Source organism: Scleropages formosus, chromosome 22 (assembly GCF_900964775.1).
Source record: "Scleropages formosus chromosome 22, fSclFor1.1, whole genome shotgun sequence".
In the NCBI taxonomy this organism is placed as follows: Eukaryota; Metazoa; Chordata; class Actinopteri; order Osteoglossiformes; family Osteoglossidae; genus Scleropages; species Scleropages formosus.
This window is the reverse complement of record NC_041827.1, coordinates 23752077-23873972: the sequence shown is the minus strand read 5'-3', so window position 1 is coordinate 23873972 and position 121896 is coordinate 23752077. Positions and strand designations below refer to the sequence as shown.

At 46.5% G+C, this 121896-nt stretch overlaps 3 protein-coding genes across 8 annotated transcripts; 2 read left to right on the top strand and 1 right to left on the bottom strand.

Annotated features, from left to right (window-relative positions):
• Positions 1–636: 636 nt before the first annotated feature.
• Positions 637–5112, top strand: bhlhe40 (basic helix-loop-helix family, member e40). The gene is made up of 5 exons (XM_018733998.2): positions 637–1253; positions 1391–1454; positions 1784–1891; positions 2401–2524; positions 2858–5112. Exons 1-5 carry the CDS (start codon positions 1165–1167, stop codon positions 3715–3717), a joined length of 1245 nt encoding a protein of 414 aa, XP_018589514.1. The 5' UTR covers positions 637–1164; the 3' UTR covers positions 3718–5112.
• Positions 5113–5713: 601 nt separating this feature from the next.
• Positions 5714–18744, top strand: LOC108923424 (ADP-ribosylation factor-like protein 8B). Its single transcript, XM_018734154.2, has 7 exons — positions 5714–7670; positions 13152–13232; positions 13800–13873; positions 14220–14313; positions 15015–15082; positions 15524–15594; positions 16799–18744. Exons 1-7 carry the CDS (start codon positions 7548–7550, stop codon positions 16846–16848), a joined length of 561 nt encoding a protein of 186 aa, XP_018589670.1. The 5' UTR covers positions 5714–7547; the 3' UTR covers positions 16849–18744.
• An 8056-nt stretch (positions 18745–26800) lies between these two features.
• LOC108923367 (semaphorin-3F-like) lies at positions 26801–99024 on the bottom strand. 6 transcript variants are annotated; one of them, XM_029247667.1, is made up of 19 exons: positions 98543–99024; positions 93514–93641; positions 50099–50259; positions 49688–49750; positions 47112–47231; positions 45064–45153; positions 43123–43216; positions 41114–41233; positions 40014–40153; positions 38728–38842; positions 34393–34462; positions 33548–33692; positions 32834–33056; positions 32112–32200; positions 31953–31994; positions 31030–31187; positions 30666–30748; positions 30288–30421; positions 26801–29125 (listed from the first exon to the last, which is right to left on the bottom strand). In XM_029247667.1, the coding sequence occupies exons 2-19, from the start codon at positions 93626–93628 to the stop codon at positions 28676–28678; spliced, it is 2412 nt and encodes an 803-aa protein (XP_029103500.1). In that variant the 5' UTR covers positions 93629–93641; positions 98543–99024; the 3' UTR covers positions 26801–28675. The 6 variants fall into 6 exon arrangements, with proteins under 6 accessions (XP_029103500.1, XP_029103502.1, XP_029103503.1 ...); XM_029247669.1 differs by having other exon boundaries at positions 98836–99024; XM_029247670.1 differs by having other exon boundaries at positions 30666–30733; positions 98543–99023.
• Between the last annotated feature and the right edge of the window lie 22872 nt (positions 99025–121896).

Genomic DNA, 121896 nt, shown 5'->3' with positions numbered 1-121896 from the left:
AAAACTTAAAAAAAAGTAAATGAGACGAACACAGAAATGAGATTCTTAATAAAGGTGAAACCAAGATGAAAGTGTAAAATAATGGCGCAAACAGCATGGATTGGTCAGAACCAGTCTGATTGTAGTAATTATTTCACGAGTTACGGCAGCAGCGGAATAAGAATGACAAAAAAATCACATGAATGGCACCTTGAGAACAGAAACTAGCATTACGCCAGTGGCAAGGAAAGGTCCGTTCAGTAAAGAAGCGGCATATTGACATTTGGGGACAAAATGCTACATTTCTTACGTTATTATAATGTTCAGAAATATGTGTACACATGATTTTCTAATAAATATAAGCACATTTTAAAATACGCAATTCTTTCAATTTAAGAGCCGAACAAGTCTGGTAATGACGTGTTAAATATTTACTTTGACATTTGCGTACGATGAGCGCATTCGGAACCGTGTCCCGTTTAATGTTTACGCAAAAAGTTCGCCGCCCTAACACGCGATCGAGCCGGAGCGCTCGCGCTGGAGCGTGCTGGTACACGGGAGTCGCGGGGGAGGGGGGAGGGGCCTCCTCGTGCGGGTTCCTCCTCCTCCGCCCGGAGACAGACAGCGGGGCGGTCCTCGCGCTCGGCCGACAGCGCCGTCCAACACGTGAGGCTCATGTGACGGAGGCAGGTCGGCTGTGCGCGCGCGAGACGTGTCTGCAGTCACAGGGTTTATTTAACACGCAGCCGCGTCCTCCCACGCGCGTGCTTTTAACCACGGCCGCAGCTTCACAAGTACAGCCGAGCGCGTCCGGGCAGCAGAGCGACAGGAGCAAGAGCGCGACCGTCCTCGTCCTCCTTCTCCTTGTCACTTTGTACTCTCTTTATTATTCCGCTGGAGATTAAAAAGATCGGGACACTACAGTCACTGTAACAGTGTTACGCTCTAAGTAACACACCGCAGACTGTACTGTACAGACAGTACTGCACTGACTGTACCGAGAACAGTAACCGGACCGAACGAACCTCAACCTGGGAAGCGATTCAGCGCAGCGAAACAACACAACAGAATAGAATAAAATAGAATAAATTTAATAAGAAGAAGGGAAGAAGGGTAAAATAATATTCTGTCTCGCTCTGCTTCCCCACTTACTAACTTGGTTTGAAGAAGAGGGACGTGTCGGAAATGGAGCGGATTACGAGCGCGCAGCCGCCGCCTCCTCCTCCTCCCTGTCTCTCCAAACACCCTTCGCTGGACATCGGCGACATGCAGGGGTGAGTGAGCGACACACGCGGCTCGGGCGCGCGCCTCCGAGCGCTACACACACGCTCGCGCACGCATGATGTGACATGACTCTGACATGCATTCGTTGCGCTCTCAAACAAACGTGGTGGTTGTGTGTGTGTTTTAGGATGGATTTCCCAATGTACGTGTACAAACCCCGGAGGGGAGTGAAGCGAGGGGACGACAGTAAGGTGTGCCAATTAATCATTTTATTTATGATATATATATATGAATATTCAATTGCTACTGTGTATCATGTGTTCACTTTCTAATTGTTATCCAGACACGCAGCGTTTTCTATTTGCAAGACAAGAGCAACACGCTTCTTTTCTTAAATGTAAAAGTCGTGTTTCCCTGTGTGTTTCCTCACATGAGCGCGCGCGCGCGCGCACAGACGCACTTGTTTGGTTCGCCGGAGCCCCGCTGCATGTATATGACTGTAGATGACATGTCACTCTGTGTGTGTGTGTGTGTGTGTGTGTGTGTGTGTGTGTGTGTGTGTGTGTGTGTGTGTGTGTAGGACACGTACAAGCTGCCGCACCGACTGATCGAGAAGAAGAGACGCGACAGGATAAACGAGTGTATCGCGCAGCTCAAGGATCTGTTGCCAGAACACCTGAAACTTACAGTAAGTTTGTGTTTGGAACCAAGTCCAAAAGTAGAGCAGCACAAGGAGTTGAGGCGCCACCTGCTTGTGGGAAATTCTGCTAAACTACACCGGTCCCTGGTGACAGACATCCCTCCGCTGCAGGACGCTTGGACACTTGTGTCCGGCGCGTCGGCCGCAACTTGTCACACTCCTGTACGTAGAAGTGTGTGTGCGCGCGTGTGGCGCCGCACTGTGAGTCACACGTACATGTGATGAGAGCGCAGTACGAGGAGGAGTTGAAAAGAATCTCCAGTGCCTTTAGGAAGGATGTTTTTAAAAAGAGAGAAAAGGCACATTTGCGGCGGCACGCGAACCTCTTACTTAGGACACGATGCCTTTGGGGTGGCGCTCGGCCACCCGTTGGACGAGAGCAGCGACTTGAAGCGGGTCACGTTTCCGTCGCTTCCAGCGCGGCTCTCCTCCGTTGAGCCGCGCCAGGTCTTACGTAAGAAAGGTCTGCAGGCTTATCGGTCCTCTGCCTCTTTTAGACGCTGGGCCATTTGGAGAAGGCAGTGGTGCTGGAGCTCACGCTGAAGCATGTGAAAGCCCTGACCAGCCTGCTGGAGCAGCAGCAGCAGAAAATCATTACACTGCAGAGCGGGATGCAAATTGGTGAGCAAAACAACACTTTCAAGAGTTGAGACCACAGACAAAGTGGCTTATAGTGTCATTTGGTTTACCAACAGCCTGCTTATGTGGCTCATTGGTCCAAGGTTCTTTTTTTTTTTTTTTTTTTTAATTGCTGCGGAAAGTGATCGACAAGTGACTCATCTGCTCTCATGTAAAGGAAAAGTTTGTTTCTCTTGTAATGCAGAGATCTTTGACACTTAAGCGACTGCAGAAGACAGTTACTGCAAGTACTAGTTTGCAGTTGCAACCCTTCGTGGGTTAATGTTTTCCAAACAAGCGCATTGCTAAAGATGTGTTTATATGTTCTTGTTGCAGGTGACCTCTCCCCTCCCAGCCCAGAAAGCAGCGAGGAGATGTTTAGATCTGGTTTCCACTTATGTGCCAAGGAAGTTGTGCAGTACCTGGCGAGCCAGGAGAGCGCCGGAGACGTGACGCCCTCCCACGTGATCAGCCACCTGCACAAAGTGGCGTCGGAAGTGCTGTGGAGCGCACCAAGCCCCCGTGTCGAGGAGGCCACTCACAAGGCCGCGGAGCACAGGGAGAAGCCGTCCGGGCCTCAGCCCAAGGGATCCGAGGGCCACGGGAGGAACTGCGTGCCTGTCATCCAGAGGACTTTCCCCCAGAGCGGCGGCGGAGGCGGCGAGCAGAGCGGCAGCGACACGGACACTGACAGCGGCTACGGGGGTGAACTGGAGAAGCGGGACTCTAAGGCACAGCAGCACCCAGCCTACTACAGCAAGGAGAGCGAACTCAAGTACGCGCTGGCTGAGCGCATGGCGGGGGGCATCAAGCGGGAGGGAGACGAGCCGCCCGCCAAGCGGCTCAGAGGCGAGTCCTCGGAGGATGAGTCCCTGTCCGGTATGGAGCTGATGGGCAGCCACAACGGCTACCTGGGCTTCTCGGCCCACCAGCCCCCCCTTTGCATGCCGTTCTACCTCATCCCCCCCGCTGCCGCAGCCTATCTTCCCATGCTGGAGAAGTGCTGGTATCCAGGGGGAATGCCCATCTTGTACCCAGGAATGAGCGGGTCCAGCTTGGGCCTGTCCCCGGAGAAGCATCCACCACCCTTAGGGATGTCTCCCAGGGTGGGCTCCCCGCAGACCCCTATGGACTCCTCAGCCCTGCTCCAGGCTTTAAAGCAAGTTCCCCCCCTTAACCTGGAAACCAAAGACTGAGAAGCAACGTCCATGAATGTTGTCATAAATGAGCTCGGACTTGTGCCGTTGAACGGTCGCAGCTGGAGAGACAGAGGGATGCAGGGAAGGAATGAAGGAGGACTGGGGCGAAACGTGAGTGAGGAAGGAAGCGGAAGGAGAGCACAAGCCTTCACTTGTCAACCCCCCCCCCCCACCCCACTTGCGCCGCCCCTCAGAGAGGAAACCTGGTGGGCAACGCCCTCTGCCGCAACACCCGTAAAAGTGAGGTAGGGACAGAAGCCGGGGGTGGGGGGGGGGATGGGTGACGACACACAGGACGCTCTTTCCCTGTGGACATGTTGTGAAGGAGGTGCTATGAAGACGAGCGTCACAAAGACACAGGACATGTTGACGGTCCGGTTTCCTCTGCACTTGTTGAATGTCGGTGTAAAACCCTGAATGTGATGTAAAGATGGCAGCCCCAAACCCCCAAATGCTTACCCCTTTGCGCGCACACACACACACACACATACATACACATACATACGCGAGTTGAATGTAAACATGAGAACCCTGCAGATGCTGCTTCTGACATTTCTACGCTTGGTAGATCTGGTATCAGGAGGCTTCTCGTCCCGTCTCCATAGCTGCTGAAATGAAAAAGAAGCCGTCCTGTCGATGACTTTGCACCAAGAAATTGGGCAACTTCCTCCTAATCTCAGCTGTGCTTTGGATTCGCTCGGTTGCCCAGAGTGGGCATTGGGGGGGCAAAAAAAAATCGTGTTCCCATCAAACAAACATAACTTGGCTTGTTTTCTGAAGTAAGTTGGGCAACTTCAGTGTGTGCTCCTCTTCCCCCGAGGGAGTGATGCAATCACGTGTGTTTTAGTGTTGCCGTTGGAGTTCCTTACCATTCGTACAGGTAGACGTTGTTCTCATAAAACTGGCACCAATGAAACTGCTTGTATTATTTTGTCTATACAACATGTACATCTATATTTTTGATACATAACTGACAAATTACCTTGTCAAGTAGGACTCTAAGCAGCTATTCATTGTATGCCAAGAGAACATGTACATAGTACTGTGCTACACCTAATTTCCGTAATTTTCTAATTTAATCTCTGGTCATTTTAAAAACCCAGTCTTTGATCTTGCTGTTGCCTTTACTTGTTACAGCTGATAAATGTATAGCTGATGTTCAAGTGTATTTGTACCAATACTGGAGTTTCAAGTCAAGAGAAGAAATGTGAATGTAATGTATTAAACAAAATTAGTTTTGTATTGCAAGAGGTACTTGGGATTATTATTATTATTATTATTATTTCTTTTTATTTTGGGACCTATTACAATGTTGGTTGATGTACATATTTTTGTCTATACATTGTTGATATACGTTACTTAAGCACATTAATAAAGTTTTTTTTTTTTTTTTTCTTCCCCTGTGGACGGTGCGTTTCCTTAATTCATGGTACAGTCTTAAAACAGGTCATCAAATCCATATTACATTCTTACATACCTAATAATAAATAGAACTGAATGTCTCCAAGAATCATCTTGAAACAGAACTGGTGTGTTCCTCTCACTTACATACAGCAGTCTTTCGGGGATCACTTGTGGGGTAAAAGCTAATTGTGTACCTCTCCTATTTAAAATAAAGGGCAAGGGAAAAAAAAACCTGGGCTGATGTGTAAAAAGTGACTGCTGGCCCATCAGTAGAAATGCACACAAAGATGTTACACTCCATGGGTAGGTCACAAGGGCTGTGCACAAGGACCCGGTCCAAACGCCCTCACCATCGAGCTACGGAGAAAAAAAGTCCAGGATTGCCATCATACATCTCCCCGACTCAAGACCAAGCGGCTTAACCCCCGCCCCCAAATAATATTTAAAGTTCAGGTTTTTAAGGTCCTTTCTTAAATGTTTTCTAGGGCAAAAACAAAATTGATCACCAAACAGAGAGATCTTGTCTTTCAGTGCTGTTAGATAGTAAGACATGAGACATTAGCTCAAATAGCTTGAAAAGTACAGCAATATTTTATTTACACTCCACTTGAATAAGGTTCCCCAACATGAGCAACGGCAGTTAAAATGGCCGAGACTCCACAGACACATTCCAATAAAAGTTCTCATCAAATTTCCTGGAAAGTAAAAGCGGCAAAGTAACGGAATGAAATGTTCTTTTGATAGTATGTGCACCCTGTGTCCGTCTGTCTCTGGCAGGCAGGTAAGATCAGCTGGGGGGGGGGGGGTGTGTGTGTGTGCGCGTGCTTGGGCAGCTCAGGTGTGTCAGCAGCCAGGCCTTTCTAGTATTAATCATATGTAAAAATTCGATGTATGGGCTCACGTACATCTCCAAACTACTAAAAAAGCAGCTAATGCAATATTTAAGACATGGACATAGGACCTGAGTTAAATTGAATAAAAGACACAATAAATTATTTTTTTCTGTGACACAAGGCAAAAGGGAGATAACCTGTTGTGTTAGAAAAACACACAGATAGTAAACTGTACATCCGATGTGTGTGGCCCTTTCAAAAAAGGATTTATATTGATTCTTTCACTGGACATTTTTCTCCAAAGCAACTTAAAATAACAGCATGTCGCATGTAGCCCCCACTTTTCACCACTTACACTGCTAGATACACTCCCTGGAGACCGTCGCTCATCCACAGCCCAGAGCGACACACTTTTTCACACACATACGCAAAGGGTAATTTAGAGTCTCCAATTCACTTGAAACACATGTGTTTGTGAGGAAACCAGAGCATCTGGAGGAAGCCCATGCAAACGCCACAGAGAATGAGCAGGCATCAAAGCCAAGTCCTCTCCTAGCGTCCAGGTCCTGTGAGAGAAGAGCACTACACACTCCGGCCGTGAAGTACTATTCGGTGTCTGTGATGCAGCCGGACACGGCAGAGCAAACAAGCCTGTGTGCTCTTCCCACGTCTCTGTGGAGTTCCTCTGGCTGCTCTGGTTTCCTCCCACAGTCCAAAGACCACGCAACGCTAAATAGCCCATAGAGTGTGAATGTATGCGTATGGGAAAGACTGGCTTCCTGTTCCTGGCGTACCCCTCCTGGCCCAGTGCCCTGCCCAGTCATTCCAGGACAGGCTTTGGACAGCTGGTAGAAACAAAGTGGGTGACATGTGACATATGACATGTGACATAACAGAGCAGGAACATCAACCTGTACAGTTACACAAAGCGTACAGGGACACTGCTTCCCAAAGCTCCCGCAAAACAAATTAAAGTAACAGAAAGGTCACAAGTGTTTTTTTTCCGGTTATTTTACACTTTCTCATGATTTCACTGTTGTGAGTGAAAGTCTTCAGGCGCCACTCGTTCCGCCGGAAATGAAATTCTTTCCCAGTGCTGCAGCGCCACCTGGTGTTAAGGGCATGTATTTACTCCCACTACTACAGAATTTACTATATTTTCATGTCAAAAACATTAACAATTACTCAGGGTTCACATATTTCTGTCACTACACTTTTATTCACACTGTTCTGCATATTCTGTCTTAATATATAATTATAACAAAAGCTACAGGCTGTGGCAAATTGATTTCCCATAATTACACGGCCTATTAGGGAATTTGGCGATAATGCTGATTGTTCAACCGACACCAAATTTTCTTTCCACTGAAGGTTCGCTCAAATCGCCAGCATTTCCGCTGCCATCCTACAGACCGCCGCCAGGTGTCGCCGTTTCCAGCGCCGAGAGCTCCTCCGGTTCACGGCGCTTCTGCGCGCACTTTCGGGGTCATATGAGCGCGCGCACTTCCTGCGGACAGTCGGCGCACCTTGTCGGGGACTCGCAGCCAGGCGTCTTTCTTACCTCCGTCCCGTCCGAGTCTCGGTGGCAACATGCTGGCGCTCATCAACCGGCTGCTCGACTGGTTCAGGTCGCTCTTCTGGAAGGAGGAGATGGAGCTCACTCTGGTGGGACTGCAGTACTCCGGGAAGACGACCTTCGTCAACGTCATAGCTGTGAGTTGTTGTTATTGCTGCTGCTGCTCCCGCTGCTGAAGCTGCTGCTTCCCCCCCCCCCCATCGGTCCAGCCCGCGCCGCTGCACGTTTTACCTCAGACTCACGTCAGATTCTTCTCGCTCGCTCGCTCGCTGTGTCCGCAGCCGCCGCGGCCCTGGACGGACACTTCTTTGGGCGGAACCAGAGTTGCTTTACTACTGTGAAGCCGTTTTCACGTTTAGGTTAGCCCGAGGAGGACGGCGCTCCCTCTCCGGGTCAGGCCTCTAAATATTATTTATTATTCTCACACACCTCCCCCGGCGACACGACGCGCTCCGCCGGCCCGCCGAGACCCCCAGCTGCAGAGATGCGGCGGCGGTGGCGGAAGACACGCGGCGGACAGGTTCACCGCTGCCGGGCGCCAGGAATGTGTTCCTCCGCCCCTGGACGCTGTAAACAAATAGAGCTGCGAGCGGAGCGGAGATGGATACAATAATTTGTTACACTTATGTCGCCCGTCACACACACACACACACACACGTGTTCCCACTGTGTCTGTGGTGTCTGTGTGTGACACTGTTCTTCACGGTCTTCACTTTTCCACTTATTTACACACTTGTTACAGCAGGAGGCTCTTCGTTCTGTGTCAATTCAGGCAAAGTACTGCACTCATGGACCCTGTGAGATTTGATTCCAACCAGGAACTTGTTAAAGGACGGCCTAAACATGACCCAACCCTAAGTCCAGTATTACCCTAATGATCCTCTCGAGTTTTGGGTTACAGCTGAAATGTAAAACTTTTTGTGATTAACATGGCACTTGGTTGTCATCACACGGTTCACTTGTACATGTAACATGTTCATGATTATGTAGAATAGTGTGCGAAATGTGTAAACGTTTGCCCGCCACCCGCCGAGCCTTTCGCTCCGCGCTCAACGTAGCTGCAGCCGCCGTGTCCTCCTCGTGTGGGAGCTGCCGCCCAGGCAGGAGCTCACAGCGATGTGATGCTCGGCTGCATGACACCGATCCCCTGCGCTGACTCATATATCGTCATTTATAACGCTGTTTGTGTTTCATTTTCACAACATCAGCTTATCTTCTCAAAGAAAGTCTTATGTGTTCGCATGCCGGGTGCGTTCGGCATCCGGATGTCGCTCCGCACACGTTTTAAGTGGTGTCGATCCGGTGACAAGTTTTTCCACATGATCATGTCGATCTGCTTTCAGACGGCCGTCGTCGGTTCGTTGCTTTCCAGCGGCTCTGTGCTCTGTGAGCGGTTCCCCGCCACGGACAGATGGGACCGACTGCAAATCCTCTGCGAGTCAGTGCTGCACACCTACTGTACGCGTACACACCTTCCGCTTCCGCTTCCCTTCCGCCTTCCGTCTTCCGTAGCGCGGTCAGACGCGGTGTCCGGGTGTGTAGCGCTCACAAGTTCATGTGAATATTGTTTTCTTTTGCGCTCAACCAAAATACACGTTTAATAACGTTAAATAAGATGCTCTAACTAAGAAGGTAAACAGTGCGGTGTGTGCGAGAGAGAGAAAGCGCTCAAGAAACAAGAGCGATTCTCTGGCCATTATTTCTTCAATTCTCACACGTTTCGTATGAAAGAAGGACAGATTTGCTGTGTTTGCAGTGCAGACATGATACCCCGCAGCCCTTTTTTTTGCTGCTGAAACCAAGGGCAGGTAAAGCACGACTGCTTTGCCAGAGGCTCTCAAACACTTTGTTCTTGTTTCCACCAAGTGCTGGAGAAATAGACTGACTGGTCTTTAAAAAGAGAAGGGGGTGGTGGTGGTTAAAAAAAAAAAAAGTAAACATTGAGCAGTTGGGTGTCTCGGCAAATGCTTAGTGTACCTTGCCCGTGTTTCCTCAGGCTCTGTTGGGGGGCTCACGTGTCGTAAGGTGAGCTGGTGGCGTCCCGCCCTCCCGGGGACGTCTCGGGACAAAGAGAGGTGGAGACGGAGGGGCGGGGGCAGGAAGGTTGGTCGGTATTTACGCGTCGCCCGGCTGTCCCTGACGGCTCGGCGCAGGCGGGCTTGGCCTCATCCATCTGTCCTCTTCCTTTTACGAGCTGCTTCTGTTTGTGGAAGAGTGGCGATTGGGGCAACTGCTGACTGAATGCGAGTACCTGTCCTGTGAGGCGAGACTGCGGTAATTTACCTGCCCGTTGGATCGTAGAGTGAGCCAAAGCACCGGTGGGTTCCTTTTCTCTCTCGTTCGTGGAAACGTACCTGTCCTGACGCCGCAGCGCTGCTGTGCCGTTTTTTTTTTTTTTCTTTTTTCCAACTCCTTGTTTCGCTGCTGGGCTGGGAGTGGAGATGCAGCGTTTGGTGTTTGTTCTGAAGAGGCCTTTAGTGGCTCCATGTGCCAAGAGCACTGTGGTTTGTGGCTCAGTAGATGATGGTCAGCATCAAGAGGAAACCTTGTGAAATTGAAACTACGAAGTACAGCGTCTGACTGTGACTTTATGTAAAACTCCTTTTTTTGGGGGGGGTTTCATGCAAGACCTTCAGTTTGCTTCTAAGATTAACTGTACTTCTGTTTATTGACAGTGGATGCCCTTCTCCGAAGTGATGTATAATTCAGGGTGAATTAAAGAGCTGCTCATAGCAGACAAAGAGCTCTACGTTGAGACATCATTTTCAACATGCACCTTGTTTGTCTCCGCTGGCAAACATAACTGGTGTTGCTCAAGTCGCCGCCTGTGGAAAGGAGAGTCGGGAGACCAAAGCAAGGATCTGCACACTTTCAGTTTTGGACCCATCTGCCCATGGCACTTCTAACGAGAGAGATGGACGGACCGCATGCTCTTGCTGCTGTGCTGCGAATGAGACGAGTTGTGCTTCTGTTGTCCAGGAGCACCGTGTTCCAAGGGTTATTGATTTCGGGATGTAAAATGAAATGGGAAGAAGCTCGGCCTGTGCTCTGGAAGTGGTCTCGGCACTTTTCTCGCTTCTTTTAATCCCATGTTGAGTGAGATTTGCCCTTCAGTGAAAGGGGAACGGGGGTTTCTTGAACCCTAGCAGCACTTTGGAGCTACAAGACGATTGCTGCAACTTGAATGCAATAGTGTGTCATAATTATCACCCACCAACGGCAAAAAATTGTATCTCGCTCTTTATACCAGTTGCGTTTAAGATATTTACCTCGGTTCCTTTTTCAAGTCACTGCCACTGGACTGAGGACTGCAGTCTTTGCCACCATCTCTCGTCTAATGCAACTCGCTCGGGTCGCTCGGCCGCAATCTCCGGCCAGCCGTCATCCTCACCTCACACTTACATCTGTCCCTTAAGCTGATGCCTGCAAATGCTGCCCTCTTTACAGTTATTTCTCGTTGAATTGACGTGGTAAAAATGACCTAGTGGTATGAGTGTGTCCATATTAAGTGTTGGTGTACAAGCGCTAAGGTTTGGCGAAAAACATGAGCTAAAGCGTGGAGATTAAAGAGTGTGAGTTGGGCAATAACGGATGACGAGGACGAAAAACATGGCCAGGCTTCGAACTCACGGCTCACTTACTCTCTACCATGGGGGTACTGTTCATGTGCACTGCACAGCTGTGGCGCCCAGCATTGCCTGTCGAACGCAGCGGGTGTCAAGGACAGGGTGGCCTGTACGATGGCGTGCGGTAAAAGCACATGTAATCGCACTGCGTTTGGCTCATTGTCTAACATTTTGTGTTGGTGTGGAGACTCGGCCACTGCTTGATTTGCTCAGAGCAATTCCATGCTTCGCGAATCGTGCTTTTATTCAAATCACTGACCTCGAGAGCCAGTTCTGCAGCTGTGTGTGTGGGTGGGGGCCTCTTCGCCTCATTCATGAATGGATTCCAGTGGATCATGGCCTGTGCCCCAATTCATGGAAACCTCCGAGTGAGCAGTAATTCCAGAGAGAGTGACCAGACCATAGTACAACGCGGTGCATCACTGTCTATCTTCAGGTTATGCTGACTGAGACTGTGGGACTGAGCTGAATTTATGAAGGAAGAGGCGTCTGTCTGTTTTAGTAAAGCTAAGACACAAGTGTGCAGTAGCTGCAAAAATGTTGTATAGAATATCTGTAAAATACTTTGTGCTTTTTGCATTCTCAGGAACACGTCGAGCAATAATGCTTCATGATAATTCATATTTACGTTTTTACAAGACAAGAAGTTTCTCGCTGTCTTTGACCTTTTCACTGACGTTTAAATGACGTGTTTGTTGCATTCTGACAGCTTTTCGCTTTCAGAGTCTCTTGATGTGGTTGCTTTAAAAACATCTGGTTCTACAGTAATGGAAAGTGGTGTGTGTGTGTGTGTGTGTGTGTGTGTGTGTGTGTGTGTGTGTGTGTGTGTGTCCCTTCCTCTCTCTGTCACGGATCACTGTTTCCTGTTCAGTAGTGAAACCCAGCGAGTTCAGTTGTGTCCAGTGGAACCCGAGTATGAAAGGATCCACAAACGGATGAAAATGTCACACTCTGAACTGAACGGAAGACCGATGAATCAGGCTGTCGGGGTGTGCGTGCGCGTGTGTGTGTGCGCGTGCGTGTCTCCCAGCTGCACCTTATCCAACCAGATGATACTGCCTCAGTATGCAGTGCGATGCTGATTGTTGCCATGGAGACAGCAGAGCCAAGCAGCAGCAGCCTCTGCAGAGAAGCACGAGACACCCATCCCCCCACTCCCGTGTGGGAAGTCATATGACTGCTGCTCTCCCATGTGGCACTTGGCATTGCTGGGAAGCAATCTCGTGATGGAGCAGGTCACACCTAAAAGGTCAGCGTGTGGAAGCAGGATGGACTGACGGCAGACACGAGACCCACGCTCCCTGCACTGCCACTTGCACCTCCCTTAACAAGTGTCTACAGGGCAGCGTAGCATGGAATTGAGTCTCGGTACCATGTTTCAAGGTGTTAATTCAGTTTTTACCCGCAATTATGGATGGAACTGGAAGCTGGATTTGAGTGCAGTGTGACTCTCAAGTGATTTTGGGATTATTTTCTACTGTTTAAATTCCCAAAAGATGTTTTGTTGAAACACGTGCTGCTCAGGTGCCTTGTAAAATGTCATTGACGAGGTTATGTTCTTTACTAGTAAAGCTGCTGGGCTTTTGGTAACAGTTACCCAGCTGTGTAAAAGGGTAAATAATTGTAGTTAGCGAAACATCAAACGCTGCTATGGAGAAAAGTGTGAGCTAAATGAATAAATAACATCACAGGACACTCAGGAATCTTAGATGATGATATTACTGTTTTATTTTAAATATGTCACATGTCCGAACAACTTTGGTGTTAAAACGTGGTCCTGCAATTGTGCATGTCTGTATTTGTGCCCACATTGGAACTCAAAATAGTGACAGTGTTTTGTGCCTGTGCCTGTCTGCAGATACTACGTGGGGAATTTCTTGGTGACAATTTTAGTTCATGTGTATGAAAGTTAGTTTGTTTCATGCTGTTCCCAGGACTTTTTCTGTCTTGTGCTTATTAGGGTTTTTGTGCAATCTCCTATCTTTCTTTCAGTCTGGCCAGTTCAGTGAAGACATGATACCTACAGTCGGCTTCAACATGCGCAAGGTCACCAAGGGCAACGTCACTATAAAGGTACACGTCCTCCTCTGACGTGACCAGGTCTGCTCCTCTGGTCCGAACGATGAGGGCAAAGCGATGCTGAATAAGCCACTTATCAGACTTGCTTTCTTACCTCTGGAGAAATGTTTTTTGCGACGTCTCAGTGATGAGGCCCCTCAGTCAGCGACAGAACTGTCGATGTTAAAAATCACACCGTCTGTATTTTTGAGATTCTGTTCTGGTGAAGCTTTTATTTTCCTCCTAGCTGATGTGCAAGATGTGCGAGTTTGTCACTTTTAGCTCTTGTCACCATCTCGTGGAGAGAGGAGGAAGTACATGAATTAATTGTAAAGTCCAAACTCTCCATGTGTCCTTCATGTGCCACGTTTTAGATCTTAGCTGTTCACTCAGGGCCATGAAGAAATGAAGGTCTTTATTCAGCCTGTGCACACAAACATTTTACTTATTTCCAAAGTTTGACCAGTTCTACAATTTCTTAGTACTGAGGTTCTTGGCCGTCTGAAACTGAAATTGTCTACATCTTTTCCATGATCTAAGTTAAGACTGAATCTTAGGTTGTTTCCCTAACTGTCCCTGCAGATCTGGGATATAGGCGGGCAGCCTCGGTTCAGGAGCATGTGGGAGCGCTACTGTCGAGGTGTCAACGCTATCGTGTGAGTATGATGTACGCTGTATCTTCAGGATCACGGCACCATGTCCGCATCTCAAGTGCGGCTCTCCAGATGTGTGAATCACTGTGTTCTCCACAAGTTATTGCTCTGTTGATACCGAGTCTTGTTCTGGAAAATGTGTATCACCACACACAGAGATGCAACAAATGACATTTACAGTGTGGGTGATTGTATGAAATACTGCACATCATAATGATAGAGCAACCAAGAAATGTTAGTAACTACATAATTAGCCTTTTTCCTGATTACAGAATTTCAGTCTCCTAGTTGGAATATGTAGTATTTCATATATAGTTACTGAAAGTAAATATGCTTTCTTTGTTTCCAGTTACATGGTAGATGCTGCTGATCGTGAAAAGATAGAAGCTTCGAGAAACGAACTACACAATCTGTTGGATAAACCTCAGCTGCAAGGAATTCCAGTAAGTTCGGTTTCTTGTGATGTGGAGGTGTGGCTTTTTTTTTTTTCAGTATACATGATATGCTTGTTTTTACCATGATTGCTGGTTATGTGAACTGTGTATCCATCTTATTACTGTACATGTGAGAATATAGAAATGTCTTTGATCTAATGTGATTGACTGGACTTTACCTGTGCTTGACATTGAACCCAGACCTAATTTAAAAAAGTCTATGTCAGCACTGTCGAAACAAGCTTAGTCTGCAGTGTTGATGTGGAGCGTTGGCCCTCTGGGACTTCCGGGTTTTCAAACTGGTGGCCTTGCATCAAGCCGAGAGGACTGTTGATTTTTCTGGGTCAGCCAAAAGCTGATGGGCAACAAATTTGGTGTTGAAAAGCATCTCGATGATTACTGTAGGCAAGATAGCAGCGTGACCAGCCCATTTTGCCCTGTCTGAACACATGATGGATGCTTGAGCTTGCAGGTGGGCCACATGTAACTCGTTTGTTCACTGGTTCCCCAGAGAAGCCAGAACCAATTGCAGTGCAGTTACAGCATAGGCAACAGAGCACTTAAATACTTGGCTACCTGAAGAGCTATGGATGACTTTAATCTCCATTGTGTTGTGCCATTGAGTCAAGTGGATGAAAAAACACAATCCAAAAATTCAGTGAAGTCCATGTCGCTCCCAGATTCAGTAAATGGCTCTCCCTCCGTTTCAGGTGCTAGTGCTTGGCAACAAGAGAGATCTACCGAATGCCTTTGATGAGAAGCAGCTCATTGAAAAAATGTGAGCAAATGTTCCTTTAAACTACTTGTTCTGAAAGTGAATAAACACAAAGCTCTTGTTTCTTTCTGTGCTTTGTGCCCACATGTTTTGGAGAGGGCATGTGGCACTGAAAATTAAACTAAACTATTCAAATTCCAGTTGTGATGAGATAAAAAGTGATTTTAATGGAAATATTCAGACATAATTTATTCATGGCAGTGACTCTCCTGATCCTGTCACTTATGTGATCACGATCTTGAGGCCAGACTTCTGTTGGTCTTTCCATTTGCTGTTTGATGTCCAAAGTTGTATTGCATTCATGTGCCTTTTCCTTGAAGACCTTCAGGTGGGGGTCTGAAATGAGCACAAAGGCATGTGGAACTGCTAATACGCTCCCTGAAAGCAGGGTATCCTTTGTGCTGTTTTGTGTGTGCTGAACTTACTGGTTTCCATTTAATGCAGGAATTTGTCAGCTATTCAGGACAGAGAGATCTGCTGCTACTCGATTTCTTGCAAGGAGAAGGACAACATAGGTGGGTGAGAATGAGGATAATCTTGGCAGGTGTCATGATGATTGTTATAGTTGTTCTGTCAAATGTTCCCTAACCCCAGTTTACAAGATTCCAGTCTGAGGTTCAGAAGAAACTTTTACACACCAATACACCCTATTGAAATGTAAGTTTTTGTCAATGTAATGGCTAAAATCAAGACAAATCATCTGTCCTCTTCCACTTTTAAAACATCGTCTAATGAGCAAATTTAATGGGGGGGGGACGACTTCAGTACCTCGGTTACATACGTGGGGGTTGTAATAGTTTTCAGATTTTTAATGTACAGAGATAATTTGTCTTTAATTGAAATCACTTGAAATGATTTTGAGTAGTCTTAAATAATATCTGCCATCCCTATATGATTTTCCTGAAGGTTTTTTGGTTTCGTCAATAACTATGCTCCACTAGGAGCTAACAAAAGATCACTGGGGCTTTATAGTTGAAAGGTGCAGTTATGGCAGTGACTGGTTGCCTCAGGCTATTATAGCCATTTAACATATTCTCCAAACTTTGGGGTGTATGATAGGGTAGAAAAACAAACTCTCTCTCAAAAAAAGAACATCCAAGCCTATACACACTTCATGTAGTCAGTCTTACAAAGGTATGTAGGAAAATGTCTTGTAGTCTGATGAGACCAAGGTAGTACTTGTCTTTAATTCTAAAAGATATCTTTAGGGCAAAACTGATAGAGCTCATCCCTCAAAGAAGACAGCACCTACTGTGAAGCATAGGGGTGGCAGCATCATGCTATGGGGCTGCTTCTTTTGTACAGGCACATGAACTCTGATCGGGACAACGTATAGGTCCAAATATCAAGATATTTTGACAGAAAACCTGCTGCACTCTGCCAGAAGGCTGAAGTTGCACATTAATTTCACCTTTCAACATGGCACAAATCCAAATTGTGTGGTCAATGCAATCCAGGAATTCCAGTGTATTGTGTGTAGTGTAGTGGGTCTTTTTTTTAAAAAACACTTTTACAACTAAGGCATTTGAAGCTTTTTAAAATCTATTTTATTGTTTTAAAACTTATTTTTTTCTGAAGTTTTCATAATGGTTCAAAGTCTGGCATGGTTTGTCTTAATTTCAACCTTTACATCAACAAAAGCTTCCAGTATGGGTTTGTAGACTTCTGATGTCTGTCATATGCATTAGACACCCAGACTTGCCTCTCAATGCCCCACAGATATCACGCTGCAATGGCTCATCCAGCATTCGAAGTCTAGGAGGAGCTGAGCGTGAAGATCCAGTTGCCAGTCCCAACAGCCAGTCTTGTCTGCCACATCAGTCCCATCCTCCTCCCTGTTGTTCACTCAGTGGTGTAGTCTGCCTCTCTTACAGTGCTCTGCTGTTATACTCCCATACAGCCTAAGCCTAAATCCAGCTGTTGGCCCATTCCCCGTGATGCTTGAAATATGTTGCTCAGCACCAGCCTGACAGCTTAGAGTCCAGGACTTGTCACAGTGCTGCACGCAGGGAGACATACAGCTGAGAGCTGTGGTTCAGCGTGCCGCCTCTGTGAGTTACACGTAAACCTTTTTTTTAAATGATCTCTTCGGTATGGCTGTGCCTTCAGCAACAGTTAGAGGACTGGCTCATGCCTTTGAGAATGACTGCAGGGTCTGTTGTCCCAGTGACCAACGGAGGGTCTGCTCGACCAGTCTTGTCTGACCCAGAATGCACTGTGGCGCTTTACAGGTCGTCTTTCAGTCTGTTTCTTCAGTTTACTGATATGAAGTTGTAGCTGTATTACCTGTTTTACCCAAGTGTGATTCATGCTGGCTAAACGCTCATAGTAATGAATAAGTTGAAGTACCCCCCCACCCTGCCCAAGGTGTTTTAGAAAAGTTACAAATAATATACTTGCCCTCATGTGCAGAAAAGAAATACCAAAAGATTGATTTTTTTTTTTTTTATTGATGTGAGGTAATGTTTATTTGTGATAGGGTGAATGTACAGTTAGGTTTAAGGTTACAACTGTAACGCGTGATGTCATCTTGGAGCTGTTTGTGTCTTCATGTGGGCTGCAGAGTTCAAAGTGCCTTCTGCAAAATGTGACTTCTGAGGAAGAACAGCGTTCCAGGTGTGCCTTGCACTGTGTACGGGTGTGTGTGTTTCAGTGAGTGTGAGACAGTATATCTTTTGAACACACAGACAGAATTCTCAAAAAATATGTGTAAGAAGGAATTACTTTTACATGTACACCATTACATTTCTGTGTGTGTGTCATTTTAGTGAAAATTTCTTGATCTTACAAACTAAAGGCAAGGCTACAAAGGAAGAAGCTCCAGCTCCATTTGAAAAGAACACGGTATATGATAGAGAGGAACATGGATACACACGCAATAAGGCATGTATTTTTACTTAATTGTACCACTGTAATTCACAAAACACCTATGTGGGGCTTGGATGCTGCTCCTCTGTGAAAACACATTTTGACAGCTCTTGATAGCCCTGTTTCATTGGACACGTGTGTAAATATGCTGAATAAATGAGTGTTATGTTTAATTGTTAAACTCTGTGTTGTATAAAGCACAAGCAGGAGTGAATGAAGTGCCGAGTCCTTGCTTTGCGGGTTTCGTTTGGGGTGGGAATGGGGATATTTTGATATGGGGAATAGCCCCTGTACTTATCAACATTTTTATGCATGATGGAAATTTGCACCTCACCGAGAAAAGACTTTTTGGATTATAATGTGCGTGTTTTTTTTTTTTTGTTTTGTTTTGTTGCTTTTTGAATGGCTGTTTAGTTCCGGTGTCACTCAACTGCCTTTTCTTTGAGCTCAGCGCAAGACAGTGGATGGTGGACACGTCCATCTTGTAATGGTTGAGTGAAGAAAGAGACATGATGCTCATTCAAGAGGTTTCGTGTGGTGACATGAGACAGATTGTGTGAGAGAATTGAGGCAAATGGTGGCAATACCGCCGTCTCGTGGAAAACACCTTTATATATGAACGCACTCTTAATAGGTGGTAAATGAGTCACGAAAAGTCGTTTCATGAGTTATTTCATTGAGATTTTATCACAAGTCATTATTCAGTGAACTGCATTTGCTGTTGAGATGTGCTACTTCTGTTGAAATTTTAATCGATGAAGAATCTACGTATGTTTTTCTCTCTCTCTCTCTCTCTCTCTCTCTCTCTCTCTCTCTCGCCCTTTAGAACAACAGAAGTGAGAAAGCCAAGGGTCAGATACTGTTTTGCAGTAATATTATTTTCACTTCTTCTGTTTTCATCTGTGTTTTGGAATGATTTTTAAATTACTCAGCAGTGCTATGTTCCATAATTCTACAGTACTTTGCCTCACATTTTCTTGGAAGCCTAGTACTTCTCATACAGTTTGGTATGCGAGGTACATGGGAGAAGCAGCAAGTCCGTCTGTGAACTTTGAAAATGTTCTTTCTCCAGACGGATCCTCTGAGGCCGTGTTTATAAATAACTGATGTCCATACTTTCCCACTCGGCACATGAGGTTTGTCATGCGCTGTGTCAGCTTCCAAAGTTAGGAATCACCTCTTATTATCCCATTTGCTCCATTAGTCTCTTGAAATGGTAGCTTTCTCCATTTCCTTTGAAACTACCTCAAAAAGCATTTGTTTTGACACATGATTCATGTACTTGTGATGGTGTCATTTGCTATACAGTCCTTTGTTATGTTAGAAAATCAGACTTGATCTCTAAATAAAATTGCTGTGTGATTTCTTAAAACTTTAAAATGTTTTGCATAGAAAAGAGAAACTAGCTAAATGGATAGAAAACCATGTCCGATACTTTGAAAGACATAACGGGTCTAAACTAACCTCCAGCAGGTACTTAACTGTCAGTTAAATTACGAGAAGCTGCATGATACCTTGAACGGGGTTGAGGTGATATGCTGGCTGAAAGTTGTTCACAAGCATTGCGTTATCACAGAGAGTTGCCCATCGTAGGGGAAATGTTGATGGTGAGAGTGATTCTGCAGGGCGACCCTCAATTATGGGCCTCCAACAGTCATGAACCTGAAAGCCTGGAAAGGCTTCGCCGTAGATAAATTTAGTGAATTTACGTGACTTGTTTAATGAAGCCTATGAACAGAAATTCTTGGTAGTTCATATATAAAAGAATTTTCTTTGTATCGCTATATGAACATCCTCTTTACAGACCAAATTTGACTTTCCCTGCTGATGGTAGTGTTCCGAACCCCTCAAGATTTCTATCAACGAGCCGTAGAGCGTACAGGTTCATATGCTGGCATGTCCTGTGTTTCTGTACCAAGATTCCTGAGCAGATGGTGCCTGTACACATTTGCAGTACACAGTCCTGTAACCTGCACTTGTGCTCTTTGGGTCCTTGGGGAGTTTTTGTGTGTGTGTCTGTGTCAGTTTATTTTGAGTGTTTTATCATTGCAGGAAATGCATGTTATGTGTTAATGCCTTGATGACAAAATTCATGTTTACAGCACCTGTTTGACCTTGTTTGAGTTTCCCTGCAACTTACAGTGAATGTGGGGACACACAACCCCTCTCTCTTTCTCCTCTCTGGCTAGGCTTCATCTCGCGTCGATGTCCGTGTCATGTGCTTACTGTGGGGACCAGATGTGTTTGGGCAGTAGCAGCGCTTGTATGCGCTGAGCTTGTACCCAATACATTTTACTTGCTGCTCTCAGCAATGTTTGCACTTCTCACACTGTTGGCCAGTGGAAGACTTCATTCTCTCAGCGTATGTGACTGCATGTGCTAACTTGAGACATTTGCCAACACACTTTGTAAATAGGAAAATATTTTTATTCAGGTTTCTGCTTGTCTGTGTTTCTTTCCTAGTAACCCCTGAATAAATGTTGGGTTTTTAAGGGTAATTGCCTTGAACTCAGTGTGTACTGGTTTTCTCACTCGCATCTTATACCTGATGTCCTTCAACGATTTTTTCCTCCATCCTTTTAGCGTGACAGTGGAGAGTACAGTGCGAACACAGCCTTCTTTAGTACTGATGAGATGGTGAAGTTCGTGTGTGGATAGGCCTTCACGTATAAAAGGTAAAGTGTCAGTGGCTGGGACATGTGTCGTTTAGGACTTGTGAAATTAAATGCAATTTGTCAATGTATGTGGACACACACACACACACACACACACACACAACATGTAGTGCTGAGTGTTATGCCTCTCCAGGCAGGCGTTGCAAATTAGCATCAGCTGGTAAAAGCTTTAAGCAAATATTTTTCCTACTGCTAAATTAATTTGGCCCTGAGATGGTTAAAGAGTTGTGCTCAATTTCTACTTGAAAGTCACTCTTCAGTCCTGGGTTCCTTTTTGTTTTTCTGCTGACTTGAAGCTGAACAATTATTTGTACATTCAGACATGTAATGGATGTTAGATCCAGCAGGTCATAATAATTAAACATTTAGCAGTGAAAGAAGAGACATGTGTCACACCATTCCCTCATACCTTACCCTATCTCTGTCCCATAAGCCGTTGCCCATAACTCTTTCTTTTGGCAGAAACTGCTCAGGGTTTTACAACAACCACAAGCCAGAGTCTTTGGTAATAAAACACAAGAGGACTGGATGTAATACAAAGTCATTGGATGTAGTGGTGTAACTGGAGAAAAAGAGAACTTCCTTGATACCATGAGTCATGTGTGTAGTGTGAACAGGTGCTACCAGATTTCACCGTGGACAGGATGCCGGTCCATTGTAGGGTAGCCTCTCGCATACAGTGAGTCTAACACTCCAGGCAATTCAGTGTCACCAGTTCACCTGAACCACATGTGTTTGGACTGTGGGAGGAAAAAGGAGCCCCCAGAAGAAACCCGCACAGGGAGAATATGCAAACTTCGTGTAGCCTGAGTGGGGCTCAAACCCACATTTTCTCACACCAGCCAGGTAGTGTGAGGCAGCAGCTCTACTCTCCCCTGTGCCAGTTGCTGCCAGATTTACAGAACATATGCTAAGATGAACAACAGTAAGAAGTGAGTTGAAAATGGCAATGAACAGTTGGCGTATTACATTATATTATCAGATCTTTTTCGGGCTCATTTGATTGGTGCTGAATGCAGCTGACAACACTTGAGTCACTGTCCCCTCCAGTAGGTCTGTCCTCGAGATGCTGGATCTAAAGAGTGCTGTCAGAGCTGGCAAATGCTGCAATCCTTAAAGACAATTTGTGTAATTTTCCAAAATTACATATTCAGTCAGGGTTCCTCTTTTCATAAAGATTTGTGCGTCTTCCCTCAGAACATCTTACAGAAGGGGCATAGACTGCCTTTATCTGTACTAGGAGTGTCCAACTTGTGGCCTGATGTTTCAAGTAACTTGATGTGCAGGAACATTTGTACAACTGTTTATCCACCATAAATAGTGTACATTCAAATGCATCACATGATGATGCAGTTATGAGACATATGCAGGAGCTCACACTGTACCTGAATAAAATGCAGTTAAACCTTTTTTTTTTCCCCCCCACTTTGGACACTGAAGAGTCAGTATGTCACTTACTGTGATTTGGCCCAAAATGTTGGACATCCCTGAATCTAATCTGCAGAAATTTGTGATGTTTTAAATGTTTTAAAAAAAAAATCAAGCGTGGTCTACTGGGAGAACTGGGAGCGGATGGTGCGGCAGCTCTGCCTTGTGACGCATGTCCCGTTGATGCCGAAGGGGACAAGGTTACTTTGTGGCGCAGGAGAGCAGGAAGGATGTGTATATGTGTAGTAATATGGTGGAGCACTTAAGGTTCATGGCGGCACAGCATGCCAGTCTCTTCCTCTTTTCACCTGTCCAGGTGCACACTGTTTACTGTGGTATAGGATCCGCTCGACACTTTCCACCTGTTGACCTGCTGCAGCCGCCCAAAGAAAGAACACTACAGTGATTCCTGGGGAACAGAGAAACCACTAGCGCTGTGTCGCTTACCACTTTACCACACTGCGAACCAATCGAACTTGCATCTTAGTGCCAGTTCTAGCAAATAGTGCGAGCATGGCAGCGACTGAGGACAGGCGGCTTTGCCGTCGCGCCCCAAAAGGATCGCTTTCCTTCCGTAACCCTGGCCAACGTCCCAGCGCTCCGTTCTTCGCAACTCGAGTGTCCTGTTTGAAGGCGCACGTCACGTGTTAAGTGACTTACGCCCATTTACCCTATAACTGGGGTAAGTAGGTGTAAGTCACCTAACACAGTAAATCAATTTTTAGAAAAGTGTCAGCTAACTGAATAAATGTCAACAACTTCTGAGACACAAGTTTCCCCCCAAACACACATTATGAAAAGAGAGTAAATAAGATATGAACCAATTCTGTATTTTTACAGTTTGAAAGGACTTGCAAACAAGCCTTTAGGGTTAATTTGGTGTTTGAAGGCAGGACTCATCCTGGACCACTTTACTTTGTGTTTGTGTAGTAATGTACCAATGTAAGAGTTGTTAAACATATTTTAAAACTTATTTTCAATGAGATTAAGGTTTATCATCACATTCGTTTCTTAAAAGTTAATCATCTTAATGTTTGCCTCTTTTTTTTTTTTTAACGTAAGACTGCGGTTCAGTCCAAAGACTTTTTACCAGGGAACAGAAGTAAATGTTGAATCGTTTCAGAGCCCCGTTCATAAAAAGCACATCTTAAATCCTCGCACAAAAAGTGTCTTTACTGGGTAGATTCAAACCTTCTCAGCCTCATTAGTTAGACAATATTTATTCTGAATCGCCCATTTCCCCCCAGTGAAGCTGTTTCATAAAAGCTGAGTTCCAGGATATTGCGTGTAGCTTACAGCTTGTTTACTACAGTTGCTATAGGAACCGACCACTTCATCATCCAGCACTTAACCATCCCAATGTGACCTTAAAGTACATCACTGTTAGATTTCATACATTTCTTGAGCTTTTTTTAATTGTATGTGATTTGTGTTGTATGTGTTGGTCTGTATTTGTCATTTGTTCTTTACTTTGTTTGGATTCAGGATGGAGAGCTATACAAGAATACATTGTATTTTTGCTTTGTCCTGATGTGCTGTTACTGGTTTGAATGTTTTCACTTTGGTGAGTTGGCTGAGAGGGCCTTTCTGAATCATCTGGTCCACAGAGACGTATATGGAAGGTAATAATGTGCCATGCACAGAAGTGAGAGTCTGTTTTTTGCGAGAGAAGTTCTTTCTCCCGAGTGGTGAGATTTGCACGTTCGGAGAGCATTAAGGGCATCCAGTTAAAGAGCTGAAAATATTGTTGCCCCTGTCATAATTAAAAATGTGCAGCGCTTTCACAATATGTGTGTTGAAATCTCACGAAAAGTGGGATACAGCAGTTGGATTAAAGCGAGACTGCAGTAAAATCGGTGTTTGGAAGCTTTGTCCCCTCTCTTGTACTTTGGAGAGTCTGTGCATAAGAACAAATGTTTGAATTGAAAGCCTCTATGGAGGAATGACTCGTCTGTGTCCGGATGTCAGAGAGGAAAGTGTGCGTTTGCTAAAGGAATAAGTGCGTAAATGTCAAACCTGCTTCTGTTCTTCCACCGAGTGTACACTTGACGCCCAGAAGGTGGCCGTGTTTCGCTTTGCCTTTCCCCACACCGGCGTCCTTCTCTTCTTGCACAAAAGCTGCCTTTTGTGCGCACTGAAAGAAAGCCCTGTTTCCGCCGCCAATATTCACGTCATTCCTTTCAGATGTTGCAAACCGGATAGATGCAGCATGTCCCGTAAGGCCCCGAGACGAGCTTTCGAAGAATAAAATACAAGAACTTTGTTACCGGCAGCATCGCGAGCAGAGGTACGAGATGAAAAGTCAGTAAGTTCACAGCTGCGCTGAAACGAGGTAAGAGCCTCATGGGGGGCGTCTGACTACAGCGCTGCCTGGTGACCCGTTTTCTGAAACGCAGAGAGAACAGCGTCACTTGATGGGGAAAGCTTCATTTCCCTCAATGCTCTTGTGTTCCTCAGATGGTTGGCGAATGGTGGTGCGGGGGGAAACGACTGGAAGAATAGTTGGCCGCACATGTGTCGTGAGCCCGTAATGACCGGGCGTCGCCATCAGATAGCAGCCGGGACCTTTGTGCTGTCGGGTTCCTCCGCTCACGTCGCGGGCCTTGTGCCACCTTTTTGTGACAAGAGGGACTGCGTGATTCACGTTCCTCTTCGTTTTCAGCTCTTATCACCGCTGATCAGGTCCTCTACAAGTTGCTCTCTTGCAAAGCCGACTCTAACGCTGCTCAATGTGCTCTGTTGTTGGGGTGCAAGCAGGAAATATCTGTGTGTCTGTGCCAGATGCTGCTCAGCAAAGGTCTTCAGATACTTCAAACAAAGGTCTCTTTTGAAAAAGCAAGAGGAACGATTTTCCCCCTTTTCATCTTCTTTTAGTTAATGTGAGCGTACTTGCGGTCAAGCCAAAGTCGCCATGAATGGCCTGGATGTCGGAGCGCTGCAGGGTGGGCGCGCACTCAAACGCTTTTGTCTCGGCGGTGTCGTGCCGAGGTGGCCTAGAGGCGACTTGCCCGCGTGGCGCGACTTGTCCGGAGTTTCGCTTCCTGGACGGGTCAAACTGCCGGAAGGATGGACACACGTGCAGAGTTGGAAAGGTGTCGCGCGATTAACTGCTTTCTCAGTCAAGGTATCGTCCCGCAGGGGCCGCTTTGGTCTGAAATAGAGGCCTGCTCACAAAAAAGAGACCCTCAGTGTGCTGGGTGACTGTGACCTGACAGAGGTAACAAGTTCATTTGTCAACCACTGGCTTTTCTCAGCATATGGAGAGGAGAATTAAAAAAGTATGTTCTTTGAAAGCAGCAGAACACTGTTGTTCTCTTTCTCCAGCACATGCTGACTCCTCTGTCACCAACGGGGCTCCGAGGTCACGATCGAGAGCAGCGCTACCCTATCAGTTACTGTTCTTCGGTCTTCCGGCGTTTCCTCTGCCCTTAATTCAGAACGGCAGCGGGAGTTTGTCCGACGCCCCCGGACGCCCTTCGCTCAGGGTGGGAATACGCCGAGATGACGCGTGCGATCCGTACTTGCCGAAACGGAGCGCTAGAGCGCACGTGACTGTCGTTCGTACACAGGCTGGTGTACGACGAGTGCGTGGGGTCCTGCTTGTGTCCCGCTGAGATACTTCATGAAGGCTCTGTGACTGACTGACTGTTGTATGTACTGCGAAAATGTGGCACTTTCACGTAGTTCTGAGATCGTGCCGTAGCCACACGCTGTCCCAAAACTTGTGCCCACAAGAAATAGTAGTGTGTGGCTGTAGAAATTAGAAGCGGATTAGAACACGAGACGTCCGAAACCATGTTGACTCAGCGGACTCTTCTTCTGAAGCATTTATCATGTTATCGTATTATACGTTGGACCTTTCGTCTGGGGAAAAGCCATTTGTCCCGCAGTTGTCCTCCAGTCCTGAACTAATACGTTTGGTGCCATGTGGTTCTTTCGGAACTAATGAGCTCCGCATATAAAATGAATTTAAAGGAAACTTTGTTTAAATGACCATCTTTTAACTGAAAGCTGCATATGTAGAGAGACCCAAGATTTGTGGAAATACTTCCCCAACTTCCGGTTTCTTCCCATGAGGGTTTCCCTTCTCCGAATTTTCTCCCTGGACAAGTGACGGCACCCCTGCCGGTATAAGCGATGACTACGGTATCTTTGTTTCATACCCCCGTGCGCAGAGTGAAGGGCATCCATGAGCCACTATGGATTTTCCCAAAGCCTGTTTTTAATCACGAGGCTGCTTCATTCTCCAGGTGGTTCTCATAAATAGTGTTATAAAACGACATTGTGTGCCTGCAGTGTTTGCAGCGGAAGCATTTCTTTCCCATGATCATTATCAATTCGTTCACAGAAGACACGATGTAAGGAAATTCCCTCGTCCGGACTGTTGCCTTTCAACGATGTTCATCTTCCAAGTGCTTTAGAGTCCAGCAGCCGTAAAACATACGGCAAGCGGGCTATGAAATAGTGATCCAGCCTTAGGCTCGTGTGCAAGAGAGCAAGGAGGGGCATCAGAAATGAGTTTGGAATGGATACGCACTATATGTGTGGTGTGTACAGTGCGGTTCATGTATCTTCCCGTGGTCACGTGCACAAAAACGGTAATATAATGTGGTATGTGAAAGTAAACTTAACAGATGAGAGCAGTGGAAGTTTTGTTTTTTTTATAGAAAATATAGAGCTTTAATTTATTAGTCAGCAACGTTGACAGTGAAAGGGAAAGGTCATGTACACAAGTCCTTACAATAACGTCTCTGCATTTATTTTCAACAGTGGCTTTCTTATTAAACCAATTTTGAAGAAAAGACTAAACCCTTAAAGATACACATGATAAAAATAGCAAGAAAGAAATGTTGGCTTCCTCTTCGATCCTCCTGTTCCAACACGAAACAAGCAGTTTGACCAGACGGGAACGACCGGTGTCCGACGCAAAGCAGAAACAGTGGGGGAGGAAGAATCTTGAAATGAAGGTACTTTATTTAAAGTGTGTATGTTTAGCACCTGAGATTATTCCTCAGATATGTTGGTTTGATAAACTGCACCGAGAGAAGTGTGTATCATTTCACCAAATGGAAGAACGGCAACAACTTTTTTTCTGATACACATATACAGTACATATCCATTTCATGCACACAATGAAAAGCCAGCTTCCCAGTTTTGGTATCGTTTACACTATTAAGAAAATGCTCTCTGTGTGTGTGTGTGTGTGTGTGTGTATATTTACATTTAGTTGTGGAGCCAAAGCGTCAAATAAATGTGCAAATGGAAAACGGCTCTGAGCAGCGATGCCACTTATGCAGAGGCGTCACAAACACCAGAAAGCTCACAAGAACCTTGGTGGCTCCAGCGCCTGGATCTTCCAGGCCTGGTTGCGTTGGGTCATGGGGCAGGGCTTCCTTGCGTCGTGACTGAGAATGACCCCAGGTCCCGAGGAATCCTCGTTGTGATGAGGCCGGCAGCCGCTTCGCTTGTAGGCGGCTGTAACGTGAAGCAGCCCAGTCAAGTTGTACTACGTTGCTCTACGTTCTTCTCTTCCCCCGACGGTGCATCGTTTCCGTTATTGGTCTTAATGACACAATAATTCAAACAGCAGCCCAAGAAAACTCAGATTACTCTTAAAATCTTTCTGAATTCATGTCTCCTGGGCCTTGCAGATATATGTGTGTCTATATATTATATACACACTATATAGTATTTGTAAACTTTAGAAGCCCCCGGTAAAGATTTTTCAAGTGAACACAACTGCAGTCCTTATCGTCTCACTCGTACAATATTGAGGAGACACATACATACACACAAAGTCACAATGTTTGCATTGCAGTTTTGGGAACAGAGATCACAAAAAAGAAACTGAGAAAAGGACAAGAAAAACTAGGGGTGGCATGAAGAGCGCAAATTGAGGAGCAATACAGATGCTACTGGTTTGCAACAGTAAAACATGAGGAAGGATGGGGCTGGATTTCGGTACGAGCATAAGATGCTGGTTTGCGTGCGGGGAAACGTGCCGCTACTGTGCTGCTTTCGGGACGTGCGGCGTCTCGCCGAGCCAAGAGTCCGTCGCGGGGCAGCGGTCCGCGCGCCGCTCTCCGCTCCGGAGTCCCCCGCCACCTCCCGGCGCGGCGCGTCCAGGTTCGGGGACCTGCCTCGGAAGGTGCGGAGCGCTGCTGGCCGCGCTCCGGCTCCAGGGCGTCCGGGTAACGGATGACGCCGAGAAGTCCAGCAGAAGTCCAGAAACAAAATCTCCCTTCTCCCAGTTGTGTCCCTGCTTATTACCCTTTTTCACGTGTTTCTACGAAGTCGGTGAACTTCCAGCGTAACGGTATTTCAGCTGTGAGACAACGTTTCATGATGACGATGGAAGATTTTTTTTGTTATAACAATAATAATAATAAAATTAATATTTGCCCAGAACATATCTATACACAAAGAGCTTTTTTTCGTCTACTTAAGTACGAAGGAATCCACAGAATGATACTATGTACAACCTACAATAAATACTGTGTATTTTAATATTTTTAATTGTCAAAAGGAGTTTGTTTGCGCATCAATTTTTCAGTTCCGTTTCATGTTTGTACTTATGATTTCCCCCGCGTTCCGAGTCCTTCCGCCGTTCTGCAGCAGGGATCCCTCATGTTTCCCGTGCCTCGATTCGCCCGTCGTGATTCCGGCGGTTTCGCGGCTTCTTCTGCTCCTTGAGCTCCTTCAGGTCCTTCCCTCTCACGGCAGCCACCACGGGCTCCTTGGAGCCGGCGCTGCCCAGCGGCCAGTAGTCCTGGCAGTACTGATTGATGAGGCCCATCTCAGGCTGGCTCAGGAGGGTCAGAAGGTCCTTGTACTGGCCGGCGTTGGGCGTCCACGGGCCGGCCTGGAGCGGCGCCGCCACGGCCGACGGCCCGGCGCTGTCGCCCAGCGCGCTGTGGACGGCCCTGCTGGACAACACCACGAGCTGCAGCTTGAGCAGCGCGTGCTTGAAATTCTTCTCGGTGGCGGTGCAGTGATACGTGCCCGAGTCAGACGGCTGCAAGGAGCGCAGAAGCAGCCCCTGCTCCGTCTTTAGAACCCGCCCGTCGGTCTTCATCTGAAAACAAGGGAGAGACGAGATAACCGTGTGCTTCTTTCTCATTCTTTCTTCCTCGCTTTTACACAATAGATTTACCCGAGCGGTACGGGTTCGGGCTCGTCCTGGTTTCGGAGGCCCGGCGCCGATAGAGCTGTTTGTTTCAGTGAACAAATGCGGTTCGTCAGCCGCAGGAGCTGAGCTGCTGGGGTAGTGGTTACAGCTGCTGCCTTGGGCCCCAAGGTCACAGCTTCGAGTACCCTCGAGGGAGGCACTTACCCTGAATGGGTCTAGGAAAAATTGCCCAGTTGTATAAATGGACAAGTAATTGTAAGTAAGTTGCTTTGTGTCAGCTGCAACTTTCTTAAATGAAAATTCAGACACATTCTGCAGTCTTTTCGGTTTATGCTGGAACAGTATTAAAGGGGTGAAACATAAAGAGTTGAGGTCCAGCGAACACATGAAGAGGGAACGCAGTTTGTGTGAATTTGTGCACTGTATGATGGTATCCCATATATTGGATCACATTTACATCAAGTTTTACACTGTTACTGAAAGCCCCCGTGGCACAGCAATCCCAAACAGGAAGTTTCCAGAAGAGCCAGCACTCATTTTTTTTTTTTTGGTGCCCTGGTCAGCTCCTGCTGTTGAGTTGACAAGGCTGCTCCTTCCCGCGTACCCCGTATACTGAACTAGTAGGGCAGGGCTGTTGATGATTCATAACCTTTCACTGCTTGTTTGTGCACCTGCCATGGGTATGGATGCTGCGAGTGTGGAAAGCTGGAATCCAAAGACAAGAGATCATTCTAATTCTCAGGGTTTCTAATGATGAAACATTGCTGACATTACATTGCAGCTCAGAAGGTCCTACAGTAAACGGAATGTAGCGAAGGTGCTACCTTGCCGTTCCCGTAAGAAGCACCGAAGCCGCACAAACGTGTGTCGCTGGTGTCCTAGAAGCACTTCCTGTAACTTTTATGACCGGACACCTGCGATATATCCTTTGAGGAAGCTCTGTCTACAATCATACCAATGGAAATGTGCTTGCGTGGGGAAAAGTTCAGCAATTCCGGGACATCGTGAGACTGTCGGTCCGTGGTCATTGTCTTCAGCTGAAGGCACGTCCACGACCAGCGTGGGGGGTGGGGGGGGGGTCATGCCTATCAGGTGTGTGGACCCTTACCTCCTTCTTCCTGTCGCTGTTTTCCTTCTGTACGTGCCACCTGATGCACGCGTGGGGGGACCTCGCTTGACATTCCAGGAAGGTGCTGCTGCCCTCCACTCCGTACTGTACCATCTCCAGCGTGTTCTTATTGGCTACAACAAACAGGGCACCATGGCAACTACAGCTCTCCGACCCAAGTGCATCACGACAGATTTACACAATTCAGTAGAAATCACTCTGGAGCGCAGATTAAGTATCGTAATAAATAGATGACGTCTTGAAAGCTGGGAACTAACAGGTTGTTCCGGTTAAAATCGGAAGAGGTGCAGAGAAGGTACAGTATATGTCGCGTCCATCCTATAGATGTGCTCGTGTTGATGAAGGAAGGGGGTGTACCATTGGAGTTGTAGCCTCTGCACTGCCGGATGGGGTTTCCGTACTTCACATCCTGTCGTCGGCTGCGTCTAATGGGGTCAGATCAGCACGTGCAAACGGAAGAAATTTTACTTGAAAATCATCTAGAAATGGCAAATTTGTGACAGCAAAAATTCATACGCGCATAAAATGGTAACGTCTCTAATGCACGGTGATTTAAAAGAAAAACGGACAAACATCTGTACAGGTAATGAATATAACAAACGTTTAAGGTTCTAACTGGCAGCATACTGCTTTATTTCCAAAATGTGTGGACTTCTTATTGTCTTCAGCGTCTCTCCTACTGGAACATGACAGCTCGCGAGGCCCTGGAGTTGGTGCTCACCTTTTCTGTGACGCAGAGTAGCGCGAGCAAGATTTTCCATCCCAGGCACAGTAGGGGTCACGGGCCAGGCAGCAGTCGGCACAGGCCTCGCCGTACACATCGCAGCGGTGGAGGGTCAGGTGAGTCACTCCCTCGGCCGACGCCACGTACAGCTGTTGCTGCGGGGGGGAAAACGACACGAGACGTCGGAAAGTGGAGAATTCGGTCGCTGTCGCTGCGAGTCGGAGGAACTTGTTTCGCCCAGTGACAGGGGGTCCAGGTTTGTGACTCGGTAAGATGAGAACCTCGCTAATACGGGTGACCTGCGGTACACTAACTTACATTTATTCACCTAGCTGCCGATGCTTTTCTCCAGAGTGACGTGCAATGTTAAGTTACTTACCCATCGATACAGCTGGGCAATTTTTACTGGAGCAGTTCCAGGGTAAGTACAATGCTCGGGGTATTACAGCTGGAGGTGGGATCTGAACCCGTGCCTCTAACCACCAGGCTACCGTAACATCAGTTTCAGAGTGATTTTATATGTACGTGTACAGCAATGTTTAATCTTAACTTTACCACAGAATCACATTTATTAACCACAATATTAGCTTGTGTTTTCTTTACATTTTACGTTAACTCCACTTGCACTGATTTAACCACTCGTACAGCTGGGAGCAATTCAGCAATTCATTTCTGGCTCCTTTAATACCTTGCTCAAGGGTACTGCAGAAGGTGGGATTCAAACCAGGTTCCTGTAAGTCCAAAGGTGGCAGCTGAGCGCTACATCACCCGGTGCCCACATTTTTTTCAGTAATGTTTTAACAGCGAATGTATCCGGCAGCAACCGTACACACATTTACACACATTGACACAACCAGACAGGCAAGTTTCTGTCGTCTCCTTGATGGAGATGTTCGGGACGTGGCGTGAAAACGACTTACTCTTTTGGATGAAATTTTCATTGTTGTTATTGGAGTGGGAACCTGCAATATAATGGGAAGTAGTACATCATTAAGAGATGCTGAATGAACACCAAAGCACGCAATGAGTGTGATGGAAAGCGGCAGTGAATAAAAATTTGAAAGAGGAGGACAACCCACCCTAAACACCTCCACTTCCTCCAGGACAAGCTCCTCTGTCTGAAGATCATCTGTTGGCAGGACAATCACCTTTTGTACAGTTCCACGGTCTGGGAACACAAGTAGGGAGTTCATTGTTCCACGGTGCACGTGAGCATTTCTTCACACCCTTCATTTTTGCAGCCCTTCTGGTATCTGTCCTTACTCTCATCACCTTCACCCCCTTTAGATCCTCATCACTCTTTTACCCCTTTCCGTTGCTGAAGCTCTACATCCAGCTCAATGTCATGCTTTAGAATCCATAGAAAACGCAGCTCCTAAGTTTCTCAGTCACTGTCGTTAGGGTCACCGTGGTTTGGGGCCTATCCTCGCTAGCCTAGTGAGGCCATACCCTGGAAGGGATGCCAGTCCATTGCAGTATTTAAGATATGAATGCGTTGCAACTATTAACAGACAAGAGTGCAATGTAATGACAGCAGCCGAAAGAAGAATTTAGTCCGTCGCCAAGAACATCCCACCGTGAGAAACTCACAAAAAACTTAATGCTCTTAAATTTCAAGCTGAAAAAAGCATGGAATTTTTACAGAAGCTATTTGGGTACCTGGCAGGTTCCCCTGCCTGAAATCCTCAATTTCCAAACAGCTCAAGATCTCGTAGTAGTCACCTCTACATTTTAAGAGCGCGACCAAAGGCCGGCAACCTCGTAGAACAAACATGGCTTTGAAATGGGAGCAAGAACTCACCAGTGCCCAGGAAAAGCACCTCATAGCTTCCATCTGCAGCTGTCACCTGGTCCACAGTGATGGTGGTGAACTCGTAGTCTACATTGGTCCTCACCACCAGGGGACGTTTGTGCACCGGGTACACGGCGTTGTACATGGTGGGATGGTTGCGCATGAAGTTGATAACTTCATCAGGGTAATCCTTGGTGGACTTCATGTTGGGAGTGAAAGTTCCACCAGGACACTGTGGGCCACACATACAGGAAAGCCTGAGTTCTCACACATGAGGAGCCTGCGGTAAATCGCAAGAGCAGTGTGGAACATAGGCCTGTCAGCACTTGTGTCACCTTTTTCTTTTCTGTAAGTCACTGATGTCATACGTGTAAATTTCATCTACATGAGGCATTTTTAAAAAAAGACTTTTCTACTTTATTCACCACAGTAGCAGAAGCAGCGCTGCAAATAAAACAAAAGGAACAAACAGGATTGGAGAGAAAGACGGTGTGAGCTACAAGCCAACGTGTAGCATCTAATGCCAAAGCGAAGGTTGTTCTCGATTCGTACTCCACAATTTGGCGTATGTAACACCTGCGATGTGCTCTTTGAATGGAATTCCTCACAGAGAGTAACAAGATGCAGTGTAGATGGTCGCAGTGAAAACGACCTGCATTTGGCTCATCTTTCGGCAGGTGTGTTTCTCAACAGACGCAGAGGCTGCGTTGGGTCGGATCTTACCGTTCCTGGTCTGGGGTACGGGATCTTTCCCGCGTAAGCGACCCACTGGTAGTTGGGTCCTTCTTTGTGAGCGAAAGGCCCGTTAAACACCATGCGGATGTCGGCCATTGAATAGACGCACACCGCCGAACCCTTGAACACAGACCTGCAGAGTTGGGTGAAGATACCAGGTCAGCGTGTGTGTGAGTGTCTCAGTAAAGTAACACTCCTTCTTACATAGAAAGCAGCTGGATGCAGACGGTTTGTGCAGAAGTGACGTTTCCAGTTTTTCATCGCAACACTTGATATTATTTTGGCGCCAACAGATTTTTTGTCCTGCTGCTCTAAGTGGGCACAACAGCAGAAACTGCCCCTTCTCCGCTGGCCTACATGGCCGGCAATTCTCCGCAACTCGCAAGTCGAGATTCCAACTGAACTGGGCCTGTGCAGCAACAGGACACTGAGGTCTTTGACAGTACAAATGAATTTTCTTTGTGTGCTTCATTCCCATGTGAGATGCGAATCAGCTGCGAGAAATGGCATTTTGTACGACTTTGACGAAGGACCGATGGTCAAAGATTCGTTTGTGGTGCTCATGGCAGTGAACAATATCTTGATTTCAGAACGTTACTAGAGCACTACTTTGAGATGATGGCTCTTGGTTTCGTTGTAATCAGAGGTGTCAATGGCTGCTTTCAGACAGACTTGCAGAAGCTTAGAGGAGCTATGAGGTAGGAGAAAGAACTTAAGGGATGTAGGAAGAACTGCAACCCAAAAAAAGTACAGCACCGGTGTGGTAAATTCTTCGTAAATCATTCTTTGTTAAGTGGAGAGAATCGGAATGAAAAAGCTCTAGTGCCACCTACCCTGAAACGGAGAAGACCCCGTAGATGACAGGATTTTTCGTGTCTTGCGTCTGCTGTATGTACACATCACCTGCAAAACACACTTCAGTGAAGTTTGCTGCGACACCGCATTCCACAGCACATGTGTTCAGTTGCCTGGGTCTCGCACCGGACATCACCTGACCCGAAGGCAGTAAAAGAAAGGTTGAGGTTAAACAGCTACAAGGAAGGTACCAGAGCTGCAATTCAAACCACTATGCCAGCAGCTGCCAGACATGGGGAGAACAGGAAAACCACATATAGGCTGAAGGAGGAATCGAACCCACGACCTCTCGCAGCACGCAGGCGCTGTAAGAGCGCAGTGCTACCCGCTGTGCCACTGTGCCACCTTGGGCAGGACTGAGTTAAAACAATTAAAATCCTTTACCAGAGTGACAGCTTCATTTAAAGAATTACACAAAACATAAATGACAATATTATAATCTTTTTATAAAAACATCCTAATGAAACTAGCTGCTGTTGATGTCCTTCATGTGGGTTTGTTATGTTTATTCGGCCGGGAAACACTACAGTATAATGTTAAAAGTACGGAAGTAAGTGGGTTCGACGGCACTTTGCGCGTTAGCAGGTTAGTGAGGGAAGGCATTCAAGGTGCTGCATCAGAGACAGAACTGAGAACCCAGAAGGGCTCTGGATTTTCAACCTCTGAGAGGCCAGAGGCAGATGAATGTAGAACTCTTTCTGTGATCAGCTTTTGTAGATCAGGGTGCAGATCCTTGGCAGCCTCGTAGGCAGGAGATAGAGTCTTGAACTTGATATGGGCATCAATGCTATTCATCTACTGGAACTGGTCAGTGACCTGAGCAAGGCCAAGTAGACCGGATACCCAGGACAGAGTCTTTATATCGGGGTGAGCGGTGCACATGTATGGAGTCTGTGCAACGGGGAACGCAAGTTGGGCAGGGAGAGGGATTGATGGTGTCTGGTCTAGGCTGCTGACTTGGGTTACAATTCTTTGTTTAGCTGATGCTTTTCTCCAAAGTGATTTGCGGTGAGATTAGGTTATAATTATTGCAGGTTTACAGTTATTTACCCCTTTATACAGCTGGGTAATTTTACTGGCACAATTTAGGGTAAGTATCTTGCTCAAGGGTACTACAGCCAGAGGTGGGGATTAAACCTGTGGATCCAAAGGCAGTAACTGTAACCATTACACTACCGGCTGCCCCTGGTTTGCATCCAGAGGCAGGAAACTGGCATGTTTCTGCTAAAAGAAACAAAGCAATGTTTCACAGAGCGTAAAACATATTCACCAACAAGCAAGAGCACAATAAAGTGTGTGCGTGAGATGAGAACATGCCATCTTTTCATAAAGATATTGCCATCATTTTAATAAAAAGGAAAAGTAAGTTCCATTACTCATACATGTGTGCACTTGAGAGGGAGTTATGGCACATGCCCTGAGCGCATATAAAACATGTTTTGACAAATAATAAGTGCTGGAAAGTTATGTTCCAGTTGTGTGATTATGCCAACAATTTCTCGTTTCATTAGTGCGCAGAGGAATGACAGGTGAAGGAGAAGAAGAGAAGCTGACAAGTGGCAGAAAAGTGCAGCACAACCCAAAGGCAATTGGACAGAGCAGAGTGAAGACAGACTGACACCGAGAAATTGTTCAAAAGACGCATGGAACACGTTACATCATTTCTGGGTATTAGGAGACGTTTTTTTTGTAAGACACGCGTAGCGCATGGGTGACCCTCCTCAACGCGCCCTCTTCTCAGCGTTTCGGCGCAAGTCAACAGCGACACTTTGACATTTGGAAACGGTCAGAATAATGAGCGCAACGAGCCCGGTCGCCCCGCGTGCTGCCGAGCGCTGGTCCACGGCAGCGGTGCCTGTCAGCTGCCATATTCACATAGCATCTCCTCGGGGAACCGCTGCTCACGAGCTCATCCCCAGAGCACATAATGGGGAGGTGGGGTCCGCATGATTCCAATATTGTAGCGGGTCCTCGGGGGGACGGTCATGGGCCTCTGCGCAACGACTCAAGGGAGGCTCTTGGGTCCCGTCGCGCACACATTTGCCGTCCGTCAGGGCAGCGCACTCGCCGGTGGATAAAAATATCAACTGTACTGTACAATAGAAGCAGCAGCCATGTCGACGGAGCTACGCGCGAACGAGACACAGTAGCTGACAGTAATAAAGGAATAAAGGAATTGTGACAAACAAGAAATCACAAAAGAATATTTCTGCCGGAAACAAACCGCTTCTCTTTCGTCTCTTTCTCTCCTTTGTGGGTGTCATCCAGAATGGAGTACCTTCCTTGTCCTGCTCCCTGCCTCATTGCAGGGGGTCCACAGGTACCGTCAGCATAACGGTCACCCTACCGACCATTTCCAGTAAAGGCCACGCGCCCCCGGCGAGCTGCCGGGTCAGGCCAACGTACTCTGGGCCCGAGCGCCGCTCAGCTTTTACTCCGCTCCCGGCGCGCCGGCTCAGACGGTTCCTGGCAGCACAGTAAACCAGATCCTTCATCAGCGACTCGTTCGCTAGTCTTTCACTCCGTTTCCCTCCTTCAGCCTGCGTTCCTTTTCTAACTGCACGTTGAGGAATAACTACAGAACTCCTGACAAATGCGGAAAGCTCTGCTTAAAGAGTCCCACTTGTTTCATACGTCACCGTTTGCGAGTTTCAAGTTATTAAAGAGCCTGAAAACCTCATATTGTCCACCTGTAAAAACTGCTGAAGGTACAGTATCGTCAGGGTCGCAGGGTTTCCTCAGCACAGTGTGATACACGAGCTGCCTTTTCCTTCATCTTGCTGTCGCTCGTTTTGTCGGAGTGCTGCAAGAGCAAGACCTCTCCTCGGCGGCACCTTTAAGACTTGGCTCCATGTGGAAGGCGGCATCTCAGTGCCGCCATCATCGGTCGGACTCCTGCGGGACACGCAGTAATGTGCAGCAAGGTCCCTCCTGACCATCATTAACCATCTTTCAGAGCTCAAGTGGAATTAGAGATTTACAGCTTTGCTACGGTAACAACGGAGTCACGGTCCCAGAGGGCCGGTGGATCGCAGCTTGTCATCGTTCACCTGCCGCACGTGCCTTGGCCGTGTAAACGGACGAATTGCAAAGCACGGGCTGGCAAATCTGTAGCCGTGAGTCGAAAGCACCTGCTTCCGGAAGCCTCTTGCGCAGCACTCAAAGAGCTATTAAGGGAAACGACCGTTTTCTCACAGCAGTTACGGGCAAGCGGTGGTCAGGCCTGGACAAAATTTGAAAGCGGTCCTGCGGTTGGATTCGGAGCGTGATCCTCTGACAGGACTGAAGAGAGACATGAACAGAGGGCACTGAGATGCAGACTTGGGACAGAAGCGAAAACGACCGCTTTTCCGAGTGCAAGACGGCAGCTCTAAGCGCCGCTGTGCGTGCGGCATAAAGCGGCAGAGGTCGCAAACCTGCTTTGTTCACGTCTCGTGAGCTGGGAATCGAATCGGGAGGTTCTACTTGTGTAGGAAGAGGGACGCGCCGCAGGACAAGGCAGCAGCTAAAAAAGCACGAATGAGATAAACCCGATCCCAAACTTACTAGCGGATCACGAGCGCTGCGCACAAGTCAGGATATGCCTCGCATCGGAAAAACTGGACCAATAGGACAGTCGAGGGCACGTTTCGGCACGAGGGCTGCTGGCGTTTGCTCCGAAACGACGCTCTAGCTTCTCTCAACGTGCTCAGTAATGATCGGTCTTGTCCTCTTGCTCTTCAGCTGGACCCCATTTGGAAAGTGTCCCACATAAACCAACTATATTCACAGCACTCAAATTCCAGCCCCCCCACCCCCACCCCCACCCCCACCCCCCGCTCCACATCCATTCAGTTCTACAGCCCCAGAGGGAGAAGGAGAGACACGGGGAGCAGAACAGCAGCGGCAGGGGGTGGATGTGGGGAAGCGAAAGGCGAAGTTGCCCAGGACGGCCTCCGTTCAACGCGGCGTAGAAGCAGCAAGCGTGGAAGCGAGTAACAAGTGCAAACGAAAAACGGAGCTGACTTGACTTTTTCTTCCGTAGCTTTGTAAGGAACAACCTTTACAAAATGCTTGACGTCAGGCTTTAACGGGACTATGAAGTTTCAAAATCCGTAAATGAAGACGATTACCGGATCATTCGGGGGTTTCGAAATGGTTTCTTTCTTTAACAAGGTTCAGCGTTAGAGCACGTTCACAAAGGAAATGACTGGCAGCGAAAGATTCAAAAGCACAAGGATGCTGCATAGACTCGAAACGGTCCAAATTTCTGTAACGGAGCTGAATCCAGAGGCCTACGAACGGGAGCGGAGTCGGAAGGCTGGGTGACTCACGGAGCTCGTCGAAGTGCGTCTCGACGCCGTCGCTCCCTGGCACGGAGCAGATCAGACGGGCCTTCAGGAAAGTGCTCCACTTGTTCACCAGACAGCAGTGGCCTCCGTCATCGTTCTGCGGGGGGGGACAGCACCGTCACGGCATGCGCACGCGCGGGAAACAACAGCTCGGAACGATCTGCAGCGGAGCTCAGCCAAAAACCGGCGAGCCGCAAGCAAGAACGATGCCCTTCGTTTGATTTACAAACTCACTTTTTCGTTCTGCACGTTCACCCGCAAACGGTTCCAATTTTGACACGTTCTTTTCTCGGAGAGAGAGCGTAACAGACAAAATGCAGGAGGACCACATACCCTTAAAATTTGGCAAGAGCAAATTATACACGCCAGATCCATCAAGTTAATACCCACGTTATAAATCCTCCCATCCTCCCAGTTTTCACTTAATTCCTGCATTTCTCCTCTAAGTCCGTCTCTACTGCAAAATGCTGTCTAACAATTTCTATACTGCGCTTGCGTGAATTTCATTATCGGCCACTTTTAAGTTTCTTTGGTTTCGTGGCAATTTATCCAAGCGGTTTTTTCCTGCCGTTACAGCAGACGATGGAGCGCTGCACCCAAACGGGGGGAAGTTTGCGCATGGGGTCAGGGGTCAAGTCGCTCCGATAAACAGCGGCGAGGGACCGTGGAGCCGAGCTGCGCGACTGGATAAACGCTGCGCTCTCCGTGTGTACAAAGGGCCTGGAGAGATGTGCCGTAAGCCCTCAGTTTATCCAAAACGACAAAACATCCCCTGTTGTTTGTTTGTCCCGATTCACTCGTTTGTAGCACAAGCGGCTCTGGGGACCAGCCTTTGTTTTTACGAAGCCGCTGCGGTGGGACCAACTTCCATTAGCAGGTCAGAAAAGACTGGAGGGGAGGGGAGGGGAGGGGTGGCCAAGCCTGCCTTTACAGAGATCCTTTCATGCTGGCGCTAGCAGGGTGACTTCTGCTGGCTGAGAGAAGGTCACAGGGTCAAGGTGCGGGCCGGCACTTGCTGTGGCTCGACATGCCTCTACTGTGGTCAAGCGTTGCGCTGTTTACAGGAATGTTAAATGCATTCCAGCATGTCTGCGCCATTCAAAGAGCGTTGCAGCCAAGGATTCAAGTGGGGAAGCTTTCTCCCATGTTTGAATAGCAATATTAAGTGGTGGAGAATTGCAAAAGGGCATATCTCACATCTCGCATCTCCTCATATCTCCTCATATCTCCTCATATCTCATGCCGGCGCAGATCGAAAATGGACTCACCAGGCAGATCCGACCAATCCGGGACTGGGATACAGGGCTCTGTCCCATTTCAGAAGACTTCTCTCGGAAGAAAAAGTACAGTTTGTCATCGTTGCGCTCTGCACTGTCAGGGATGAGGTGCACGTGGACAAATGAAGGGTCTTGGGAAAAAAAAATGGGGCGAGAGAGAGAGAGAGAGAGACAGAGGTCAGGACAGGGAGCTTAGAGGGCCGCACCACTGTAATGGCAAGACATCGAGGGGACGGCTCGTAACACAGGTTGCTTCCTCCTTCTCTCTATGGTTATTGGGTAAAAAGAAATTCTTCAGTTCAGCGCCTTAACCAAACCACATACATCTGTGCTTGGTGAGAGTCTGGCAGTAAAACTAGAGTAAAGCAATGGAAATTTTGCTGTAGCTCTTGTAAAAGCAAGACTGAGTGACCTATATTTATGACTAATAGACCTGCAGACCACAATCCTGCGGGACACATTAGAATGTGGAAGAATGAGCACACAACCCCATGGGCAGGAGAACTTTTGCTGCACCGGAAAGACGGAGAGATGCCCGGAGAGAGGTGAACACAGACAACTGGAGGACGCAGCGGACCTCGGGGACCTCAGGAGAAAAAGCAGCACCAGGGATGATAAATGACCATTTGTGACCCAATGAACGGTAGGAGGGGAAACTGCGTAGGAGCTGCTCAGGTACTTTTCTGTGAGCTTCCTCCCATTTTCTGGCACCAACATTTAAGAGAGATGAGATAAAACTGAAAGACCCCATTAGTTCTACCACCGATATGTCCGTGTGTGGACGGCACGCTTGGAAATGTGAAACTTTTCCAAAATGAACTGCGATGAGTGGGTTCTGGCCCGGGGCCGACGCCGATGCACCAGGTTCAGAAAGAAGGCTCCTGTCCACGCCGCGGACACTGGGTAACCCAGAATGGAAGTGTTTTTTAACGTTCTGTATGCCATAACTTCATGCAGTACAGTGTCAAATGTTATCGATGAGAAGAGAACAGCAATTTCTCCGTTTTGGAACAGGATGCATTCGTGCCACGAGGCTGTGAAAACGATCGGTGCAAACGGAGAGCAAGAGAAGAACGAGAAATGGACCGTACCATTCAACCACCTGGAGTTGTACTGGTCTGTCCGCATGGCCGTCTGCTGTCCTAGAGTCCGGAAAATGGCAGAATCTGTTCCCATGAAATCGATGTAGACCCCAGCGTAGAGCTCACCGTCTGCACAAGGAGGAAAAAAACAATCGCGATCAGCTGGGTCGGTGCTTTCATACTGAACCACCCACACTTGTGGCACGAAACCCGCAGGATCCCCTTACCAATCCCTCACCCCAGTGTGAGCCCCTACAACACGGCCATGTTTCCAATGCCAGAACACAAGTCCTGTCCCTCAAAGGCTCTCTCGCGCCACATCCGTACGCATAGTTTGAGGGTGTCATCACCAGCGCATGTGTCGCTTACATCTTAAGCGCGACGCACCGAACGAAAAGGCGAGCCTCTACGCAGCAAACCTACAGCGATAAAGATCGTGAGGACGTGCACGGTTGGACATGGGAAACAGGATAACGTTAAGAAGGTGCCACTATGTCTGGGCAGACGCTAGAGAACATCCTCAAGTGGGCTACGTGCACGAAGAGCTATTCGTTCAGGCCACCGGCTGAATAGTGCTAGTGGTGCCCAGATTGTGTCCTGAGGCTGGTAGCACGGGAGGGGGTGTGCTGGGAAAACTGGACTTTGACAAAACAGGATGTGGTTGAGAGGATCCGAGGGACACAGGAGCGCAAGAAGAACCTGGGCATCATGAAGCGCTTAACACCTGGGTCCCCTTCTGCCAGCTGCCTGGACCAGGCCTACGAGCAGGTGACCCCGAGCGTCACACGCAGCAGGACCAGGCTGGAAGGTCACCGGACGGCTTGGTTCATCCGTAGGGGGCGTAGAGGCTAAACGGCAGGATATCGAACGAAAAATCTACCGCTTAGATCCTCCACATTCCTTTTCCCCACAGCCAACTTTAGCTGGCATGGTGACAAGGTGGCCTTTGGAAAGGATGCGGTGAAATGTGCAGGGAGTGCGATGCAGTCCACGGGGCAGTTCGCTCAAGAGCATGACCTCCATCGCTCGGCCACACGCTGCTGCTCCCCCACGTCTAGCAGCGATCCCACCGCAGAGGTTCACAAAGCTGTCCTGTTGCGCCTGGCTCGGCCGGGAGCGGGGGTGTTTGCACTGAGACGCCTCCTTAAGTGGTACAGACCTCTTAAAAATCACCGGAGCAAAACAGAAGTGGAGAAACTGTAAGCTAAAATGCTTGCCAGCCAAGGCAGCTGCCCCGGGAAAAATTTACTCTAGCTTTTACTACATTTTTTACTTTACTCCAATTTAAAAGAAAATTACCCTAACCCCTTCGAGAAAGGGGATGACATAATTTAAATTATTAATCTGAAATGGAGCCATTAATTGGAGCTGCCACAGTTAAATAATTTCAGAGATGCTACGCATATAAGTTAAAACATTCGAGTGATTACATTGTAAACACCACTGCAACAATGTGATCGAATAGTACGATAATATTTATATTTAGCTGATGTTGTCGTTCAAAGAGGTGTACAATCATTGTCATAATACTTTAGATGATGTAATGTCCTATAGTTCACATAATTATTTGAAGAAAAAAGAACGTTCATGTTTTACTATAGTTCATGTAATTTTAAAAGTTCACATAGTGAATTTTAAAGTGATGTTCACTGGTGTTTCCCACTGCATCGAGGTTCAGGAAAAAATACACGGAGAGTTAAAAGAGAAGACAGGCTTATTCAGGTGGGCCCTCATATGGGGAAATGCAAAGAATCGGGAATTACGCAGCCTGCTTTACAAGATTTGAATAAAACGTTTTAACTGTTTAATGATTAAACAGCGCAGACAGTCATCAGATCCGGAGAGAAAAGCAGTCCATTTGTAGCAGTGCAGAAGCTTCTGCAGAGACCGGGAAAGCCCACTAGAGTGGACATCCAGCAGAGGTGTTGGAAGCTCTTGAGGGAACTGAGATGAACTTGACAGAAGCATTTCCATACTTGGTTTTTAATGGATCTTGGAACCAGACAAGCAATACTTACTGATCAAAGCAGAGACGCTGTTGAGTTTAGGGTCATAGGAGCACTTCCCTTTCCCAGAATCGACTTTGCCAGGCTCCAGGTGGAATATGTATTCCTGGAAAGAGAAAGCATAAGAAAAAAAATCTCATTAATAATTCCATTATGCACATTAAGCCACATATATCGATTCTTTTCTGCAGGGTTACATTAGGAATCGTTGGCGCTTTGACTTTGTCTCTTGAGCACACATACTGGATGATGTGAAATAGTGAAGAGTATATATAATATCCAGAGCCCACAACAGAGCTCACAGCAGAGGCCCACAGCAGACTTTGGTTTTTGTCTTCCACAGCTGCGAACGTCACACAGATCTGCGTCCTCTACAGCAACCTTGGCTCTCTTTCCACGACCGTCACACGTCCGCAAAGCAGCACAAACTCTCCTAAAGGAAAGGCAGCTGCCTGACGTGTCCCGCTCCAGGCGTGCCTCTCGATTGTTGTGTGCCACAGTGACTGGCAGCTACTTGGATGGCAACGCAGGTGAGGAGTGCAGTGGACTTGCTGTGAACCGAAATGACTCGGAGTTGTTGAAATCACGGTCTTCTTGCACCGCCGGGGGAAGAGCAGTGAAAGTTTCTGACCCGGCGTTAGTCTTCGGATAGATGTTTGCCCAAGGCTTCTTGGCTGCTTCACTTGCAAGCCTGACATCGAGTCTGTCGCACCCTGTGATTAAAATCAGTCAGCAGGGGCTCTGGGTGGAGATATCCTCCGCTGTCAGGTGTCTAAAGCCGACGTTCACCCAGTTAAAAACAGCGTAAAATAGTAGGAGGCCTCAAGATGTGCTCTGCTGTGCAAGTTTGCTGTCTCCTTTGGCAGTTGTGCATAGTTTGCCGTGATCCAGCTGTAGTGGGAACAGCCCAAACCCCTACTGTACTGAGAGGATAGAGGATCCAATCCTATGAACAGCTGGGAAGCAGCAGAAATTGCCTAGTGCAGCTGCGCTCACCGACAGGGGGTACAAGCGACAGACTTCAGGAGCAGCTGCTATAGAATAAATAACACAAACTCCATGAAACTTCAGGACTCAGCGTTGAGAGGTACTTCTCTCCAGTTTGTATTATTAACTGATTGATTTATTGCGGTTAAAAGGAGTTACTGACATCCCAAGACATTTGTTAGACATGGGAGGTCTTCAGTGCCTTCATGAGCAACTCTCAACATGTCACAGCGTGTAACAGATGGGGCATCCAGAGCAAAACTGAACAAAAATATTTTGCGGGTCGGCGTTAACAAGTCTGAACAACGATCGCCGTCCAACTGGATAATTAAAGAGACAAGTGGACATCTGCGGGTCGAGAGGCCAACCTGGTGAAGAAAACCAAGAACCCAAATTTCCATACCATATACTCTTCACCGATGAGGCCGAGTGTGGCCCTATTTGTTTAAGCCACATTACTGTGGTTCCGTTTGTAGGTCCTCATGTGGAATATGAACATGCTAACTTGTGAACAAGGGCAAATTCAGACAAATTTAGTTCACGTGCAGACATGCAGGCACAGAAGTGCTCATTTGCAGAAGGATAAACGCAGACTGAGACAGCCAACAAAAGAAAAGTGAGCTAAAGGTTGTAACGAAGGATGCCATTAGCAACATGAAAATGATGTCTGAAAGTGAAAATAACACATAAATGCAGGAAAGAAAATGAATGAAAGCAAAGAAGAAGCACGCTTTGGCTGGAAAGAGCAAAATCATTCACTGCAAGATAAAACAGGAGCTGTGCCAATGCGAGACGCAGGGACAAAAACGTTAGATCGCAGAGACATGCACCCCCCCCGAGAGATACTGTGGAGTTTCTGAGCCGGAGTGGGATGGCATCATGACTCCTGAGCCAACGGACAAGGCACGGGGCAATTAGGTTCGATCACGGTCACAGTGAGCTCCGGGCCAAAATGCCGCATCCCACCTTTGGTCCAGGTGGCTCAGCAGTGGTGCCGAAGTCTGCTGCACGGCTGGCCCTCCCCCCGGACTGTGGCATCTGCTGGTGCAAGGATCCCTAGAACAAAAGACACAATACATCTAGGGGTCATGGCCTCTGCCGTAGGGACGTCAGCGGTGCAGCGGATTCTCTGTTCTTGGAACTGAGACGACAAGAACCTCTGACCCTTGCTGGTTACCGGTGCCAGTTGGCTGATGGGGAGAAACATCCTGCCAGGGCAGCAAGACATGGTGAGGACAAAGCCTTTATCAGACAGCATCATCGTATAACAAATGAAGAATTCTGCAGAACATCGGTCTACGTGCAGCGGTCATGAGTGACGGAGGAATAATCCTTCAAAAATGTCATAAAGTCCAAATGTGGCCTTGAACTTCACTGAGGGCAGCAGGAAGGACATCAGAGAAGTTTGTGGTTTAAACACTAAAATCATTAGCAGTGCTCTACAGTGATCTGCCACTGCCAAAAACCTGTAAATCAGTTAACACTGTAACAGGAGTACAATGTCATATGAGAACATATTAAACCCCGTCATGCAGGAAGCATCTCAAGTGGGCTAGTGGAGAATCCATGGAGACGTATGTACTGGCATAACTTCCAGTAGCACAAATACCTGTGTGTGTGTGTGTGTGTGTGTGTGTGTGTGTATACACAGACACAGACACACAAACGAAACATTATACATGGGAATACTTTTGGCAGCAAGCAGGTGTCTGTCAGTGGACTTTACTTCTTGTCTGGAAAAGGAGTGCGCTGAAGGTGTACAATTTCATACTAACGCCGATGGCCTCTCGGAGGCACTCGGCACAGGCCAAAAACGGCTGTGGGCAGTATGTCTCCTCCGTTCAGCAGAAAAGCAAAAAGAGAACCTTGTTATTGTGTCGCAAGGACGTTCCTCAGGTGATCCATGATGGAAGCTCCTGTGGTGAATCAAGCAAACACTTAACATATGGGGCACCGGGGTTCACAAAGATGAGTCAAGCAGAACGATATGGACTGTTCCTGCCGGATGGCGCCATTTACGTGTTGGCACGAGTGGATGAATGTCTTGGGATAGTAAAAGAGAAGTGGACAAATCGCATGCTAGGATCCTTAAATCATATTCTTGGGATGGCAATAAAGAAAGAAGGAAAGAGAAAAATGAAGAGAGATAGATATGCCGCTAGATTCTAGTTAAAAACAAGCACGGAATAAAGAAGCAGACTTGAGGAGTGCGGTGGAAGGATTGTTAAAAAAAGGACCGTACCCAAGCGGCAGTGTCTGACCAGAGGAAGAAACGGAATCACTCCAATTAAAGTGCGAGACTAAACAGGCTGTGGTGTAACAGAGCACTGCAGACGCCAGCTGAGGAAGCTCTGATGGCACTCGTGGGGGAGGGAGAGTAGGGTGGGGAACAAGCCTGATGATGGAAGAGAGATTTGTTCGTTATTGACGGTCTTTGGGAGCCTCCGGAACATGGGTCAGTCACCGAAGTCCTCGAGCAGATCATCCGAGCAGCAACTCGCACATACAGGACGCGTTTGGGGCAGGGGGATTAAGGCAAACGTTCGGCGCGTTCCGGTGTGTTCCGGCGTGTTCCGAGGGTCTGCAGAAAAACAAACGTGTCCCGAGAGTTAAAGGACGAGAGCGGCGTACACCGTGACGTGGCTGCGCTGAGCCTCCTCGCCGGTAGGGGCCGCTCAGGCGCTGTGCTCGGGGGGCGGCGATCCAGCGATGCAGCGATGCAGCGATGCAGCGACGCCGCGATCCAGGCTCGGCAGGACTGAATGAGAAAGCAGCGGCCAGACTCCTTCGTTTACGCTACTTCTGGCTGAATTTAAGGTAACGTGTCAAGCGGAATGCGCCGGCCACGCAATCTCTGGCGATGTTTCTCACAAACGAAGAAATACCCGCGCAGCAGCACTCGCTGCACTCATATTTGGGGAAGATACCGTATCGGAGGAGACGAGAAAACGGAGAGCAGCGAGTCTGGTGTTCGGGGGCAGACAGTGGGAGCGCGGCGGAGCGTTTTCCGTTACCTGAGCCTTTCGCCCCCGATTGACGTAGGTGCAGACAGGGTTGTAAGCCCCAGTACCGCAGATGTACAGATGGGTCCGGTTCCAGGGCTCAATCACGCGAATAAAGTTCCCACACTCCCCCTAAAAGAAGAGGGTAAAACATGGAATATTAGTTTCAGTTCGAATGACTGGCAAACAGAGAACCATCTGAGCAAAGCTGTGCATTTTAAAACAGTCCCAGGTTTTGAATGTTGCGTCACCTCTTGTTCCATTAAGCAGCACTTCCAGTTGAAAGGGCAACATCTGTCTTGAAGTGCTTAGAAGTGCAGGAATGTCAGGAGGTCACAGAGAAAAGAAAATCAGACCCTTCTTAGGCCTTCGTGAAAACCTCCAGTTGCAAACAAGGGTATCTGCAGCGTGTTGCCGGCAGTCGGTCAGTTCACCGTGCTGGATTCTGCACGAAATCTATATCGTACTCGTACCACGAGATGACGCGCGGCTCTTCACTGGGGTGAGCGCGTCTGTCCAAGTTTATTCCACAAAACCTTCGCTTACGGTTATGCTGACGATTTGGCTTCTTTGCCCCACCTTCACTCAATTTGTTTCTAGAGTTTCTAGAGTCTCCCACCACGTCACCTTTCCTTTGATGTCTTGCAAAGACAAGCAACAAAAATGTTGCAGGTTTTTATTTTTTCAGACACATGACCAAGAAATAGAATATTAAAATTATATGCCGTTGGATAGTGTGCAAAAAGCTCAATTCTCTTTAAAATGACACAGCTGTTGGCATATTTGAAAACTGTCACACTGTCTCACACCTTCACTTAAGTCTAAACATTCATATTTGTATTCATGGGAATAATGAAGCACCGAAATGCATTACTAGATTCTAATCACAGAAACTCAGCTGTCTTTATGCAATTTACTAGTGAGAAAGCCCAGCGGGTAACTCATGGATATCTGTTTTATGCCCTGACTATTTTAGATTTTTGGAGTGGCCCACATATAAAGATATGTGGTTCTAAGCCTATGAATTTCTTTAAAAACCCACACATTCAGCAAGTAGCATTTTTACTCTTTTTTTGTACTCAACACAGCTGAAATGAGAGAGAAAAAGCAATAGCTGCCATTTAACAGTGAGTTTTAAGTGTAAAGACAGAGATTTGCAGATTTCTAGTGCAGTCTAGTGTATTGCTAATAAGATGCAATTTTTTGCATGACCATAATACAGTAGAGTCCTCTACAGTGGATACACCGCCTGCCCAAGGACACCTCCTGCGTTCCAGTCACACTTGGCCACGACTGCTGGCCAATATTATTATTTTATAAAATGCTCATTTTTCATTTATCACAACTCCCTGCGGAGCAACGGTGAAAGGTTAGAGGTTGTCACAGTGACGACAGCTCTTGTGTTTTAACCTTTCAGCTGCTCTGGAACCCCAGGACAACCGGAGCATGAAACGTTTGGCCACCAAACATAAACGAAACACAAACTCGTAGAGTGAGAAACACGAGCTGCGCCGCGCATACGAATTTTTACACGTCCGACTCACGTTTTCACTTTACGCGAGACCTGCGGCGCTTGCCATTGTCAAAACGACTAATTCTTTAGAGGCAAAAAACTTGAAATGCTGAAACAATGTGAAAACACTGCCAACGGCGGCTAACTGGGGCCAAAGAGCGCGGCCTCTATTCCGACAGACTTCCAAGTTATATAAATCCTGGCGCGGTCCATCCTGGTGGTGATCGTGTCCTCCCCCTCAAGGGCCGTTAGACAAAATGCTTTACAGTCACCCCCTTCGAAGTCTCCCCAGATGTGGAAGCAGGAGGGAAGGGCTGAGACCCAATCAACACAGATTTACATGCATGTTTCGCCTCTTTGGCAAATTTAAGACGGAGGCTGAGACTGGGTTTTTTCCACACTTCCACATTCCTTCCTTCATCTACCTGATACCTTGTTTTAGTTTCCCCCCAAGGCATGAATGTCATTTTGTGGATTGGTTTCAGATGGACTGTTATTAGGTAACGTGTACTCATGCAAGTGTACTTAGTGTAAGAGGCAAACGCATCTTCAATTCCCTGTACGGCGATACGCCTGCCAATGGGGTCGCGAATGTAATTCTAGCGCAAAAAGTGGGCGCAGGGAGGCCAAGCGCCCCATCAGTCTCCTCAGCAGCACCGTGACGAAAGAGTAGAGCGCGACTCATCTGTAGCGCTGGCCTGTTCCGCCGCTTACAGGAATCGTCACAGCTCAGAACCGAAGCGTGCGGAGATGTTCTTCATACTCTCCCTTTTGTGACTTTTGTCCCTGCTGCCCCCGCCATCGCATTTCAGACCAACGTGTGTGTGTGTGTGTGTGCATAAGTGAGCTAGGCGTTCGTTTGAAGGCGACCCCCTCACCGGGGGGGGGGGGGGCTACGCAAACTCGCACAACTCTTACGGTTCACTTGCTTCATAAACCCCGCATGTTTCCGAGCATTGCGTGCAGCTCTCGTCTGTGTTAATGGACTGTCCTGAGAACGAGTACAAAACCTACAAATCCTACACAAGGCATGCGTACACGCAGAGAAAGGTGGAAGAAAACAGAAAACACTCACATTGGTGTCTTTCCCAGATAAAATGCATTCGTTTTTCCTCTGCTGGGACACCGGCCAGTGGATCTGAAGGAAAAGAAATGGCACTGCGTAGCAATCACATAACTCAGTGCAGTCTCCATTCCACATCCGTTTGTTATATAGTTTTTGGATGAAACGCGGGGGTCTCCACCCAGACTAAAATTGTTCCCATACAAGCTGCCGCATCAAAGGAGTTTACGGCACCTCTGCACCTTCTCCACAGGACTGGGCTCGAGTACAAGTAGGACGCGAACCCATCGAGATTCGGACTAGAGAACAGGGGGTCATCAACTGCTAGAGGGTCGTGAACGTGACCGTAACGTCCTCCCGCCGAGCGCTCGCACTTCACTTTAGCCACAGTATTCCGAGCAGCAAAAGGAGACAGAGGCTTACAATGAGAGGCTCCTTGTTGATGTCATGCAGGTCCAGGGAAAGGATGTAGTCCTTGCTGCCGACATACATGCGGTCGTGGTCCTCATCCATACGCAGGATGCGGTAGTCTGTGCTGTTCAGTAGGAAGGAGAAATGGTGGGCTGTGCCAGTGGACCTCAGCTCTGGACAGGGTACAGAGGGAAGAAACTTTCATTAGAAGACACACACTTTTCTCACTGGGAAAGTTGGTTTCAGCCAAACTCTTCTTCCATTTTCCCTCTACTTATCAATGATAATAATTCTCAGATAAACCATCTGATACCTTCACCCTGCAGGCATACAAGCATTGTGAGCATCTGGGGCCATGGAGACTCAAGAGACTATTTTCCAGCAGCCCTGAACAAGCTGATCTCTCATAGAAGCCTGATGAGAGAAAGTGCACAAGCGCCACCGCTAACGGGCTCATTCTTTCGCAAAGTCAGTCTATTTTTGCTCCAGGGAAGCCAAGGAAAGACCGACCACGGCCCCGTCAATGGCAAACTGGCACAATGTGCTTGTTTGTCTAGCGGTGAAGAAGCCACGAATGAAAGATGTAAGCGTGTCTGGAAGATTACGCTACAAACCAAAAAACAAAGCTCGTGTCCTGACAGGAGTGTGAGGTTGAGAATGAAGGCTGAGGAAGACGGGAGTCTGTACAGGTCGCTCACATTACTCTGGGTTTCACTCCCACAGCCTGAGGGTTATAATAAACAGTCCTTCGCTCTAGAAACAAAGTCAAAGTACAACAAATAGTTACCTCTTTAGTTACGCTACATTTATTACCCTGAGGACAAGAAACTCAAACTCTGAGTTTCACTCAAGAACCATCATAAAGCTGGAGGAGTGGCTGCAGGTTCAAATCATTTACTTGAATTATTACTGCAAATATTCAGGTAAACCAGGTCCAAAATCCATAGCTTGCTTAGTATTTTTGCATTAGACGACATGACAACCTGCCAAATAATTGTAATTAATAATGCAAATAATGGGGGAAAACTCATCCTGTTGAAACACGCCAACGACTTAAAGGTATATAAGTGAATTAGTGCATTTAATTAAAAACATTTCCTAAACACAAACACTTGCCGTAGTCAGACATGGTTGGGTTTATCCCCAGCGATGAAGAACACAATACTTGTGTGGTAGTCAAACCTACTTTCAGGAAGTCACTAATAATACTAAACATGCCTGAACAGGTCAGCAGGATGTCACATATGACAACAGGTGGCTCAAAGCGACACTGAAGTTTTGCCAAAATAACTTTTGTGAGCTGGAACACGACATAAGCTCAGTCGCGGGGAATCTTCCATGACCAGTTTTCCGTGCTCGTTGCAACAAAGAGGAGACACCCAGGGGAAAAGGGTAATAGAATCTGCACTGTGCGCTTCTGTTCAAAGAGTCTGTTGGGGTTCAGGAATCTGTTTTCGCAGGTTTGCTTTGCAGAACTTTGCTTCGGAGCTGCTGTACGTGCCTCCTTCCTTCGATTATTTGTCTTCCAGAGAGCAGTTGAAGGATGGATTTCCCATCGACCACCCCCCACGTTGCTGCTTTAGCGAGTATGGCTTGCGATGCTTACCAGTCAGAAAAGTATTGACTGGTGAAAGTACATGCACGCGCAAATACTGTACGTGTGTTCACAAGCCGGAACAGGGCCGGTCTCCACGCCAGCCGCTCCCCAGCAGCCATGTGCAACAGGACAGCCCACTGTTACAGTCCACTAGTTGAGTGAAAAATGAAGGGGAGCTCAATTTGTCCTTTTTCTCACATGTGATCAGCACAGCAACTGCGGATAAAGAAAGGCATTGTTTCTAGTAGTTTTAAAAGCTATAGTTTAAAAACTGAAATCTGATAAAAGAAAATGCCTATATAAATGGGCTAAGCCGTGCAGAAAATCCAACTCAAGCTGTGCTGTATTTGACGGAGTGAACAGGTAAGGCCACCGGGTCTCTTAAAACGACACTAATACGCTTGTGGGACTGCAACGGAGGCGTTACTAAGACGATGAACCTGAAGCTTCTATACAGCCATTGTGAGGCTTGACACAGCAGTTCTCTTGTCCCGAATGGACCATATTTCCAACGAGATGCCGCACAGACCTGCTACGTACTGAATATGCGAGTAGTGGTGTCTGGTGTCTTCTTGGTGCCTGGCCTAAAGTAAATGTCAGAAGAAAATGTGAAAAACAGGAACCAAAGGACATGCCAGCTATGGTACATTATCCTCTCGAGACATGGGATGAAGGTGCTGGCAGAGACTGAGTTTTGATCCTGCGAGTATGATGGAGACGGCGCAATATGACACCCAGTCCTCATGTCTGGGCCACCTGTGGAAACATGCCGGCCATCTCCAAGCTGCTGGAGCTGACCTAAGCAAACACTGAGACATGTCCTGGAGAAAACGCATCGAAGAGGAAGGAGGCTACGCTTTGTGTGAAAATGGCAACGGCACCATGGGTGGGTGGGTGGAGCGGACCGGAAAATGCTTCCCCTCCGCTCTAGGTGTCTGCTGAAGAGTTTGTAGGACATTATGAACATCAATCTTTAGTTGCCCACATTCTTCAGCATTCTCACCTTGAGTCTTCATCACACAGACGCACAAGGCCTCCTGTATTCTTCTTCCGATGAGGAAAAAGAACGTTGAAGAACTTGGCATTCCTCCACGTGCAGAAGAAGCTCCTCATGACCGACTGATGAAGCAAGTCTGAGCCCTGTTTATGAGACACACTCGAGCAAAACGGCACTTTCGCCCTCCTTGCTTATCCTGGGGATTTCAGAGACTTAGAGCTCAGGCAGAAATAACACCAATTAGGGCCTGATAAGCCACTGAAAGTATATCGTTAGCCCACATTGGATTTAATCTGTCTCTGACTGGGGGGTCTCCAGGGCTGGTCACAGGGTGGCCCTTGTCCTCCACTTCAAACTGTCCAACCCTCGTGAATGAGTAGATGTGGTCGTATTGAGGAGGAAACTGAAACACGGTGTTGCTAGGAAGGGCGACTTGATACGGATTTGCGTGGAAGGGGGGCAGTAACACTGCGAGCGGAGCGGAGTGGAGGGGAACAGAGCTTGGTCCCAGCTTGGTCCCAGCTGGAGCTGCGATACCTGCAGGGAAGGACTCAGACGGCAGTCCTGTCTTCTGCAAGCTCTGATAATAATCGAAGACAATTGCGCCTGATCTTTGGGTCTGGATGCATAATCATCATGTATTCATTCTCCAGTTCTACGTGTCACACAGGTATGTTTCAAACCATATGCACTCACCTATATTTCTCAATGCAGAACTGCATATTGCCATTTTGGACAGAGAATGTTCCTTAAACACTAAGGGTACTTTCACCCAAAAACATTCAAGTCTTTAAATCGCCCAGCAGGAGACAAATTCATAACTGCACATGTCACCGCAACAGTTTGTTCTCTCAAAAAGTACAGAAGAAAATTGCACTGATCCTAGAGGATACTGGCCTGACTCTTTTAACGATTGTGTATTAATTTAATGATACACAATAAATTAAAAGAATGGCCCTTTAGCAAGTATCAGCACTGCCTGCCACATAGTAGGGACATGTCTCCGACTAAGAACGGCACGGTGGCACAGCACCTGGGTCACGTGAGAGAACGTGGGTTTGATCGTTGCTCAATCTGTACGGAGTTTACATGTGACCTAATTCCAGGTGATCTAGTTTCCTCCCACAGTCCAAAGAGGCGCAGCTCAGGTGATCTGGTGACTCTAAACTGCCCTTGGTGTGTGAATGGAAGACTGACTGTGTGTGTCCGCCCTGCAATGGACTGGCGTCCCACCCAGAGTGCCTTGTGCCCAGTACTTCTGGGATAGGATTGCTGCGACTCTGATCACCACAAGCAGTTGTTTTTTTTTTTTTTTTTAATAACGGATGGATGTCTCCTACTAACCTGATTGTGGCCAACTTTCAGCTGAACTTAAGGGTTTTTTTTTTTTTTTGATTTAGCTAAAATGTTGGAGTTTAGGGCTAAGTCTTTCAAGAAATAATTTTAATATGATCTTCTCAAGATTTCCTTCTGTGGATTGCAATTTGTCCCTTTAAAACCATAATATTCCATATGAAATAATCAAATGTAACTGTATTTTGAGACCATTCCAAGACATGAGCTCACAGCCTCGACAGACATATTTCACATTGTGCCACTGAATAACCGTTCGAGTCAATACTGCTTGAAGCCACTTGATGCGACAACTGCGTGAGCTGAGGAAACGGGGCAGTTTTCCAAGGGACAGTAGCTCAAGTGTCTGTCCAGCTACAGAGCGCAGCAGCTTCCTGTTCTCTCCACTGTCAGTCAGTCTTCCCGCAACATGAACGAAGGAACCCCGAGGATCCCCGTGCCCCGTCCCACAACCACAAGGGCTGTCCTCAGGATGATATCACACCAAGCGCCCCCATCCCAAAGAGGCTGCCAATACAAGCTGGCACTCCGAGTACGTTGCGTGCCAGGTTACCCAGTGTGCCGGAGAAACTTGAGCCGGGGCACAGGTGCCGGCTCTGACCGCACCGGGAACAGGAGCTCTCCACAGCTAGGAACGTGACATCCACGCTGCGGTCACCACAGAACAGTCCTTCGGTTCTTCAGGGGACAGGGGCAGGGGCAGGGGCAGGGCCCGGGCCCCGCTGAGCCACTTTTACTCCCCAGGAACGCGTGGGCAGCGCTCGTGCCCCACAGGACCTGTATTAAGTGATTGGACGCTGGTTCAATCCCCGCTCAGTCTGCGAGGAGTTTGCAAGTTCTCTCCATGTTCCTCCGGGTGGCCCAGTTTCCTCCAGCGGTACAAAGATGTGTTTCAGGTGGATCGGCGACTCAGATTCCTCTAGTTTGTAAGTAAATGTAACGTTTGCAAGTGTAATGTAGTGTAAATGGAAGTACTGAGTGTTACACTGCTCTGCGGTGCAGACTGGTGAATGAATGGTAGGACTTTAGTGTAGTTTAACGCTGTAGGACACCAAAGATAACGGTGAGAGCTCAATACTACGTGGAGGAAAGTGTTTACTACACGAGTAAATGTCATGCAAGACACATGCCTTAGAGCAGCAGCACATCTCATCCAGCTCCCTCCACCGAGTAATCGCGTTCGCACCGTTACAAGCGTGAAGGGCGACAGATGCCACATTAAAGCCACTAAGGAATCGATGAGGACGGGACTCCGGGCACGCCGCTTGGTCCCTTAGCGCACAGGTCTACCCCACTTGCCGATTCTCTGGCTCATGAACCGACAATGAATCCAGACTGTGGCTGCATCTCACCCGCCCATGAAATTATTTGTCACTAGACTGGGTGACACGATTAATGTTTTCATTTTGCTCGTTTATACCGTTTTGCTGGACATTTGCTGAAGAAAAACACAAAATCTCCTTGCGCAATTTCAACCTGCTGTCCTGTCCGAGTGCAAAGAGCAGTGTGAGGAGTGTAATGGCCAGTCTGAGCTGTTCTACAAATATTTCTTTATGTAGTCTATGTGAGGAATGAGCCATTGGCCATGTCCGGACCCAACATATGCGATACAGAAATGAGCTGTTCATAAACTCGGACTCCCTGCTTAAACGCCGAGGTCCACGACGCACCATCTTTGAGTTGCCTAGACTGTGTGTATGTTGCAGCACTGTAGGAACCACCAGCTTGCGTCATAACCCCAAACTGAACTACCGGCCAAGAACAGTGAGGTGTTTTTTTTTTTTTTTTTTTTTTAATTTTATTACTCTTTTCATTTTGGAAACACATTTACCTCTTTGTATGACTTTGTATATTGCTGAGGGCAAACATGTCATAACATGTTTTACCAGTTGGATTAAACATCAGGAGGCCCAGATAAGGGTTTTGAACATATTTCAGCACATTCCATTTGCTGTAAAATAAAATCAATTTATTTTAAGCTCTCTACCTGTGCTACAGATGTCTGATTCCTTAAAATATTATTTTGGATTTAATTTCGGGCTAAATGATAATAGTGGGCTAAAAGATACCGAAACACACACACACACACATTTTCAGAACCGCTCGTCCCATACGGGGTCACGGGGAACCGGAGCCTACCCGGTAACACAGGGCGTAAGGCCGGAGGGGGAGGGGACACACACAGGACGGGACGCCAGTCCATCGCAAGGCACCCCAAGCGGGACTCCAACCCCAGACCCACCGGAGAGCAGGACTGCGATCCAACCCACTGCGCCCCCCTCAATACCGAAACAAATAGAATCAAAAACTGAATGAAATAAGTGCAGTTTACAGTTATAGTGAGTGGAGTTTAAGAACACCAGTGTGTGTAGAAACATGGCAATTGGTTGTGATTCAGCTCTGGAAAGATTAATGGAGACCTGCAACAAGTGGAGGACTTTGTATGACAATGGAAGAATTTTACAGTGTGATGAAGAGAGCAATAAAAAAAAAAAAAATCACGTCAGACTCGACCTGTGCTCGTCACGCTGCACGCGACTAAAATGTCTTGAAAGTGTCCGTTTTCTCTGGTTCCAAATTGGGCAAATTAAAATCCCTGTAGCCATGTGAGTGTAGCTCCACAGCTCCGGGGTGGCGGGGAGGAAGGGGAAGGGGGTGCTCGGCCCTAGTGGACGACGGAGAGGAGGAAGCAAAGGGATTGGCAGGAATGTCTGCATTTGGAAGCGCAGAGGAGCTCCATGTGAAGGTGGGGTGAAGAAGGTGAGAACACAGTAACTGGACGTTTTGCAGATTAAACGCTTTTTGCATTTTAACTTTTGCACCCTGTTTGCAAGGCGTCCTCGTCCTCAAACTGCTGCACTTGCCAGCTGCAATAAGATCGCCCTCGGGAGGCTCACGGAACCTCTGCCATCTGCGGGAAACAGGATGGCGACACTTTGAAAGGCAAAGTAGCCCGTTATGCTGGTTACTGCTTTTCCATGAAGAAAAGCACAATCCAAGCAGCGAGCCGTGACATGACAGGCATCGGGTGTTGCCATTTGGGTTTCTCCAAAGAGTTGGTCCTGCAGATTAAATAGGGGTCACCTGCTTTCCTCAGCAACTGGCAGCAGTAATGAAGCCAGCGAGTGTCCTGGAGCCGCTCCTGGATCTTATCGCCAAAATCGCTCATCTACACACTTGAACTGTTACATTTGCAATCAGATGAAGCGGAGGGAGCAACCTGCCACTGAAATCTTGTAGATATGGAAAATATTCTTATCGTGCTGTAACATGTGAGAAAGGGAGAGGATATCGGAAAAAGGGCACAAGTATTTTTCACATGTTCAGTAGCATTTCCTGTCTCAATAAGACAATTAGAGATGGCGGCACGTTAAGACTTATGCAAACCTCAGAGATTTAAGGCTGTTGGCTGAAACCCAAGAAAGGGAAACACACACTCAAATAACATGAGTAAATGTTTAGCGTACTATAAAAAAAAGTGCAGAAACGGGAAAGGGGTAAGTAAAATTAAAGTTGCGCGGCTGACTTGCACATGAGCTTGAGCAGAGTCCTACCCACCCATGTGACGTGTGCTCTGTGGTGTAAATGACATTGCACCTCATTACCAGAGGTGAGCTCTGCATTGTGACACCTCATCAGTCCAGTCATGGCATGGCTGGTCAAGATGAGGGCTGCCCAGGGAATTCAGCTCAGTGTAGTACTAAGTAACAGCACACACACACACATGAATGTTGACCACTGATCAGAGCATGGAGCTAAACTTCAGTTATCTCCCTTTAAAGGCCACTGTCACTACTTAGATTTACATTTATCCATTTAGCTGAGGCTTTTCTCCCAATCAGCTTACAGGGTTAAGCTACTTTACAGCTATTTACCCATTTACACAGCTGGGTAATTTTACTGGAGCAATGGAGGGTAAGTACCTCACTCAAGGATACTACAGCCAGAGGTGGGATTCAAACCTGCAACCTTTCAGCCCAAAGGCAGCAGCTCAAACCACTACACTACCAACTGTCCCATTAGCCGCCCAGCCTCAAAATTTCACTAGGATCAATGGTTTGTGCCGGTTCCAAACACACAGCGCGAGTCAAAGCAGCAGAAGGAGGCAAGATGTAGAACCACAAAGCAAACATTACATGAGGTCTTTCACATTAAAGATGGAATCCTGGTAGCCCAGAAACTGGAGAAGTAACAAATCAGACTGTCGTGTCTCAGTAACAAGGAAGTAACAGCAGAGATTTTATTACTGAAACACCTGGGTAGGATCAGAATACCGATACCGTCTGGTGCTTCGTAAGTCTTCTCCAGAGCAACCTACAGGGGCCACATGTGAAAAGTTTGCGAAGACCTCAAACAGAGAGACCTGTTTTAATGGGAATGAAATATGTCAGTGTTTGCGCTTGAGCCCTAAGAGAAAGGGCCACTTTACTGGGCCTTCTACGCTGGCTCAAATCCACGCATCAGTCTCTGCTCCACTCACTCATCTCCCATCTCCCGAAGAGACTCTGCGCAGCCCAACGGGCCCCATGAGCGTTCCCCAGAAGAGCCTTTGTGCGCCTTTCGTGAGCAGGAGGCAACAGAACACACTGGTCCTCTGCTCTTGTCATCGGCTGTGTGTAATCAGAGCTGCTATCGGGGCATCCCATCTACCCCTCACCTGCCAACAAGAAGCCATAGCCACCGAGGCATCCGAGGCATGCCTCCTGCACCCCCTCCTCGCTCCATGGCAATACCTTGAGAATGCTAGTAAAGGGAAGGGCGTGGTCCAGCCATGCTTCAACTTGTCTGCAACCCGGTGATGGTTGCATGATGGTTCCTGCTAGACTGACTCCTCCTCCTCCTCCACTTCCAACCTCGGTCAGCCGAAGTTACAGAACACCAGGGGCTGTGCGTGGTGTGCGCGGTGTGTGAGGCCAACTCCGGAGATCATAGTGAGCCACGGAAAACTATTGCAGTTCAGCTGCAATGGTCTTATCAGCCTCTCCAGTGACAATCTTCTGTTTACTCCTTTCGGCAGCCAGTTAGCGGCCCTGAATGACCTTCTCTATAATTAGGAGCATTTATTCCACCTCTGTAATGGCACCAATTTGTATCTCATTTCAGCTCTGCCAGCCTCTCGCAAGCAAGCGGACGGCCCAAAAAGATATACTTAGAGTTGAACAAGGCATCTGTCTGCTGTCGCTGGTTTCCTTTCCTGCACCGAGTTTCTGTGCAGACCGACAGGTCGAGAGAGACAGGAGATTGACCCCAGAGCCGCAAGGACTCGAGTATCTCTCCGATCGGCCCGTACGCTCAAATCCTGTATCGGTCCAGCAGGCCTAGCAGCCTGTGGTGAGAATTAGATGGAAGAAATGTTATTGATTAGAAGAGGCAGCTGCACGGAGGATAAGAACGATGCAGACATCCTTACGTCCTTATCCTTTCCACTTTCAATTAACTGGTTTTTGGATGACAGGGTTTGTTAATTAAAACAGGAATTAACCTGTTGATTTTAAGATGAACTGACAAGAGAGATGTATTTTTTTTCTGCTTGACATCCTACAATCCTGTTCAATCAGAAACGTGCGGAGAGCCACCAAACGGCTGAAACTGGGGAAAAAACTGGAAGAAAGGACGGATGAGGCTGCATGCAGAATACGGGATTAGGGCACAGAGCTGAGAAGAGGCAGATCATGACTGACATCTGCAAAGATCCAGCTTGTCGTCTTCGGTCACACGTTTTATTCGCGATTGCATCTTGAAAGAACCCGACCGAGCTCTCGCGTAGGGATGCAGTCGGAGATGCGCCTGCTTTCCCTGAGAAACAGGCACCAGTGTCCAGCGTAACCGGGGGTAGAAGAGCACCAGAAAGATCAGGACATCACTCTTGAATGCGGAGCGCGAGCTCCTATGCGTGAAGCCCGTAATCATTTCTCCCGACGCGAGCGTGTCCGCGCGACAGAAGACCTCGTCAAACCGGATCACGGAACAACCTGCCGTAGCTTTTAAATCTGACCGAAGACAATCGGCCAAGTTCACCATAGAGCGAGTTCTCGAGTTAATGTCTGATTGCACATTTGTATGTGTCATTTCTAGTTACGAAAGAATGATTTACAACATCAGCCTTCCACTCCATTGCAAACGCTGAGACCTGCATTTCTCAAGCTGTTCAATGTCGGCCAGAGCTGTGAATCACATCTCGAAATTTCTCCAGAGGAGACAGCTACACTTTCCGTCTTGCAATGACGAGTGCTGCGCGCAAATGGCTGGGAAGGAAATCCCCGAAAAGCACAAATTAAACGACGGGCTTTGCACTGGCCTTTGGGGAAAACAAAATGGATTAATCTGTGACATTATATCACGGCTAAAGTAGGCAGCTACTGGCCACGGCCGTGTCGGCGCGGAGCCTTTTTCTGCCACGGGGGCAGCGGCTCCGCTGCGGAGCTCCTTCGGGGGTCAGGCATGGGTGGCTGAGGGTCTCTTTTAACAATTCCCCCGAATTGTGTTTGAGGGCTTGGAAAGAGTTAAAAAAAAAAAAAAAACAAAAAAACCGTGGCTGCCTTGGAAGAGGTTAAAGGGCAGCAGGCGGATGCGGAACCTCTCCTCGCCTTCTCCTGCTCCAATTTAATCTGGGATTACCTGCGGGTGGGGTTATCTCTGTGGGCCTGAGCAGAATCTGAAAAGGGGGATTGAGCAGAGCAGGAGGACATAAACGGCAGCCTGAACAGAATCGAAATGAGAGCGCCGTTGCTGTCGCTGTGAGAGAGGATGAACAAAGAGAGCCAAAGGGAGAGCGAGTGACTGACGAACAAAGCGAAAGCAGAGCTTTGGTCGAGCAGGGAGAGCGAAACACTCATTGTCAATAAGGTTCGAGAGGGTAACATTCACTGTCGTCACTGTCTTACTCCGCTGATCCGTAGCCCTGCCTGCCCTCCTCACATGGCTTCAGAAACACCGAGATGAAATCACGCACGCTTATAAACACACACAATTGTTCAATTCAGACGCGTGTTTGCACTTTATCCTGTGTATGATACAGAACAGTAAAAAAGAAGTGCTGAGTAATTACAAAAAAAGAAAAATGGATTTCACTCAACATTTATCAGACATTTTTCCCCAAAGCGACTTCCAATGAACCTTATGTGGTGTTATGAGCCCACACACCTTATTCACCGCGGTGACTTACACCACTAGATACACTACTTACACTGGGTCACTCATCAATACATCAGTGGAACACACACACTCTCTCTCTCTCTCTCTCTCTCTCTCTCGCTACTCGCTGTGCCACAGTGCCGCCAAAAACCTAAAAGATCCATAATTTCAAGGATGATGCAGTGAAACAACAACACAAAAATACTGAACCACCTTGACTTTGATGAGTTTTGCCCCTGAACTGTCAGTGTGTCACTCCAAAGAAACCTGATGAGGAAACAGGCTTCGGTACAAGGACAGCAGTGCTGTTTTGGTCGAGGGGTTGCAGGGGATGATGAGCTGTTTCCCCATCGTGTCCCCATCGTGTCCCCACTGTTGCCCCAGCTCAGGTCTAAACTGTAATGAGGATGGCATGGCAACGACCAGGGACTGAGTGCTTCATGTTGAGAGTATAAATTGACTGATTCTGAAAATGCCTGCCTGATGTCTGATCAAGGAAGACTACATTACACTACTCCTCTTTGTTATGATTCGAGAACTCAAAATTATTTTAAGAAGACATCACTGTGTTAAAAACTTGGGTTTTCTCCCACACTAAAGATTTGCCTTTCCCGTGAACTGGTGACATGCAAATGTATTGTACCCTGAGATGGACCACCACTGCAGTCAGGTTGTACCCTACCTACCCTAGCACAACATGGTTCTGGGTTAGACTTTGGATGATCACAGCTCTCTAATAAGACAAGTTATCGATAGTGAGTGTAAAAGTAAAGCAACTGTGTCTTTTTAACACACTTTGTATGTTCTACTTGAAAAACTTACAGTAGTAACACTCTGCTCATAGTCTTTGAGAAAACCTTGACCAAACGCTCGTATATTTGGGGCCAGGAGACAACTGTAGAAGAAGAGAAGAAGGGGCCGAAGTCGGTGACTTGATCAGTCACCGCGAGGACTGCGGTTATTTTCAGTGGCACGAATGGGCCCACGTTGCTTCCCCTGGTTCAGCATTTTGCTACTCGAGGGGCCAATATCCTGTCTTTGAAAGAGAAATCCAGGTGTCACCATATTTTTCTGCAAGCTGATTGTCTACATTTCAAGAGCAATTTCTTGGCAGTTGAAGCGGCTACACACACTGGGAACTCAGACACGCGTTCGGGGGCTCGACAAGGGACTGGACTCAATCACAGCTCCAGAGATTTTCGCTGATCTCATTGTTACCTTGTCTTATAATCTGACTTTGACCTCTGACCTTGAGTTTAGTGGTTCTTCAGCACTTTCCTTTTTTATTATTTGAAAAACACAAGAGAACTGGGCTGCAACAACACAGAGAAATAGTCCATCCATCACCAAGAGCCGCTTGTCCCGAGCGCCGCAGCCCATCCCGGAAACACGGGGCACAGGGCCGAAGGGGGAGGGGGACACGCCCCGGACGGCACCCCGAGCAGGACTCGAACCCCAGAGCCGCCACACAGTGGGCACTTGCTGAAAATGCTACAGATCTTCTGAATTTTTGTACCAGGAGTGTGTGTGTGTGTGTGTGTGTGTGTGTGTGTATTTATATACTCTTTTTCAATACACACACACACACACACTTTCAGAACCGCTCGTCCCACATGGGGTCACGGGGAACCGGAGCCTACCCGGCAACACAGGGCATAAGGCCAGAGGGGGAAGGGGACACACCCAGGACGGGACGCCAGTCCGTCGCAAGGAACCCCAAGCGGGACTCGAACCCCAGACCCACTGGAGAGCAGGACTGTAGTCCAACCCACTGCGCCACCGCACCCCCTTCTTTTTCAATATTATAATTAAATATTAGCTTATTAAAAATACATTTTTTAATTTGTTTTCCAAAAAAAAAAAGGACTGTTCACAATATTAAGTTACGAGCAGAAACAAGGTCCCTGACAAGTGGAACCTGGGAGTCGATCCAGGAGGGCTCTGGTGCTCCCTGCATTTCCCAGTTTGTAAGTGACACACAGTGACACACACACGGATCTCAAAAACTCCGAACGAAGCTCCATATTTCGTGTCTGGATGTTTGAGGCAGATGCTGTTGTTCGAACTTCCTCGCTGAGCGTCAAGAGGAGCCGCACACTGCGACAGAGGCCCTAATTAACCTTCGCCAGTCGTGTCTATTCATCACCAGCGACCTCATGTTGCTTTTGTTTAATGTTGTTTCGGCATTTTAACTCCTTACCTGCTGAGAGGTTGAGCGCAGGGGCGCGGGACGATTATTTACGCACGAAGTCGCGCGACGACTCTGTGAATCAAGGCGACACGTTCGCCGCAGCTCTCTTGACCGCCGTAACTTTGTTCCGCCCTGTGCCTCTGGTTCCCGTCGTACAAGGAACCGCGTAACAAGAGGCCCGGGAGTTTCCAAAGGAACTGAGCATTTTAACAAGCATTTTAACACGGGGCGGAAACTTCCGGCACGAGCGCTGCGCTGCCCGTGGGCGACCATTAGCCCCCAGGTGTTCCCTTTCCCAGGCCCACAAGGCAGGAAACAGGATTAAGAGTTAAACCCAATTTTCCCACGCTTATGTCAACAGGGTCATACATTTTGCCTCATCATTTTGTGCCCCTTTTGGGAGAGCGCTCGTCTGAAATAAAAGCGATTAGCGGTTAACAAACAGCGCGCCGTTTTTGTCCGCTCCTCGGTGCTCCGGACCCCTTACTAAGCAGAGTTCAAAAGCGTCCCACACGGCTGCCGCAAGATCCCATGGGAACGGCCACGGGAGTTAACCCTGTGCAGAGCGCTTCCACCACAGATGGGGTGCAGGACGTGCGTAGTTGTTGGGTGACGGAACACAGAGCATTGAAAACATCACAAATCGATTATGTACACAAGGGAGAATAATGGTCACTTAGTGTCTCACTTCCAGCAGTAGGGAAAACATCAAAATATTAATTACATGTCACATTAAGACAAAGCTCAGCACTTTTTCCTTATTCGGACAAGCCGAAAACGACTAAGAATCATAAACGGCACATATTTAGGAGCAAAAAGTTAGAAAGTATGGGACCATCACACTAATTTCTTTGTCTATAACTTGAAGAGGCTTTATGATTACATTTGGGAAATGTATATATAATTGAACTTCCGGAGACGATCCGGCACCGTGCACTTTCGCCACAATCAAACAACGGTTACAGGCAACATGCCTGCTGTGTACCGTGCTGCCAGGAGGCATCGTGTAACTCCACTAATTGGTCTTGCTGTCTAATTGAGGGGCCTTGAGCACAACCTCAGCTGTTTCCAGTTGTAGGGCTTCCTTAATTACTACGCAGGATGAAGAGCAATCGAGAGTTTGGATCCAAATGGCAAAACGAGTCCGAAAATGAGACGGATACCAGCAGACGTGCTGAACCTCTCTTAGTGAACCATTGAACCCCGTTTAATTTCTTGGCGACCTGCTCGTCTTCATCACAATGCAACGTGACAGATTAAAAACTAAAATACTGCTACTGTGCCGTGCGCACTTGCTCTTTGTCACCGTTTCGTCCCTCGAGCGCAGATTCTTCGGCTACGTCTGCTCCTGCTCGCGCGTCGAGCTCGGCGGAGGTGGGAATCACCCGGAGGAGTGATTGTGTCGGCGATGACCTCAGAACTTCGGGCCAATAAACGTGACTGCAGCAGCGACGCGACGTGTCATTGTTGGGATCCAACACCAGTACCACCCGGACACAGCGGAACACCGTTAATGATCCAAGGCGCTCGTCTGATACGTCACATTACGACTCAGTTGTAAAATGATGTAAAATACATACCAGAGAGAAGTACGTACACAGATGGGTGATACAATTTTTCTGTTCAGCTGCATAATTACAGTTTTAGTCGCCTGTTCTGCTCTCTTTACTGAAGTGGAAGAAGCTGAGACAATGCCTCTTGTGCCAAATGAAGCAAATAGCAGGACAAGTGCCATTTACAGCATGAGCGAATAAACGAAATACAGTGAAATTGCTTCTTACTTGGATACAGAGGCTGAAATTTCACACACGGGAAAAATTACGTAAAACCACTTCATCATATACGTACAGCCTTATAGCATATGCAGCCATAAGCTTGTGCTCGGACCAGAGTTATTATATAATAAACCTGTTCATAACAAAAATACGTGGTAATTACTGGGAAAAATAAGGAACAATAAAAACGCTTCTAAAAAGTATGAACACAGTATGTACTATAAGCGCTGCAGGTCCGGTTCCGGCCCAGTCTCGGTGGACTGCGTCCTCCCTGCGTCTGCATGGGTTTCCTCCCACATTCCAAACACATGCAGTTCAGGTGAACCGGCTCCGAGTGTGCGAGTGGCATCCTGTCCAGGGCGTACCCCATCCGGCCTCGTGTCCACTGATTCCGGGATAGGCTCTGGCCCACCGTGACCCTGACCAGGACGACGGTTACGGAAAGTGAGTAAAAGAGTCGATCGCGTACATGTTTCACAAAAAAGCCGGCGAACGTGGCATTGAGATGCTGATGGGAAACAGAGCACAGGTGAACTAGGAAACACTGGCATGCTGAGGCTTATCTGGGGCCGTCGCAAGGCATGTCGGAGGAGGCTCTTTAGCGTCTGTCATGCCCTCCACCTCAGGAACGAGCAACACCTGCAGCTGATCAGGGTTCGGGCACATAAAGAACAGCCCGGACTGCAGGAAGTTGCGGAACCTTGTTCAGCCTTGCTACTCGCTTGCGCTTCTCATTCTCGCCTTAGATCTCCTGACCTCCCCGTTTCCCAGTTCCTGCTCCTCGTCCACGACTTCCTGGTTTGTCACGACTTCTCGCCCGTTTACTGGACGACGACTATCGGATTTGACCCTCGGATTCCGTTCACAGATCGGTGACCATTTTGCCTGTTTTCCTGACCACGTCTACTGGATCGCCCCTTGACTTCACTTCCTGTGCTCCGTACTTGGGTCCGACGCATCCGTGCCAGGAGGACACCACGATAGTGTCTCTGGCTCAAGCGGCATGCAGTGGAATTTCGAGTTATTCTCATATGCAGAAACTCATTTTTGCAAATTTGTCTCCTCAAAAAAAATTCTAAGGCTATAACATCATAAACTAAATTGCAAGTGGTAGGTAACAAACTAGGTTTACTTGAGTCACATGTCTGCAGCCATGTCTCTTTCTCTTAATGCAATGTACAAATCGTACTCGTGTCGAGATGTACGTCGCTTCGGACAAAAGCGTCTGCTAAATGAATGAATGTAACGTAAATGTGTTCAAGATGCAACTCTGCAGCAGATGTTCAGCCATGCGCTGGTGTAATTCAGCCCGATTTCCAGAGAGCCGTTTTAATGCTTAGAGGTGAGAGCTGCTGAAAAGGCCGCGTAGCTTTGCCTACATGTTCCACTAGGTGCCAAGGATGACAGCGGATGTCTCTGATGTTCACTCGATTGTCACGCACACTTATGTCCCTGGGTTTACAGAAGGCTTTCCCCGGAAGAAAGAGACGAGGACAGTTCTGCGGTAAGTAAAGCATGAGGACAGCTGGTAGCGTACTGGTTAGAGAAGCTCCATTTGGCTCGAGAAGTTGCAGATTTGAGTCCCACTTCTGGCCCTTGAGCAAGGTCCTTACCCTAAATTGCTCCAGTAATTTAAACAGCTGGGTAATGTTAAAGTGTAAACAGCTTAACACTGTAAGTTGCCTTGGAGAAAAGTGCCAGCTAAATGAATAAACGCAAGCGAAGAAGGGAAGCTGTAGGAAAATAATAAGCACACGAGAGGTACAGCTATTGCTGTGTTGCCGCACATGTGCGATTCTGTACTTCACATGGCCTCTGTTAAATGTGCATCACAGTGCCCTCTTCACTCCAAATGCCTGAGAGGCCTTTCCTAATCAGGAATCCCTGCACATGCCAGCGGGGGAGGCGTCGGACAAGCCCATCTTCAGTCCATCTCTTTGCGTGCCAGAGAAATGGGAGATCTTAGTGAAAAACAAGATCACTGGTGACCTGCTGATGCACTCTTGTGTTTCGTGTGTACCAGACAGGTTGGTACTCTAATTTCCTGAGTTTAAGAAGAACATTCAGTCATCCCTTGGGGTTTCTAACCAGATCAAATTCAATCTCATCTGTGAAAGTGTGTGTTCAGGACTACTGGGCTTCTGTTGGCAGTAGTCACAAGTGGACGATTTCAACTTTTGAAATCTGGTATAATGTGTTCCTACATCCTTTGCATATCCATGGAAAACAGCCCTTTGCCAGCCCTAGCTAGCAGGCCATAATAAGATAATGTGGTCTTCACTGACAAAACCTGGTTTCTCGCCGTATCCTTCAGACACAGCCTGAGCGCAAGCAGACAATATTCCAATATGACAAAATTCCATAACTGAAGTGGTCAATACTCTCAATGTGAGCATTCAACTAACCCTGTGAGATACTTCCATTTGAAGTCACTCTGGCCATCAGCTACAAAGGTAAGAATATTACAATTGCAATGGTGAGATCAGCATTCAACAAAATCATGAAGACAGTCCAAGTCACAGTCCGTGAGGGACATTGTTGCCTAATACTGCTCTGAGATGTACGTCGCTTTGGAGAAAAGCATCTGCTGAATGAATACATGTAAATGTAATGTAATACCCTTGCAGACCCTCCAGTCCTGCTCCCCTCCAAATCACTTGAGGTTCTCTACACAAAGTTTCAGTCCAGTTCAAGAGGAATGCCATCTTCTCTATTTTTTGCCTCTTAAACCATGAGCTTCTTAAACCAACTGAGAAAATGGGTGAGAAAAAAAAGGTTGCTTTGGTTAAGGGGTGAGATGGAAGAAAAAAGTCACCTCCTATGGCTTTGCCATTCATGGCAAATTTTGCATGGCGACTCTAGGAAATCTGCCTGCTCCACTCAAGCCGAATTGGACAGAGAGCCTTTGTGCAGTGCAGGCAAACCCAGTCCGACCACAACTCTTAGGTCAACTGCCTCCTCAGTTAACCGAACAAGCGGGGTCACAAGGCTCAGCACTGATGTCAACCCATTTACTACAACCCCCTAGTGTCCATTCCACTACTGCTCTCTTATGGACTTGGTCTCAATGCTCATTTGCTGCACACAAAAATATCTTATTTATACAGCTCTTCACTTTCTACCACCAACTGTAGTCTCTTACGTTAACTCTTTGTTACAGATACAATATAACCTACAAAATAGCTGATTACATGTATGTCTTTTTTTTGCATTTGGCAGTCTCTGCAAGTTCATTTCTGGTCTCTTTTATTTTATAAGAAAGGCACTGCCGTTACCTTTTCTTTTTTTAAAGAAATGTATGATGCAGCATATGTATTCATACCATGAATTAAAACTGTAGAGTGCTGATTCTGCAGAAGAAAAACATTCTAGAAAAGGGCTCATGACCAGTGACAAAACTGTTGATGGATAGTCTATTATGTTGTATTACTTTAGGAGAGAAGCAGCTTCTGCATATTAAGGGAAAGTCTCTTGGTCACTGCAGAATTGCAGCTGGATCAGAATAGACTTTTAAACTGCTGAGTTGGGGGTGGGGCGTAATGGCAGCCTATGGGTCTGGGGTTATCATACTGACAAGCCTTCAGAGACCAAACCAAGACAGGGAAAGTTGGATGGGGTCAGGGATCTGCCGGGCTTCTAAACCTGACCTCCTTGGCTTGCTGAAGCCCACTTGACCTGGCTGTCTAGCCCAGATAAAAGAGGACCCATCCCGGCAGGCATGTGTCAACACAGAAGCTAACACCCCCATCCATGACATTAATGGTATCTGACAGGCATAAAAACACAAAACAGGAGAGAACTGGCAGATTTTATCCATGCATATGTAACAGCTCCCCGTGACTTGGTATCAATCGGAGACAGTGATGCATGTGAAAGGACACCCTGTCACAAGACACCTTCCATCGTCTCATCACCACAGCCATTGCTGGGCCCACTGGTGCCCGAGTGCAAGGTATGTTTACAAAGTCATAGCATAAAAACGAATAACGGGCACACAGACTCTCCTCTGAAAATTAGAGCACGTCCAAGTTGAAGGTAATATATCAGGGGAAATTTAGAAGTTAGTGCCACTAAACCACAGCAGAAACCCAAGTCAGATCCCCCTGAGGGGACTGAGGCACTGCAATTAAATTTGCGCCCTGATTCAGAAAAGGCAATTTCTGTCTGAGGGTGTAGATCAGAGCACCTGAGCATTGGAAAGGAGACCCACTGTAATCTGTTCCATTACAGCCAGAGACAAACCAATGAAGCGAGGGATCAATGTGGCACACTGACGTAGCTTTAGTCCAGAAGAAGGACGACACAGAGGAATAGCAGCTCATGCTTCACAGCTTTCATTTCAGCTGCTTCTAAGAGGTAATCTCCATCACTGCTCAACAGAATCAGAACCCCTGAGCTCTGTAACTTCTCCAAACGCAATCAGCCAATTGTTTAAAACATTCAAAGTAAAGTATACACAAAATCAATATCTGGAAATCTCCAAAAGTTGTTCAAGTCGATAATATCCTGACAGTAGAAAGGTACAAACGCTACCTTCATTCCGTCCAGACTGCTTGGTAAACAGTGTGGACACTGACCCTAAGAAAAGCTTCTGCATCTCTTCGGCGGTCCTGATCTCATGGCCGAGTTCTGAAGGGCTGCAGAGCAGAGGATGTTAACACAGTTACACCATTCGATGTCTCAAGGTACCAAACCTCACCCCAACAGGTCAGTGCTCTTTGTCCTGCTCAGTGATCCTGCACAAGCAATGAGAGCTAAAAGGGGCATAAGAGCAAATCTAATACCCCCAAGACTCTCCCAAAGTCAGGGGCACTTATAGCTCCAAAGGTCTGCCAACGAAGACGGCCTGATGAAGATTCAAGTCATATTTCGTCCACCATCATATCCGACACCCCTTTTACCACTTACCATCATCTGTGCCGATACCTTTAGCTCCAGTGCTGTAAGGCCTCTGCTCAACCCTCTCATAACTTCATAATCAAAGAGCTCTCTGTTCCACACAGCACTGAACTGTTCAGACAGCAGGGTGTTGTAACATTGGCATGAAAACCAAAAAAATGGGAATATAACTGCTAAGAAAGAAAAGGGAAGTCAAGGACCATTACAAGAATTCAATTCAATTAAATTCAGTTCAGTTCAGTTCAATTCCATGTATTTCCATGGAGCACTCTTCTCACACAGTGACACAGAGCGCTGAAGAAAGGCATCGAAAGCAGAGCCACTATAAGAAGAAGAGCTCATGTTGGTAGCAAGTAAGGGACTGCTCCTTTGCTTACTTCTCAGTTAAGTCTGCTAGATCATGGTAACGCAGTGGTCACCCTCTTGTGCTTTTCTAAATTGCTTCCGGGGGACAAAGGCAGTGGGTGGGGGCACTTCCAGTTGAAAGTCTTATCTCTGCAGTTGTCCAGCGACCGCAGCATAATCCCAAACAAGACTCAAGGGTCATCACAGGGACACAGAGCAGAGTCCATCCCATTCTCTCTACGCCCACTTAGCCCAAAAGAAAGCACCGTTTCCCCCACCGCTCTGGAGATGGTCAGCAGGATTAGCAGTGAATATTAGAGCAGAAGGCTGCCAAGACTTGTGTGGGAAGCCTCTAACTTGACAAACACTCAAATAGCCGAGAAGAGCACCAGGAGCCTCTCCGAGAAGAGGCAGAGCACTGATGACATTTGAAATAAGATGAATAAACAGAGGCATGCACTCAAAACAAACTTTTTCACACACGTTGATCTGTCCACCGCCGCCTTTGCTCAATACAAAATGAGCAGACATTCAGGGAACTACGAGCGAGATGTACGTCGCTTTGGAGAAAAGCGTCTGCTAAATGAATAAATGTATATGCAAAATAGCTTTACGAAAGGAATGCCACACGTCCTCATCTCTACGGGAGCATAGAGCTTCTCGTTTCAACGCTTTTGCAAATGAATAAACAGCTGTACTCAAAAATGCAAAGAAACAGTGAGCTCTGCAAATACTTTGGATGAAAGTGGCTGCTGAGCATGAAAAAAAAAAAAAAGATGAGATCCATGGCTGGAAAGATCCGGTGATGTCAGTACAGCACCTGTTCTCGACTGGAGAGCACAGAATAGAGCCTGTGTCCTGGGGCAGGTGGCCCATCTCTTGCCTCTTCCCCTGCGATTAGGAAACATGCCCTGGGTCACATTCGCACGCTGCTAACGGATGGGCCAACAGCCCCGCAGATTACTGTCTGTCACTGAAATCCAGGCCCTTTATTCCTCCCCCCCACTGTGACTAACTGACTGGCCCTCCCTGGGACGAAGCATTATGTCCATCGGCAGCTAAAGCCCTGTTTGGTTGAGCCCTTTTATGTTTGACGGACAGGCGAGACATCCTTCCCGGTGACCTTGTGGCCCACCTTCCCCCCAGGGCGGGGGGCGCTCAAATGGGAGAGGCGAAAGCGTGTGGGAGGAGAATACAACGCTGGGCAGGGACTCATTCGCATGGGGAAAAGACAAAAGAACTTGGGAGCGGAGGTGGGCTCACACACATCGAACGAAGAAAGCAGCACTTGAATTGAGGGCGCGCACACACACACACACACACACACACACACACACGAAGAAAAGACGCACCTGATTTCCGCGTCTCTTCCGCGAATCCCACATGGACTGTGGCTGCTGAAGCTGACGGTTAAAGATGGACACACTTCATTGTTTTGCTATAATTGAACATTTTCCTTTATGTGCTCCAGAGGCCAGGTTCTGCTCCGATGCCCATAACCCCAACACTCGGCTCCCATTGTGAGCCTTCGGGAAGTTTACACAGCTTCTCTCTCTCCTTTGTGCCATTCAGGTTACCGCGCTAACCATTAACCGACTCCGCCGCGGACAGCCGCACGCAGCCTCTTCGTAGAGCTTTACGAAAATAAACGTATGCGTGTGAGAGTTTGTACCGTCCCCACATCACATTCACCGCCTTCTCAAGAGGTGGCTGCGGATTTTTTACACCGTCCGAGACACACGTTACAAATTCTAGTTTTGTGGTGCACTTCCAAACCGAACACCAACAGATGAGACCGGCAGCCAGACTGGATCTGGGAAATGCGCTATATACTATATATATCCCCCATCCAGCACAATGGTTCTGGCATGTTAACGTTACACGTCTCGCAGCGAGACGTCTGGAAGCAAAGGACACGTCTCCCCTTGCGGAAACAGAAGCAAACAGACATGGTGCGAGAGGCTGAATGAGGGATGCTGCAAACGGGTCTCTGTCTCCAAGCGCACCGCTGTGCCATTCAGAACGACACAAATGGAGGAAGAGGAAGAGGAAGAGAGGTCCGTCCCATCTCGCAACGCTCTGACACTCTGACAGCAGCAGGCTTGGGATGAGATCGGGGAGACGACACAGCTGCCACCAGCTGTCTCCCTCACTTTTTAAGGCCTTCGGGGCTTCGGGGCCCGTTTCTCTCACGCCACTTGACCGGATCAGCAAGGTGAAAAATTCTGAATGCTGAGCACTAGTTTAACAGTTTAAATGCTAATACTTCACACATGAAATGTTTCTTTTTCAGAAGAATGAATAAAGCAAATTACATTTTGCCAAACGACACCCGTTCAATATTCGCATTTATTCATGTCGTTGACACTCTTCTCCAAGGCAACTTACAATGCTAAGCAACATTAACAAGCTAATTATTTACCCCTTTATACAGCTGGGTAATTTTACTGGAGCAATGTAGAGTAAGCACCTCGCTCAAGGCTACCGCAGCTACAGGTGGGATCGGGATCGGAGACCTCTGGGTCCAAAGGCAGCAGCTCCAACCACTGCACTATGAGCCGTCACCAGTATTTTCTATTTGCTTAGCAGAACTTAATCTGAACCAAATTCCATAACACAAAAATATACATTCCCATTAATTTCTACTCTAACATATCTACAGCGGTCTGACAAATCCCGTAGTTTTCAGAGTGCACTTTAACTGGCAGTCAATAAATGAAAAATAAATCAATGCAAGAACTTGTGTGCGCTGCCAGGCCCTTGGCCTGAGCCTATAACCTCTAACTGTGCTCTAATGCTTCTCTCAAACAGTTCATTCCCCATAAAGAAATACTGCGTTTTGTACAAACGGAAGCCAGAAACCACTGACTGTTTCAACAGAAATGAACCAAGTGGGACTCAAAGTGGCCTCTGTCACAGCATCCCCTCCTCCCTCCTCCCTCCCTCCTGTGTCCCAGTCCTCTCTGTTACGCTTCACTCTATAATTCTCTTCTTTTACTTTCTTCACTTGCTCTTGTCTCAACCCTCCCCCGAACGGGGACACATTTTTATTCCCCTGCTCTCTCTGGATTCGAGCTTCACAGAGCCATGTGCAAATATTACACAGGTGAGTGGGCCAGGTTCAGGTCTTTAATAGAAAAACATGGAAAAGCCACTCCCCCATGGATGCTCATCTCTTCTTCCACACCAAATTTCTTCCCTCCGATTCTGCAATGGGTGGCATGTGGTCGGCGTTTGAAGGCAATAATCAGCAGTGTACAAAGTGTGCATATGACATATATCAATGTCACAGAAAGAGCAATACACACCTGTTTACATTACATTCAGCTGCTGCAGACAGAATAGCTTTTTCCCCAGTGAGTTTCGCACATATAATTTTAAAGGTTAACCCTTCTTACTGGCGACCATTGTTTCCTCAAGTGACTCATCTTTACGCCCTGTGCCAAACTACTGTAATTCCCGATTACTCTCAAAACACCATACATTGTTAACACGACACACAATATACCGCTACACACTATCTGTGCTGAACTGCGGGAGGTGCCAGGTACCAGTCTCTTAATTTCGAATTCTCCAGGTTTATCTCGGTATCCAAACACCGATCTTGGGCGCGGGTTTGCGAGCCGATGGGGCGAAAGGAGACGCGCGGAAGCCGTCTGTCCATCACGGAACATTTGTTTGAACTCCGGCACGCACCGAGAAATTGGATCCGAGGACCTGCACCTCCAGCCGGCCTTCCACGTTCCCCAATGAGCCTCGGAATGGTCTCTCGCAGCCTCCTTTGTGGACGCGCAACTTTTACATTTCCCAGCAACCCTTGCTCACCACAACGATTGAGAATCGAATATCGGTAGCGCGGGTTGTTACAGCATCTCGCAAACCTTTACAAATGTAAACATTTTTAGTCTGCGCACAGCTTAAGAAAATAGCAGCTGAAATATTTGACAGTTGCCTTCAGGTCTGCCAGAATTGCTGTGGAGCACAGAATCAGGGATCGCATTACAATGAAATCAAAAAGCAAGGATTTAGGAGACGGGTACGAAAGGGGATAAGTTTAAACACCCCGATGGGGAACGGGCACATCGTGTGATGCAACTCTCTGCAACGGTTCCGTGCATGACGGCGTCGCAGCCGAATTCCACGTTACAGTCATGGCTCATGCATATCAATAGAGCGGCGTGGGATGTGCTCGGACACGTTCTAAACTCATCGGCAGTGCGCCGAAGCGCCCGTGTCTCCATGACTTCCTCTAAAATAATGAGTCCAACATATTTTCTTGGAGTTGGGGAGAAGTCGTGTAATTGGCACACCGAGACGGTTTATCGGCGATGCGTGAGAAAGACGCCGTCAGCAAGCCCGGTCTCTTGCCAGGGAGCGAAGCAGCACGCACACCCCTCCCGGTGGGCAGCGTCGGGCCCGGCGATGCGAGCGGCCCGTTATCGCGTCACGCCTGCTCGCTAATCAACACCCGTGCCGTGTTCGCGGCTCCCGTAGCAAATGCAGACCGCTGTCTTCCTGAGCAGCACACAGCCACTTCCACTTTCCTATCTTGATCGAAAAAAGGATCTGCTGCCTCTCATCTCGGCGATCTGTCACCGTTTCATCTGATCTGGCCGGGTCACATACAGCACGTCATTCATTTACATTGTGCATTTTGTTTCCTCTTGCCAGCATTTCTCCTTCGGGAGGCGCGGCCGTGACTTGTCTCCTGTCCACGGACGGCCCATCCACGTTGCTGCGAGCAATGTGCAGACTCACCGTTTTGGGAACCAGCTCGACACCTTTAATAAAAACTATTTTAATTACACCTGCAATTACACGAGACAAGTTAAAACTGCACTGGATTTTGGCTTTCTGGGCCCTCGAAACTGCTCTGCACTACGATTCCTGACGAGGGAGCGAAGAGCGGCGTCTCTCCCGGTCGCTTCCATTGAACGAGCGCAACTTCGCCGAGTCGGGACACTTGCTTACAAAACTCTCCACGCGCTTTTCACAGCAGGTGTTACGTGGTTCTGCCTGAAGTTGGAGCAAAAGCAAATGAATCAACAGTGGAACAAAAGTTCTGCATGAGCTGTGTAGCTGTGGAACAATGAGCCTCAGCAAAGGGTGTGTATTAGTGATGTACAAATGGAGGTGGAGCGACTGCACTTACCGTTTTCAGAAAAGCGTGTTTATACTACAGACTTAAATCAGAAGGCGAGCTCTTTTACTGGAAAAGTACGATTTGCTGTATCGGTGTCCGTCTCACAAAAAAAAATGTCCCAGAATCCCTCAGAAAGGACACGAGACGGGTCTCGTGTAAACAGTTGCATTGTGGGTAACTTGTAAATAACATGTGCAACCAGTGGGAGCGCTTCTGGGGGAAATGATGGGGTGACTGTGTGTGTCAGTGGGTGGAGAGAAAGCCTGGGGGTCCTAGACAGGCTAGGAAGTCCAGCTAGAATTCCAGCTTGAATTCCAGCTTGAATTCCAGCTCCTGGAGGTAATGGGGTCCTTGGCCCGAGAGCATCGTTTCCCTAGTGCCAGTGTTCAGTAGAACATTCAAGATGAACGCTGCCCCTGCGTCCTTCTTCACCCCATCCGAACCCACAGTGCTGGCAACAGGATCAGGGGTACGACTAAGTGACAAGTGTTCTTGTAAAGCCGTGCTCCCTGAGCAAAAAATTAATAATTTCTTCTCTTGCCCCGACCGCCGGTGCGAGGAGCCTCTTCGGCCTTTTCGGATACACACGGTACGCGCGTGCTGCCCGTAAACAAAGGAAAAAAAACGACGCTAATTTAAGGCTGAACAAAGTGCGTCTCTCATGAAGCCTCTTCCCCCTCCGATGCAGCCCTGTGCTGGTCACCTTTCACCGAGACACCGCTGTTCTAATGATGTTCTCACCTGGGTGTAAGCAAGTGTTCCACAGATATGTGCTCACTCACTGGCTGCTCTTCTCTTTCATGGGAGTCCAGGGTTATTTTTCTAAGTGGTAAGAGATCGAGACAAGAGCGAGGTCACAATGTCACTGGCAGCATTGCCAACGAGTACAGCTTGGGAGGGATGGAAAGGGCTGAGTGGGGCTGCCAGCAAGTCATGGGCTACAGTGTGCGCCACAACAGCTTGGAAGGAGTGAAGGTGAGCTGTTGGCACTGAGCTTAACAGGCTAAACTCACCACTGGTCGCACAGAGCTAAACACCAACAAGAAGGAAAGATAAACTAAAAAGTTACATCTTAAAGCTGCTTCACATGCACATTGTTAGCCAATACCGGAGATATTCGGTCTGTTGCTCTGAGAAGTGAAAAAAATGAACACTAAATGTTTCTTAAACCGAAAGCCCCCCTTTTAATGTAACCTGAAGCAAACAGCAAACCTTTGCGCGATCCATAATAACCCGAAATAGCTTATTTCTATGCCGAAATAACGACCAGTCGAGATGCAAAGCAGCCAGTATAGATATTTATTTAGAAATTCCCCAAAAAAAGAGCCATTAAGTTGAACAGCACTGTGCTGGATTAGGAGCAATAACAGTGTGTACACTGCTTCACTAGTGATGCTCCACTTTATTACTGCATGTCAACGGTGCAGAAAATAAACAATTATGTACAACTGAAATTAGATGATAGTCATTTTAGAACCCTGAATTAAAGGGAGAATAACTGCACACTTTCCTCAGAGATACACACTTAAATGATGGCTCATGGTGTTAATGGGTTAACTCTGCCTTCAGCACTTTCCCCAGATGCATCATTAACCCACAGTGAGCCCTCCTGCCATTAGTTTCCCTTCCATCTCTCTTTAGTTGCAATGAGCTTAATTTATTGCGCCAGTACTGAAGTGAACGCAAGAAGAGCTTATTATCTTCTTATCTGCTCTTCTGAATTATCCCAAAGGTGGTTAATGTGCTTTCATTCCACAGGGAACCAACAGGAAGCTGTGTGTTACGCCAGGTTCCACTATAGAACGGATGAACGAACAGGAATCCAGCACCGCCCCCCCCCACATGTCCCCCAGCGCAAATGGACATTGCAATACAGGCAAAAACACCGTGCCACCGAAACTGCTCTGCATTTATATTGATTCATTTAGCTGATGCTTTTCTCCAGAGGAACTTGAAATGTTAAGATGGTACTGGGGGGTGCGGTGGCGCAGCGGGTTGGACCGAGTCCTGCTTTCTGGTGGGTCTGTGGTTCAAGTCCTGCTTGGGGTGCCTTGTGATGGACTGGCGTCCCATCCTGGGTTTGTTCCCTCCTCCTCCTCCAGCCTTGTGCCCTGTGTTGCTGGGTTAGGCTCTGGCTTGCCACGACCCTGCTTGAAATAAGCAGCTTTGGCCTCTGTGTGTGTGTACTTATAATGATTTACCAATTTATGCAGCGGGGTAATTTTTACCAGAGTAATTCTGAATCTGTACCTTGCTCAAAGGTACTACGGCAGGCAAGGATTTAAACCCGTGACCTCTGAGACCAGTGGTGGCAACTTGAACCAACCACATGAAGCCAGAGGGTAGAGCCCGCAGGAGTCTTTGCTACAAGTTGTCGACGGTGCTCAGAGGAGGCCAGAAGTGGCTTGTGAAATTTCTCACATTCTTGCGCATTTCTGCAGCTCTGCTGCACGTTACCAGTGTTGCCTTGCTGAAGGTCACGAGAGGAAAGCTCACCTCGGACTCTCAGTTTTCACATCACGATCATACCCATTCACGTAGTTTGCAAAGTTTGTGCAATACTTGCTCTCCGCCTAAAACCTGTCAGGTTTGGGAGATGTGGAGGAGGAAAAGACGGAGCTCGACCTGAGCCTAGGCAGAAACCTGACACCCAGTGTAGCCCCACCAGGGGCTTTCGGCCTGATCCAGGCTTGTGTAGAGCAAGCGTGAAATCGCACCCTGTGCCCCCCTCTTGTCCTCCAACAGAAGAAACATGGAAAGGGGCTTTGCTGACAGCCTGGGAAAGCACACAGGAGTTTGCCAGGGAGACCCTGAGCCACATCTTCATGATAACTACACCAGAGTGGCAATAAAATATTCATGATATCCCATCAACGTGGGCCGCTGGTTCAAGGACTTTATGTGAGCAAAACCTCTGTGCTTAAAAATTCACAAAACAAAACAGTTTATTTGAGATTGTCGTGAGAGTTGGTTTCCACTGGGGACGATATTTTCTCCGAGGGTGGAGCCTTCAGATCAATATGGAAAGTTCCCCTCTTTGTTGAGTATTGCACACTCACACCAACTCACACACACACACAATGAAAGGACAGCAGTGTCTTCATTAGCACATGATTTGGGGGCACTAGCTCTGAGCTGCCCACACAGTCTAAGAGGATTTTCCACTGTCACTCACAAACGTGATCCCCAGGAATTCTCAGCCCTACACAGATGACCTCTGCTCTGCCTTTCTTGAAACGATGTCTCTCCAACGGCTCTGGGACGCAAGGGGTGAGAGAGATGAGCACCAGAATTGTATGCAAGGAACCTAATATCCCTAAAACAGGAGCCACACACACCCATCTCTGGGAATGGAAGGTTAAATCAAGCATGCATTAGCCAAAAAAGGAGCAGGACCCACGGCCTGATGGCTGGCTCCATCCACCCCGTTACACTATCATCATTGTCACTGCTATTATTAGGTTATCTGGCAGACGGTCTCATCCAGCAACTCATGCAGACCCGTTAAAGAGCTTCTTACAGGTTCAACAGGATTTACTCAACTGGTTCTTAAGGAAATTATGTCAAGAGTGTCCAACCCTTGCAAACAATGTGCCTTCCACTAGTCCTCTAATTTCCCACACAGGCCAATTACAAATACATACTGTATTGTACCACACTGCCCGCTCCTCAGTCCTCCTGAGGGCTTGTGTCCCATCACCAGGCAGAGGGTCGGGGACAACGCAGAAGGACATCTGTGCTGAGGTGGGAGTCCTTTCACAAAACATTCAACACTCGTTTGTCAACCGCCCCCAGGTCTCCCAGAGGGTAAATGGACTTTGTGAATGAGGAGGCAAGCCCACGCACGCACCCCTCGGCCATGAGGGCCAGCAGCTCCCTCAGGAGGGGGTCCTTGGCAGGGAAGGGGACATGAGTGACAGAGTCCCTTTCACAGACCTCCCACTCACCTCAAAAGCTGGGTTACAAATGAAACAGGTTCAGCAGCCTCAGCTGGAGGGCACCGTATCAATGGTCATTGGGGAGAGCCCACCTCCACCCATAACAATTAACACCTACTCCTCCTACGTGTGGTCAGCCACAAAACTGAGGCTGCATTTGCAAGCGCACAAAACATCAAAGCTGATCACGACATCACGCACGACCGCTCCGAGCGGAGCCCAGTGCTTCATCTCAGCAAATCTCTCACAATTTCAAAGTCTTTGTAAACGGCTTCAATCCAACATGAGGAGGAGGAGGAGAGATGCTACAGGGCTGCTCCTCCATGCATGCAATGCTACCAGATCCATGGACAAAGCTGCATCAACACATCTCTTATTTGAAAGTCATCTTCCTCCAAGGAAGTGTGCAGTTGATGCAAGCAGGCCTCACTTTAGCACACGCACACAAACACACTGAAACCACTTGTCCCAAGCAGGGGATACGGTGAACTGGAGCCTAACCTGGCAACACAGGGCATAAGGCTGAAGGGGGAGGGGACGCAGCCAGGCCGGGACACCAGTTTGTCACAAGGCACCCCAAACGGGACTTGAACCCCAGACCTGCCAGAGAGCAGGACCAGGACAAACCCGCTGCACCACCGCGCCCCCCCTTCATGCACAGCAGTGTTTAGAGTTTACATAGGAAGGTGCAAAAAGCATCTAGTGAGCAGCAGTTCTGTGGGCAGAAACACCTCGTTGAAGAGAGAGGTCGGGGGAAATAGGTCAACAGATAAATAATCAAAGAAATCTCACAAAATCGTCCACAATTGGCAAGAATATCTTAAACATCATATTGCTGCCAAAGTTTCACGTCCATAAAACCGAGTGCAAGAAAACTCATTTCAGTCCCAGAAAGTAACAGAAAACAAAACACTAGCGAAAAAATAAACAGCAGAGCATGGTGGGAATACTACAGGTAATCACACAACATGAACTCCAGTCTGTCCTTTAACCCATTTCCTCACAGCATTTACCTTATACACCTACAAATATGCCTTATGAACAAACAAAAAAGAGAAAGCAAGCAAGAATTACTCTCGCTTTGTCTGAACACCAGCAAAGAGAAAAAAAGTCCTCAAATCGCTCAGTAATAAGAAGCACAGACACGATATCGTTTTTGTCACCCCCCCTCCGCCACCCCCCACTTCCACAGAACTCTCAGGCAACACAGAAAAGCCGGTTGCAAACTTGCTATTTCCAAGTGCCGTTTTCTGCCCTGCCTCTTTGGCATAAAATTTTGTAATGTTTTCAAGTCTTCCTAACAAGACACAACTCAGTTTCTTGACTGCGACAGTTACAAGCCACAGCCGAGGGAGATATGGGCAGAAGGACACTGCATACTGAGAGGTACGTCGCTTTGGAGAAAAGCGTCTGCTAAACGAATACATGTACACATAAATGTGAATATGGTAATAAAAGATGACAGACTGGACAAACGGGGGCAACGAGACCTCGGCCTTGACTTCACTCCCTGGAATTGGACCTCAGGGGTTACAACCTCCCTGGTGACCTATGAAAGGGGGGAAAAAAAACATGCGAGCCAGTGCAGGGGTGCAAATGTTTGGACAAAGCGTGATCTTCATGTTTAGCACTGTAATCTGGACCCCACACTAGAGAAAGAGGCTCTACACGCAAAGAATAGCGAGTACACAAACCACATGTGTGTTGGCGCATCATCTTCTACATGGAAACTTCAGGTTTGAGTCCAGTCAAGACTTCTAAAGCTCCCAGTGTTACCAAACACACACTTCTCCCTGGGTAATTGACCACAATTAATTAGTCCTTCACTCACAGCCCAGTCCCCAAATTGTCAGCTTGCTGCCCATGGACACGTGCCCTTCTGAACCCTTCTCGAACAGTCTCGCGGTGGATGGAAAACAGGCCCCCCCTCTGCATTTCAGTCCGAGTCAGAAGACTTTAGTCATCACCAGGGAAACACAGCTTACATTTTGGTAAAGGTTGGCCTTTCTGTCGTTCATCATTAGTACAACTAATCCAGTGGAAGCGATATTTCTCCAGACATTTTAATCTACCTCTAGGACGGCTTTACGTTCAAGAGCACTCAAGGCAGATCCAAAGTTTTCGACACCCAAAACCAACTGTGCCTCATAAAAGCCAGGAGGATTTTAACTTAATGGCTACTCAGGTCTTTGCTCACCAGCATTCAGCACTTACACCTCAAAGCTGGATCTGACCCTGCAGGAATAAGTAGCTCATATGAGTCGTTCCTCCAGTTTAACCAGTTTGGCCTGGTTTTCAGAACATTAGAAGAATATGGAAAACACATGACATGTCTGTCAAGGTACAATCTTTTCGCCACACGATCAGGTGCGGCCTTAACAGAAGCACAGGACTGCAGAGGCTCGAGTGAAGATGAGGAACCTCTTCACTCAAGGACCAACTTAGAAGGTTCCTCAGCTTTAGGGAGCTCAATGTATCCGCAAGCAGCATCCCCCATTTTCTTTGTGCCCCCAGCAAGTTGAGGAACACGGGGGCTACAGGTATGTGATTAACCTCTCACCATGTTCAGATCTCCAACAATTATTCACGCCCAATCCCCAGGCACGTTATGCAAGCCATTTCTCAATAACTTTGACTCTTACAACAAAAGAAAGAGCAACTCAGTTTGCTGAAGACTGCTATTACATTTAGCTCCTGTTGAAAAATCCCACATTTTTCTTTGATGGGTTTACATCCCAACCAGCCACCTGTAGAATGAAAACCTATATTGTTTACTGGCAAAACAAACCAGTGCCCAAGCACAAAAGTGCAGAGAGGATTTGATTTGAATATCAGGCTTGGCAAATGAGGTAGAATAAAATAAAGATTATGAGCTGGACCACTTCTCCATAATGCTCCTTTGAAAGGAAAGGACGTGATTAAGTGCTACATTCTCTTTGTCAACAGCTTTAAAACATTAGTCATTCTTTGGAGTTGGGCCATGGGTCTGCTTCTCATTTCTGTCAATGCCTTGTGCAAATCAAAGAAATATGGAAGCATTTGAATAAAAACTTATTTACTATGAATACAAACAATTAGTGTAATAATAGGGCAATAGTGACAAACATGGGAGCAGTTGGTAGGGTTAGGGCTGCTGCCTCTGGATGCAACGGTTACAGATCAAATCCCACCACCAGCTGCAGTACCCTTGAGCAAGTTACTAAATTGGTCCAGGAAAATTCCCTGGCTGTATAAATGGGTAAACAACTGTAGACAAGGTGGCACAGTGAGTAGTGCTGTTGTCTCACAGCACCTGGGTGGTGCGAGAAGATGTGGGTTTGATCCCCTCTCAGTCTGTGTAGAGTTTGCATGTTCTCCTCATGCCTGTGTGGGTTTCCTCTGGGTGCTCTGGTTTCCTCCTATAGTCCAAAGACATGCGGTTCAAGTTCCCCCACAGTGTGTGAGTGACAGAGACAGTGTGTGTGTGTTCCACTGATGTATGGATAAGTGACCCATTGTAAGTAGTGTATCTAGCAGTGTAAGCCACTGTGGTGAATAAGGAGTGTGGGCTGATAGTAACACTACATAGAGTTCATTTGAAATTGCTTTGGAGAGAAGTGTCTGCTAAAAAATTAAATGTACTTTAACTTTGGAGGAAAGCACCAAATTAATGTAATAAGTTCATAATCACATATTTACTTCCCAGGAGTAAAGTAATTAAGGAACCAAAAAGAAAGCTCCCACCAACTCCCAAATGACTGGAAGAATACCCAGTGATGTGTGTAACACCTTGGTTTCTTCCTGGAAGGACCCAGACTGCATCAACAGCAGGCAATGACTGCAAGCAAAGCCCATAGATATCATAGCTGACAGACTGGTCTAGAACATCTTCCACCTCTGGGTAGAGTTAACGCATTTCTTTTAATGGTAATACAAGGTGATGCAGTTTGGCAAGAAATGCCAGGTCACCCTGACCTGGGTCGATGGGCACAGGAGGGATACATGGAGCCCGGGGCAGCACTGACACGGGTAACAATGGAAGGACTATATTTAGAGCATGTACTGCCACCTTCCATCCACTTCCACCGAATGATCCTCCACTGGGTGCCGAAGGCTTCTGCAGAGCCACAGAACGAGACTTGAATGCTCCAAGGCACACGCTGCACAGTTATGCGAATAATAAAAAAAAAAAAATAATTCAGACACCGTCATTGCATGCAGAGCAGTAGAAATATCAAGGAACCTTCAGAGTGAGCCAGCGCTGACAGTGCCACTCCTTGGCTAAGTGACACCTAAATAACCACAAAATCTGCAATCAGCACCTTTGCCTGCAATTCTATTGGTCTCAGCTGTGCCTCCAGGCACCCCTCACTCCTCCAGAAGCCTCGTGCTGCAGATGAAAATACGAAAAGAGGGGATTTCTAGCAAGTGGTGTTCTGATGGACAAACCCAGCGCTGGACAATCTAGACAAGCTTGGGAATGTCCAGTGACCAGGAATTATAAGAGCACAGTGCCGAAGAGAAGCAACTGACTATTCCCTACCGCAATGAAAACTAATAAACTGGCAAAAATAAACACCAGACATACATACTGCTGCATGCGTTTAAAAGCCAACATGCCGAGCAAAGCAAGTAGCGCTGATTTACTGCAGGCTGGCAACGGCAAGACTAGAGGGGCAACAGATGAGACACATTGGATGTGACATATTGTGCTGGCCATGTATTTTTCAGAAGGAGAAGTCCAGTGGATGCAGGATCATATGTGCTATCTGGGGCAGCTTGTTTCAAGACTCTCCACAAATACACAGGCGACTTACAGTACGTATAAGTGTGTGTATGACAATGATGAAAGTTCCTCCCAGGTCACCCTATCTAATACCCTTTCTGACTTGTAGGGACTGCGGGGAAGTCTCACGTTCTCATTTTAGCGCCGGTGACACTCCCACGGCCCCCCCGCTTCCCTTGCTCTGCCTGCTGTGTCTGGAGGGCCGTCAGAGAGCAGGGGCTGAAGGAGGAGCATGATGCAGACCTGCAGGGAAATACATGCTATGTGACAGCAGCGCACAGCAAACACCCTCGGGATGCTGAGTCGGCCAGCGGATGGAGGATGACTTGCCTCCCGCTTTCCTCAGGAGCCGAGTCAGGCCATCCGAGCCACAGAAAATGAGCGGCTCCTCTTCCCTGGTTAAGCACCTCATTAAAAGGAGCAGGACGCAGCGGTTTACTTATTACGGGGGACGAGGTGTTTGGTTTTTACTGCTGGGAAAAGCACTGCCAAAGCAGAGATAGTATTTCAGTTTTCTTCAGTTATTGTTTCCTCACCATTTACTGGCAGATCTGCTTTTTTTTTTTCTAATGAAGGGCAATTTTTTTTTTTTTTTATTTTAAATTTGAAAACTACTCTCCTTCCTGTTGAGGAGAAATCATAGCTACCACAAAAGAACAGCATCACATGTATCAGGATCACGTGATTGATACCCCGAGTAAGAACCATCTTTGTGTGTTTCTTTCATTACATTCACTCATTCACTCATTCAACAGTTTTGGTTCAGAGCAAAGTACAACTCGGAGTAAAAAAAGCACATTTCGCAACAGACTTTTAGACAGATACTGTATGTGGCCACCAAAGCAACTTTGTCCAGCATTACACCTTTTGCTTCTCTTTTATGTAACCGATGTTTAATATGTAATAGAAACCTGTATTTGTTAGCATTTACAGTCATTTTCTTTGTCTTCCCACAAATCAGGTTTGATATAGATCTTCTGTTGGGCAGCAGGAGCGAGAGAGTCCACAGCCTGGTAGGATTTTTCCACAATGTGAAGAAACAAACAAACACAGTCCAGAGAACTGCAGGGAATAACAGTGCTCACACTTAGCGTTCGATACTTTCCTTTTTTGTCTTCATTAGAGCTGTAAACGCATAAAAGAGCGTTTAGATTTTTTCATTGATTATCTTATTTGTTTTATGAACAGCAGAGGGTCACAACAGTATACAGACAGTGGACTGAGAAATTGCAAATATGTCCACTTACAGAGAGTGAAAGCTCAAGGTCAAAAGGTTTATCACAGGTAGAAAGGACTGTTATAATATCTTCTAGTAGGGTGTCCGCATATTCCATAATTCATCAGAGCTGTCATACAAATCAAATGTCAGTTTTTCAAGAGGGAGAAATTTAAACACTTGAAAACACAGTCATCCACATATTTAGAGAGGGAACTTCTGGTGTCGAGCACAGCAGCAAAACACATTTCGCTGTTAAATGTGTAACAGTACTTAACGTATGGATCATGACATCATCAAGAAAGGGGTTTGGGTTGTGACTGATCAAGAGAATAGTTGAGGAGAAATTTTTTTTTTTCTTTTTTAAAGCTTTCTTGGATAGTTGCCAGGTCCCCAATTTTTGAAATCTTAAAACTGGGAAGAAGTGGTTTTCTTTAAAATTCAATCACCAATTACTACAGGTAAAGGACAGAATTTCAATATTTAAATAGAGAGGTGAAGGAATGATGACCGCGCATCACATCCCATGAGCTGTTAGGATAACTGAGACCCATCTCTGGTTCTTGTAGGATGATAAATATGTTTTTCAAAGCACCTTCAGAACACCACGGAGAAAGATAAGACATACATTTCCCAAAACTTTAAATTTCAAAAAAGCCTTCATGTGCAAAAGCCCGGTGGATTCGAAAAGGGACTCGAAAAGAGAAAGCCTGCTGACTGAAATCAGCTTCGACTGATATCAAACTTCCCTTTCCAGACTGAGTTCGCTTTTGAAGCCAATGAAGTTTCCCGTCCTAGCTCTGCCTGGGCAAGTCTGGGTGGTTAATCCAGATCCATTTTCGGCAGCACTTCCCCACTGCCTTCTCACCGACTGCAGAATATCCTGACCAAGTTAGTCTACGGCACTTAACTAAAGCTCCGGTGTTAGCGTTTCTCATGGCTAAGTGCTGCCGAAGCAGATGAGTAAGACGGATCACACTGGGCTCCAGTAGACAGTGTCCCTCTCTGTCCAGCTGTTTTAAGAGCCGATTGCTTTTGCTTCTCTGTGACCCCAGGAAGAGGGAGAAGGGAAAACGGAGTGAGGCAGTAATGTTGATTCAATCGTGGAAAAGCTTTCCATTCAGGCTGCTCTTACAGACTCAGTCTTACTGGATTACAACTTAAACCTCACGCACACACACACACTGCAAGCCCTTTTATCGCACACAAGTCCATTTTTTCTTTGCATTTAAACTAAAAAAATTATGAAGACCGGACGACAACAGCAATTTACAGCCACAGGGAACAGGTCAGACAGAAGCCTGATTTTCATCATCACCTTAATGGTGATAATTGTTAAAATTGAGCGGGAGACAAACCCGTCCGTTTTCAGACAGACTCCGCACACATGTATGAGAAATCATGGAACACCGGGCTTATTGTGGACCCGATGAAGTGTGACTGCAGGGGAACAGCGCAGTGGGGCCGACGGGAAAACACAGAGGAGCACGTGGATTGATTTTAAAGGCTGTCTATTATTATATAACAGCCTGCTTGAGGAACGGAGACAGATTCCAATCCACCAAAGGTGTCAAACACTGCTTCCATCGTGTTAGGGCTGCAGGAGTCGATGAGATTCTGCCAGAGATGTTAAAAGCACCGGACGGGGTGGGGGTAGCATAGCTCATGCGACTCTTCTGTGTAGTATTGAAGATGGGTAGGGTACCTCTAGAGTGGCAAACTGGTGTGCTGGTCCCTATATTTAAGGGAGGGGACTGAAAGGTGTGTTCTAACCACAGGAAGATACCGGGGGTACTCCTCAGCCTCCCTGGTGATGCTTATGCATGGGTACTGAAAAGCAGACTGTGCCCAATACCTGATTCAGCAGAGACAATGACTTCCTCCTGGTCAGGGAACAGGGGACCAGATCTGCTGCTGGCACAGATGCTTGAGGGGGAGGGAAATATGCTAATACAGTCAATATGTGTTTTGTAGACTTGGAAAAGACAGGAGTGTTTCCCTCGGCATGCGCTATGGGACGTGCTGCAGGAGTATGGGGTGCTGGGACTCCTGATGCCTGTAATCAGTATGAAGAGACTGTGAGCTGTGTCCATATTGCCGGTGTTAAGCTGAACCTATTCGATGTGGGTGTCGGACTCTGCCAAGATTGAGTTTTGTCTGCATTCGTGTTTATGTTACACACAAACAGGATATCAAAACACAGCCAAGGTTTGAACAGCATTCAGCTGGTGGGGGCAACTCTGCTTCTTGTGGATTACACAGCTCTAGGACTGTAACCTTCCATGGACACTTGACCCTTTTGCTGCCACATGTGACACAGCTGCTCTGAACACCAGCATCTACCAGTCTCAGGTCATGCTCCTGAAAGTGTGTTGCTCTTTCCAAGTGATGTGGAACAACTGCCCTTAGTGGAAGTATCTCAGGGTCTTGTTCATTTACTCACTTAGCTGATGCTTTTCTCCAACGTGACTTACAATGTTACTCTACCAACACTTATTTACCCCTTAATACAGCTGGGTAATTGTACTAGAGCATTTTAGGGTAAGTACCTTACCCCAGGGTACTACAGCTGGAGAAGGGATTCAAACCTGTAACCTCTGGGTCCAAAGGCAGCAGCTCTAACCACGATGCTAGCAGCTGCCCAGCTGTTCACGGATGACGGGAGAAGGGAGTGCGAGACGAACACGGATCACTGCCGTGTCAGCAGTCCTGCGGGCACTGTATTGATCTGTGGTGATGAAGTGGGAATCAATTTTACAGACAAAGCTTTTGGTTTACCACCACCTCTACAGCCCCATCCTCACCTATAGTCATGAGCTTTGGGCAATGACCAAAAGACAAGACTGCCGATAGAAGCAGCTACAATGAGGTTTCTGAACAAGGTTGCTGGACTTGCTCTGTGACCAGCTGAGGACCTCAGAGATCCGGAAGAGCCCTGACAAAGAGTCGATAGTCCTCTGGATCAAGAGGAGCCAGTTGAAGTGATTCAGGCATATTGCAAGAATACTCCCAGACTGACTCCCGCTGGAGTTATACCATCTATACCGTATGTGTTCCATCGGGAGGACATGACGGGGTAGTTATTGGACACGGTGGAGAGGTTATATCTCTTGGATGACCTGGGAAAAAGAAGCTGGGGACCATTGCTGGGAATAGGAAGGTTTGACTCTGCCTTCTCAGCATGTTTCCACTGCGATCCTCTCTAGCACAAGGGCATCGAACCTGAATGGAACTAACTTGCTCAAGCAAAGCAGTTCTTTCACGCAGTTTCTTCAGTGCTTCTATTTTGACAGGTATTTTCTAGACCTTAGCAGAAAAGTGAACATTTTCAAGGCAACTGGAAGCAAACTAAGGTATTACTCCATAAGTGCGCTCATGTTCCTCATAGGGGCAGTTAACCCCATAGTGCTTCTGACCCCGGCACCTAAAATAGGCTGTGATTAAGGAACTGGATATAAATAGTGACCCTTGGCACACTGAGAGGACAGATGTGCACTCGACATGAGTGTGTATATGTAACAGACTGTGGGTTACGGTGGGCAGAGCTCTAGTACTGCGGGGGACACTCAGCGTTCCAGCTGTGCTTGGCCAGAGATGATCACGCTGACCCACATTATCCTGTTCTCTCCATGGATTTGGCCTCCGTCACCATCCCCCCCTCACACGACCCACGGGCAGGGGGTTAATCCAACGTTACGTCACGCAATCTAAAAGGTTTCTCTGTCACATTCTTACCATTTTCCATAATCCTGTCTGTGGATGAAAACACCACAATCGGACGAGTATATAAAATGAATGTGAACATGCACATGTACTCTCAAGCTGTACTTCACACTTGCTTTATATTCTCTTCCTATTGCGGCATAAATACTCATCATAAAGTGACACAAATTCAGCGCATACTGTGTCACTCCTCACTATCTTATGCCAAAGTGAAATCCCATACAAATGACAAAAATTCAGTGCAGGATAGCAGAATGCAGCTCAATCACGAAAAGCACAACGGCGTTTTCCCCTTTCTTAAACTGTACGTTCTCTGTCCACAGCCATTGCAACACAAGCACAGGAGGTCAAGGCTTAGTTGATGGAACGAGTACAACAGAAATCAGTACCAGTACACTTCTTTGAAACACTCCATAAATCTAGATCTTTCAGATTTGCCATCGCTTTCTGTTCTACACCATCTCGCTGTTCTTATGTCTCACGCCAATAACCCTGAGCGATTGTGGTAAGAGGGCAGTTCTGCATCCGAACAACTGATAAACCCAATGCAGCTTCTGTTCCGATCGTAATGACTTTAGCTGTTGGCAAAGTTTTCATGCCACAAATTCAGCGCAAACTAGAGTTAAACGCAAGAGAACAAGGCAACGAGTGAGAGTGAGGTCCAGTACTGTACGCTATTGAATTACGTTACATGAACATAAAGTTTGCATCTCTTGTGGATACGAAGGCACGTGAGAGAGCATCACTTCAGCTTACAGGTAGGTCAGGTATCATCAGGACACAATGGCGTTGGAGAGAAAGGGATCACAAGCTGCTCTTGGATCTGCAGGTGTGTTCTGTGCGAGGCTATTCGCTCTCACAGGAGCGGTTATATCCTCTTTAACAATGTTTATTCGGCACTTATCAGAGCTGATAACATTCAGCTTTAAGAGGCGTTCACTTCCGTCTCTTCGGCAGCTTAAGGTTAGATTCTATAAACAATGACATGTATGCAATACATAACTTGCGTCAGGGACATTTAACATGAAATCCATACTTAAATTTAAAGCCCATCTCCACTTTGTCACATGAAGGCAGATGTCAAATTAGTATCAATATGAGCAGTAAAATACCAACACAACTAATTATAGTATGATTTTAAAAACTAATTCTAAAAATTCAGTCTTTAAAACAACTCCTCCATCAACGACTACAGAATGCAGCTACATGTTGGGGAAACTTTTTCCATTTGAGAACATCGTACCAGGGTATTTCTACCAACCTGTAGAGAAACAGTAGCTATATTGCCCAAAATAATAAACTGTGGCCATTTTTAAATGCATTTAATGGAGAGTAGGTTTTCATGGTAATACAAGGATGTATTCATTCTGACAACCATTTCAACTTCTTGGTTCTACAGAACAAGCTGTGCAGAACAGAACAACTTGGTTTCAGCTGACAGAATACAAATAACATGGTGTAATGGTGCAAAACATTTTAATGCTCGGCTGAGCAAAATATGAACAATAATCCAACAGCTGCTTGGAATACACAACGTTGGCTGAGTGACAAAAGCATTACACGGAAAGTTCAAGCATCTCCACCTTTGACTAATCTGAAACGGTTTTCAGGAAGTTTCACTTTATCCCCCATTCAGACTCTGCCCTCTGAATTTTCAGAATGATTTTCCTGTCAAAGTCCTCTGTACAGTGGGCTGTATAACAAAGGACGTGAGATAATGTCGACCAAAGTCTGTCCTCAATATCCTTACCTGTTATTCCAGCCTGCTGCTGAGAGAGAAGTCAATATAAGCACACTTTCTGGTTGATAAGGACCACATGTGCAAACATTATTTAGGTCTCAATTAACCATGGATGTTGCAGCATCTGGCAGCAAAAATGTAACACACAGCGACAATTCTTCTCATATATGCAAGTCACTGTATCAAAATTAAGAACCTAAATGTGTAATTATTTTTGTAAAATGAATCTTGCATAATATAATATATAGTCACCAGTTTTTGTTATTCTTACGCTGCTTCAATCCGTCTGTAACAAAGATACTCGTGAATTTTCTCTGCACACACCATGATGCCCATACGTCATCTTAAGGATAATGGCATCCTTAATGCTTAATGAGGTGTTGGGCAAATCAAAGACCGTGCGACTTATTTCTCTTAATATGAGAAGACATGAATTTCATACTCAAGCAATCAGTATAGAATGGATAGAACAATTCTACATCTGCCTGGAAAATGTGGAGAATGGCTGCTCTGCAGCGCTGAACAACATTCTCAAGGGAAATGGACTCTGCTGGAGACCAGGCGATGATGGAAATAGCACTGGATTCTGGGAAAAAAGTGTGTATATGCTATAATATATATATATATATATATATATATATATATATATGTATATGTATAAGCGCACGCACACACAATCCGGATCGGCTGTCGTAGCAGGGAGGGGACTGTGTGTTATAAAGAGCCAAGTCTGTTTAACAGCAAACAAGTGCTCCTGGTTTAAGGGATCAAGGTCCTGACCTGCTGGGGAATGACGGCTCAAGGTGATTAGGCAAGAACGCTGAGCACTGTCACCCTTCTTATTACACAAGGGGATATCAGCTTCCTGGTTCTCATTAGAGCCATTTGTATGTGAAGAGGACTGTGGCGGCCGAATTCCTCGTAGCTTCTGAGCCAACTTTGTGAAACAGATCCATAGGAGCCAAGCTAGTAAGATTTGAATGTTAACTGTGGATTACACTAAATGTTGCCTGTACCTACACCAAAATTATTACAGCTGTACGTCAAGGGAGATTGCTGTGGAAATTGGTCGTGCTGCAGCTAAAATACCTGGCAAAAAGGAATGTCAATCTTTTTAGAAAAACACCTCCCACCCATACGAATTTAAAGAAACCTCTGGAAAGCAGAAGCTGAGCTACGAGGGGGCTCCTCCTGGACAAACGAAAAAACAAGGGGAACCCTTGCAGTATTTAGCAGACCTTAACAGAAAAACATCACTATTAGAAAATCCAGCAGAAACACATATGTAAAATGTCAGTGATTTTCCATGCAGAAATGAAAATTATAGATGAAATTGAAATAGTTTCAGAAGAACGATACAAACTAAGAATGTCTTCCAAAAGTTGCAAGGAAGCAATAAAGTTGTAGAGCTAATGCAGAAGGTATGACGACGTTCAGCGTTACACAGTGAAGACTATACAAAAGGTGAGGCAGGCAGGCAGAGGAAGACAGAAAGAAAAATAACGACTTGAGCCATATTGGAAATTTTTGAAAAAAGTGCCAAGTTCTGGCTGTGTGCCCACTGAGGTGGAAAATCCAACCTGATTAAACAAGAAGGAGGCAGAAAAAGCCTCTAATAGTGAACCTCAGTGGTCTACTTAATTAAGTCAACTTTTGCTCCTGGGAATCGCAAACAGAGCAAACAGCAGCGCTTCCCGCCCCATCGCTCCGCCGGCTAATCGCAGGTTTGATCTCCGGGTGGGACAGGCCTGGGGGAAACTGCTCCGCTCTGTTGATCCAGGCAATTTGCTGTCTGTAATCCCCATTCCTCCGATATCCTGCAAGCCGCTACCCACAACACACACACACACACACACACACACACACACACACACACACACACACACACACCTCACCTGACTAATGCATTTTATGCCTATGCGCTGCCATCCTGCACGATATTCTTCTACAGTACTGAACGTCTCTCCTTCCAGCACCAGCAAGTGATGTTACTCCGGTTTACGGCAGAGCCAAAGGTTAACCGACGTCTCCACCGAATGCTCCGCACAAACTGGCCTCATCTGAACATCACGACCCAAAGAACAGCGATTCTGAACGGAAAGCAGACATTTCAGTGACTATTGCTCTTCTCGGTGTGTCAAAAGCAGAAAAGCTATTTCCAAGCCTGGAATTTGTTTTGTTCTTCTCGGAATATGACGCACAGGACTTTCTGTAGCAAAACCAGCTGTTGAAAATCTTGCCAGGATGTTTAAGGGAAAGCAAATTAGAGCTGCATGATTTGTTCCTCTTAATTGGGAAAGGGCTGCGGGGAAACACGGGCCCCCCATCTCCTCCAGCAACTTCCTGTCTATTAAGTGAAAACACTTGTCAGAAACCAAATTAACTCATTCGCTAATCATCAGATCACCAGTCACTCCGAATACCCACAGAGTTTATCGTCACAGTCCACGAGTTTAGAATTGGGCATAGTTCCAGAGAAATCAACGGTAAGATGGTCCTTTCCAATGGACGCTGAGAATTGAAATTAGTTCAGGAAAAAAAAAAAAAAAAAAAAAAAAGTTACCAGCTCAGAAGACGACCCCCAATATACTCCCTTCCCCTTCTCCTTACCTTTGAAGCAGAGGAAGACTCGTGGGGCAGTGGCAGGATCACTCTGGGAGCCTTTTGGCCAAACCCCCAGGAGGGTCAGCAGGGTCCACACTGACCACAGACTGTCTAACAGCATGGTCTTCAGTTTCCTGTGGCACACAAAACACACTTGCTAAGCACAGAAAGGAGACCTGCGCGCACAAACACACACACACACATACATACACACATATTCAAATCTTAAGAAAAAGGGCCATAAAAAAGTATCAGCGGTTAAGTGCGGTAAAACTGACTGCAGGGTTGGTTTAACAAAATGCATTTAAAAGTTCTAAAGATATACATAAGATGAAACTCATATACAAACGGATCAGGTCTTAGTAGCAGAACGCAAACCAGATGTGTTTAGAGTTACTCAGCTAAAGTGACTTATCCACTGCCTTGTAATGGATAACGTACCTTACAATAGAAAAGCTAACAGTGGGAGAGCACAAAGGAGCCTTTCTGTCACGTCTGGATGTATTTAATACCTAATCTGCTTGTGTTATACCCATGTAGGGAAAGTAACCTGACGAATGTCCCCAGATACTTTCAAACAGGATGGTGGAGCAAGAAATTATGTCAAATGTACGCTGCTGGACTGAACTGAGGACTACAGGAGCCAATTGAATAATTTACCAAAGATGAGGCAGAGTGATTAATGGTATAGCGCTTGGAAGAAATGGACACTAATGTTAAGTAATAATAATAATAATAATAATAATAATAATAATAATAATAATAATAATAATAATAAAACCATCTTACAGCTATCACACTATGCAACAATTTATACCTTCCAATACTGCCAGTCAGTTTATTAAACAGACCTTTGAACCATCACAACCGTTGTGGGAGCTCGACATTCAGCACCTGCACTTCACATCCAACAGCAAAATTCCTGCCATTCCATCAGAGGTACTCCGAGAGTTGCAAACCTTGGTGCCACAGTCGTGCCCAGACTGCCGCAAATGCACCAAACAAAGAACACACCAGGCAGGTGGAAAGAAACCAGGCCCCTCAACTTCATAAACAATTCCATTTGATGGAAATGGTACTTGACTGAATTTGTTAACTGTACTTGAAAATGTTCGACAAACTATGGTCTCTTTCCCGTGTGTGTGCGCGCGCGCGTGCACGCTTGCTCCTCTAGGTCTGCCGTGGGAGAAGTGAGCTCCACACAGTATCTCTACACAGTCATATCATTGTTGCTGGATTTCTTCATCTCTACACAAGTGTGAATGGAACAAAGAGGAGGTGACACAGAGCTGCGTGTTCCCAAAAGTGAGGCAATTGTTTCAGTTTGCCGGTCATCCTGTCTTCCAGCATTCAGGCGAATGTATTATAGCACCAAGGGCGAAACATTCATTGTAACAGCGACTCTTCTCACAGATGGACTCAGAACCTGCATGTTGAACTTCAGTTACATAACAAGGGTGTGAAATAATTCAAAGCATGATGACTTCATTATTTCACAAGCATCCTCAGAATGTGTGTTCAGCGTCATGAGTAACATTGCTACTATTTAAGTATGCAATTTAACACGCAATATAGCCGCCTGCTTGTGAAATCTCCCTTCCCCGGCACGCGATGAGCCATCGACCTCGTGGGATCGATGGCTCCCTGCGACACCAACAGGTCGATGGCTGTTCCATGTTCCATGCTGATGGAAGCCGTGAACACAAGGTGGTCCACCTACAGCTCTTTTCTTTTTTAGCCCCTCAGTGCAGTTCTCTTCCCTCCTGCTCGTCCGCCGCGACAAGGTCTCCACTGTGCAATGATGCCGATGATGCTGCTGCAAGGGCAGGAAGGTCCCGTCCACTATTTGATTAATACTATTAATACTTTGTTATCAATACTAGTATTAAGTGTCCTTGTTCTTGTTCTCTTTATTTGGCCAACGCCAAAGCGGATTGATCAATCGTGCAATTTTTGCACCAATTTCCCCACCTATACAACAGGTTATACTACAGTAATTCAGGGTAACTTAATAACTGCGACTACTACAGCAGGAGGCGGGATTCGAACCAGAGACCTTCAGGTTTAAAAGGGGAAACAGGTCTAACGGGGTCAGGGTGGCCTGCAGTTACATGTTTGTAACTGTAACATGTACTTTTTAAAACAAAGTTGGAGAAATGTGAAATTGCGACAGCGGACGGAGGGCGGCGAAGAGAAACGGCGCGAATCGGCGCGAGTCGGTGCCGCGCGCAGCCAGCTGTTCAAACGCGCGCGCGGTTTGCTGCAGCTGTTTATACAGCAGAACGGGCGCTTCGCACAACCTCGTGAAAAACACACTCTCTCTCTCACACACAAACGCCCGGGTCCAGGCTCCGTCCCTCGACCAACAGCGCATTTCAGGTTTATCCAAAGCAGGCAGTAAGATAATAAATCATGTGGAGGGAACGCGGCGGTGAACTTTGAGAGCGTAAACTACAAACTGGGGGATAAACACAGAGCTGTAAACACGGACCGTCACGTGTCCAAGTAAAATGACCCTTAAAACTTGAATGGAAAACAAGAAGAAACATATATTATATAGGTACAGCACTGCTAAATCATGTCCTTTACTTCATTTTTATATTTTGTTCTGCACAAGCGGGCTGTTTAGGTTATATAGTATTTCTTTTCGTTTCACGGTGTTTCAGCAAATAAAATACATTAAAAAAAAAATCAAGAAGCGCACTTCACTTGACTGACTGGTTTCAACTCTGAAAACGACCCGAACGATGAACTAGACTCTCTAGAGCGCCTCGACGTTAAACCTTAGGAGTATTTGAATACATTTAAAATAATAATCATGATAATAATAAGAATACCTAAACGAGTTGAACCGAGGCGAAACAGTAAAAGTGTCAATATTATTGACAATAAATGATAACGTATCTGAGCTCCACGCGACCCTCACTTAAGTCTTAAGGCCACTAGGATACTGGTTTAGTTGTAGGTTACTCTAAGATTGGATTGAGATTATAATCACACTAATTCACCTTAATCAACGCCTAAATTTAGCAGTATGCTGCAGTCTGTCAATATATGAAAAAAAGTCAGTGGAAAAAAGAATGAGCGCGTAACGCTTCACGTGACTACTGAATACAAATAACTTGGCATAACATCAAAGGAATTATTTTTAAATTTAAATTCTATAAAATTTGCAGCATAACATTTGTCGGCCTATTTCGAACCAAACCAGCTAAATTCTCTGACGTGTGCACTATTTAATAACAATCTGTATACAGAGTATGGCCACATCTATATTAAATAGTATTTAAGTTTAATTTCTGAGCCGACTTAAAAATCGAGGCTTTTCAACACGTGCAGGTGAACAGACAGACAATTTCCATTCCATTGTTTCCCAGAGTGCAGTATACATTGTAACACATTTGATTTGTAATACTGTATCGCAGTGTGTTACAGTGTAACACATGATTATAACACATTGTAACACATGATTCCCAGGGTTTCGCTGCCTTCCACTTGTCACCAGTCCTGACAGGTGACAAATGAAATGCACTTAGCGCACGCGGTTTCACGAGAGAGAATTTACGGGTATGTATGTGTTAACAGTAAAAAGTACTGTAACATCAGAGCATTTCGTCACTAAGTTCTCCTTCCTCGGTGTTTTTTAGATTTTTATAAGGGAATTCACAGGATCGAACCGCTACTTTGACGAACACGATCATGTGAGGGCCCCCCCGCCCCACGCAAGAAGTAATAATAAAGTACACACACACACACACAAACTGGAAATACGTGTCGGCTCACACGTTGAGAACTTCCAGCACTTCCAGTTCCAGGGTCCTTTGGGAAACGTGGACAAGTGACAAGGGACAAGTGTAGTGCGGACTGAAGTGTCGCGGAGATGAAGACGAGTCACTGGGTTCACAACCTTATGTACAGTATTCAGAAATACATGATACATGGAGTATTGACTCCATTATAATTTGTCTGTGCAAATCTGCACTTATAATCATCAATTCCTAGCATCATTAAACTGAGCACTTGGTACTTTGGCACAAAACTGAACACTACAATTTAGAAGAAAAGCAGTCTTAAAGAAATGTGGGATTCTATTTAATATGGGTAAATAAATCAGACATCCTAGACATGGTTCTTTTTTGTGATAAACGTGGTGGGTGGACTTGGCAGGCTGTCTATACAATTCGGTGGAAGTACTGTACCCCTTTCCCATCGACGTGTTTAATAATATTTTTCTGTATGTTGGCCTTGTTTCGTGGAGAAAAAAAAAAAAAAAAAAAAAAAAAAAAAAAAAAAAAAAAAAAAAAAAAAGTGTCGCTGGTATCACACGTGTCACTGAGCGCGAACAGTAAACGCGCAGCGTGTTTTAATGACGCACAGCACACACAAAGAAAGAGCACATTTCGCCACTATTTTTCCGAGGACAACTCGCAAAGGATTTTTAATAAACCTTCATTTTAAAAATCCAGTGCCTGTCATTAAAAGTTATATGAGACAGTCACAAACGTGCTTCATTTCTTTCAGCAATTATTATATTACTAGTGGTACAATTTGCACTGACTCATCCATTGATACACCGGCGTGATTCTTATTGTGTCCATTCAAGCGACAAGTAGTACGTTGGTCAAGAGTGCTACAGCTGCATGGCTGGGTTTCGAACCCAGGACCCTCTGTCTGTGTGACGGCACGACTTGCCCTAAACACTTTAGCCGCTGAAAGAAAATGAGGCGCCTTGGTAACTTTTGGGGGAAAAAAATCTTACCTTCCCCTCGGGAAATACTTCCTTGCGTAGAGGAGAACAACGATCCAGGACTAAGGATAATTAATATTAATAAAATTATATCTTTTTTAACACCGATAAAGAGAACTGGAAACGGTGCCCATGATGATGATGTGTGACAGTAGGTCTGGAGCACAAGCAACGGTAGGAAGGCAGAGACACACAAATAAGAGACACAACAGAGGAGAGGAGAGAACACGTGAAGAAAGAAGGGATGGTTGGTAGGAGAAGCACGCGGTGCCTCGCGGGTGCGCTTACCCTGTTTTTACCGGGCGCCAAAGACAACTTTTCCACTCATGAAAGTCACGTAGGGAAGCAGCACCGGCGACCGAGAATCAATCCACCAAAGCAAAGCCGCGGCGCTGCTTTTTCGCTCCGACAAGACAAGTGTGACGTTAATCCCGCAAGATCCGCAGTCGCGCCGCCCGCGACACCTGGCTGAGCTGAGTGAGTTTCTCTCTTTCTCAGGTCCGCGTCTCCGGAGTGACGGTCGGTCACTCAGTCAGTCACTCACTCATTCACTCAGTCAGTCAGTCCTTCTCGTTACTCACTCATTTACTCTACTTGTACCGGCACAGGCACGCGGCTCAACGAGCGACGCAATCCTAGACGCGTGGAGAGACGCGCCTTTTCAACTGGCAGCTCGGTTCGGTTCGGCTTGGTTCGGCCCGCCGTATCCCGCTCCTCCGGTCGCTCGCAGCTCCCGCGCCTCCGAGTGCTGGAGAGAAGCGCTGGCAGGTGGATGCAATGCGCTCATTTGCGTTGGCGACACCCCCCAGGGGCGGAGATGTACCTTTGGTGCTGCAGCCCCGCCCCTCCCCTCCCCTCCCCTCCCCTCCCCGCCCGGCCCAGCCAGCGCGAGCTCGGACACACCGGTGACCGGGGTACAGTACAGTACAGTAGAGTAGGGCAAATAGGCAGCAAGACATGCGAGATACGGCTTATGTTAGTAGACTTAATTATAGTGGCAACACGTATGTCCTTATTATGAAACTGATTGTTACAGCTGTTAACCATATTAAAATGGTTCTTTACTACGTGGTTAAATACATGATTAAACGTCGTATGAGATTTCTTGTGGAAACTTGAACTCATCCATGTTTACAGTTATTAAAATATTGCAAAATAAAAATATGGCGTTAATGAGCTGTAGGAGCCGCCAACAACCATCGTTACACATTGAATTGCACACTCATTAGATGTGTGTGTGTGTGTGTGTACGTGTACGTGTACGTGTACGTGTACCCAAGCAATACTGAAGCAATGCAGTGTGTTTAGCTCCTTTGAACACAGCTGTTGTTTCTCGGTGCCACCAGCTACGCAGCGAATATTTCAGGGAGAATGAAAACTTGAAGAAATGTTCGAAGTAACACGTCCAAAAGCACTTTCTGACACTCTGCTCATTTATTCAATATGGTCACATACTGTGTTCGCTACAGCAAACAAACAAATTTGACTCATGGCCACAATTGCCGTGGTTTTCACAGTAAAGGAGGTAAAGAAGAGGTTTAACACGACCTTCTTTCACACACCTTTGGCCTGCAAACAGGGCAACGAGGTGCGAACTGACACTCACTCACCCTTCATTATGACACACAGCTCAGGCACTGAGACACGAGGGTTACCTGCTGCACCACTGTGCCACTTCCTTTTCCAAAGTCATCCAGTTCACACTCTTTTTCCACCTCATCTGCAGTCAAATCCGTTTATTCTCTACTTTTCTAAAGCAGTGCATTCCTTTCGCACACTCAAACGTTTCTTTTCAAACTCTCGGCAAAGTTAATCATTCTCAACTTGCTCATGGAAACTTACCTGAATTGTATCAGCTGACAGCATCTCCACTGCTGAACGGAGTTAAGTGTGTGTCCATCACATATCCCGAGCTCCTGCTGCCTGTATGTATGTGTCCATCACATTCTTTCCAAGACTATGTGAAATAACACAGAGGCAAACCAGGTAAATTGGTGAGACTCATTAAAAGTTGCAAAGTACTACGCTGTTTGGTGCTTTCCTTCGAAGCTGGAATGCCGGCGCTCAGTTTTGCACTAACAGGCTGTTGTGAAACAGCCCCGGTGGCTGCATTCAGGGCACTTGGCAGCATCGCATTGCACCGAGAGCACAACCGCTAGCGTGGCAGTCCTCCGGTACGCTCTCGTCTCTCCGTTTGTAAAGAAACTATACGAAGAAGGCCAGGTGGCAGAAACGTCCCGTCCAGAATTTGAATGCAGAGCAATTCATACACCAGCAGCATCCAGCCTCATGTCACTAAAGGGAAGCGAGACGACTGCGACCTTGAGGAGCAATGTCTTCATTCTACATCAGTGCTTCATTCCATTGCTTCCTCACTCCAGTAGAGGGTCTGTGTTACAGTGCCAGGGAGGTCAAGTCTGAGGCTGCTCATCTGAAATCAATCCCTGATATAAACAGTGCTGGCAGTCGGAGTGTGTGAACGTCCAAAAAGTTCATCACCTTATTTCGTCTGCAAACAATAAGCATAAATCAGATATGAAGGAATGAGTGAAACGAGGTTTTTCCAGCTGATGTTTTCCATATTTCCTATTTTCGGAGTGTCCTTTCAAAGTGCAATAATAGACATGCTTTTGCACATCTGAGACTTGCTCCTTGTGAAATGACTGTGACCTGGGAAGCCTCTGCTCTTTCATGTTTGTGCAAAGTGCTTCTCCAGTTTTTCTCAAACACAGGCATAACCCAGTCGAGGTCCCTGACCATTCAAAATCAAATACTGCTGGAATGAAATCTGAAAACAGACCAAACACCACCCAGTGACATCAATTTGTTTTATGGCATCAGTAAATTAAGCATCTATCTCTTGACAAACCTTTGGCCAGGAGTCAGGTCCAATTCCCCCGACACACTGACATCTACAAAAGCGTCTCCAACTAGTCCGTTCGCACAAGGCGGAGGAGCAGGCAAAGGGCCAATGCGACTTTCAGAGATGTGCTGCACTGTGAGGACATCCAGAACTCGGAGAAGACACTTAACACACTTCTCTGTATGATGTTATTCCAAGATGACGCTGAGTACGGCCGCCGTGTTGCGAGCTCCGACTCAGTCGTCCTACATGAATATTTGGGTCCTACGTGTATATTGTGTATATTGTATTATGTGAATACTGTACATACTGCACAGGTGTTCATTGTGTATATTGTGTCTATTTTTTGTGGTCTGTGTATTTCTAACTTATGCCGCACAGCTGCGGAGAACGTGCCAAAGATTTTCACCACCTGTACACTTGTGGTTATGGTGAAGTGACAATAAAGTGATTTGATTTGAATGTTTTCAAAACTGCTCTGAGATAACCTGTATTAGCTCAGAGGAAAAAATGGAGTAAAGGCACACAGAGCAATGTTGCTGTAGTTCGCAAAACAGTTCCGATCGTGCCCATCCCTGATTTTGAGAAAAAACTCTCTTTACACAGCGCTGCATGTCATCCCAGACAGGCAGAGAAAAATGTTCTGCTGTCTGTAAGCCTGCAGAAATGCACCCTGCTCAGAGTCAGACAAGACTGCCAGCGTAATGGAATGCAGCCCGTGGGCTTCAGGGTAACCCGGCAGACAGGGTCAAAGGTCCAGGAAGTCTGCTTCTTAGGTTTTCTCAGGTTCTCATGCAGATCATTGATGCTCATATCATATCTGTACCATGGTGTAGATGCTTTCCTTGTGGCAGCTGCGGTGCAGCCCAGGGTCAGGGGACAGTTTTCCAGCTCTGCACGTCCCCCTGTCCATCATCTCCCTGTCCGCCTCCATGTTCAGTGTGTTGTCCCCTCCCCTTTCTCAGGCCCATCTGCCTCCGCCCCCCCCCCGTCACTGTCCCTGTTTGTTTGCTTTTAATCAAATGGCTTTCCCAATTCCATCTTCCGAGTAGCAGACAGCCAGCCATCTGCCACTCGCGCAAGAAGAGGGAAGAGGAAATAATCAGCAGAACACTGTGCGGAGGATTGCTCGCTTCCTATTTGTACGCATTGTTCAAACACGGCCTGCACATCTGTCTATCTGCGCTTCTGCGAGAGGCGGTGTGCTCCACAGAGGCACCTGGATGGTGCAGGTGAAGCCTGAATGGGGGTTTAAAAAGGAGCACACATGTGGCAAGAGCAGAAGAACCAAAGGGGACCTTCCCAGAAACAACGGCTCCTATAGTTCTCTCACAATTCAGTATGTTCAGATTTACAGTATACTGGTTATCCTGTGAATGCTATTTTCCTTCCATGTTAGGGTTACAAAGGGGATGTGTTGTGTCACTGAGTGCAAAGAGTTCTCCACAGAAATAAACTGAGTCGAACTGAATGCATTTCAAATCCCTTCTTATGGTTTTATTCTCAAATTGTACATTGTACGGCTGTTGTTGCAACTTGGAAGGTAAGTATTAGAATTTGTTATAAATTTGAGTTTTCTTGCCTATACAAACACACAACAGATAGATTGCGGACATACAAACGCATGTGTGACCAGTCAGTTCTGCCGATCGATGTTCACCGAGACAATAGGATCAGTTTCGCAGCTCTACTATCGAGTGCTAGTGCAACATATCGGCCATTTAACCTTTCTCAAGTTTTCGTATCTAATTTCCATTTGCTTAAAACAAGATCCAGTTTTATTCAGACCATCTAACCGCAGGAATTACATTTAAAATACCTTTATTCAAAGAGCGAGGTAAAATTGCGAGCTTTCCTGGTTTTTGGTGGTTAATTTTTCCCACCCTATCTGTCTGTCTCTTCTTAAATCTCCATTTGGTCAATGTCATGCATTCCGGTTAGAAAGCTGCCTGCCAGCCAGTGGGTGATGTGGGTCTGTGCTGAATCACCGGGAGAAAAGGAACTCTCCCTTTTCCTCTGACACTCCAGTGAATCCAGAGCATTCACCCTGCTGACAGTCCTTTGCCTGGAGAAGCCTGGCGAAGGTCAAATGGCCGAGATCTTTTTTAATGAAAGCAAGCTGCCCTCATCCTCCTTAAAGCAGAGTGCGACACATTATCTATTCGGGAAGTTGGAATGAAAGTGCGAGCTGCTCTACATGAATGGACCTTTAAGTTCTGCAGAGTTATCACTAGATTCCTCAGAGCTCTCGTTGTTTCTGAAACACTCCAGCGTTTCAAAATCAAATTTAAACTTCCAAGCTCGTGATGCCTAGACTACCCAGGCAGTGAGCAAGGCAATAACATTTTATATTACAAACATCTTCAATGCGGTGTGAAAAAATAGGGGCGTGGTGGTGCAGCGGGTTGGACCGGGTCCTGCTCTCCGGTGGGTCTGGAGTTCAAGTCCCGCTTGGGGTACCTTGCGACGGACTGGCGTCCCGTCCCGGGTGCGTCCCCTCCCCCTCCGGCCTTGCGCCCTGTGTTGCCGGGTTACGCTCTGGCTCCCCGCGACCCCGTAGGGGACAAGTGGTTTCAGACGATACGTGTGTGAAAAAATAGAACACTTCCATGTGCCGTGTTTCCAGAAGATGGGCCACAATAAGGTGCAAGATGTTTCACTTAGTGACCTCCTCTGAAGCAAGAAGCAGTGGGACTATTAGAGGTCGAGAGAAAGCGTGACATTCCAAGCGCAAGCCTTCTTGGGGACCCCGGGGACCCATGCAAAGGGTTGGCAGACAAAAGAAGGCCTGCATTATCTCTTTGGTGCAACATTGCTGCCATGTTTCTCTTTCTGGCAGTCGGCGCAGAGACGCCCTGAATGGCGTTGTGTGCTCTCCTCCCTGTCACAAACACACCACGAAGTGTGTCCCTGCCACATGCTGCTGCAGTCGTCTGCTCCTGCCACACACCCGTTTTCTCACTGCATGATGTCATGGGGAAAGATTCAGCAATAATACCTGTATTTGAGCTTCTCCATTACTCTGCCTGTCATTTTTCACTTTCCATCACAGGTCCCCGAGTTCACCCTTAGCCCACTGGTGGCCACACTGTCCACAGGCACTTAGAACATGCTGGAACAATTTCCAAAGACTTACTGCCAAGGAAATGTTATTGCTCACAAAGCACAAATTGGGTTAGTGGTGAGTCTATGTGCAGAAGTAATTGCGGTGGTTGGAGCGACGACAAGCAACTCTGTTCCTTCGTTTCCGGCTTTGAAGCTGAACCTCACCAAAGCTCTTCCTCTGTGCCACTTGCCTTTTGACATAACACCTTTTATACCAGAGAAAAGCAAAAAGACTGAATGCCGAATACTGACTCTGCTTCTTTTTATTTCCACAGTGACAAAACACCATTTGTTTGCAGAGCTTTTAAAACCCATGAACATGAATTATGACCTTTAAAAAAATCAGTTTGCTCCGGCACCCCGCGACCCCACATGGGACAAGCAGTTTCACATGATGTGTGTGTGTGTGTGTGTGTGTGTGTGTGTGTGTGTGTGTGAATTAGTTTACTGAATGTGTATGAATGTAAATCTGTACGTTCATGATACGGTAGAGGAGCTGCTCTTAGTGCTGAATGTGTTCTACGGGTCTACGTATGACTGGAATCCGGGGTCTTGGAATTACTGTCGTTCCTGTCCACGGCATCCGTCTCACTTCGTATCGATAGCGATGCCCGAACCACAACATCAGACCATATGCTCTTGATCAAGAAGCTCAACTTGTCAATGTAGGCAAGCATTAAGGAGCCACATAGTGCAGACAGAGGTTCTGCACAGGAGGTAATTAACCACGTTCATTATTGATGAACTCCAGATACGAGGCACAGGCCCTTGCCCATGACAGACAGGCAGATTGGCCCTGTTGAGTTTAATGAGTGAACATGCACTAATCTCTTAGGCTCAATAGGAGAGCCGTAACCCTATGGTGTGACAAGACGTGAAAAATGCACAGCTCTTCACTGGGGTTTGACTTCTGTGCTGGCAGGTTCATTAGCATTTAAATGGGAAAAGATAATACGCCAATTGGTGCCATCTCACCTTGAACACAGAAGTTCTTTGTCTACCCATAGTGGGAAAGAAAGGGGGGGTGCGGAGAGCAGTTAAATGCACATTTTCTACAGAAGCAGTTGTCATACTGGTTTATTTTCAACTGTCCTCACTCTTATCCACTGAAACAGCAAATTAGAGATACAAGATGTGTTTTATTTTAAGAAGACCTTTAGGGTGGCATCATCATTTGTGAAGGAAATGACTTTCCTGTAAATCTCTCCATTCTTTAGATGAACAGAAAGAGAAGAGTCTGAGATTGACAGCTGAGGAGACATGATGGCTTCTGCGCTTTACTTTCTCCTAACCACCATGACGACGAAATATGTTTTGACATCTCCACCTTCCCTTAACCACAGGTCACAACGAGGGCTTGCGCCGTTTCATTTCCTGCATACAGGTATAATATGTGATTTAAATATGTGGTGCGAATTCTTGCTTGCAAAAGAAACCAAATAATCCTAATTTTTAGCCACCAAGTAGATATTTGTAACGAGAAGTTCTTAAGTTTAAAGTAACTGTGAACAAGTCTGAGTAAAATCTGATCTGAATACTAACAGCTAGATGCAAAATACCAGCGGAAAGATGTACGTCAACGACGAAAAAAGTTGCAGCAGGTGGAAACTGAGTCTATATGTTTTTTCGTCTTCCTCGGAAAATGTAATGAGAATGTCATAGCAGGCCTGGAGTGAAAAAAAAAAAAACAATTGTTTGTCTTAAATACTCTTGATTGAGGCCAAAATGAAAAGGATAAATTTATAACAATGAGGTCTTGTTTGATTGACCTAACAGTTGACATAACGTATATAGAATGACAATGATGGTCTACAGACTACAGCAGTGGTATTATTTTATTTTCCACATGCAGCAACCCTGCACCCCAGTCTTCCTGTTGTGGTTGGCAGTCAGTCTGGTCACTCACACGTCCAGTGTATAAGCCCACAGTGTTTCCCCCACACCCCACCCCACCCCATGGCAGAACATCAGTCACCTCGGACTGTACCCTGAAGAAATTCTGAGGAAGCGACACTGATTTCTGTCCACATTTCACAATTCAAATTGGAAGACAAACAAGTAGCTGTCATCTAAGCTGAGCAAACAGAAAGCATCCTGGAGGGAAAGTGCTGATAGTTTCTTATATATGAAAGAAACACAAAACACAAAAAAACGAGGTTAATCTGTGGGTTCATTCTACCTAAAGCTTTTCCACTTCAGTGTTGAAAAAGTCTAACACAGATCATTTGTCACTGAACGAAACTGTAGACCAACACCAGTAGCCTGAGATGTTCCACAGAAGAACAGTTTATTAAAACGTTTATGGGTCTGTATCTGTTAAATACATAACACGGCTTTTACAACATAACCCTGAAACTGTATTCTGAGCTTATGGATGCATCAAACATTACCTCAAAGCTGAGATAAACAAAAAACTTAATTCCAATTGTTACTGGTGGATCCTTCAAAGGCTACATTTATTTTCAAATTCATTGACAAAATAAAGTATTTAAAACACCGCAGGTACTCAAGTAACTCTTTAAAAACATGAAACAGAACAGAACAAATAATATCATAGACTCAGGAATAAGCAAACATCAAAAACATATTCTCACACACTCATTAAGATCATACTCTCATTTTTACCAAAAACCTATCTAGTTTAAAAGCAACAACCACTGTCTGATAAACTACAAAACCATAAACCATTCTTTCAAATTATGAAATCATTTAGAATTACATTTAAAACACCCTTAAACAATAACAGTATTACATTAAAATCACTCATACATTCAAACCAGAGCACTAAAATTAAGTAGTATAATATCTAAGTATTAGATATTATAAGAATGTTAAAATCACAATAATATATAATTAAAACCAGAGATTAAACAACTTCTTTAAACAATGATCCACATTCTCCCAAACAGGACCCACATTTATTTATTTATCAGACACTTTTCTCCAAAGTGACTTCCAACAAGCTCTATCTAGTGTTATGCGCTCACACACCTTATTCACCACAGTGACTTACACCGCTAGATACACTAGGCCACTCTTCCATACATCAGTGGAACGAACACGCACACAATGGGGGAACCGGAACAGCATATCTTTGGACTGTCAGAGGGGGGCGCAGTGGCACAGTGGTTTGGACCGGGTCCTGCTCTCCGGTGGGTCTGGGGTTCGAGTCCCGCTTGGGGTGCCTTGCGGCGGACTGGCGTCCCCCTCCCCCTCCCGCCTTACGCCCTCTGTTGCCGGGTAGGCTCCGGTTCCCCGCGACCCCGTATGGGACAAGCGGTTCAGAAAGTGTGTGTGTCTGGACTGTCAGAGGAAACCCACGCAGACACGGGGAGAACATGCAAACTCCACACAGGCTGAGCAGGGATCAAACCCACATCCTCTTGCACCACCCAGGTGCTGTGAGACAGCAACTCTACTTGTTGCACCACTGTGCTGCCAAACATAGACAGACAAATGCATGTACTTAAAAAGACTTTAATAATTTTCATTGGAAACTGGCCCGTGTACCTCTCACCAAACTTTCAACTCTCCTCATTTCACCAGCTGACTGCCTGGCCCTGGGGTCTCATGAAAATGACAAAGATGTGGTATGATGGAAACACCAGTCTGAGCACAGTGAGTACAAACCCACTCCATTATAACAAAAGTGCCTCATGATGGGAGCTTGGGAAGAAAAATGGAAAAGAAAAGAACTCAAAAGCAATGTCAAATTTGTTTTTAGGACAACAATAGCATTTCAGTAGAAGAAAAACAAAGCCTTTGATTTCACCCGAAAACAACGTGCATGTTCAATGATATAATCAAGCGTGCATAATTAAGAATTTCCGTAAAGAACTCTGACAATAGTCTCACTGTTCTATGCTCCCTTCATATCTTCAGCAGATGAATGAAACGGGCTGCAGAGACCAGTTCTGTACAGGCATCTGTCACTGAAATGTTCAAAAGAAAAGTCTATAAAAAAGTGATCTATATTTTTCATATTGTGTCTGCTAAGGATATACTGTTGTGTTACTAGCGCATTGCAATTGTTTTTCATTAAAGCTCAAGGGAAAATTAAACGATGATCCAACGAGGTCAAAACCAGATGCTACGACACCTTTTAATTCCCATGATCTATTCAAACCCAACAGAAAAGGATATTATATAGGAATCTGAGTCTATTTAATAGTTCACATTAATCGTACTGGCATACCAATGGCTTTCACACAGAGAAGTACGGGTCAGTTGCAATAATCGAGAAGGATTTTCTATACAGATTTCATAGAGAAAACAGAGGCCAGAATTAAGCCATTTTTCCTTTTCCCTGTCTGACGCATCTGATTGAGCTGAGGAGAGGTGAGGGGTGATCTTAGAAGTCCTGGGAATGGGCTTGACATTGCTGCTCTCCTACTGAAACATGGGTAGCAGCATCTTGGTGTCTTCGTGTCCCCGCCACACGTCCCTGTCGCCACACCTCCACTCTTTCACACACTCCATGCCATGCATGCCATACTGATGGGAGGATGCCAATGTGCCCTAGGACAGGTGAATCCACCAGCCCACAGCTAAAGGCCAGAGAGGTGCTGTCAGCTTTTAAGTGCAATAATACTAATTTAACTTTTACGATGATGGTTTATCACGATAACATAAAATAATTCTTCAGAAGAAATAATACTATTACATCTCATTAGGGTTCTTGATGAGTAAAAAATGTGGAAAAAAAGCAGACCCTCTCGTTCATCTTGGCCACCCTAACACCGGGTAAAATAGAAATCCATGAACAGAAAGCTCTCAGACTGCAAACTCTCTATCACTGCTAATGAGCAGCTCTGTCATTGCAAATAGGAGCCTCTGCCAGCATTTGCTGATGAAGGCACTGTGAACCCAGTAACCCCAGATAGGTCTTCTCCCTGCCAGGCCTTTGCCTGGTTCCCAGACCTGCCCTGTACTGCAGTGTCCTCAATCAGACATGGCAAGAGGTCAGCTGACATGTCTCGCTCTTTCTGGATGAGAAGAGCTCAGAATCCCGTTGACAGGCTTATGATGGAAATGTTTGGAATTATAGATCTGGACTTTTAGTAAGAATAATTTTGGTGTTACAAAGTTAGACATTCAAACCTTTTCCCTATTTTTCAGGATAAAAAAGGCCAAAAAAAGACATGGCATGTAAATGGCTCTTCAACATTCCTTTATATTTACTAATGACATTACATTTGATATTCCCTGGAAATAAATAACCTCAAAACCTTTTAATGGTGCAATAAGTAACAAGAAGAATATCGACAAACTTCGGAGTACATGCTTTGAACACTTCTCTATAGTCTTTATAGTCTCCCTGCATTTAGAATGCTTTGAAAAAGGACAGAACGCAGGCATGCTGTCAAAACAGCGACAGCCTACGGAAAACTGGAGGCACAGAACTGTAAAATTATGACGGAAAGAGGCTTTGGAAAATATCAGAAATCATGATGGCAGGGCTTTCTGGTAGGCCAGGGATCCTCCGAGATGATAAAAGGCCAGTTGGGAGGAGGTGGAAGAGTGTTCAGTGCAGTGGTCAAAAAGCAGAGTCTACTGAGTGGTGTCAAAGGTGACAAAGTGGATCTTCTGGATTATCTGGATCTTCTTCAGTGGAGTCTCAAACAAATTGTGTTGGTGTTCATTCAAGTGCCTGATTTCCTGACCACTTTGTAAAAAAATTTGTCAACAAATCAGACAGGTGTGTCTTTACAGAGTATTTCCTAAACCACATAGTCCATTGAAGCCAATTTTTATTAAACAAATGTCTACAGATGTTGAGTGTGCTTTTTTAAATAAATGATTCTGGTCTGATTTTGGTCTAATTTTGTCATTATGAAATGTAGGAAGCTGGCAGCTTCTTCATACTCACTCATCGAACGCACCGCCTTATGCGCTTGCTACCTCAGGCCTGGTCCCCCAGGCCCAACCGGACTGCCAAGTGACGCACGCTACTCTGCCCACTGGTTTCTCACAGGAAGCACAGCAGTACCAGTTTCCCATTGTCCAGCACTTGACTCAGAACACGCCCTGTTATTTCCTCACCTCCTGTATTAGTCACATTTGTGTTCTACTAAAGGGTGGACATATTCCCTTTGATTTCTATGGCAGGAAATTTAAAGAGCCCCAAAAATACGCCCTGAGCTCACCAACTTCCTTTCCACCAGCACTGATCTTGGAACAGTAGTTCATATATTTCCGCTACATTACACTGGAAAATGATGACACCTACATCATCATCGAGGACAAAGGGTTGCAAAAGAGCTGTCATGAACATAACAATAAGCACACAGTCCAAATTTCCCGGCCCTACCCAAAGGAAGTGATCTGTCAACTAATTAAGCAAAAGGTTCCTGCCATCTTTCAAAGATCAACAAATATCTCTACATCTACCTCGAGATTTGCATTAGTACGTAAGGGTTTGAGGAGGTAAAAGCATCTTCAGTATTGACCACCCTGCTTTTCCTGAGTTATGCATGATGGGGGAGTGTGTGCAGATTATTTGGGAGGAAGAGAGCTACAAATGCACTCGGGGGCTGTGGGGAGGCAGGTCTGCACTGTGAGATTCTACTCTCCTCCTCTTCCCTTTCATAGAGCAGCATGGGCCATACACACACCTTGTGTCCTGTTCATTTGCTATAACTGCAGTGGGAAAGGCAGCTGATGTGGGAGTCAAGCGAATGCCTGCCAGCAGTGGGCCAGTGCACCACTTTGCTTGACTTTAAACACCTGTCAATCCACAGATGTAAAGAACGGAGTAAGATTGTCAGGCAACATGCTTTGAGTGAAGAATGGCAAAGCTGAGGTCTTGCCTCACAGGATATTTTGAGGGGTGTAAGTGAACAATGTTAATCATGAGGGTCAAACGCATTGTCAAAGACAATCAGCTGAATTTAAACAAAGGTTCTCTTTGCGATGACAATGAAGACATTTAATGAAGTGGTCACCTGACTCCAACTGTCATTCATAGGCAAGAAGAGCTAGAGTGTACACAGATTTGAGGAGAAACGTGAAGCCGTGAACTTTTCCTTTGGGGGTGCACCATCTATTTTTGTTTACAAAAGGAAAAATTGGACCATTTTTGCAAGGGTTATGCTCATCATTTCATTAATTTATCCTTGTTACATTTTCCACTTAAATTGATTTTTCCATTCCTACTGCTGGGTTGCTGGGTCCCTCTCTCTGGCAGGTCTGGGATTCGAGTCCTGCTTGGGGTGCCTTGCGACAACCTGGTGTCCCGTCCTGGGTGTGTCCCCTCCCCCTCCAGCCTTGCACCCTGTGTTGCCGGGTTAGGCTCCGGTTCGTCACGACCCCTTTCGGGACAGCGGTTTCGGACGGTGAGTGTGTGTGCGCGTGCGTGCGTGCGTGCGTGCGTGTGTGTTGCTGGGTCATTTTTTCTGGCACAAGTAAGGATAAGGACCTTGCTCAGTGGCACTGTACAGCAGGTGGGATTTGAAGCTGGGCCCTTTAAAGGCACGATGTCAGCTCTAACCACTGTAGCACCTGCTGCCCTTTATACTGATCAGGGGATTGCTGGAGCAGGAGAACAAGGAGGGCTGAAGATCTGAAGTGGAGGCCAAACTGTGGTAGAGCACACTGGCACAAAATGGAGTGAGGAAGTACATCCACCTCCCTAAAACAAGATCTCACAAATGCTGAAAAAAGTGTACTGTCTCCAAGCTTCCAAATGCAGCTCCAAAGTGTGTTCAGCCCGAGGGGTTTGCAGCCTAATCAGCTTCATTTGAGCGCGTGGAACATAATGAAAGCGTTCTGTCTGGGGTACAGGTGAGGGGCTGATTTCCAGCCTGAAACCTGAGCTGCTAATGGGAGGCCCTAATGAGCACCAGGGCTGGCGTCTCGCCGTCTCACCGACTGATGGCTCAATGCGGAGCTTGGCACCAGATCTTGCCGGCCATGAACCACATTCATGCATCTCTCGCTGTCTCTCTCGCTGTCTCTCTCTCTCTCTCTCTCTCTCACACACACACACACACACACACACACACACACACACACCCAAACATGCATGCACAGCAGAAGAAGACTTTAACAGATTCCAGCGAGAGAAGTTTAACTAACCAAGTGGGATGGATCTCATTAAAAGAAGGCCTCAAGTCACACTTTGATGGACAGGGAGATGTCAGTAAGTCAGCTGGGCAAAATACCTGTGGAGAACAGAATGTAGCCTGCCTGTTGTCTCCCTGCAGCAGCCCCAAAACAAGGATGCCAAGAGATTTGTTATAACAATTTATGCTGAGGGTGGATGGGCCCTCTGGGGCATCCTCCTGTCAATCCCAACACCTGGTGACAGAAAAGGAAGTAACAAAGTTATCAAGGTCACTCTTCTAACTTTAGAAATGCAGAAAATAGCTTATACCTCTGGTCAGTGGTCAACAGTACACTAAAATAAAATTATTTCATATGGTGCTTGACTTCTGTTCGATAGCTGAAATATCAGTCAACCGTCTTGCTTGGATTTTCTATCATCTTCTGAAACAGGAATCCAAGCAGGACCAGGGCAGTTAAAGAGCTCACAACAAATGAGCACAAATGATGTTTCACTTAGGAATCCACACGAATGTATCTACAATTAAACCCGTTCTGTCTGGGTTGCTTCCACAAATTGCCGCAATTGCGCTAAATTCTTATATGGGCCACAGAGAGAATATTCTTTCAGAAGAGTATTCAACAAAATCTGGACATACATTCCCATTGGGGACAAAGCTGTATGAACTTTCTTGGAAGTTTAGGTAACAATAATCCTATTGTAATTATATTGTATCATATTACAATGTACCTCTATGCTCCAAATTTAAATTACTAACATTTAATTTTCATAAAAAATCTATAAAATATAACATGCCTCTATTTTGAACAAAGAATGAAATAGTTTTAACATGGCATTCGGCATTCATACAGTGTTAATGCACTCAGTTATTTAAAAAGTTCGAGAAGTATCTGGGCACCACCCTGAAGTTTCTGAAATTCCCCATCCAAAGGCATCTAATTCCCTGTGAGGCTGTTAGTGATTTTCTAAAGCACTGTTGCTGTTCAATAAAGCTCTATGTATTTATGAACCCTGAAGTTTTCACAAAACTGTACTGAAAGAGCATTTTGTGTGTGTGCTGTGATCGTGGCCTGAAACAAGGACTGTCTAACTGTGCCCGCCGTGGTTTTCCGAATTGAGAACAAGGGCTGAGATTGCAGCGCGGAGATGAGACAAACTCTAAGTGTGTTCTCCAGGGAGCACGTCGCCCTTAATAGACCGAGTGCACCTGGCCAAGCCAGCGAGTGCGATGCGAGCCTACAGTGTTCTACAAACCCAGGCCATTCTATCCTTGGCCCACTTACTAGATATATATGCACTTCTACATTTTTGGAGGCAGGTGAAAGTCACTCCGAGCTACTTTCAGGCACTGGACGAAGTGCATGGGCACGACGTGGTAAATCCTGCCCGAAAGAAATGCTCATGTTGGCTCAGAGTAAATAGTGACATTCAGACACTGACTCTTGGGAAAGAGGAGATTTTAAGAGGACCAGAATCTGAGAAGAGGTGTTGAAGGGGTTGCAGGTCCAGGGTGGTCATTTAGAAGCTCTGATAGATAATTTTCACGAAACAAGACAAGAGACACTTTGTTCTGAGGGCTCCTGAAAAGCGGGTGTTTGTTCGAAACAGGACTACTTTACTCGTGAGCGAGAAATCAAGATTTGTCAAGAATATGTACATTTTCAGAGGTTCTCAGTGGATCCCACTCACACGAGTCAATGAGGACCCCCATGTGGGCAGCGAGTGAGCGAGTGAATGTGTTACGCTGCGCTCTTGTATAGATGAACGAATAATTATAGGAAGCTCAGTGCCCCGTATCAAGCTAAACACTAGTTAATAAGCATTCTTTATTGCTTTGGAGTGTCTGTTAAGTGAATGTAGTATGAAGGAGAAACTATGCGGCAGTGAGCAAAAGTGGTTTTAGGTTCAAAATGTAAATGTAAACTCGACCAAAGCAACATTTACTTGCACAAGTGTTTACTTTTTAGAAAAACATGCATGCAAATTTGAGAATTAAGTCCACAGAAATTGCACTTGCTATCACTGAACAAACAAGTTGTTCAGCTATTGTAAATAATTTTTTTCACATACAGATCTGCGTATGACATCGCTGGTGTTTGTTTGTTTTGGGATTTTTTTGTTGTCAAGGTGCTATGACAGAAAATGCCCTAACAGATGTATATGTTTATATATCTCTGGGACAGTTTCCTACCGAGTATGCCACGCCCACACCTCCGGGCCAACACGGAACACCTGTGACCCAACGCAGACCGCAGCATAAAAGGCTGCGTCGGACAACCAGCTGATGCGGAACCTTGATCTGCCTCCTCGTTAGCGACCTTCTCCAGCCATTTCCTGTTCCCGAACGCCTTCCCCGAACCCGTCCCTTGTTCCCCCGATCTACTGCCTCCTTCGCATCATCGACCTCTTGCCTGTACACTGACCTCGCCTTTTGGATCCTCCCTGTTACGACGTTCGCACCTCGAAGACCCTTTGCCCGTCCTCTGACCTCCTCTCTTGGATTTCCCCGAAGACACCACGATTACCGCTCTGCACTTGGGTCCGCCGCTTCCCTCAGACGCGACCATGACAGAGTAGGACGAACGAAACAGAGAAAAGAGGTTGAATGTTGTCTGCAGATCACCGACTCTTCGATTGTCCCCATCTTGCTCAGTTTCTATTGCATTCCAGGACCCTGATTCTGCAGCACTGACGGCAGATGTCATATGTGGGCCTCTTTCAGCCCCAGACCCCAGTAATCACACCGAATAACGCTTGATCTGTGAGTCAGTGAGTAATTCCCAAGTATCCCAACTCTATAAAGTATTAGTAATGACCTGGGAAGGGAGAAGCATTTGAAGGTCGAGATGCAGAAAAGCACCGTAGATAAGAGGGGTGGAGATGCACGTGAACAGGATGCTCGTGTCTCCAGACAATAAGCTGAAAGCAGCAGCAGCAGCAGCAGCAGCAGCATCAGCAGCTGTCTGGTATGTTGAGGATGCTTTTCAGTTTGCTTCTCCCATAAGAACCGGGGAGATGGTGGGCTGGATCCTCGGCTTTAGGAGTCACTTGCCGCAGCGCTTGGCTTCACCACTGAGTCGCTCTCTTGCTGTTTCTTTGCTCAGTGGCACAACTGCATTGTAGTGGTCACAACCTCCCCAGCGAGGCGGATGTACGGTCCACATTACAGGGCCTACAGCCTCCAAACTTAAAAGACTCAGTGCCAGAGATGTCAAAATGCATGGTGCAGCTTTGAAAAAGGCTAAATGGCAAGATGAACCATGTTGCGGAGGGTCGGTGAAAATGAAAACACTATCAAAAGGTCAAGTCGAGTCTCTGGGCCAGAAGCTTCCAAAGTAAATGCTGTGTTTGCCTCCCAGCAAAGTTCATTTATGCAAATGGAAGAGAAATTATTTAATGTTAGTATTGCTTAAATGAAGTGATAATTACTAAACCGTATTTATCTAAACATCAGCAGATGATGCAGGAAAGGCCTGATGGTCGCTGCAGGGAAAACAGCTTCGGTCCAAAGGCACCTTTGAATGACCCTCGGTAAAGATCAATAAAGAGCACCACAAAATACAGAGGTGCTGACGGTGAATAGAGAGGAATGCACAAACCAGAAGGATTGAACAGCGTAAACCTTATGACCCTTGAACTTTGGGAAAATAAGTGAGGTCAAGCCCAAAGTGACTGTGTTCCAATAGGTAGAAAAAGGGGGGAACAGAATTATATGGCTGGTCTTTCTAATGATCATGTTGAAGTGAGATGCCTGCTGGGAATTTCACCAAACCACTGACTTCAAGAAAACTTCACTGGTCGTTTCCTCGCCTTGTCCCCCGATGAGAGGCCTGTACCTGGCTGTCATTCCAGCTGTAATTACAAAACCCAGAGCAACATCCTGGAGGGGCTCGTTCTGTGACCGGAGGCACGAACACAATCGAAAACTGTGAGCTGCCTTACAGCGTTAACAGGTGATTCACTGACACCGGTAAAAATAATGAGCTACAGAGCAGAGTAATACAGCTGAAGAAGGACTTTGGTGAGATTAGACACTCGTGACAACATTTGTCATGGATTAACACAAAATATCTCACTGCTGTCAGGATATTGAGGTGAAATGTTCCAATATAAACTCTGTAACAAGCAGAAATACAGCCCAGCACAAGGTAATTAAAATAAAAAATAGTAACAGAAAATAATAAGAAAATCATTAAATCTTTCTGACAGAAGAGGAGAAAGTGATTAAAATTATTCATTTTTTAGCAGTTAGGGGGCACGGTGGTGCAGTGGGTTGGACCGGGTCCTGCTCTCCGGTGGGTCTGGGCTTTGAGTCCCGCTTGGGGGTGCCTTGCGACAGACTGGCGTCCCGTCCTGGGTGTGTCACCTCCCCCTCCAGCCTTCCGCTCTGTGTTGCTGGGTTAGGCTCTGGCTCCCCACAACCCTGCTTAGGACAAGTGGTTTCAGACTGTGTGTGCATGTGTTGCAGTTATTACATAAAGCAGATATTACTGATACAGTTTAAAAGGTCAATGTGTTCTAATAGGTTAATATTAGTATTTCAACACAACATCATTGTTACAGTACCTGTAAATTTCTTTCCTTCATTAATGTTAGACTTTGTTTAATGCAACATTTTTTGGTTTAAATTTGGACTTGAAACAAGAAGAAGCTGACACGGGAGAAAATAGTCGGTCTCAATACTGATATGAAAAGTAGAAAGGGTAATAAGCAAGATTTTTGTTGCTTCTTTATGCTCTACTTTCTTCAGCTGTGACCTTTAGTTTGGAGAATTGATGACTTCCCGTTCATTTGCTTTGATGATGATAGACCCCAGTCTCACATGCCTATATACTGGGAGACGACAGGAGGAAGTAAAAGAATGGTGAAGAAGTCAAAAGTAGGAGGCGACAAGTCCCAGTGCTGCTCTGTATTCTGGCCAGAAATGTTCTTTACTTTGTAAAACATTATGTTCCCGTCATTTCTTAGGACTTATAACTGTATAATAAATACTCAACAGTCAAGTCCATTTAAAATTCATAGAGCAGTGGTCTCCCATCATGTCTCAGGGTTTAGCTCTACAAGAACGACACATAGCGAGCTTTCACATTTAAGAGTTGTGAAGCACTGAATTCAACAATTTTTACTGTTATTCATTCATTTAGCAGGCAATTTTCTCCAAAATGACTTTTAAATATTTTGCCATTTTTACAGCTGGCTAAGTTTAGTGCGGTAATTCAGGATAGGTATCTTACTCAAGGGTACTACAGCAGGAGCACGAATTGAAACCTGGACCTTCAGACACACTAGGATCTTGGACCCACTACGCCAACTGCTGCATTGTTGTGACCTGGTCTTTACATGTACAGTAACACTGTGTGCAGTCATCCTGACCTTGTTCAAAATGCAGAGGAGCATGATGACAAACTTGACGGCCGCACTTTGGTTACGGTTAGGGTTAAGGTTAGGGTTAGGGGTTAGAGTGAAGGGTTAAGGTTAGGGTTGCAGGGCTGCAACTGGTAACAGTAACAGCACAGCTTGTCAATGAGTTAACTGCAATAGCCAGAGGACCTCCACCTCTCTATTTTCCTCACACCCTACTTCCCTCAACAACAGGGTACCCACTGAGTCTTGTTACCATGGCTACAGCCTCACTGAGACAGCAGCAATTCACATCCCTATACTGGTCGTAAAGTTTGGTCAAGAGGGAGAACTTCATATGTTCAGTCTATGAGCAGGACTGAGCTGTTAATAGTGAACCACAATGCGTGTTTGTAGAAAATAGTTTTTAAAAAGGATCCACTTCAGAAAAGCAAGGAGCAACAAATCAGCAATATGTCATCTTGTCTTTGTACATCAACTAGCTTAAAATGAGAAATTGAGCACGGCTCTTTCATCAGGCCGTTTGCATAGACCCAGGTGCCCCGGAGTCCTTCCTCTGAGCTCTTTCCCACAAAGGCAACAGCAGCAGCAGCGGCAGTGCAGCCTGGGATCTCCAAGCTTGCCTTCTAATGACCCCTGACCTGAACAGCCAAACTCACCCTGCTGCATACTTCAAACACAAAAACAAGAGGGTCCTTCCAGACATTTCCCCTCCCCCCAGTAAAATGACACACGCAGACACATATGTGTACACAAAATGTGCACAAAAGACATAAATTAGTTTGTCAATTTGTTGGCTGTGGCAAAAATTGTCTGCTCTGACGGGGGTTCAGGTCTCATCCTCTGTAAAAAGTTAGCCCTGAAGTTACGTCCTGTTGTTACGTGCATATCAGGGACACTGGGGAGTCCACAGAAAGTAAAGAGTTTGCTGTGATACCCCTAGAGGTGCCTCTGCAGAAGCAGGGGGCGGCTCTCTATTTGCACCTGGAGACAAAGGCCAGCTGGTCTTCCTATCTTCCTGTAACAACTGACCAGGCCTGTAGGCTATATATGGATGAAGAAGGCAGCTGGCCATCTCAGCAAGGTACTATAATGTGCTGAACCTCCCTGCTTTGTCCAGCTGGCCCTGTACTGTGAGGAACTCACCCAGCGATGGAGGAACTGTGCGCTTACTGGGACAGAACGTCTCTTTGCGACCAGAGGTTCTTTCAGCAATGACCTACCAGTGGATTGTCCATTAACCCACAGGCTAGTTCACTAACAGAGAGAGCATTTCAACAGTGACCTGACCATCTGTCTTCTCTAGCAAGTTAGAAACGCTACCTGGTCACTAGCCTGGTTTTAGTCTTTAGACCACAAGGAAAAAACTTTCTTGTACTGCATCTGTTGGTGACAAATTTATTCATGTTACAGAAAGAGACCACCTCCACCTCTTTAGCTCCTTTCATGCACCAAAAGAAATGTCAAACTCTAAAGCCCCGCATATGAGCCTAACATGGATGGAGGATGGCAGGGGTGGGAGCCAGCCCCCACTTTAAGTGATGTTCAGTGATGATTCAAACTCTCAAAAACGCCTCTGTTGAGTAGAATGATTTTGCAGATGTTTGTCTAAGTGCAGGATGTGATCACCTCTTGCTCTGTGCATCCTTAATGATACCTTAGATGGTTGTGTGCCAGGGTGACCTGGAAGCAACTGCGAGTTCCGTGGGGCTTTCGAGAGGGTAGGCCAAAGTGTTTTTTTCATTACCCCACCATACTTTGAGAAAAGAATGACTTTTTGAAAACTCTGGACATCCTAGGTTCTGAGACTTGTGGCAAGCAGACGAGCCTCGTTTGATCCTTGTTGACTGGAGGCTTGAGGTTCTCGAATAAAAGGAATAGCTGATGAAACGGAAATGCAAGAAGCAGGTGCTGTTTCTACCTTGGCCGCATGCTGATTTGTGAATTATTGAGAGGAAGCCTTGATTTGAAGGTCCACCACTGCCCCCCTGCCAGAGGCCAAGTACATAAGAAAGAACTCAGGGCAAGGAGAAAGGAAGAAGCTGAAATCCTCCATTTGTGTGTGGAAGGCCCCGGCAACTCTTTGGCATATTGTCCATCAAAGAACATTTTGAAAAATCTTGGTGATATTAAGAAAATCAGGAGTCTGACAGCTCCTCAAAACAAGGCCTGAAAATGCTATAACTAGACCCTGGAGGCTAAACCACTGGCTCAGGCCTTCTAGCAAGTGTTGATATATTTCTTTATATTAATACATCTTTAAATACGTCTATGTCAGTCAGAGATAAATCATTATGTCATGCAAGTTTAAACACTTTAAACCTTTAAAGTCCAGGTTAAAACTGAATTTACAAATAGAATGTGGATTTCTGACCATCTCAGAATTAATTTTGTTATTTTTAATACTAAGACTTCATCATCCCCCCAAAAAAGAGAGCAGACTATGGTTAGAACTAATCCCAGCAGTGGAAAGTGGAAAAGCAGCTCATTTCTCTGAACAGTTCCAGCGTGATCTCTTCATACTATGTTCTCAAACACTGCCCTAATGGTTCTTTTAGAAAGATGTGGAAATGTGACCTTGACTTGTCCTTCAGTAAGACTGGCATTTTATTTCTGTTAAAGTTTTCACCATTTGCGGACCCTTTAGTATGTAGTTACAACATCTGAAGCTCATTCTCAGATCAACTCTTGACACAAAAAGGTCTCTCTGCAAATATGTGGTTGATTCAAATGTCTGACTGTCTTCTGAAATAAAAACTAACATTTGGCCTGCACCATAATTCTGGTGAATAAATGCCTTATAATATGGAAAATGGCTTATAGTTCAGAAGCTGTGTGAAAGAGACAATCAGACATCCAAGAGTGGTGGGGCAAAGCTCACCCCTTGAACACCTTGTAGGACGGAGCAAAGCAGAAGACCAGGCAGGACAGAGCTGCAATAGTCTATGCAAGAAATCACTGGACCAGGGGCTGGAAAGACTCTGGGAACAAGTGCAGGAACATGTAGTAAGAGAACCAGAGGCTACTCTCAATGTTGAAATGAGTTTGTACCCTGAGTGGGGTTGCTCAGGCTCTGCTGAAGTCTACTGCTGCAGTGCCCTTGAACAATGACATTATCCCAAACTGCATCAATGACAATATAAAGCTGTATAAAGGTGCAAAGCACTATGAGGAGACTTGTTTAAAAGTGTAAGCTAAGCATGGAATCGCTAAAAGACGGAGTTAAAGTAAGGCTGATAAAGAGATGAAGAACAAAACAGTTGTTATGGCGAACAGCGTCCGAATGCACATTGTCGGGTAGCCATGGTGTCCATGGTGCATGAAGAGATCATGGTGTCCTTGGAGTTTCCTAAACCCCCAACTGTCCTGTTACTTGTAGCCAAGACCAGACAATGACCAAGGCAACATCAATATGACTCTTTCCATTGAGAGGAGCAATCAATCATATCACCTTCCTCATACCACCCACACTCATTGGCCTCATCCAGGATGGTGATGAGTCTGCTTACAGACAGGAGGTCCAAGAGCTGGCTGTCTGGTGCAGCCATAACAACCTGGAGCTGAACACGCTCAAAACAGTGGAGATGATCGTAGACTTCAGGAGAAACACCTCAGCATTATCCCCACTCACCATCATGAACAGCACTGTGGCAACAGTGGAGTCATTCAGGTTCCTGGGTACCACCATCTCACAGGACCTGACATGGGAGCCTCACTCCATTGTGAAGAAAGCCCAGCAGAGGTTGTACTTCCTTCGCCAGCTGAGGAAGTTGAAGCTGCCACAGGAGCTACTGATGCAATTCTACTCCGCAGTCATCGAGTCCGTCCTCTGCACCTCTATAACTGTCTGGTTTGGCTCAGCTACGAAATCAGACATCAGAAGATTACAGCAGATAGTTCGGAAGAATCATTGGCACCCCCCCCCCCCCGCAGCTCTCCAAGAACTGCACTCGTCCAGAGTCAGTAAAAGGGCTAGCAAAATCATTGTAGACCCCTCACATCCAGGCCACTTCCTCTTCGAACCTTTGCCATCTGGCCGGCGCTACAGAGCACTGAGCACCAGGACAGCCAGGCACAAGAAAAGTTTCTTTCCTCAGGCCATCTACCTCATGAACAGCTAAATCCCCCCCCCCAGAGAGTAAACCAGTGCAATACATAATGCTATTTATATTTATATTTATAACTTTTTATCACATCATATCTCTTACTCACACTCCCTTGCATTTGTAACTAGTGACTATTTTTGTA

What these genes read in the sequence shown, in the direction of transcription:
- bhlhe40 (XM_018733998.2), top strand. Translation starts at nt 1,165, where the DNA reads ATGGAGCGGATTACGAGCGCGCAGCCGCCGCCTCCTCCTCCTCCCTGT. An exon ending in GACATCGGCGACATGCAGGG is followed by an intron (nt 1,254 to 1,390) that starts GTGAGTGAGCGA and finishes TGTGTGTTTTAG; the next exon opens with GATGGATTTCCCAATGTACG. An exon ending in AGCGAGGGGACGACAGTAAG is followed by an intron (nt 1,455 to 1,783) that starts GTGTGCCAATTA and finishes GTGTGTGTGTAG; the next exon opens with GACACGTACAAGCTGCCGCA.
- LOC108923424 (XM_018734154.2), top strand. Translation starts at nt 7,548, where the DNA reads ATGCTGGCGCTCATCAACCGGCTGCTCGACTGGTTCAGGTCGCTCTTC. An exon ending in CGAGGTGTCAACGCTATCGT is followed by an intron (nt 13,874 to 14,219) that starts GTGAGTATGATG and finishes CTTTGTTTCCAG; the next exon opens with TTACATGGTAGATGCTGCTG. An exon ending in CTCAGCTGCAAGGAATTCCA is followed by an intron (nt 14,314 to 15,014) that starts GTAAGTTCGGTT and finishes CCTCCGTTTCAG; the next exon opens with GTGCTAGTGCTTGGCAACAA.
- LOC108923367 (XM_029247667.1), bottom strand. Translation starts at nt 93,628, where the DNA reads ATGCTGTTAGACAGTCTGTGGTCAGTGTGGACCCTGCTGACCCTCCTG. An exon ending in GGTGCTTTTCCTGGGCACTG is followed by an intron (nt 32,201 to 32,833) that starts GTGAGTTCTTGC and finishes TTGTGTTCCCAG; the next exon opens with ACCGTGGAACTGTACAAAAG. An exon ending in AGGAAGTGGAGGTGTTTAGG is followed by an intron (nt 31,995 to 32,111) that starts GTGGGTTGTCCT and finishes ATTATATTGCAG; the next exon opens with GTTCCCACTCCAATAACAAC.